Source organism: Pocillopora verrucosa, chromosome 14 (assembly GCF_036669915.1).
Source record: "Pocillopora verrucosa isolate sample1 chromosome 14, ASM3666991v2, whole genome shotgun sequence".
In the NCBI taxonomy this organism is placed as follows: Eukaryota; Metazoa; Cnidaria; class Anthozoa; order Scleractinia; family Pocilloporidae; genus Pocillopora; species Pocillopora verrucosa.
In genome coordinates, this window is record NC_089325.1 from 6,758,877 (window position 1) to 6,897,881 (window position 139,005).

The window sequence follows — 139,005 nt, forward strand, 5'->3', positions numbered from 1 at the left end:
GTCAGCTCCGAACAACAGTGTTGGTAACGACGTCCCGTCTCCGTTTACTCTTGGGCAAGGCCAGAATGCCGCGCTTCTGCAGACAAGCCAAATCGACAATGCAGTACAGCGCCAGAGAATACATTCAGAGACAAGTCCTCCTTTTCCTCAAGAACCTGGAACTTCCGGTAATACACCGCAAGAGAGAAATTTTAACGTAGATGATGGAGCTGACAATGATACTGGTAATACCAGAACTCAGATGAAAGCACGCCTAATGTATGCGCTATACAGTATTCAACGCCTGCTGATGCAAACAAAGTCCACGGAGGAACAGCAGATGTGCATTCGGTTACTAACAGCCGTTTTACACGAAACCAAAGTATTTCTGGGGACGCAAGTATAAAGGCAAGATGGAGCGGAACCGTTTGTTATTTATCGCCTGGGAGGGGAGGGTTGGAGTTGGAGAATTTTAATTGTAACACGATATAATTCACCTGATCCCTCCACAAGGCTCTGTAATGTTCTTAACATACCCCTCTCCCTCTCCCTCCCCCTCCCCCTCCCCCTCCCCCCATTGGAAGTCAATTTTCTATAGTCCTCCCCTAATATTCTGATGGTGACTGATACCCTCCTCCACACCCCCTGAAAACCATGTGATCCCCAATCCCCCTCCCCCTCCCGGACGTCAGATAACGACCGGTCCCTATTTTTGATGAGCTCAACTGAATGATTCAATGAACAAAGAGGGTCTCGATGAGGTTAAACGTTAGCCATAAAATGGCCAAAAAAAGCTTAGCCGTCAGGCGTAAAAATTGGCAAATTTTAACTTTTAGTCGTAAAAAAAGGTAACCTTAAAAAAATTTCTGTTTACAACAAATGGAAAGAAATCAATAAAATTAGGAAAATTTCAACCGTAAACCGTAAGGGCCGTCACCCCATTGGGAACCTCAATAAAACAAAGCCTTGCGTTTTCGTACATTTCAATGCCGTTCTCAAAATAATAATGATAATTATAACTTTATCATGTTTATCCGAGTGAGTGAAAACCAGCGGAAAAATTAGGTATGTTATAATATTAAATTATCTCGAATTATGCTCTACAGGTAGAATCTGTCGTGTAAGGTAAGATGTAACAGACGACTAAGGATACAACCTACTTTGCGCTCTGAAAATCAAGCTTCAGTCTACAAGGTTCAATGAACTTCTTTCTACCGAGCTATGAAGTATGTTATCGAGATTGATTGGGAATCATTATAAAAAAGACATGGTATAACTAACTAGAAACTTAAATGCTCCGGAGACATCGAGACATCAGTGTGCCACTGAAGAACTCACCGATAAGGAATCTTATGGAGATACCCAAGGAGTAAAACAATGGAAAGATTTAAGATAAATTGAGAAAATTTCGGTTTGTAGTCAACCCGTGTAATCGGAGGGACAAGAAAAAAATTGGAATTATGCAGTCTACCTTTCATCTGTGAAATTACTGTGAAAATATTACAATGGTGGTTTTAAACATACATACTTTTCTTGTTTTTTGTTTGATTCATTCAAGAATTGAAGGAAAAGTAATCGAAATCAGAGAGTTAATCGTTCACGGATGCAGCAAGGGCGTAGCCTTTGGATAGTTGAAGTGACCTGGGATGATGGGAAGATGAGATTTGTTGTATTAGTTCTTCACCGATTGAGAATCATCAGAGTAAAACGACACGCTATGACTAATTAAAGACTTAGATGGTCCAGAAACATAAAGAGTGCCAGAGTTGGAAATCTTAACCCGCTTACGAGTTATTATTACGAGGAATTATGCAGTCTACCTTTGGTCTGTGAAGATACCGCGAAAATATTGTAATAGTGGTATCAAAATATATACTTTCCTTGTTTTCTGTTGGATCCATCTAAGAATTGAAGGAAAAGTTGGCGAAATCAGAGAGAGTTTGTCGTTCACGGATTCAGCAGACGTGACTCCTATTCCAATTATTATTAATGATGTCATGGCTCCAAGCCCAAGGGCGTAGCCCTAGAGTAGTTCAAGTGACCGGGGATGACGAGAAGCTGAGATTTTAAGGCGTCCTCAGTTGGGAACTCCTTTCTAATGCATTTTTTCCTTTTTTACTCACGACACGTACCTCAAAATATAGCGAAGATCAAGGGATAATTCAAACTGAATAATATTAATGACCTTCTTGTCGCTACTTTTGGTAGTAATTTTGATCCCGTGCCCTGCCTACTATGAAAGTATTCTCCGACATCCGAAATGTCCGTCTGTGTCTTTTGGGTTTAATAATTTCGAATTGGACCGCTACTAAGAAAAAATCCCTTGATTTTCTCTTGCCGCCAGTTATCGTTAAAAAGTAAAGAAAGCCAACAAAAAGAGGATAAATCGGAAAAATCGTTGACCTAATTGTTGTAAATCTTCAGTCAGGTTAAAAGAATCTCAAACGAATGTCGCTTGCGCTGTTAAGTATATCAAAGCTCACTCCCATGACAACACCCACCAGACCATAAATAATTTGCATTTCAGTCACGTATTTTACTAAATTAGATTTAGAGGAAGATTTCACTGAGTTATTATGGTAATTCAATTGGGGCGTATTTTCGAACGAAGGTTATTCTCTAGAAGTAAAGAATGGATAAAGCAGACAAGGTTCAGGGTTTTGTTTTAAGAAGGTAGATCAAATCCAGCTCTTTCCTTCTTTGACCCAGTGAAGTTGTAAGACTGAATAGTTCTTTTACGTGATCTTACCGTAGAAAAGCGAACAACGGTTACAATTAACTGCATCACTGAGTAAAAATTTGAAGCAGATTTCAGTTTCAGTAGACTAGTATTTAGCTGCTAATTTACGGCTGCGCTATTTATTCATTTAATAATTGACAAGGCATCAGCAAATACGTTCAATATCGCCCGACCGTTTCAATCGCAGACTGAAGAAGATTTTTTTCCCTTTGTTTGTTTCAAGGGCAAAACTTCGGTTCTAATAAGAGGGGCGCAGCTCTAGCACTAGGTGAAGAAGGAGAACGCCAAGGTGAAAGATATTGGGTGGGTAAGAAAACGAACTAGCAAGCCACACTCTTTTCTGGACTTTAGGAGCTACACATTTGCGTCACAAAATTTCGACTAGCTTTATATTTGCAAACATTACCAGTTTGGAGGAAAATGCACAATATTGGTTCAGTGATTCGGCAAAAACTGCAAAGGGGCGACAGTAAGCCCAGAAAAAAAAAAGGAGGCCAAGCATACGAAATATTTGAGTAGATCGATCGCAGACGGTAGATTGGAAACCGTTGTACTCCATTTGTTCGGTTACAAAGTTTTCACTATTATCCCAATACGTAACAAGGGATGAACAGTGACTCGACCGTTCCATGCCAAAAGTCAATATTGCATAATTGCCCAGCAGTTGGCTAAATATTAGAGTCGCACGGCCTTTCAGCCGTGCCATGATGACTTCGCTTTCAGTAGCGTTCTAAAGGAAAAAATATTGGAGGTGAATTGATGGAATCAATTTCGTTGGTTAGCTGTTTTACGCTAGTTAGGGTGTGAACTTCTGTTTAAAGAAAACTTAATTTCACGTCTTACGTTAATTGGCTCTCGAGAACCACAAAAACACTTCACTTTATTTTTCTAGGCGCATCCGACCTCAACCTAATTTGTATCGATAAGTGACGCGTCACCAGCATCTGCATTTATCCCATTTGAAAAAATTCACGCAAAAAAAAAACAAACAAACAAACAAAACAAACATAAGCTTTTGAACGAAAAAATTTCTTGGCGTAAATATTGAAATTACCCTTGCAAAAAGCAAGTTATAGGTTGCGAGCAGGTTTTATCATCTAAAGATGAAACTAAATTCACTTCCTGTGGGCGAATTTTGGTTATATTTAGTCATCCCTGTCACGTTAGCTTCGGCTCAAACCACGCACCATTCGGAAGGGTTAGTATTTCAGTTGAAGTGGTAACTTGAGTTTAGTGAATCAGACCAGAAAAAGAATTGATTTAAAAAAGATAAAAAGAGTAGGCCTACTCGGCTTTCGTTGGTCTTTACCTAGCATAAATTCTTAGATTGTATTTTCCTTTTCTTAAGGGAAAACTGTAACGAATTACGTTACATTTTCGTTGCAGCTTTCAGCCTGACTGCTTCACGTGATAGGACTGGCAAAGGATGTGAGGCAAGCGTAAACGCCCCGCAGTAATCATTACAATAACAGTCGAGATCCAATTTATCCAATCTCCCGGGGACAAAGGAAATTGGTGTAAGTTACGGAGAAACCAGATCAGTTCCGAAACTATATGAAGTTCGGAAAGACTGTGGGTTCATGGAAGAGTAGATAATAACAAACTTATTACCCGGCGAAGCCCTTCCTCAGAGCATAATAAGGGTAAGATTCATAACAACAAAAGCTTAGATATCTGAAACATCTATGACTATAAGAAAAGTATGCACCCACGCAATTAATTTTGTGGGCTTGTTATAGAATCGTCATGCAACGAAATCTACCTGCATTCTGAATCAATTTCGGATAGTGGCACTGTGGAAATAAGAGGTTGATGTGAGTGGACCAAGAAACCAGGATTTTAACCATATTCTTTCATATATTTAGACAATGGAAGTTCGACATTTTAAAATTTAAGGTCAGTCTCTGTAAAACGGAACCGGTTGGTGCGTGTGAGTCATACCCCGGAAGTAAATTGCTCGGAATTGCTCATTCGAAAATTCCGCATTTTTAACAACCAGATATCGCTATATGCCTCAACAATAAGAGAGGGTGCCTATAAAAAAAAAAGCTTACAAACGCTGAACGAGTGGTCTTTCTTCAGTTTCTCGAGCAGGTAACATTCATCCTAAAGGTGTGTATTCCCGTTTGCCAAATTTGGAGTTTGATATCAGCAATCAGAAGGTAAGCCTGTCTTCACATCTCTCAGTGCCTTATAATACCTTATTATCTATCTTCGTTTCGCTTTAACTGTGATTGCAACTGGGCTCTTATTCAGTGAAAAATTATTTAACCCTACTGCTTGCAACTTTTTGCGGGTATCATGTGCTGGCTTGTTTAGCTCGCGCTAAAAAACAACGGTTGTTTACATCTTAGCCCGGGCTGGCAAACGTCCGAATTTGATCGCCGTGGGGTAAATCTACCTCAGATCTGTAAAATAATCTCACTTGACAAATATTGCATGATCGTGACGATCTCATGCGTCGATTACGTCTGGTTAAGAGAAAATTTTCTCTCCGGCAGTGCAGATACCCTCTTAGACTTCTTGAGCTCGTTAACTCGCTCTCGTGATCAAAAGATAGTTCATATAGATCTAGCTTCGATGGTGAAGAATGCTTTGAAATTCGACGCTTAAAGCAAGAGGATCGATAGTTCGGTGATATTCAAGTCTTTTTTCGATTGAACGATTTTAAATTTCAAGTATCCGATCGACCTCCTACGTGTAATTGTTACGTGCTGCTCCAAGCTCAAAGGGGCGGGGTGGATAGTACTTGAGACGGACGATGTTCTCGGGCGTGCTGCATAGGTGTATGTTCGAAAATGGTAGCTGAATCTGTTTTAATTTTTAAAATTGGCAAACAAGAATTGCGTGTCTTGAGCGAGCGAGCGAGCGAGCCATTGTTTTAAACCAGGCATGAATAACAATACACTACAAATCCCACGCAGTTGTCAACTTATTCACAGACGCCACGAATATTATAACTTTTAGTTTTTTTTCCTGGCTTTAGACCGTAGCCTTACAAATCAAAAATGTTAGTGACGGGAGGTACCTCAAACACGATCTTGTGTCTTTTGCAGAGTCGTAAAGAAATTCTGTTTTAACTTTAAAAGCATTTTATGGTCTAGGTTCCTTCTAGGAAGCGATAATTGTTTCCGGTAATTTGAAAGTTTATACTTTCCTAGCTCATTTTCGTTTGTGAAAAAGTACAAACCCTTGTAGGGAGTCTCAAAGTTAAACTCTAGCTAGCCAAACTGTGGAAGTATAGTTCATAAGACAGCGGTTTAGCTTTGTCAGAAATATTTGTAAATATAGTCATCTTCTAGGCAGGAAATAACTACGTTTCTACTACGTAAAGATATTTTCGCTTTGAAAAGAAAGTCTTTCAAGAAATTCTTCTTTCCGGTAAGCGTCAATCTATTTCTAGCATGGAAAACATGTCCGTAAGGTTTGTGTTGTGTCGAATAAGATGGTGATGTTTCTGAGAAATGTTTTGAGATTCGACCGGAAACTGACTTGTAAGTTGTTGACGAAGGCAAAAACCTTTATAGATAGGTTGCAAGCGGCTTTTTTTTGTCAACGAGTGATCAGACGCTAACACGCTTAATGCTATGTATTGATCCACTTATTTACTTATTTATTTCATTATTTGAAAATGGATAAGCTGATTCATTGGTAGATTTAGGGGCAACAATCACGAACATCAAGGGAAATCAGACGTATCCGAAAAAATATGAAACTTAGGGGACCTCAATAACTCACAATGGATTTGGCTTTTCTAGATCATCGCGAGTTACGTCATAATGGCAGGACAGGAAACCACAAACACAAAAGATGCAGCTGCCGTACAAGGACGGTTTAAAAGTTCCCTAGAACTTCTAGAACACACTTTAAATTGTTGGAACCCCGAGTGTCCACTTCCACATTGTGTGAACATGAAGTTGACGATGAAACACACACAGGGCTGCAAAAAGACCCAGTGCCAGGTGTGCCAACGCATGAAAAACCTCGCTATAAAACACGCTGAATCGTGCGATGATGTTTACTGCTGCATACCCTTTTGCATGGAAGAAAAACTTAAAGAGTTCGTGGCGTCTCAGATGGCGGACAGCAACACCTTGGACAAGAGCCAGCATTGGAAAAGAAGAGTTGTTACCGATGACGAAAGGAATGACCTTGTCACACCAAACTCCTCTCCCTCCAAGAATGTAAGGAAAATGAGCGCACCTCATCACATCGACAGCTGTTCTTCGGTGAATAGTAGCGACTTAAAAGGTGAATTAAAGCATCATTTTGTAAAGTCTTATTCTATGAAAGTTATTCGAATTGAAATATGAAAGAATTGAATTTGCAAGACTACGATGTAGTTTAAGTATATATGCATGTTAAACAGGAATGCCTATCAAAGGTCCTGATTAAAGTGATGATAATCTATTTCAAACTGAGTAGCCACATTGGTAATGAATTCGCAACTGTTGTTAGCTGCCTTGGTGGGCCCTGCGTAAAGGCAACGATTTGATACACGGAAACCTCAGGAAATTTAAAATTGAAGAATTCATAGCTAAGAAAGAAAAGAACACAGCACATAAAAGTGGTTTCATCAATTTTTAAACAACGTCATGCAAAAAGGGAAAATCGAATGACCATGAAGTTATTTCCTGTCGGAATAAAGAAATGTATGTTTCTTGGTTTCGAAATTTGAATTTTTTATCAGCGTGTTAAAATAGTTCGACATGTAAGCAGGGTTGCTTTCTGTAATGCCCTCAAATCTGTGTTAAAAACTTGAAATTTCCGCCCATTTCTGACCGATTAGGGACTGTGCAATAATTATCAGGAGAAGGGGGATGGGGGGGGTGGTATAAAGAGGGGGGGGCACCATGTTAACTTATGGCCATCTGATTGAGGACCTTAAAAACTGCTTCAAAACAATTATTAATTACTGTTAGCTCTTTGTTAAATTTTTTATGCGAATACACTATGTTTATTCATATCAAATCAGTCCCAAAAAGTAATGAATATCATTTTAGTAAGATAGTTGGGGTATTTTAATCCTTCAGTCAGCTTTTCAGCAGCTGTCCCCCCTCCCTCCCCCTCCCCCCCCTCCACTTTCACAGAAAATCACATGCTGTTGTTTTACCGCCCTCCGCCGTACTGATAATTATTGTAGAACCCCTTAAAAGCAGAATATAATATTATTACTTTAGCTCTAACAAACTAAGTTACGTTTATAAAAGTTGAAAATAGAAAAACTTTTGTGGATTTGTAGGTGGAAAGACAGCTGTCAATCGCACAGCATCAGCAAATGAATTCTCGTCTCCATTGAGGCTCAGGACTTACACCTATCCAACTGATCAACAGAAGAGGGGACATCCTCTTGTTTCACCAACCAGCTCTGCGCCGTTTGTGAAATCTTCACGTCTGGAGCAAAGTAGGAACCACCTTGGTGCAAACGAAACGGTTACTTTGACAACCACCCAGCTCGATGCTTCCACAGGACCTCTTTCTGCTTCCGAAGAGGGTCCGATAACGACGAAGATTCAGAAAACGTTCACTCCTTTACTTGCGGAAAAAGTAGATGTGCAAGAATATACAGGGACGCAACAGCAAGGTATGTCCTCTCTTCTTCCAGACAGGAGTTTTCAGAGCTGTCAAGCCACGCAAGCTGCCAATGCAGAAATTCGTGGGGGAACAGATCAGCTCAATACCTACCCCTTCTCTACTCATGTGGACGTTTCCAACTGTAGTGCACCGATGGCACAGAGCGTCGGCGACAACCCTTATGGCGCGATGAGAGGAAATCAAGGGAGCAACGGTAATGCTGTTTTGAAAGCACGCCTTATGGACGCATTGAATAAGCTTTTAGGTCTGGGCCTGCAACGATTGGAAACGAAAGAGGAGCTTGTGATATGCATTAAGTCGTTGAGGAAAGCTGTCGAGGAGATCAAAGCTCTGGAGTAGCCCTTGACATTTTATACCATTTTGAACGCCATTACTTGTTTACAACTGTTATCTTAAAGCCGAATTTTTTCCAATTTGCACAACAGAAATCAACCAATCTGGTGGCTCAGAGAAAATGATGTGCTCAGACTAGGAAAATTAGCCATGATTAATCAGTTGTAGGTTTTTTTAAACTCCCATATGATCCTCAGTTGCTTCGCGAGTTACAACAATCTTCTCCCACTAACTCCAGTCATGTGCAACTGGCTTAGGAAATGGCGGGATTTTCAGTGCCTTGTAAGTCGTGTAAGGCACGGTGGCTCAGAGTTTGGCGCGCTGAACCTCTGACATAGTAGGCGTTACGTCCTTTGATCCAGTTTCTTGATCATGTGCTCCGCGCGCTCGGCTGAGAGTAGCACTGGGGAGGACTGCCATCGGTTGTAATGGCTGACGTTTTCACAAAGTTAGCAGAAGTCATTATCAGAGTCAAGATTTCTCCTTGTGGCCACCTACAAAATGTTTAACTCCGTGACGATGACTTCTGGTAAGATTTACCAAACGTCAGTAACTACTACAGTCTTTCCCGGGACTCCCCTCACCTGGACGGTCATACTGCATGATCAAATGTTAGTTCTAGCTAACTTCAAACCGCCTATTGTTTAAAATAGTTTTCTGATGCCTTTTAACTTCAAACAAATTGAGTGACCAAAAAAAGTATTTTATTACAGAAATATGCATTTTTTTACAACATAGTGCCATTCACAGTGATGAGGATTGGCGAAAAAAACTTAGTTCATGAAAAAACTCTAGATCGATATAAAGTTAAAAAAATATTTCATTCATTTAAATAATCGGCGATATATGTGTTTGATCAAGACATAATAAATATCTCTCAATGATATACTTTAAATTTAAAATATCTTTATCAATAAATTAGATATGGATAAATTATTATACAATAAAAACTTTGAAAACTGAGACAGAAAGAAGGGAAAATTCCTACGTTATGATGCTGTCACATTGTGACTACGTATACAAACTTTGTGACATATAAAAGATCGGTCAATGTTAATCACCGGGAGGGGAGGGGCGGGGAACTCTAGTTGTGTCTCGATAATATGTACTTGATCCCTTGATAAGTCTCTGTAATATTCTCATGAATCTCCCCCCCCCCTTGACAGTTACCTGATCCCCTACCAAGGCTATGTAATGTTCTTCTAACTCCTACCCCTACCCCTACCCCTACCCCTCTACTCCCCCTACCCCTACCCCTCTGCTCCCCTTACCCTTACCCCTCTACTCCCCCTACCCCTACCCCTACCCCTACCCCTCTGCTCCCCCCCATCCTTCACGGGTGATAAATATGACTGGTCACTAATAAATACTTGTTATTTGTTTCATCTTCACACTATACAAACTGGGTATATCTCGCACTCTTGTTGATAATTTGAAACGAAATTTATATAATTTATTTATAAGTGATAACTATGCTGAACTCAGTAAACCCGGCCTGAAAATCAATTGAAATCGATGAAAGAAATAAATAAAATAAAATACTGATATTGATCCAAAATAATTTTACATTTAACTGACTGATCATTGAAAATATATTAGTCAAAGTCAAAAAGACCTCGCTGAGATATTAAACTATTATCACACCTCGCCATAATCACCTTCTTGTAGACAGAGCATTCTTAGATTTAAAAGAACATATATCCTGACGGCGGCTAAACGTTGAAAGACTGATCAATTGAAGAAAAAAACTAATGGAAATCGGCGATCGTTTGATTATCAGAGATAACAAATCGATCATGTGCTTGAAAAACATTTTCCCTAAACCATTTTTGATATAGGTGATTGCTCAATATATATTTCAATTGACTGATCAAGCCGGGTAATACCCACTGTAGCCAAAAATACGAGTTTCTTATATTCGTTAAGTAAACTTTCTATTCATGAATATCACTTGAAAAATCTCTGTCCTCATCAAAATAGTGATTTTGGACTACTTCCCTTGATTCTATTCGCCTGAATGCTCACGTGTGCATTTCCACCGTCAGGAGACTTGAGCAGTTGATCACATAAGTAGACAAATTTACGTTTTATCTGCTTCCCTTGTAAAAGTACCCAACTGTTATTTCACGTTCCTTCCATCGCCAGATTGGTAAGCCGCTTTTTGGGTCGCACTTATCTTGGACCAAAACTTTAACTGTGTACTTTATGGCGGTACAGTAATGGTCGCAGTTTGGACAATGTGCCTCTCTTAAAAACCTTGGAATTTCACTTGGTCGGTCTGTAGACCGCCATTGCCATTGACAGGGGGATGCCCCCTGCATTATGGGCGAGGCAGAGCGTGTTTTTCTTAGTAGCGGTATCTTAAGGCCTGATTCGTCTGCCTCAGCCATGGCGTTTTCCATGATCATAAAGCGTTTCTCCTTCAGTATACGTCGCAGCACCTTTTTAGGGTACATTTTTTTACCACATGGTTGTGGCAATGGCCCTGCCAGTAATGTAATAACAAAAGAGGCCAGCAAGCCAGGAATCTGTAAGGAACAAGTTATGTCTTATTAACCTTATCATCAGTCTAACATTTACAGTACATCTTCTACGCAGGGGAGTAAAAGTTAATCATGCGGTGCGTGAAGTGGAATTGAAAAGTTGTTAGTTGTATAGACTGCGCATGCGTTTTTGACAACCTAGGCAAACAAATTGTCAACATTCCAACAATTTACATCAAACAAAACTAAAAAAAAAACTAAACAACAACAACAACAACAACAACAACAACAACAAAAGCCTATATGGTGAAAATGATGAGGCACTTTAGATTCCCATTTCCTCTCATCCATCTTAATAAATTAAGAGATTCTTTAACAAATGAGATGGAGATTATTAAAACCACAAATAGCCTATACAAGATTGTTTTATAAAGGTGTAGACGATCCTTTTCAGGCAAATGGGAAGATGTAATCGCCTAATCAAAAACCTGGAAATACGGTCCACTTCGGGAACGACACAATGTGTTTGGACAAACAGATTAGAAACAGACGATTATCATATGCAAAGGAACTATTCGAGCGGAGCTAATATCATGGAAATTAAGTCTACTGAAAGATATACCTTTTATCGTGAAATTTAGTCATTAGAGGCTTCCAGACGTTTAGCGCTGAACAGTTAAACCATGGAAAGGGCTGGAAGCATAAAGCGGTATAATTTGCTAACTGTGAATGTCGACTCAACCAAAATTATTATTCTAGCAGAATTAAAATGAATTCTAGTAAAAATAAGTGCCGTAATTGAGTGAATACAACTCATATCGTAAACCAATTGAATATTTGAATGATATTTCGGACTATCCTGATGTTTCTAACGATTTCAGTGATTTTAAGGACAACTTCCTGAGCTTTGGCCTTCGATTAGCGTAGTAGCTGATCAAAATCAAGTTGATTTTATCGTCCACTGATCTCTTAGGCTAGTACGCTTCAGCGAAGCACAGTAAGCGCGGAGTTAAATCAATTATTACAATTTAACTTAGATCTTATTCATGAACGGTTTTTCAGAGAAGTGCATAAAAACTCATGAAAGAAAAAAACATAAACCTCACTTGCAACCTGCAAAAACGGAAAAAGGATATGTCATATTTGGACTAAACGTTTCGGGCCTTCTTTCGAACGACAGGCTCAAGGAAAATCAAAATAAGCCTCTTTGCCGTTCAGCCGGAAAACTTTGACTAAATACGGCCGGCGAATGAAGGTTTAAAAATTCTGTTTACAAGAGTTTATCAACAGGCTCTAATCTAGATAACGAATGAATCATCGACCATCCTGTAAAGTTCTCTCAGTTCAATTACAGTTACTCACCAAGAGAAGCTTCCTTAAATTCATTTCGCCGAATATGCTGCTGTGAGGAGCTAAAAGTGTTGGCCAGTCGTTTTAGTCAACGAAATCCAAGGAGATTCTAAAGTATTGCAAACGAAGTTTCTGCCATCCTATTTAAGACACCCTAGAATGGGTGTGCCATTATTGCAGCTAAGGGAAACCCCTTACATTGGTAAATTATCTAAAAAAAGATTTATTTTTAACTCAGTTGATAGATTGTGTACCAAAACAAATGAAGCGCCGAACGAATTTTCCTCTTCCGTGTATATTTCTGCTCCGTGTATTGTAATCTTATATCTTCCCCCCACACAGAAGCCTTTTAAGGAAATATCGTTAGTTTAGAAATAATAATTACGTATAAGTTAAAGAAAAGGTTTTCTTTTTTATGTTTTCAGCAAATTTTAAATTTGCTCCATTACTCACGTCCTGAAAACCCCTTTGTTTGAGCTTAAACGGTGGTGAAACTCTTCTGCCTATCATGATTCATAACCTCCGTCACGCCAAAATGCTACAATGTCACGCTGATGAGTCCTTCGAAGGGGAAACTACTTTCCAGTTGCGCAATAGTTCTTTAGATGTTATTTTGATTGCAATCTCTATCAATATTACTGGCAAATTAATTTTATTGAGTGACTAAACTATTCTTTCGAGCTAAACCGGGTTGCGTCCGCAAAAATAGCACTTGTACTTACTGGCAGCGTCAGAAGATACGATTGAAACCGCGCGACGTTATTATTTTGCTGACTTTTCCCGTTAGATCTTCGCTAAAAAAATGTTACTCGGTGATTTAACTCTGCCTTAATGAAACCGCCAGGTTATTTCCCCCTCTAGTAAAATTTAAATGAAGTGCTTTCGCTGCGGCTTTCAGATTGTCATGTCCCTTCAAGCAAAGCCATAGAAGAGGCCATTGACGTAAACACTGCCCTTATGTCATGAATTGTTTACTCCAAGTTTCCATTTTATTAAAAAATTACTGATTCAAAGACAGCGACCGAAAGTTCCGGAGAATTTTAGTTTCACAGCAATCTACTCACAGGTTAATGACGCGACACAATGACTCACCATAATAACCGATCCAAATGTTAAATTACACTACTCAAGAGTCAAAATTGACGTTTACAGTAACAAACCCCGTTTTTTTTTTGTTTGTATAGACGATGTAAGTTGGTTTGGCCGATATCTATGGAAACACATAACAGGAAGTCGATTGGAAGCACGCTAGTGTATTGCGTTACATGCCTAGAGTCAAATGTTTTGCTTTGATAAAAATACCTTTGCATAAATAATATCTTGCCCAGTCACGCATCCGCTTTAGCACATTCTGAAGGATGTAAAGAATCTCTACTGAAACTGAGGGGACATCTGATAAAATAGCGTAATTCTTTATGACACTTTTTTTAGAAACATTGATGCAATTGTAAGTAACAACGGTAGAGTTTCTGGAAATCAGATTACATGTCACGTCACGTATCAGGGATATTATACATCCAAAAGCGGCTATGGGCAAAAATTGTAGTCGCTTTACCTCTGCTGACCCTCGTGTCGAGGATCGAGCTCGACCGCTGACACAAGATATCTCAACCTCTAAATCCTTGGCTTTGAACGACGGATTAAATTCAGATTGAATTGGCGTTGCTTCCAAGATAACTGAGAGCAGCCAAAGCTTATATTGACCCGTTCAAACGAGCCAAACACACCGCTTCCGTTTTATATTATTTCAAACCTAAATTGCGAAAGTTAAGCTCCTTTTAAACGGATTAAATTTACTGAAGAAGAAATATCTGGATGAGCTGTCAGGCGTGAAGGTACATTACACGTCACAATGTTTTGTGCTGAATGAAAAATCGCTCAGCCTAAAAGATTTTAGATTTCTATGATAGAAAATACGTGACAGCTGGTGACAGAATTGTTTACAAACAAAATAAGATATTTGCACAAGCCACAATGTTGGTGTTTATTGGCCTACGATAGACTAAAGGAACTCACCACAAATTTCAATTTAGATTATATATTCCCGAAATCGGCATGAATGATTACCATAATTAGTTTTCATTTTCATTCACTTTATTCCAGTTAATCACTCTGACTTAAACTATCTGAAATATTATAACATTTGTTTAATAAATAAAGATACTACAAGGCTGTTTATTTTCTGGTTACGTATTGAATATAATTAAATAAATGAGCGCATCTTTGGGACGTTCTGTTAGAAAAAAATGATATAAAATGATTATTTAGAAAAATCGTGTTCTTTGAAATAAATGGATACAATAAAAAAAAAATGGTAATATGGACGATGATCATAGTAATTGAAGTGATAATAAATAAGATAAAAAGTAAAATAAATATACCATTATTGAGTGTTCTCAACTTAGAGAAAACATATTTTTAACTCTTTGAGTCAACTTTTTTTTTTCCATGCTTGGCACAGAATCTGTAGAATTCTATTCCTTTAACTCCCATGAGTGACCAAGACAGAATTTCTCCTTACAATATCAATACAATGTCAACCAGACAAGTGATGAGAATAAAGAAAAATATCAATTTGGGGATAACTAGTTGATCCAACACTAAGCTCTCGGAACTAACATGATAAAAATTGTATGATTAACAGTAAGGAGAATTACAAATTTGATCTGGGAGTTAAAGGGTTAAAAGCTATTTTCACGTTGTACGAGGAATAATAAATAATCACAAAATGATGATAAAAATTTTCTAAAAGCATCACGAATAGTTAAATTTAGAATTAAATTCATTCAGTCTGTTTCTCCTTCTAAAATTCTTTATCTGCCTACTTTATGATAGAAGGAAATATTTATAACTTTTACATCATATTGAATTTAAGTGCGTGTCTACACAGAGGCTCTCCTTCTGAACTACTTTCGGAGTTCACATCCGCCTTCTTTTTTATATTAGTTCGTTTATGTCCTTCTTTTTCTCCTTCCTTTCGTCACTCATTTAAGTGGTTTTCATATTTATAGATTATATAGCTTATCTCTTTGAGGTACTTTGCAGATTCATCCAAATCTTGTGTCGTATATTCCCAATGTCACGATGACACATTGAAAGTAGCTACATCGATTTGGTGTTTTTTAAGGATTGTACACAAACGCCACTGGTAGTGTCACTGTCTCCCATTTCCAGACGTCCATTCTCTCTCTGTGAGTTCTTAGACTGGCGTTACAATCTTTAACAAGTACCTTATGATCAAACTCCACGGGCTTGCAAAACGAAGAGCAACTTTTGCACACTAGTACTGCTTTGTGTAAAAATCTTGGCTTTCTATTTACGTTCTCGTCAAGCTCGTCAGTCCAATTACAGTGACGGGATTTTCTTTGATCAATGCTTCTCCTCTGGCGAGGCCGAATATTCAAACTTTTCCTAAAATCCTCCCATGAATTTCCTCGCACCAGTAACCAACCAGACCTGGAAACTCTTTCCACGACTTTTCTTGGTGTAACTAACGTCACTCCGCAAGGAGCTGAGTTGATAATTTGGGCCAAATAGAGGAGCGTAAAAACTGCCCAAAACGCCTGAAACATAATGAAGAAAAGTATAAATAGATTGTTGCGATTGTAAGTTCTTATGCTAATATAAATATTGCTGAGTCAAGAGAAATTGGCAACATACTTAATCAATAATTCTGATTTCACCTTACAGTAGATTAAATAACTGACTAATCAAAAATATTTTCGCCTCGCTCACTCTGGTCTTCAAATCTTAACAATTACCAAAAACACTTTTGAACTTTCACTATCTGACCTCTCACATTTGAACGACAGTTTTTGCATTTGCTCTGCGTAGAAATGAGATATTTTCGGTTATAGTATCTATTAAGGGATAAGAATTAATTTTAATGCTGAAGTTTTCAGCCAACGCTTTTTAAATATATCAGTTATTATTTCATTAAATCAAACTCAGTGTAAAATGTGCGTGATAGTGAACCTGTTTCAGGTGAGTGAGCAAATCGAAATGTTAATTTTTAGTACAATATAAAATTCGCGAACCGTGAACAAAGCCTAAAAAAAATTATCCAATGCCATTACAACAAATGTATCAAACTCACACGTAAAATTTAACAAGTGATTTTCAACATCAAATTGTAATTTAAGTTGGTCTGTGTATTCCATATCTTTTCCAAATTACAAGACTGATGTAATATTTACGTTTAAATTCAAGTTTCGGGATGCCTTACCAAAGCCCCGTGTTAACTAAGAGAATGAATGAAAACTACAGTGGTTTTTCATTACCGCTGAAAAATAATTTCCATCTTACCTTAATAACTGAGAACAGCATAATTCTTGGTGTTTTACTCGACTTTCACAGCGTAAAACAATTGCACCGCTCGGTCTGTCTTTGGAACGGTTGAATACCAGCGCAAAGCCAACAACAGATGGATTTGAAATTTTCTTAAAGCGGAGCTACTTTATATACTTCACACCAATGATATATTTTCCTTCCACTTCATTGCGTCACCAACGCGCTACGCGCGATGCGGAAAATTACGCGCTAAAATAATCAACTAGAGAAACATAAGCGCATCGAGGGGAATCCCTTTTCAGACGAGTCCGTTTCCGCTAAAAAATCTGCATTTTCATTTAATCAAAACTAGTTGATGATGGCATGTTTTATTTTCGGCGATGTCGTAAACTTTCCGGGTTCGACGATTTCACTTCGTTGGTACTTGGCAACTGACGATGCATCCCGATGATTTACCAGGACCCAAGCCGCGTCGGAGAAGTCACGATTGACGTTTACCAAAAAGAGTGGGAATGTTTAGCTTAACAATAAGATGAACTTCAAGTAATCACCGTTTATTGTTGTCAAAAGTAGCTTAATGGCTGCTCTCATTCAGCTATAGTGATCAATAACTTCATCTGCTTTCAGTCTTAACCACCCACGAATCAAAACGGAGATTCGGATTTTTACATTCAATTAAACCCTCTTGAAAACTTTTTTCCTTGTTTATGCAACGCCTAAGTCATTATAAGACCTAGAAATATTTAACAATGAAAAGTCTCTTGTCTTTGCAAATTTCTATTTTAGAGAGCCGTTTGCAGTAGAAATTGAGCATTTTGCAATTGGCAATTGAAAGGACAAATTTCAAATTGGCATCACTGAAGTAAAAAAACATTTTCATAGTTCCCCTTTTAATTTTTCTCTTCGATATCTTGCATCATTTCCTAAACGACAGTTAAATACCGCTTTAGCTTGCCGCTCCCAGCGATTGTAGAGAGATTCCTTTCAATTGTCATTTGTGTACTAGCCAAATTTAGGGATGACATTAAACCACAAATAAAAGCGTTTTTATATCAAATAGGCACCGATTGAAAATGAAAGAACTCAAAATTTTACATTTATTACGTAGTAATGTATCATAATTTTACTGGTACAAAGTGTTCATGATATACTACAAACGTTGCGATAAACTTCCTCCCTGTTCGCGGCACCCTCCGAAAGTCATCAAGGCAATATCAATTGTATTCAAATAAAATAAATTAATTACTTGATTTATTTTAAAATGTATTTGCGGTTGGTGAACTTTCGTTATAAGCTGAACCAAACTATAGCCGGCTAACTTACAATTTCAAATGAATCAGTCAAACTAAACTCCATCATTGCTAGCCATGAGTCAGTGTTACAAGCTATTTAGAACTATACGCTTCGTTGCATGTTCATTTATTATTATTTCATGAAGGCAAACGTGATAAGTGTATAACGATAGTATTGTGACAACTCTTAAACTTTACCCGTCGCTCAATATTTCACAGAATTTTACTTTAATACTGTAGTTTGGATAACAAGTGGGCGGCATATAAATTTGTTGAAAACACTTCCTAACCACAATGGTGACGTAGTCTTCAACATTTGAAAAAATACTCGCCCTCCCAATTTACGTAAATTACTTCATCAAGGATAAACAATTTGCCTTTTTCTAATTATTCCATAACGTTAGGTTGAGAGCAGCGTCTGGAAACGCTTTACAGTGTTTCCTGTATAGTTATGCTTCTTTATTCCTTCACGTTCTCTTTTGGAAGACAGTTTCTTCCTTCTCAGTTTGCGGTATTCTATGCATATCAGTCCGCGCTCAACTGTAAGTTTCTTAGAAAAAGTAAACATTTGCAATGATCTTCGCTATAGAAACGTTTGGCTACCATAAACTATAGATAGAGTCAAAATTGAACAATAATGGTGATATTACAAAATATTGCAAAGGTCATTTCACAATAACACTTTTTTTTTGTCCCTGTGTTTAAGTTGTTGTTGTTCCTTATATTTTCATTCGCATCTTCCTCTGAAGTTCGAGGAAAGCTACATAAGTCGTATTGCTTTACTTCGATCGACTTCCAAACCCTGAAAAAAAACCTCACGAGAGGCAAATTTAAAATATGATAAAACCTGGCGGCGATATCAATTGTCTGCAGCATTTATGTTTATATTCAGGTAGGGAATAAAAGTCTGCTAGAAGTCTTGTTGACAGAATCAAAGGATAGTATATTACACTTTTAGATTAAAATCCCGGCTCACTTGGTTACTATTTTTGTAATTGTTTTGTAATACGGTATTTCTTAACGACTCAGCCGGGTCGGAAGACGAGCACGGCAAAAGGGATGTGACAATAAGTCTTAGGCCTGGTTTAATACCTTGAAAAAGTGATCGAGAGAGGAAATGCGACGTTTCCAGCATTGACTTGGTCTACTTTGACATGATCGAATGTTCGATGGTTCGTTAGACTTACTTATTTTTGGAATCAAGCAAAGAGCAAATATATAAAGACTCAGGCTTGTGACAAGTTCAAGGAAGTGATTTTCAAAGTCAAACATTACATTCATTAAATACACCAAGATATTTTTACATGTTTCTAACATTAGCTACAGCCACGTATGCGACAAGCTGCCCGATTATGTTCCTAAAAAACTGAGAAACTGAAACACTGAAACCTCTTCGCACATTTTCTGAAACACTCCCTTTCCGAAATAATTATGTTATTCATTGACACCGCGACAGAACGTAAATTGCGTCTAAAAGCACTAACTTAAGTTCAAGCATTCTTCGTTAAAAAAATAAGAAGTCACTTGGTGCTTACAGCTAAATAAAAGATCTTTCCCCGCGTTAATTTAAGCGAGGAGAAAGATCTCCTAACATTCACCAGAACTAGGCTACTGAACTGAAAACAAGAGTGATAATTTAAAAATGGAAATTTCCTTTTTTTGCTAAAAATAAATGACTTAATCAAACAGGAATTCCGGCTATGTCACTGATATGGAACACAAGTTCATAAAATTAGTTTTCCCAGGATCATACCACCATTCTGCAACCACTACTCAGAATGGCTTATCGGTCCGTGAATTCAAACCAGACTAACATGGTTTATCACTAAAATTGATGAAACAACGAAACTGTTCACTTCTAACATTGCTGTCGAGAAAGCAATCGCTTACTTCCCTGTAAGTTTTTTGTCAACTGATTTAATTCACTTTAGTTGTCAACATGGAGGAGAAAACAATGCATGAATTAAAGGCTTCCTTTATGTCAGTGAAAACTAAACAAGAAACATCAAACCCGCATTCATCAAGTCACCAGATATTGTTTGAGTTCACTCATCACCCGAAATTACCAACTTCCGCAACCCCTGAATTCAGCTTTACCATGGAATGATTTTATTTTTGACTTTGAAAACTTTCTTAACCCTTTACACCCTAACATCAGTATGCATATTCTCCATACTGTTCACACACCTTTCTAAAGAGGCTGGCAAGGAGAATTTGTTTAACTGTCAAGAGCTGCTTTAGTTCGTGATCATCTCCTCTATTTTCATGACTTCCATGTTTGATTCAGGGGGGATACAGTAAGGAGAAACTAGATGTAAGTCACTCTTAGGGGGCTAAAGTGTTAATCCTATATTTCTTTGTTTACATTATTCTGAAGGCCGGATATCATAAGTCTCTGCTTTTGTGATGCGAAAAATTCTTGTTTATAAACGGAAAGTAGTCAACCTTGTGCATCTAATACCGCACCGGAAGAAGAAGAATCTAGTCAAGCTTAATTCTCTTGCCTTGTTACCGTATAGAGTAAAGGCGAACCAGCCATAACTCGGTATTAAAGTTGTGCTAAGTTGTGGTGTTCAATAAATCTAACAATCATCTTTTACTCGCCTACAAAAGCATTACTCCTCGTATCTTTTCGTGTTGTTCCGTTTCGCGTCGTTGGTTGAGATTAGTCGCACTCGGGGGTAAACTCGATAAAATGCGATAAGACTTAACACAAGTCCGGACAAGCTGAAGCAAAGCAAACAAGGGAAGAAGGAAAATAAACAAGGCAAGTCAAGGCAAGACATAAAGAAAGAGGAAAAGACAAAAAAAAAAAAAAGGCCCAGGCCAGTACAAGAAGGGCAAGACCAGGCTAGGAAAGCAAAGCTGGTTACACAAGAATAGTATGATCAATGTAGTCGAGACAGTCTTCTTTGGAGCCGTTCTTGGGGGATATCACGCGACACTCCCCTCAAAATGCGTGACATCTGTAGAGGAGCTGAGAAGGAAGACTAAAGTCCAACTGGCTTGATCTAGATACAGCTCTTTTGCGAGTCGTCGTGACACACGATTAATCAGCCTACTAAGATTGAGAAATCGTATCAAGCATTGTTTTTCTTCGTTTCACCGACTGTCGGATTCATGAGTCGCTACTCGTTCGCGATCAAAAAGAGAGCGCCTAATATCGCAGATAAGCATTTCTCAGTCGCAATCACGACTTAATAGCAAGCATAATATAAAAATATAATTAAACAGTGATGTTTATATCTGATTCATTCTTACTCAAATAATTACTCAACAGATTTACTGAAGTCTGGTACAATGGATAGCACTGGCCACACTAAACATCATTCAAGAACAGCAAATATAATACTCTTAAATAATTTCTATTTTTACTGCCCATACCTTAATGACACAGAAATGACAGATTTTTCAAACTCGAGTTCGTGCCGCCAGTTTCATTAACATATTTGGCAGACATTGTCTGCCCTTTTTTACTACATTTTACAAAATCATGGATCTAATAATTATAAGAAGCAACATGAAGAGAAATTAAAAAAAATAAACGTGGTTCTCTTTGTGTATGTGTGTGGGGAGACGAACTAAGTGTAATTATTGGTTCGCGAATTTACAGGCGATGTGTCCCCCCCCCTTTTTTTTTCCCCAGCGTAATTCACCGCGTGATGAAGTTAGCGAAAACACATCCCGACGCTGAGCGCTATATGAGAGAACGTGAAGTGAATTCAAGGAGTCTTAAACTTGCTTGGTTCTGTAAAAGAGTGTGTTAACAAAAAGAATGACACTGGAGCCAACACTAATGCGAACATCGGTCCATGCACTGCAGGGTCACGGAGTTGCGTGACAGCCAATATTCCATACGCATGCGCCAACCAATGAGCCACGATGATTATCGCGTGACGTTTGCTCTTGACCAACTGACTGATATGCTAAAAGGAAACATGATTTTAGAAAAAAAATGTTCAGCAATTTTTAGTTATAATTGACACATTGTCACAAATGTTGGGAGACGAGGTGGTCTGGGGGTTACATATCAAACTGCTGATATAATTATTTTTTGCACTTTCCTCCCTTCGCCTGAAATACACAAAAAAATTATGCCTGTTCTCCAGGCTACTTCATTATTACAGTGCCTCTCTACACCCACTGACAATATGTCAGAGAAACCTTAAAAAATGCTGCAATTACTTTAAGCTGATGAAAGCTACAGCAGTACAGGTCCTGTTAGGCTTGTATGATGTTACACTGTTGCATTAGAATCCTTTAACTCTCAGAAGTGACTAACATAAAACTTCTCCCTACAATATTCATACATTATTCAGCAGACAAGTGATGAGAGTATTCAAACTTATCAGCTGGAAGCTGCTATCTTGATCTAGCACCAAGTTCTCATAACTAATTTACAAGGAGATGTGTGGCAGCTAGAGGGGAGAATTAACAATCAGATCTTGGGAGTTAAAGGATTAAAACCATACCATCTGGGATATGCAAAAGTACACTAACCATTATTTTATTCTTGGCAAGGACTGCAGCAGTGCTCAGGACAGAGACAGTTAAAGTGATGTATGGGTAAGAATAATCTATTGAAAATAAAAAAATGGAAAGTATAATGAATATGTTATATAGAGTGTCAAGGTTTTCTCATCAAGACTAAATAACTTGATGCCTCATCATAAACAAAACAGAACAAAAACACTTACAAATGATTCCACCAAATAAGGCATGCAACATTGCAAGGGATGGTAAGAAGTACATGGCAGCATACGTAGAATCTCGCCCCTGGCCATCACAGAACTGGTGTGAAATAATGGGCCGGAACAAAAACAGGAGCCCAACAGAGAGTGCATAATACATGAGCACTATGGTGTACCTGACACAGGAGACCCAAACATTAAAAAAGCTGAAAAACGTACAGAAATTCACCAGAATGTCTACTTCTGGTCTCACAGAATATACCTGATCTACATTCAATGATAACCTGGACCGAGGCACCCTTTATCAATATGTCCCATGTGCTTTAAGAGATTGCAATGCAAACATTTTGTTATCTGCCTGTTGAGGACATTCATTGCAGACAATTCATCATTCAATGCCTTCATAGAAAACAAATGACTAATGATAATCATCAGGCCATAAAATAAACTTCCTCAACAATGTCCTCAACATCACACATTTTGTACTTCCCTATTTCCTTGCCAAACCAGATACTTCCCTATAAGGTTTATTGTAAATTTCAGTACATTTTAATGGACAAAATTATACTAAAAAATCTTTTTCAGTAGGAGCTTTTCATAATGATAATAATCAATTCTTAACCAAACCACCTTTTTGTTGCTACTTACAAAGGATAAACAGCTTCCTGTGTGCAATGAATGGTGTTGACATAATCAGGTTTGGGATTAAAGAATATTGTATACCAGTCTGCAATTTGTTTTGTCTTGCATGAGGTCAAACTTAGGCTGCCTATATGTTTAAAGACAAAACAAGTTTAATTTATCCACATAAACACTAATCTTTGGAAAAGAGACCAGTAAATGTAGAACAATGTATACTGCTTAAAGTTAAAGTCAGACAAAAGACATCTCTTTCCTGTGTTGTTCATTTTGTTTTTCCCTCAAAGGATAACAAGTCCTTCTCAAGTGGGAGATGTTCTGGCCTAATTCAGTTCACATGCTGGACTCCAGGGGCCAGTTGAATAAAGGGTGGACAACACTATCCCATGATAAATCACTATCCCGCAGATAAGTGATAGAAAAACATATAGTGTAATCCACTGTGCAGAGATTTAGCCAATGGATAGCAATATCCAACCCTCAAACAACTGGGGCCAGGTCAAGAGGTTTGATTAAAGTTCAGGGAACCTCACTGTGTTGTGCTCATGAGCAAGATAATTAACTCTCACCATGCCCCTCTCTGCCCATGACATAGTCCCCAGAAAACAGAAGTTGCCATAGAACTATAAATGTTGCAGGTTAACCCTTTAACTTCTATGAGTGACTGAGACAGAATTTCTCCTTACTGCACAATATCAATACATTATCAAGCAGACAAGCAAGGAGAATCGAGAGAAATATCAATTAGGGGATTATTAGTCGATCCAAACCCCAAATTCTCCCAACTATCATCACAAGAATTGAATGGGAAACAGTAAGGAGAATAACTAGTGAGATCTTAGGAGTGAAAGGGTTAAAATGGGATTGGGGTTGAAATGATTTCAAACCACATGGAAGGTCAATTTGTAATTTTTGCTGCTTAAGAAAACTGATGATATATCTTGCTTAAACAAAGATAAAAGTAAATACATAGAGCATCATTACAACGTAACACAACTGAGATAAAATACAATGCAGTAACAACATATTAAACATACTGCAAAAGTAGTGATTGATTAAAGCATTTAACCTCAATGTAATCTACAGGTAAGCAGTCATAGCCAATTGTGGCATTGTCTATGTGTTGCATGGGAACAAAAAATTAAAACAAGGCCCTTTAAATGTTTCATACATGTTTGCAGACAGAATTTTCCTCACAATATCAATATAACATCAACCAGAAAAGTGATGAGAATAAAGAAAAATATCAATTTGGGGATAATTAATTGATCCAATACTAAATTTTCAGAACTAACATTATAAGAATTGTATGGTTGACAGTAAGGAGAATTACAAATTTGATCTGGGAGTTAAAGGGTTAAGGTTCTACACTAACCTTGAGGTTTACTGATGAGAAGAGAAAAAATGGCAGCTAAAGTACTTTCAACAAAAGCACTCGCACAGAGAAACAAGATGCTGCAAAATAGTCATAAAAATAAAATTGAGAAATCAATTGCATTCAAAGTACTGGTGAAAAAAAATTTAGATTAAAAATCTCCCAACAACATCAGTCACACAAAACTCTGAACTTGAAGCACCTAAATAGAAGCATGACTGAATATTAATAAAGTTTCATTTGAAGTTACCTTTTTCTATCTCTTTTGGCAAACAAGTCAATGAAGAACCAATGAATTATCAAAGACAAGAATGCCATAAAACCCAAGTACAACCAGTCATATAAATCAGGAGATGATGAGCATTCCAAGCATACTGTGCCATTGGTATTATAACCTCTTGGGCAAGCCTAAAATGGAAAGATTTTTATATTATTAATAACCTTTATTTTAAGAGGGTGACACCAATTACTTTGAAAAGTATTCTCCCTTGTGGCCCTCTAAAAACAAAATTGATAACAATAAATTACAACAATAATGATAAAAAGCCTATTTACAAATAGTAATTAAAATAAAAGATCTTAAAAAAAAATTCTTATTTTCTCCCTTCCTAGTGATCCTCTAAAAACAAAGTTGATGATAATAAAATTACTAACAACAATCAAGATAAAAACCTATTTACTACTGATTACTTATACAATCAACCCTGATATTTTAATAGGAAAAAACGAAAATTTGAAAATCCCAAGCCAGAGGTGAATAATCTTATGTTCTCCCAACTTTTCTTGACAGTGAGTTGTTGCACTCCTGATCTATGAGGATGAGAGCAATCACTGCAGTTATGTACACTACTTAAGCAGTAGTGAAAAGAAAGCCTGAAAAATTCAGGCTTGTATGCGAGTTGAACCCATGACCTCTGCAATACTGGTGCAATGCTTTAACAACTGAACCTATAAGCCAAGTTGGAGCTGGTCATTTTGATGGTTCGTAATAAACTTGAAAGTGATAAATAAATGATTGTGAATTTATGGATATCATACATCTGAACTGCCGTTCAATACACAGAGAAATCTGTTAGAAAGTGAAGCCTTTTACTTTATTAGAACTTGCAATAGACTGGAATCCTTTACAGTGAAAGAAGCAGTGCAAAATGATATGCATTCCAATAAAAAAAAACTACATGATGTAGGAATGACATTGTTTTGACGTTGATATACTCAAAAAAGATTTTTCATATTTGCCACATTTAGAGAAGCATACATTTGAACGGTATTTTAGATTTAATTCAAGCTTAGCAACTAGCTTACTATTGGACTGTAATAAAGACATGTAGCGTCTGCATTCTCGAGAAATTTTTAAAAATTTGTTTATTAAAGAATCGCATTACTTACTCCGCAGTCTCCAGGTTTTCCATCCTCTTTAATTACCCTTCCACAGTATTTCCCAGGGCATGGTTCAAATGCACCTACAATAATATCATAAAACAGCTGTATGTTTTCACCGCCGATATTATAAGTTAAATGTAATAAACATAACATTTAATTTTGATCGATTCTCCGAGAGAAGGGAAAGAAATCTAGTGTAAACTTTTGAGAAAACCATTACTTAGTTTGGATGTGATGATATCATGATTTGTTCGCCATGTTTAAACTATCTAAGAATTCCTTACCGTTTATGCCCCCTTGTAGTGGCAAAAACCAAGTGAATGACAATAGAAGAGAAAGGAAACGTCTTTCACTCATGCTAAAATACATTGAGTCCACTTCAAACTACATCTTTTTCAGCCCTTTGATTCCCACCTTTGACAATAGAACTATAGAGTTTATTTCTGAAGTCTTAAAGGTCGAAACTATCCTAAACAAGTCTGCGGTGGAATCGGCCAAAATCAACCTCGGACATCTCCAAAGAACATAGTCGCCATTACAAGGGCTTTGTAACCCAGCCTCTTTTCGCGAGAGCGCGCGATCCGCGCGAAAAGTTTCATTACGGTTAATCTGCGTGAAGTCGATTTTCAACCAACTGCTATTCAAGTGGGGTTTGTCATCTGATATAAAATATGATAAGCAAAGAATTGAAACCACTGTATCAAATGACAAGCCCAGAATACCTGCATGATACGTGTTGAGAAAGACAAAGCCAAGGTCGACTTAGGTAAGATTCCCGATCCTCTGTGCTTCTACCCCGTATTTTTGAAAGTTGATTGTAGCACTTCAAAGGAAGAGGAATCAAATGCAAAGGTAAGATTTCAATTTTAGTTACAATGTGATGTTTTGATCATTCTTTCGCTAAATTTCTCTTTGATCTGGATCACTGGTTCACGTAACAAACCTCCCACTTACAACAACCCCACAACAAGTCCCGGAAATTGCATTTGTCACCATACACGTTGATGACTTTTAGCCTTCAGATATGAAAAATATAATTCGCTTTGGGTCAAGCCAGAGAGGGATCACGGAAACGCCTTTACCGTGCGCTCTTGCGGATCGCAAGTAGTTAGAGATAGCCTGTTGCGTAGATAACATAAATCTTGGGTTATGTCTACTCTTATACGAAATTTTATTCCTTTTTTATCATTTTATTAATCTTAACACTGCTTAATGCAGCAGCGCTTGCTACGTGCAAGAAAAATGAAAAGTCTAAGCGACCGTTTATAGTCTGTGATGAAATAGTTATTGTTTACCTGCCGTGTAATTTTTCCTGGGCGCTGTTCGTACGTAATTAGCGTTTCCCTTTCTTTACACAACCTTCGTGGAAGAACGAACGGCAAATATGTAGAATTAAACATAAATTGGGTATTATGGATCAAGATTTGAACGCAAAGAGGAGGCTGTATCTCCGACATCATACAGGATTTAAAATATCACAGATCTATTTCTACTGCATGACAACATTTTATAGATTTGTGTTGTGCTCATGCTATGTACGCACTCTTTCCTTCGAAAAGGTAATGAACAAAAAAAAAAAAGAGGAAACCAACGTGGCTTTGTCGTCAGTGGAAACTTACGCGCGAGCTGGCATGTTAAGCCCGAATTTATGAACACGTCACGCTCAAAGTGGGTTATAGCGTGACACATGGTCCGGCTAAAACACGCTAAATGAAACTGAAAGAAATCTCGAAAATTAAAGCAGTTGGGGAAAGAATTGATGACGGTAACTTCAAAACACGTCAACAACTTTTGTGGGGGACTTATCAGAAATCGTGTGAGTTTGATGTCGATCAGCAAAGCTACTATTGACACTTTGAAATTTCAGAGGGGTACAGAGGTTATAGGCGCCTCACATAACATATGCTCAACTTTTCCGGGCTTTCTGAGAAGGGAAGTGTTTTGAGTCAATCCCGTGATTTATTGCCCGTGATATATTGTTTGTAAAATAAACAGAGTAGCAGATAAAAAAATAAGGTATTTCTTTTTTTCCTCAAATTTTATCTCTTAGATTGGAAATGAGGATCTTTACACTATCCATGTGACATCACGAGTGCGTCGTGCGTCACCGGCCAACTACTGGACAACAGAACAGGAAGTCGAACCGATGGGAGGGGAAAAAACCGCAAAGGTATTTTGAGGAGACTGGATATAAAGAGCTTTCCTTGAAAGCTGTGTATAATTTGAATAAGTGAGAGTCCTCAGAGGTAAGCGCAGTTTATCATTGTTTTTTTTTTTATAATTTTCTCTAAGTATCCTTTTCAGGAATGTGCTACGCACCGATGGAAGTGTTTCTCTCCTGAATCGAAATTGAAAGTTGAATATCTGAGAAAGATAACTTTATAAATATTTTGTAAGAATTTGATCTTTTAACTCTTGCGTCAATTCTCTTTATCATCCCGGAGAGGTTTGAAGCAATTCAAATGGAAACATTCAATTTACGATCTTGTTTACTTGATTCACTTGAATGATTATTGATTGTACCTAAGGTCAAGATGGCTCAATGTTTGCTGAGATCTATTCAACGTTTCGTATGGTGTAGGGCTAAACAAGTCGTTGCGTTTATCAAACAAACTTTGTCAATATTGGATTCATCATAGTGTACGAAGATTACACGAAAGAATTGCGCTTTTTTTCGAAATGAAATGACGAAACTCATTTTGGTTTCTCTGCTTTGAATGTCTTAAGACGAACTATTGCAGTTTAACATCAGTCACAGTCAAAATTCCTTAACAAGCATTGAATTTTTTTCTCTCGCTCAGAGATCCAATTAACAAAAACCAGACCGCACTATTATAGAATGGGAGCTGAGCATTTTGAACTTGATCGGCTTTTATTCACCTGTAAAGTTTTCCAATTTGTGACTTTACGACACAGTAGTAATCTTGGATGGCTGATGCAATTGGTAGAATCACGGAAACATTGAAAATTCCGCTTTCATGATGAAAGATTGGATTTCCGTCCATTTGACAAGCGGGACGCGTGACATGTAACGCAACGTTGTTATTCAGGTCTAAACCGAGGAGCTATCCTATGCTCGAATTAGCATTTATAAATTTGATTTTTATTCTTTTAATTTTTTATTTGTTTCTGTTTAATCAATTCTGCTGATGAGTAAATAACCAGATCGAGAAATGAGCATAACTTATCTCGTAAATAAGAACGGAAATATGCAATATATATTAAGCTGAGATATATCTAATTGGAATTGTCCCATCTATTTTCAAGATTTTCTAGGGAATTACCACATCATGCCAGAGGAAAAGACCGGCCTTGCTTTCTCCGGTGGTGGAATTCGCTCTGCTGCATTGAGCTCCGGTGTGTTACGAAGGCTTCTACATCGTAAAGTTAAAATTGATTACGTTAGCTGCGTTTCCGGAGGAAATTACACAGCCGCCGCCTACGTGGATTGGAAATACAGAAACAACAAAGAGGATGATCCGAAATGGCATAATAAATTTTTTGAACACATGCGAAGCAGAGTTGGTTACATTTGCAGTTGGAAAAATCCATTGCAAGGCATTTTAGAGAGCATCATACTGGTTTTCCTGCTGATCACAGTCAATCTTCTTATCCCCTGCATCATCTACAGCGCCGGTGCTGTTCCATCTGCCTACGTCATCGATTACCTGCTTGGCACGGTCATGCGCAAAGGCTTTAACTGCACCGATGTCCCACAAATTTCAAAAGGACTGAACAATTCAAGGAAACGTTGCACTCAACAATTCGAAATCGACGAGCCAGAGATGCGCAAGCCAGTTTACCTGTTCTTTTTTCTTTTCCTTGCATTCTTTGTGTCCCACGTCATCAAGACTATCGCTCCATTAAGACTTCGCTCGATTTCCCGTTACTTCAAGATTTTGTCCGGGTCGCTGCTTGCTTTAACGTACATTCCCTGGTTGATGGAGCAGTTTACTGAGGTTCTTCCTGATTGGCTTTATACGCTAGTAATCGTGCTGAGCATCTTTTTCTGGCTTGGATTTCCACCCTTACGAGGCAAGGCATCCTTAGCACTAGTGGCGTACGTTTATGCATCCGTTGTGAGATGGCGAGTGTATGAGACCAGTGTTATAGGTATCGAGTATGAGGAGAAACTTTTTTACAATCTTCTCCTCGTTTCTGGATTTTGCTTATGGTTGAATCCTTTCGTTGGAATGTTCAGCTCCACGGCAATTTTTACATACTACAAGTAAGTAGTGCTAACTTCTCAATCAATTCAAGAGGTAGCTGTTGTGTTGTCATCTACGAACGGAGATCAAGTAGGTTTATGCCAAGGATCGAACAATCCTCATTTTAACGTTATCACGCTTCTAACCATTTATTTACAGACAAGAAGAGGAGCATAGTTCAATGGAGGCAGAGTTACTGCGCACACTCGAATGATTTCAAAAAGCCTCTTTCAATCTTATACCTCATTCACACTAAACCTTAAATGTGTTTTAAACTTTTTTTGTTAAACACAGTTCTATAAATTTGTTACTTCACAGAAGCTGCTTAAACCGATGTTTGTCGACTTTAAATGTAGCTCACTGAAAACAAAAGTTAGCGATTACTTGAATCCTATGGAAACTCAGTTTTTAGTTCTCTGTTTCTAATTTGGGCAACTGCCCACCTACCCCTCCCCTAACCCAACAACAGTCTATTGATAACAAGTTAGGGTTAATGTTGGGTTAGGGGAGGGGTAGGTGGGCAGTTGCCCAGATACTGATATTGGTCCTTTTCATTTAGTTAAACCCGGTTCAACTAAAAATATTTTGCGTGAATGGGGTAATAGAGCGAAGTTCTTTTCAATTTCAGGTGGAGACTGCAGCGAGCGTTTTTTACGAAGAAAAGCGTTGGTTTACTTGGCTGTAACGGAATCAGTTGCCGAGACTTCTTCCCGATACTGTCCTGCTATAGCCCCGAGGAGCACGACCCAGCCAAAGAACCTCTAGTCATGGATGACCTAAAGCAAGTCAAACCGCAATACATCAGTAACGTGGCAGTGGATTATTGGCGCAAGAAACCGATCCTAAAAGAGCCTTCCTACGCCATCATGGCACTGTCACCGACTGAGAATGAACGAATCGACCATCAGCCGGGGGAACCTAGTGTGGAGGACAAATTGTATCCAAAATACGTCAATCAGACGGATGCCATGGTAACCTCTGCTGCTGTGATGGCACTGAGTCCGGAGCAGGAGGAGCCGTTCAGAGATCTACAGATGCTTTTGGGATTAACCCTCCGAAAAGGAATCAGGAGTAATCCGAATGAGTCTTTCGGATTAGCTTCAAAGGTGGGTTGCAATGTGAAACCTAACTTTAGGAAAACGATAAAACGATATGAGAGGCGAATGCATTCGCGGCAGGCGGACAGGCGACAGGCGTCAGGCTGCAGGCTGCAGGCGGCAGGCGGTAGGCGACGGGCGGTGGGCAGTAGGCGGCAGGTAGTAGACGGCAGGCAGCGGGCAACAGGCGGTAAGCAGCAAGCAGCAGGCGGTAGGCGGCAGGCGGCAGGCGGCGGTTGGCAGGTGGTGGGTGGCCGGCGGCGGGTGGTTAAACGGACGACTCGTGGCGATAACAAAATAAGCTCTCCACTGACCATCGACAAGTTTCTATTTCCGATCGTTTTTATTCCGTTGTCTCATTGTGTCGTCTGGCGTTTTTGTTTCAGATTTTAGCGGTTTTAATCCAGAGCATCGCAGCCCTCCCGATAATATTGCTTGCAGCCATCTGGCATTCTCCTTGGGACATGAAGAATGCTGAGAGAGCCGCTATTGCTTCGTTCGTGGTCTATTTTATAATTTTTTTCGGAATTGCCTTGTTGCAAACTGGCCGTGAAACACCATGCTTCCTCGACAACTTTGCAAGGTGAGAAATTTGAGAGTTCTACCTTATCAGTGTGTGTCCGTACAGAATGGAAAATCTATGCTTCAGTTGAGCGCTTGGCAATTGCCGGAATGTCATATAAAAAGTCTAAGATAATTACGACTGACAATCAGAGCTGAACAAAGGAAACGTAACGGTCTGATTTACGTTTTACATCTGATTGTGCGGGAAAGAGCTTTGAGTTTATTATAACAATCATAGCACACAATGAAAAAAAATTGTTCTTAATCCTGGATTACTTACAACATTTGATTTTAAATTGCTCTAACGATGGTTAATTTTTCGAAAAGCCTGTCATTAGGTTATTTTTTGTCATTAATTGCGCTCCGAAAATGCCGCGATAGTTTTTGTCTTCTTAAACAAACGTATTTTCTGAAAGCTTTATCTTCGATCAAACCTTTTGGCGCACTTCACAGCTTTTATTACTTTTAGTGACCTTGATCTTTTGTTTCCTACAGATGGTGTCACGTACATTTATATCATGTTCGAATGTTGCGTGAGTTATTTCAAGTGAACAACGTCGGCCCCAGGCCCCCAGCACTGCTATCTCTCAGTGATGGTGGTCGCCTGGAGAAATTTGGTTTGCTACCACTACTGAAGAAAAGACTTAAGCGGATTTTAATCGTGGATGGAAGTTTCATAGTGAACGATGAAGACTACGCCAAACAGATCCTGAAATCGATGGATCAAGCCAGAAAGGTCCTGAATTGTGAGTTTGTGGGATTTGGTGGCCGTGATGTGAAGGAGGAGATGCGCAAAACGTACGTTGATGTACCTCGAGGTCGCCAGCCAAGATATCATAGATTTAAGGTTCAGTATTACGACAAAAAACCCGATGAAAGCTACGAGAAAGTGAGTGAAGGCGACATAATGATCATCGCACCTCGTTACCCCAAGTATGGAAAACCATCTCTAGATTTGGAAAATAATTGGGATCAGTACCACCAAGATACCGGAGAGCGACTTGACGAAAAAGAGTGGGGTAAAGGGCCTGTTCTCAGCGAAGATGAAGTTGACCGCTTGACGTTCTGCTGCTGTGAATGTTGTCACTCAAACTCCAAAGTCCTTCAGTGGATATCTAAAAAGCTTTGTTTGGGATTCCCAAGTACGTCAACTGTCAATCAATTCTTTACGTCTTCACTCTATACAGCTTATCACCGCGAGGGGTATCGCGCATGCGTAGAATCTGGTGCCGAGGAATTTCTTAAGGAGTGTGATGCCACTGAACTCGCAGATATTGTGTAATGAAGAAGAACGCACCGTCCCACTACAGAGAATGAAAATAGTAAGGGACTGCGCATGTTCTTTTATTGTACCCTCTGAATAGAAATTGGCAGAAATTGATTTAAAGAGAAAATTTCTATAAACGAGGGTTTATTGGTGGGAAAACAAAAGAAATGTTTTATTATTGCAACATTGCTTAGAAAAAAATTACCGTTTAATGACCATGAAAGATTGGGTCGGGAGGGTGAATGAGACAATCTTTGAGAATAAAGGATTCCATTGAATCTTCATTGAGGTAACAGAATTCCCTATAATTTACAAAGTTTCAAAACCTCAAAATTTTTATAAAATATATGTAATGCTAGTTTATTTTAGCGAGAAAAAAAATGACTGTAAGAGGCATCATTCAGCCGTTTATTATGGTTTATAATAAAGTTCGGATATAACGTGCTCTGTCATCGGTTGAAAGAGCGTGTTCTGTCCTAGTGTAAAATGCGAAGCTGAGTAAAAAGCTGTCACGCCATATGCCAAATAGTACTATGTCCGACCAATTCCCGGATTTCTATCTAGTCTTTTTTTGTTAATTGAAAGTGACATTTTCACCAAAAAAAATTGAATAAAGAAATTGAAAGGGAGTTTATTAGAATGCTACAGCGCCTTAGAAGGGATCAGGTAAATTTTATTGTGACAGAACCAAAATCCTTCGCTTCCCGCCCCGCCCCCCCTCCCTTGCAAGACGATCACTAATGACCGCTTCCCAGCTTGATTGTAGATGAACCTACATCTTTTACAGTCCTTTGAATCCTACCCGACTTTCAAATCAGACCTTTAAAAGGACGTTCTCTGGAGTACATATAGATTTAAACATTCCGTAAAAGTCTACAGTCTCCGCGCTGGAGATCTTAGAAGCTAGAATTGCTTTTCTGACTTGGCGGAAAATAGTCATGTGATCGTAGGGATTAACTGCGAGTCAAAGAAAAGACATCTTAAGATAATGTCACATGTTACCAAAATATTCGGTCATCAATAAGTGCAGACCCCTTGCAGCACCTAATTGTCAAGAAATTGCGAGTTGAAGATACTGAAGCCTACCAGGAGATGATTAGAATGAACTTCAAGACATTCTGAGGAATTTTTACGGCTACTTAATTCATTTTATCCTTTGCCATCTCGGTTTGAGCCCAGTTTTGGCAAAACTGCTGCCCGAAAAACTATCATTCACTATCATCTGCTCGTGCAAACGGCAAAAACTATCGTCAACCGGACTATCATGTCGAATTTGAAAATGTCCAAACTGCATGATAGTTGAAAGTAGTCGATGATAGAGCATGATAGTTCGTGTTCAAATACGCGTGATAGTTGAAACTATCATTAACCACTATGACAGTTTGAACGGGGCATAACTTATGGTTTAACAACACGAGGACGAGCTCGTACTTATACCTTGACAATCTTCTTTGGTAACAGAAAGAAGCTCTTCTTCGCCACTTGATCCAAGAACGCTTGCAATTTTGTGGTGTGTATTTCCTCTAAAATTTTCTTAGAAGGAATCTTAAGCTTATGATAATGAGGACAAAACCGCATGCTTGTGTTTCTTCATGCATGATGTCCGTCACGACAATACACTACATGGCATTGATTGTTCCTATAGTATGCGTTCCTTGGCATATCATCAAACAACGTTTGTACCAAAGATTCCCGATCGTCGATTCAACTCGATCAACTCTTTCGCCAGATTGAGAGCAAAACTACGAGATGAAATGTCAGTAGAACTGAGAAACCTCACAAAAATCCGCGATTTTAAATGAAAAATCAGACGGTGACTCTTCGCCATTTTAAACTATGTATAACCTGATTGTTCCATACATTTCGAGAAGAGTGTAGTGTGTCAATAATCTTATTATATCCTATGTTATCTATTTGTCCAATATTTTGACTCGCATTGATTCGGTTATTAATCTGTGTTTATCAACTATTGTTACTCAAATAAGTGTAAAATAAATACCTATTAATTTCATGTGTAAAAGTAAGTGGTTAAACATGGTTACCTGTCATTGTTATGATATAAATAATCATCATTTAATTGAATGACACGTCATACCTCGAAAGTGAAAGTAGTCAGGGAAAGATCCAGAACTGATGATATTGAGTAATTTCTCGATACATAAATGAAAGAGTTGTGGCTAGAAAAGCAGTGATAGCATTGGTTAAACATGGCTACCTGCCACTGTTATGATTTTGAATAATCTTCAATTAATTAATTAATAAAAAGAGCGCTAAACACACAGGCTTATTACTCGATTAGCACAGTTTGACGGATCATCTTCTCGGAAAACATATGTGCAGATTACGTAAAGAGGGGCGGAAGTGTTTTGGGGGGGAACCCCCCGCCCACTGTGAGCTCATTTATGAGTGAGCTCATTTATGAGTGAGCTCATTTAAGAGAATTGTTCATTTGCTGCGTTAAGAGGTAAGTGAAGTTTGCATCTGCTGTTTGAGGATACATGCATTTTTCGAAAATATTTTGTTATGGACGCACAATCTTCATAAAGACATGGTCATCTTATCAGGCTAAGCTATCGTTTGAAAGTAACTGTACATAAAAACTTGGTTAATATTTTGAAAGTATCTTAACGACAACATTATTGTTGTTATGTATAACCATGATTTCCATACATTTCGAAAAGAGTGAAATATATCAATAATCTTATTATATTTTATGTCATCTATTTGTCTGACACTTTAATTAACATTGATTCATTTATTAATCTGTGTTTATCAACTTGTTTTACACAAATAAGTGTAAATAAGCTTACTGTGTACAGGTGTCTTGAGATATCAGTTTGTAATTCGTCATCGAATACCTATCAATTTGCGTTTTATGTTTGAAAGTAAGTGATTTAAACACGGTTCGCCTCAATTCATTTCTTAAGAATACCTGCCATTGACGTGATTTTGAATAATCAGTACCTCGAAAGTGAAAGCGGTCAGGGAAAGAGTTGATAATAATAAGTAATTTCTCGAAACATGAATGAAAAAGTTGTGGCTAGAGAAGTAGTGGTAGGCGATTTTGTGTGTGATTTTTGGGCGGTGAAGCCACAAGAAGTTTGAAAAGGAAAAAATGGAAGAAATGGTAAATACTTCTGCACTCGAATCTCTACAGCTATTTTCTTTTAGCGACCAAAAGACCGCTAAACATACAAACCTATTACGCGATTAGCACAGCTTCACTGATAATTCTTCCGGAAGACATATGCAAAAATTAAAGAGGGACTTCCTTTCTGAAAATGAAAGTGTTGGGTGGGGGTAAACCCCCGCCCACTGTCAGCTCATTTAAGACTGAGATATTTGAAAAAGGTATAGTTCAGTGGAGTTAGGAATTGTTTGTTTGCTACTTTAAGCGGAGAGGTAAGTAAAGTTTGCGTCTGCTGTTTGAGGATATATACATTTTTCGAAAATATTTTGTTATGGACGTACAATCTTCATAAAGACATGGTTTTCATATCAGGCTAAGCTATCGTTTGAAAGTGACCGCACTTAAAAGGTCGGTTAATACTTTGTAAGTATCTTGGAACTGTCTTGATTTTTCGTGATCGCTTAAAAGAGGTTTAATGAACTTTATATGACAAAAAAAATCGATTTGGGATGTCATTTACTCGATGAACCTGCCTTTTTGACGATGCGTAAAGTCAGGATTGCCCAACTTGAATGTTTGATAAGTTCTCGAGCGGATGTACTATATTTGAAGTGAGGTAACACGAATATCCATCTTCACTGTACAACCTTGTTTCGTAAAGGATTTATTGCATGGCATGAAAACCACGCTCGAATTTCGCAAAATGTTTTGACAAAATTCGTTTTAGTTTACATTGTGTTGACTGCCTCGTACGAAGTGCTGCTATGTTGAACCTAAATTACTGTAAAAGTCATAAAACTTCTGGAAAACTTTCTGGTCTCTTTTTCTTCGCTCGGGTGTCCAATCAGAAAATTTCCTTTCTTTCATCGTAATTTGCTATCTCCACTTTCATGCGAAGGGAAAAGCACAACCAGCTTTATCATTGATTTGAGTTTAGTCAGCGTTTATTCCGAATAAACGCTGACTAAAGGCGGTTTCCAAAAAATTATGGCAATTTCCTGTTTGCAAATGAGACCTCATTAAGCTGATCATTAGGGGGATACGTGACATGTAACACAACTGTCAATAAGTAGCAAGACGCGTGACATGTAACACGACTGTTGATAAGTACTGGGAAACTCGGGTATAGACGCTGGAACTCTCTTATAATTAAACCAGCAAGCCTTCAGCTTCCATACTATTATTGATCTCTTTACATATCTATCAATGAGCATTTTTAAATTTGTTTTACCTGCTCCAGTTATGAGAAAACAGAAATTATAGGAATGGTTATCTATTTACCTGCAATTCAGTCGGAAATGTGCAATTTCTACTACAGTGAGGAGTACTACGGGATTATAATTGGAATTGTTCTTTTCATTTTCAAGAATTTCCAGGGAATTATTACAGCATCAGAAATAGCCAGAGATAGAGATGGCACAGATAGACATTCCAGAGGAAGAGATTGGCGTTGCTTTCTCTGGTGGTGGAATTCGCTCTGCTGCATTGAGCTCAGGTGTGTTGCGAAGGCTTCTACATCGTGAAGTTAAATTTGGTTACGTGAGCTGCGTCTCCGGAGGAAATTACACAGCCGCTGCCTACTTGGACTGGAAATACAGACACAAAAACACGGATGATCCGGATTGGCATAAAAAATTTTTTGAGCACATGCGAAGCAGAGCTGGTTACTTATGCAACTGGAAAAATCCATTACAAGGCATTTTAGAGAGCATCATTCTGGTTTTTCTGGTGATCACAGTCAATCTCCTCATACCCTGCATCATCTATAGCGCTGGCGCTATTCCATCTGCCTACGTCATTGATTACGTGCTTGGCGCGGTCATGCGCAAAGGTTTCAATTGCAGTGATGTCCCTCAAACTTCAAAAGGACTGAACACTTCAGAGAGACATTGCACTCAACAATTCGAGATCGGTCATCCAGAGGTGCGCGAGCAGTTTTACTTGTTCTTTTGCCTATTCCTCGTATTCTTCGTGTCCTACTTCGTCAAGACCATCATTCCCACGAGACGTCGCTCGATTGCCCGTTACTTCAAGATTTTATCCGGGTTACTGCTTGCTTTGACTTTCTTCCCCTGGTTAATACAGCAGTCTACTGGGGTGTTACCCAGCTGGTTGAACGCCCTGATAATCTTCCTTAGCATCTTCTTTTGGCTGGGATTTCCACCATTAAGAGGCGAAGTATCCCTAGTACTTATGGTGTACTTTTATGCATTCGTTGTGAAGTGGCGAGTGTATGAGACAAGTGTTCTGGGTATTGTGTATGAGGAGCAACTTTTTTACACTCTCCTCTTTTTTTCTGGATTTTTCCTATGGTTAACTCCTTTCGTTGGAATGTTCAGCACTACGGCAGTTTTTGTATACTACAGGTAAATGGCCTAGAAGGCTTGTTATTATCGATCGCCTAAAGATGGTGGGGGGGGGGGTCGAATAATTTTGTTTGTGTCGCGATAAAATTCATATGATCTACCTGTAATATTCATTCGGTCCCCCCCCCCCCCCCATTGACAGTTAGTTTCATGTAGTCCCCCTTTACACTCTATTGGTAACAGCAGCTGCAACTTTCCTAATGACTCAATTTCATCTACGAACAGAGATCATTTGGGTCAAGACTAGAATCAAACGTTCGTTAGCCAAACTTAGTCTTCCTAACATTTGTATGTCAGTGGTACAGACATGCAGAAAAACACAAAACAAAGGAGGCAGGATTTCTGTTCGCATTCAAATCATTCCAAAAATCTTTTTGAATCTAAGGTTGTTTTAATTTTCAGGTGGAGGCTACAGCGAGCATTTTTTACGGAGACAAGTGTTGGTCCACTTGGTTGTAAAGGAATCGGTTGCCGAGACTTCTTCCCAATACTGTCGTGTACTCGTCCGGAACGCAACCCAGAAAGAGTACCTCTGATGATGGATGACCTGACAGAGGTCAAACCGGAGTACATCAGTTGTGTGGCAGTAGACTACTGGCGAAAAGAAGGGAAAGAATTGCCCTACGCCGTAATGGCTCTGTCGCCGAATAAAATTGAGCGAATCGACGATCAGCCCGGCAAGTCCAGGGTGTCGGAGGTATTAAAACCAGAAAACGTCAGCGTGGCGGATGCCATGGTTACTTCTGCCGCGGTTATGACACTAAGTCCGGAGCAGGAGGAGCCGTACAGAGATTTACAAGTGCAACTGGGCCTAACCCTCCGGAAGGGTTTCAGCGCGGAGGAAGGAGGAATAGCTTCAAAGGTGGGTGGCACGGAGAGCGAATTTACTTTCTTGAGGAAGCTAACGTATTATAACAAATAGATTCAGTTTTTGCGCGCGTCTGTTCAGTAGCAGAGAAGACGTCGAAATGTAGTAAGGGACTACTCATTGTTTATCTACTGGGGTAGTAGGAGTGGAGTATTTTTTGGGGGATCACATGATTTCAGGGAGAACAGAAGGGGAATCAGTCGTTGCCAATAGAGTATGAAGAAGAGGGAGAGTATTATGGAAAACTGAAATCTTCGCTTCAAAGCGGAGAATGTGACCTTTAAATAACTATTTGATATATTCGCATCGATAACAATAATAAATATACCAGACCAAACGGGTAAATAGTGCTTTCCGCGCGTGTTGATTGGCAAGTACGGAAGTGATTAGCAAGCACTTTTCGATCAATTCAAAGCTTCAACAACTCCCTGAGAAACCCATGGGCATTTGACTGTCATCCGTGCCCAAGGAGGGGGAGGGGGTTGAAGAATTCGAGCCTTGCCTGGGTGGGGTGGGGAATTCGAACCGAAAGTGTCAAAACTTTCTTATGGATTATACGTTTTTATCTTTTGATATGGAGGCAATGACTTAACTTTCGCAAATGAATGGCTCAGAAGAAAAAGTCTACAAGTTTAGGTTTAAAAATAATTTATAATAAAATCAGTCGGTAGAAAGTTGCGGTGGTCTTTTATAAAAAAAAATTGACTATCAAATCGTGCTCTTGAGTAGGGCATTTGAACACAATTGAGTCCCTGGGGCTGCAGTTTTAACGAATCAATCTTTAAAAGGTCAAATGCTCCGGGAGTTGTTCTATTGGGGAATGTTGAAGCTTCGAATTGATCGACGCATAATGAAATGAACTTTTGATCAACCTTCGACAACTTTTTTCATTTTTGCTCCTTTCCTATTCCCGTACTTCATTATATTGTGAACGTTTTTTTTTTTTTTTTTCAGATTTCAACGATTTTAATCCAGAGCATCGTAGCCCTCCCGGTGATATTGCTTGCCGTTATCTGGTTTGCTAACTGGGAAATTAATGCCGAGGGTGTGGTCATCGTTTTGTACGTGGTCATCGCTTTGTTCGTGGCCTATCCTGTGATATTTTTTGGCATTGCCATGTTTCCAACCTGCGTAAATACACCAAACGTCCTTAAAAAATTCGCAAGGTAAGAAATTAGATAATTTGGTTCAAATGAGTTTTCGTGTATCGTGTGCGTAGCGGAAAATGTTAGCTTCATCGTTGAGTCCCGTAAATCTAATGTAATTGAGACTGCCAATCAGAACTGGACAAAGGTAAATGCATGCAACACAGAGGGGGAAGGTGGGGGAAGGGAATAAGTCGTGAGAAAATAAGAAGTATCGAGAAGAAACTAGTACAATATGAATCTAGGAATCCTTTCACCACTTTGTTAACCCTTTAACGCCCATTATCTCGTTAGTAATTCTCCTTACTGTCTGCCATACAATTCTTATGATGCTAGTTCAGAGAATTTGGTAGGGGATCAACTAGAAAATCCTCAAATTTATATTTTTTTTACTCTCGTCACCTGACTGATTGATATTGTAAGGAGAAATTCTGTCTTGGTCACTCATGGGAGTTAAAAGATGCCCTATCACGATCTTCCTTAAGTGAATGTCACCATTATTGATGCCTATTTATCAAGAAAGAGAGACAAAAATCTTGTTTCAGGTAGAGCTCATCAAAAGCTATTCTTAAATTTTGCAAAAAGATTCCAACTTTTTGAACATTTACCGCCGTTGTTGTTTTATAAAGGTGTTTAATTTTTGTCAATGATTGCCCCTGAACAAACGCAATTTGATAAATGTTGGTTTTGATCACGCCTTCGACCTTATGTATTTTGCAGATGGTGTCACGTGCATCTATATCACGTTCGAATGTTGCGCGAGTTCTTTCAAGTCGACAACGTCGGCCCCAGGCCCCCAGCGCTTCTATCTCTTAGTGATGGAGGTCGCTTGGAGAAATTTGGTTTGCTACCACTACTGAAGAAACAACTTAAGAAAATTTTAATCGTGGATGGAAGTTTCATAAGGAGCGACGAAGATTACGCCAAACAGATCCTGAGATCGCTGGATCAAGCCAGAAAGGAATTACATTGTGAATTTGTGGGATGTACTGGCCGTGATGTGAAGGAGGAGATGCAGAAAGAGTACGTGGACGTACCTCGAGATCCCCCGCCGAGATATTATAAATTCAAGGTTCAGTATTACGACAAACAACCCGATAAAAGCTATGAGAGAGTGAAAGAAGGAGAAATAATGATCATTGCACCTCGTTACCCCATTGGAGAGGAGCGTTCTCCAGATTTGGAGAATAATTGCACAAATGAAGCTGACCGCTCGACCTTCTACTGTTGTCATTCAATCTCCAAAGTCCTTCAGTGGATATCTAAAAAGCTTTGTTTGGGATGCCCATGCACGTCAACTGTCGATCAATCTACTCCAGATTTGGAGAATAATTGGAATCAGTACCACAATGATACCAGAGGGACACTTGATGAAATAGAGTGGGGTAGAGGGCCTGTTCTCAGCGTAAATGAAGTTGACCGCTTGACCTTCTGCTGTTGTGAATGTTGTCATTCAAACTCCAAAGTCCTTCAGTGGATATCTAAAAAGCTTTGTTTGGGATTCCCTAGTACGTCAACTGTCAATCAATTCTTTACGTCTTCACTCTATACAGCTTATCACCGCGAGGGATATCGCGCATGCGTAGAATCTGATGCCGAGATATTTCTCACGAAGGGTGAAGCCGAAGGCCCGTGCACTAGTTGCCCTTCGGGAACTGAGTCCGCACTCCCGCACCAAACAGAAGGCCGGACACTTGAGAGCAACCGTGTCGTCACGGGAAGATCAGAGACCGCAACCGAGATAACAGCTGAAAGCGAGAATTTGCCTAATCAAGTTATGTCCTCTGCAGATGGTGTATAATGAGGAAGAACGTATCATCCAGCAATTTAAATTGTAAAATGTACTGAACTGCGGTCTTACCGTGTGTCCTCTTTATTTCTGACTAATTAATTATAGGCTCCTGCGGTTACTTAAGAGTGCCTCATACCCAGAGCTCTTTCTGCCTGAAAACCAGTAGCCCACTTGGTCACTTGCGCTTCGCGCTCGTCACCAGTCACTTTTGCTTTGAGCTTATTGCTCGCCATACTCGCGAAAGCCTGAGTAATGGGTACATTGGTCTCAGCAGGCTTTTATAGGGAAATTACCGTCATAGGAAAGATGATACAAAATAATTTGTTATTATTAATTGTATTTTTTAGACAAGAGTACCTTTTAAAGATCATGAAATTTTGGTTTGGAAGAGAAGTTTGCTAGCTGATTGTTGTATCATATACAAGCGTTTCTAAGCTCATGTATCTAGTTATCTCAAAAGTCTACTAAAGTTTACCAGCCAGACTCACTCATGGCAGACTTGGGACGCTAACGTCAATGTAGAGTGTTCACACGTAAAACGTAAACGGAACAAGGCGGAAGAACTTTCACTCTGACCGTTTGTCAGGCGTGGAATAAATTACCTTTCCCATACGAAAAACAGGTGCACTTAATGCTTGAAAAACTCTCTTTAAAAAAAGGATTTCCAAGATCAGCAGCTTTCTCAAAATCATTCCTCTTTATTATTTTCAGTCTTTTTTAAAGTACTAAGCGATGCAAAAATTGATGTAATGCAACCATGATAGTTATTTTGTATTTTCTAAAATGCCTTATATATAAACGTTACGTGAAGATGAATAAGCCAACAAGCAGAGTTAGTTGTTGTCGGCAAAGACCGGCCGTTTAGAGAAGCTTTATAGAGATATTGGGGTAATTTTATTTTTCTGTCGTTTCAGAATTGATACCGTCAGGAGCCCATGGGCTCCTGTACCGTAATATAAGTACAATTTTTAGTGAAAGTTACCATGCAGCTGTATTAATACAAGGTATTAAGAACATTTAATTCAATAAAATGGGCGTTTAAAATAGTATGAGCCTTAATCGAATGTAATATGGCAGCTACAGTTTCAGTTTGATAATGACAAAAAAGCCAATTAAGTAAGTGCGGATCATATTTGACGCTTCCCAATAAGTTTACTCCTTGATTACTCCGATTCCTCATCAAATGTACCTCTGAAATGGTCACCAAACTAAGGGTGACAAGTGTTTAACTCGTACATATATTCATTCATCCACCCTTCATTTCGTCCAATTTCAGTACGCAAGTTCGCTTACAGTCATTCCGATTCCAATCAACTAAGCACATGATATAAAGATTAAGAAGACTCCGTGGAGTACAAATATTAAGTAATGATATGTAACGTGACAATTTTATTGGATGGTGAATAACCAATTATGCGTGATGATAACTTCCCAAATATTACTGATTTGCCTAAGAATTGAGAAAGGCTGATGATACATTCTTCTGATTGTTTTCGTTTCGATTTGAGATTGAGGAAACAGTGCTTTTGCCTAGTATCCTTTCTGCGTGACGTGTTTGTGATTTTGCGTGACATGTCACGAGGGAAATTTCCCTGCAAAGAATCATGGAAAACTTTGACGTGTCAACGCATGCGCAGAATATTAACCGAAAACAAACTTGTTGTGCAGTCTTACTGCTAAGGTACAAGATAATTTGGCGTATAAATCAAAAATCTCTTTTAATGACAGACTGTTTGGTTATTACAAATAGAATATAGATATTTTATTGCAATGCTACCGGAGCCTGCAAATTCGTCTTATCATTCGCCCTCAAAGAAGCGTTCGCGATGTATGTCGACCTCGATGCAGTACAAGTTTCTTCGTCGGATCTTAAAATATCGGCATATGGATTTTGAATTTGCCCTGTGGCAGATGCTCTACCTTTGCGTATCACCAAGAAAAGTGTAAGTATGTTGTTATTTCTTCCATGATTTCAACATACGGGGCGAAATTCTGGACTTGCCAGCTTATTTTAAGGTTGCCACGCTTGTATAATTGGCTGTGTCAGCTTGACGTGTCTGCCAGAAAGCGAGACCTTATAAACATAGTATCGTACATTTTACCTGCGAAAGCTTATGCTTAATTGTGAACACATAATTTTTTTTCTAAAACATGCTAGTTTGTATTCATGAATGACTTTGATGAGCTGTTCACCTGATGTGACGGTTGAAACCAGTTCATTTTAATTGGTGTGAAAGTTAAGATATACGTTCTCGAAATTAAACATTTTCCTCTTGATGATTCTTCCTTTTTTTGTCAAATTATTCTTGAATTTGTAACATAAAATTTCACTTTATTTTTTGTCACAGTTATCACACTGTCCTAATATTTCTAGCAGTTTTTTGAGAGCAACTACAGAATACAGAGCCACTGAGGTCCACCTCGTCGGCATGTTTTGAAGAACTAGGCTGAACACTTTGATTGAATGACAAGTTGATAAGTGGCCCTGTATTCTGTTGTTCTACTGTTTTTGAAACATCAAAAGGTGTGCTCATGGGTAAGCCAATGCCTTGAATACAGAAGTACATGTACAGCACTAGCAGTAGACTTGGTGGTCTGATTCATCTGCTCAAGAGAAGTTCCAAAAATGGCTGTAGTTGTAGACAGTGACAGACATTTTGAAAACCAGAGACAAAGACGTCATCAGTTATTTAAGTTACTCTGATAATGACGTGAATCTGATGTTGAATCCATTCAAGTTGTGGTTATGTTTACCATCGTCCAAAACTCTCTTTTGATGACCAACTGTTTGGTTGTTATGAGTAGAGTTTAGATTTTTATTGCAATGCTATTGGAGCCTGCAAATCTGTCATATTATTCGCCCTCAAAGAAGCATCCTTGACGTATATTGACCGAGACACAGTTCAAGTTTCTTTGCCTCCATTGAATGCAATTAAAGTATGTGATCTGAGGTTGTCATCAGAAGCTAGTAGATGGCAAAAACTGCAGACATCAGTGGCTGGATAAAAAAAAAAGTTACTCACATACATCCCTGAATGCCAGATATCACATTTCAGAGAACTTCAAATTTCAAATTATGCAGGAGCATGCCCTTAGACCCCCCTCCTAGAAGGGTGTATTGTAAAGCAACACCCCATACTTGCTTTGCTCAAATAATTATATTCATAATCAATGTTGTTCTTGGTCTTTTACTGTTTTCAGATACAGAAATTTTCATTACCACAAACGTAAGTACCTTGTAGATGTAAACCATGGTTATTTTACTCAAGTGACAAAAGCTCTCTCCTGGCATGGCTTTTCATACTCGTTTCCTTGTCAGATTTCAATCATCACTGCACTACTGCATTACTCACTCAATATTTAGACTAAACATGTTTTGTTCTTTTGGTAGTAGTGTATGGCAATTTATCCTGCATTCTTTATTTTATCAAATGACAATTCAGAAGACACTTACTTGTCAAAATGGCTCACCTCAAGGTGTACTGCTGTTACTGAAAATCTGTATATTTTTAGTGTATTTTTTTCAGTAAAGAACATTTTCTAGAGGTATGTTAGAATTAGATTTTTTTGGGATATATAAGCACTGCCTTGTTTTTTCATCAGAAGCTCATTTTGTGATTATTACTGGAACATATAGTTGACTTTCCTGTCTCATACAGAAACAAAAGACCAGTGGGCAAGGGATGATCCTGCTTTTCTTGTGTTGCTTAGTATTTGGTTGTGTGGTAAGTAACCAGCACTGCAGACACTTATTTCATGTATTAGTTACCCTTTTGTACCAGTATTTGTCACAGGAAAGGAGATGTTGAACATCTGTTTAATAGGGAATTAGATTTAAAATGGGGTTGGTGACAAGTCCCTGAACAGGATCATGTGCTCTTAGAAGTTCTATTTCTATATGACTGGAAGTAAATGGTTAGCGTTAGAAAAATCTAACAAGCAGGGAACAAAATAAAATCAGAGTTACCCTGAGTTTGAGGTTCTAGTGGAATGGTTTTGAGAGAACTGAACGTGACTGGTTAAGACCAAAGAATAATTTGATAACTTGACATTAGTCAAATTGTCTTCAGTTTAGATTACTTTAAAGCGTTCTTCAGAAAATGGTATGAAAGCTTATAAAGATTGACAAGTTAATTCTATCAATCTGATATAGCTTTTGTTCATAAGTAACTTTGCACTCAAAATAATTGACTGGTGAATTTGGTTGCAGTGTTTTGTTTTCCTTCAGCACTCAACTAGTCCTTGTTTCCTTTTACATCCTCAGCATCTTCTATTGGCTTTGCTGTTATGTTGAAGCTGCCCTTTTTAGGATTTTTAAAGTTTTTATTATGGGTTGTATTTGTGGATTGCATTGCTGTGGGTCTCATTATTGCATCATTATTATGGTAAGTTAGTACTACAAGGCTATTGAGTTTGCTTATTATTTCGACCACATCCTCTCCTTTGGTAGCCATTTGGCAAACATTCTGCTTGAGTTCTCGTCTCATATTTAAATGCGAGTGAAAGTCACTCACTAAAAATGAATCTGCTTGTCCTTGATTGCTTGTTGTATCTTCTTCTGAGCTTGTTTGATGGAAAAAAATTATTTGATGCTTTGTTAAGTAAGCTACTGTATCTGATAATGGTTCTTTTACCCCTATAGGTTCTTTTGCAACAGATACCTGAGGATATCCACTACACATGATCCAGGACAAAGAGTAGAATGGGCCTATGCATTTGATGTTCACCTAAATGCTTTCTTCCCTTTGCTGTTAATATTACATGTCATCCAACTCTTTTGTATGAAGAGTAAATATGCTTTTTGTGTTAACCAGTTGTTAGTAGCTGAAATGGATGATCACTTTAATTGTGTATAGTAACTTGAAGTGTATATTGCATTTCTTATTCCTTGTTTGAGGAGTAGTTTTAATACTAACATTCATTGATGAGTTTTGAACAAAGGTTATAAATACTTGAACCAGAGTTGATATCAAAGCACAACATAATTATATTTATAAATATTTCGTGTGGTGATGGTTTTCTGATGTTTTGCATTTGTTTTCAAAAGCATGTGATGTTTAGATATGTTAGATGAATTTTCTAGGAAGCTGTTTGGCAATTCATGTAAATTTAGTTTAATGCTAGTTTTAGGGAATCACTCTGCCCCTTTCATCAAAGGCTATGCAAATTATCTTCAGTTAGTCTTGTAGTATTGGAGTAGTACATTGATGTGGCAATATCCCAGGAGTGTCACTTTGAGAAGTACTAGAATATGAATGACTTGTATTATGCGTTTCCCTTTTGCAAAGCTAGGCAAAAGGTCTGTATATTTTCCCCCCCCCCCCCAAAAAAAAAAAAACAAAAACAAAAAAAACAACAAAAAAACTGCACTCTTTAACAAGCTTGGAAAGTTCATGGGTACATGTTGCTCCTATTTGGTATTAAAAGGACAAATAAGGGTGAGGACAGCACCATGGTAGCTTTTCAAAGTTGGTCTAATGAATAACCTTAACTCTCCTTGTCTCTTTCAGTTATCATAGACAATCCCTGGTTCATATCAAGGTTTATCGGAAACTCTCTTTGGCTCATAGCTTTGGTGTATTATATTTATATTTCTTTCCTAGGATACAGCGGTGAGTTTTTACTTCTTCAGATATGTATAATTATTATGATTTCTCCTTATAATTCTGACTATCAGTGATGTAGCTTGCAGTTGCAATGCTGCTCTGTTGCTCACTGATATTCTGTCCTTTTTGGGGATATCACTTTGATTACATGTAATGTATCTTGGTCAGATTACTTTGTTTTGGAGTGATGATGTCTTTTAAACCTGTTGATGTTTTCATTGCTGTGACATAACAACCTCCTGCCTCTGTTAGCAATGTCTTTCCCATTTAACACTAAACTTAAATATACTTTCACAAAGTTTTTTGTTCAGAGGAGCATTTACTTGAGCCTCATAAATGTAAAATTGATGAGCTTCAAAAGTTATTAACTGTGAAAATGACTGCCAACCCTTTCAATCGATGAGCCATGAAAATTTCATGAACATTCAAAATAATTTAATTGCTTGCATGAGTATTTGATTATTAACTTCTCTTTGATTTTTTTTTTCGTAAATATCCACAGCATTACCATTTCTTCGAAGTACTGTAGTGCTACTGTATCCTGTCTTGTTGGTAGTGATGGGATACATTGTATCTCTTGCTGTGGGCTGGAACATAGGGCAGACATTTTTGCACTTTTATGAGTATAGAGTGGTGACTCAGACTGCCAGCTTGCCTCAAACTATTAGCTGAATGTCAGGCAGGAAATTTCTGGAGATCAGAGGATGTTGACCCATGGATCATAAAAAAAGATGTTAGCCAGCATAGTGTAAGTCCTCTTCATTAGGCTGAAATAGAGTGGGTGCTCTACTATGGAAAAAAAAGAATTAATTGCAGTAGCATTGTTCTTATCTCATGATGCATCAGAACTTGGGACACATTTTTGGATGTACATAGTGTATCTATAATTTTTGATAAATCTATGACACTTGACCGTGCATTTCAGTAATTAAAATGGTGTCAGGACTACAGCAACAAAGAGATATGTGCATGTAACTAGCCTGTTCAAGTGAATATGCAAAGGTCTTTGGAAAAGATATTAATTGATAGATATAGAGATCGTACCAATGAGCTTCCTTTTACCTTAAATATAATTGTAAGATGTCATTTAAACTAGTTGAGAAAATGTTTGTCAGTCTTTCATTGGGATGCAATTTTCTATGATGGAAAATATTATATACAGGTTGGAAATTATGCAGAAATGTATAATAAAGTAAATTATTACATGGTGCAAAACAGTTGCTTTACTTTTTACTGCATGATAAGTAGCAAGGATTAGTCTGAGGAGCTGAACTGACCATTTCCCACAGACAAGCGTGAGCCCAGATCTGTATATAAACATTGTAAAGTTTTATTGGATTTGTCTTAAATATCATCCAACATTCATTGCAAGATTTCTCTTTGCACAAGTACACATCTGTTTCCACTTGTAGTAATAAAAATATAATATTTGGTGACTAAACAGTGATTTGATTACCAGCATTTTTTGCTGACCTGGTGGTACAATGTCCCAAGATCTGATCTTTAATTGATCCCTCCTTCTGCCACACATTTCCTTGTATATAGTTACAAGAATGTGGCGTTAGATAAAGATGGAAACTTCTACCTGATAAGTTTAAGTCATTACCAATTCCATGGATAATCTATGGACATTGCCTACAGCCCTGTATTTATATTTTTTTCACAAGTAACAATGAAAGCACTTTGGAAAATAAAGCTGGGCTAGGATTTTCTCTCAACTCCTTCCAATCAGTCTTGCACTCCATGAAACTTCCTCATAATTGAAGGGAAATTGTCTAAGGCTTGAGTAGCTTTGGAGCTAATCAGGCTGATAGCAGTCTTACAGATCTACAATTAAAAGTGAGAAAATATCGAAATTGAAGTTAATTTTACTAACAACTGGTAGTCAATCAGTGTGTACTTGATACAAACAAGTTTTGTATTTTTGGAAAAAAAAATATGGAAATCATTCATCATCAAACTGTGAAACTCTGAAGGATGGAGAATGGATTAGCTTTATATGTACATGTTGGATTACCATCTGCTAAAATTTTTTACTAGTGTAGTCAGATAATATCAACTTTGTGGCACTCTCACAACAACTGCTATCATTGCTCAACAAGCCATGTGATTTAACTCAAAACCTTCATTCCAGAAAACAGTCATGTTGGTTTGAAAAAAGTTGAGAAAGAATGATGGGATCAGTACTCAGAAAAATGTGTGAGCTCTTGTGTTAAAATACAGTACTTGTCAGTGTTTTAACTGGCACATAATTGGGTTGAAAAAATTAAATTAAAAATTTATAAAAAATTACTTCACAGTTATGAATAAATTTAAATGTTATTACCGGTGGCTTTTACCTGAGCAGAGAGTTGGTCTTTAAGGCTTGATGCCAAGCCATCAGCAAACAAATTATACAACCAGCTTGTGAAGAAATAAACAAAATTACATAAAAATTACAACCAGCTTGTGAAGAAATAAACAAAATTACATAAAAATTACAACCAGTTTGTGGAAGGAAAATGTTGAATTAAGTATTTCACACTCAAGATCTAGCACTACTTGATAATTTACTCTTTCCACTTTCTCCCATACATTGCTTATGGTTTTAGTTCTGCAAATCTAGTATTAAATCAATATTAATCATGGTTTGTTCCTAGTTGTCACCTGAACTTGAAAGTATATTGTTATTATGTAGAGAAATTACCTCTTTGGTCTCTTCTGGAAGTGAAACCAACCTCTTCACCAAGATATAATATGAAAACCCTATATTATTCTACTCAAATTGAGTCAAAAACTGGATTTTGCATATTTTGGCCCTATTCCTGGAAATATCCTTCCAAAAAAGTGTTATCTACACAAGTAGGATTTGAATCTGGAAGAAATCAGCAAAATTAGTTGCTTCCTGCTATGGAAGGTGGAGTGGCAAAGCTTTAGACCATCATTATAACTGTTGTTTCTTCGACTATGATGTATGCAGTTGCAATATAAATCATTACCTTGCACCTCCTTTGAACTTGATATGCACAGAGCCAATTTTCATGGTACAGTCTTTTGCACTGACTTTTCCCTTCTTCTCTCCCAAGTTACCTTCAATGCCAGACATAATAAAATATTTAGAATATTAAGTTGGTCACAGGTTGTTACAGAGTTTGGTGAATCTGTACAAAGGTGATCCATAACAGGATACTTGGAGAAATGTTCAGAAAATCTTGTAAATTTTAAAAATCACAAAGCCTCCACTTAGGATTAAAAAGTATGCATTTCATGAAATAGTATCTCACTTGTAGGCTTGCACTAACCATCAACATAGAAAGCCATTCCAAGTGACAGGTCTTTGATTGATAGGTCACATGATCCTGAATCAGAGATGTGAGGCCTTATCAACAAAAACAATTCAAAAAATTAATATACTCACAATCTCTTAAATCTTAGATTTTGGAACTGATGGTAAAATTGTATCTAGCACAATACACAATAACTAATGTACAATAATTGGCCAACTGATCAGGGTTTTCCCGGAGGAGAGCTGAGTTCAGCAGTATAGACTCCTTCAGTCTTACTCAGAAATACCCATGCACACACAGACAGTACTTTTTACCAATCCTCAACACAGCAGAAGGCAATTCTAGTCTAGAGGACTGTCTGGCCACACAATAAGGTTCAGTAGGAGCCCAGCAGTAGTATGAATATCAGAGCTTAGGTAGGGGGGGGGGAAGAGGGGGCTTTCTTCTTCAGTGATCCCTTCCTTCTGTATACTAAATCACCAGATTGACATTATAACCAGAGCAGAGCTGATTTAGTCCAATATACTGCAAGACTCATGCAAAATACCCATTTTCCAGAAGAAAATCATCAACTGAAGGTTACAACTAGTAATGATAAAACAATGCTCTCAACCACCTTGCCCCTAAAATGTAGACAATGCAATTTTGATTTAAATCATATTTTTTTTTTTAATTTTAATTTTTTTCTATCATTTTTTCTCCCTTAAAACAACTTAAGAAACATATCTACTGACAACAAACCAAGAGTTCTCTTTGTAGTGCCAATTAGCTGCCATATTTCCTGAGGCTTCATTAGCAGAAATCCGTAACCCGTGATCAGCTAATAGTGAAACATTGGTCTTCTTAATCACTACATTGGACAACTTGATCCTAAAAATATACATCAAATTATATAGTATAAGACTGGACTAATTTGAAATTATGATTCAAACAATTCACTCATCTGGTTAAAATATTGATAAAAGTTGGTACAGTTATGCATACAGTCTAGGAAAAATTAAACAAATCTCCATATCCAGGTTGATCTTGAGACGTTTTAAAAAAGAACTTACTGGTTGAGATCGTACTGCACATTTCCTAATGGAGTTTTGATGGTTCCAGAAAGATTGGGAACTGATAAATCATTGAGTTCTTTAGAAATGAATGGAAGAATGATGTGGTCCACTGTAAAGTTGAGAAAAAACCATTAGAAATCAGCCTAAAAAGTTATGCAAATACAAATTTTGAAGAGATCTGTAACATCAAAAGCAAAAAAGTTAAAATTATAAATTGAATTAACTGGACTCGTATGTGACACAGGGTCCACTAATAAACATCTGGATACAGCAGCAGGAGATCTGCACTATCTCTGCTCCCCTAATTTGAGTTACAGTTACAGAAATGTGAAGATGAATGGTGAAAAATTACAAAGCAAACAAAATCCAACTTTAACCACATACCATTTTTTCACAAATCTACCAGCTTAAAATTAGATTAAATGATAGGATAGAGAGGGGATATGATTTTTAATCACATTCACCAGCTGACAAAGTTTGGTATCATCACATCCAAATGACATAACCAAAACATTCTAGCCTAATTAAAAGCGTGCATAGCTTCTATAAGTTGATGGAAAATCATTTGATTCGTTTTACACGTAAATTGATCTGCTTTTTTAAGCTTTCAACCTATCCAAAAAATTATGGAACCTGCAAACCACAAGTCCTCAGAAGTGAAACGCTAATCAAGGTGACCTCTATTAACCACCAGCCGAAGTGCAAATTGGCACCCTATGGTGTACTTAACAAATAAAAAAATATCACTGACATTTTCCTTAAGATAACGGTGAGTATATGAGGCCCTATTGATGGCCTATTTCCAACGGAGCGGTTAGCTGTCGAGGCTTATTAAGATCTGGAACCTTTCCCGTCGTTTATGCAGAGCGATGATTCATTCATTCGAGAGAGAACGATCAGTGATGTAGACTGTATAAAATTAAATATAAATTGGTAAACAAATTTCACAGCACATTGCTTTAAGCTTTTAAAAAGAGCACCAATGCCTCGTTAGCGTCAGTTCAAGTTGTTCTCTGCCAAGATACAAAGAGCAGGGAAAGATTGTGATATCGATTGATATTAAATTTAACATAGGTAACAGAACTTGATCTTCTCAACGAATAAATTTTTACCGTAATCCGACGCTCTCTGAGTAATTTCTCGTTTCCATTCTGGTGCCAAATTCAAGTCGATGTCGATATTTTTGGCTGAACAATGTTCAACGACAAAAATTACCGACGAAAACAAAACGAATACTCTTTTAAACAGTGTTCCTTTGATGAACGGTTCTTCCATACCTGTCGTTTCGAACGAAATGTAATTTACACCTACGAAGTCACGTCATTTTGCAGTTCGTTTATGGGAAAGATCTTCTCAGTTGAAGGTCTCATCAAAAATGCATTTTGTAGACAGTTTTATGGTAAAATCTACCTGTAAGGATTAAACAGGTGAGCTGAACGCGAATTTCCCGCCATCTCTCCCGACCTGAGTAGATCGGCGACGAATATAGTCCGAGAAATTCACGAACTAATCTGAGTTCTTCCGACAGAAACCGATGAAACCCGTGACTCAAAGATGGCAGAGGAGGTAATCTTGCAATTCATGCATTTTGCATTTTGTTTTGATTTCGAGATTAATAAATACCACCGGTTTCTTTCTTTTTGACAGAATGAGTTAGAGGCCAAACGAATCGATGAGCTCAGGCAGCGGTTTTTTCATGAAAACGGTAAATCTTTCCCAGGTTGCATGTTTTGAGTTATTTCTCAGCTGTGTTTTTGTATGCAAGTTCGACGAATTTTATGGAAAATTAACGTGGAAACTGTGCTCACTAGGTTAGCTTCAGCGTACGTTAAATTTTACGTAGTAGAAGCCTTTTGCTTTCGTAAGGAATGTCGGTAAAAAAACTGGAGGAATCATCTCGAACCAGTTCATGCCACCAAATAACGCGGAAACTTTATTCAGATCGAATACTAATTCAAACATAATTACTTGATGATGAGAATTTCCATAATTTAAAATGTTTTCAACAATACCATTTAACAGATTTTAAACAATTTGTCTTAAATTTTATGAACGAGAGTTTCATTGTGGTACTAATCAGTTTGGTGTTAGTAAAATACAATGACGTCATTTTCTTCCTACAAGTTACTTTTCTCTCTTGGTTCAAATTTAATTTTTCCGCATTATCAGGGCTGAATGCTAAGGCAGGCTACTTTCATTCGCACTAAGGATTTTTTCTCCTCTTATAATTTTTAATTTCTTTTTATGTCTGAAATGTAATGTTTCATCATTCAACAACACATTGTCGAGTGACACTAGTTTTCAAGCGTACACATTTATCTTATCTCCCTATACCCAATTCCTTATCCTATAATAAATTAACAAGCCTTTAAGTATTGAGTCACAGAAAGTGGATGTGCACGAAAAGATGAGTAGGAGACAGGAATTGGGCAGAGATTGCGTGGTATTAATCTTTAGGGTTCATAATGTCACAAGCTACCAATCCTTGATTTTAGGTGCAATTTTGCAAGAATTTGATGAACAAGACGTGAAACGAGTCCGTGATGAGGACTTCTGGTTGAGTTGCTTTCTGAAATCTCGCAAGCAGGATGTAGACATTGCATTATCTGTCTTGGTAAGTTATGTGCATTTAAGTCATTTTTTTCCTTTCAGTGGACCTCTCTTAGAGAAGAAATAATTCTTAGATTCTCTTATTGATGGACATAAATCAAACTTTCCTGAGAGTATCTGCATCCTTATTATGATGAAATCTTGAAGATAAGTGTTTGGAATTTTAATTTGACAGTTTTGTATTCACTGACATTGTTATAAACCTTACGGTTGTTGACTACTCGACACTGTCCATCCACCAAGAATGTATTATCCAAATGGTCTTGTAATTTTACCTATAACACGGATTGGATCAACTTTATTTTACACCTACATGTAAAGCTTGGTGCACCATGCTTTGAACTTCTGTTACAAAAAACTGTTAAAATAAAGAAACATTGCTTCTCTGTGCTCATGAAATGATTTAAATTTCTACTTTCTTCTGCTAGGTGGAATGTTTAAGATGGAGAAAATCATTTGGAGTTAATGGTATGTTTAATGGTCTACTCTTGTTCACAAAATCAAGTTGATTTACCTTTTAATCTCTAAGAGTGATAAGCTTCTAATTTCTCCCAAATCTAACACCCCTGAATCAAACCTTGAGGTCATGAGAAAAAGGAAATGGTCGCAAACTCAAGAAGCTCTAGATTGTTAGACAAAGTTTGATTGTAAGTAGGATAAACAATACAAAAAAATATATCAGAGAACAGTGTGGTGAAGTTGCATACTGATATTAGGGTTTAAAGGATTGATAATACAATTTTGCACATAATTGCATTTGTGATGCATAGATTATTCAATACATTTTTTAACATGTCTTGATTTACTTTTTGATGATATATTTACATGTGCAGAACTTACAGAACGTTCTGTAGACCGGAGACTGTTTGAGGCTGGTTTCCTCTTTCCATATAACCGGGACAGAGATGGAAATACGTTAAGTAAGTGTTTAACCCCCTCTAACCAATGGAGAACCAATAAGTTATTTTTGCTTACAATATCATTATGCTATGAGGCCAAAAGGTGATGAGGAGGAAGAGAAAATGCTGACTGATTTCATGGTAAATTATTTTAGCTATTTGCTATGAGAAATGTACAGCAAAAAGTGGGGAGAATTTATTTTGAGATCTTTTAAATGAAGGTTGATAATGATCTAGATGATTTCTTTGACAGGTGTATCTTATTCAGATGGGGATTCTAACCAATTTGAATGGTCAATCCTTGACCTCCCAAGATTTGATTGGAATCTCTTCCTCCAACTTTAACTGCTTTAGATAGATTTCTCTTTGAGTCAGTGTTATCATCATGATTGTAACAACAACTTTGCTGACAAAGTTTGTCTTTTTCTGGTCATCTGTTTGGTTTAAGATTTCTGATGTAGTTGGGAGAAGCTACATTTTGATCATTTATAAGAGTTAAAAGGTTAACCTCATCAGCAGTCAATCAGGAAAGTGATTGATTGTTTTACTGTGCTCATGGGATAAAGGAAAATCTGAATCTAATACTTTCGCAAAAAATAACAACTTTTTTTCCTCTGTGGCCAAGCTTGAAATTTACAACCTCTCTTCTCAATTTTATAGAAGGCTAGCTATGTTTGGGAACTTGACTTTTTTATGTGACTTTGTTTATTATTGGGACAGTTACTTACTGAATATAATTATTTTCATCATATCTTGCCAGTCATCTACATTGGAAAACTTTACAAAAAAGATCCACAGCAACATCCAGAATTGAAGAGGTACCTTGTGTTCCTCCTAGAAAAACATGTAAGTCACATTGACTTATTGTCTAAATTAAAACTTTAAGAAGTCTTCACCTGAATTTTTTTCCTTTTTGAAGCTTTTTTGCACTCATTATTTGCACATCAGCAGGAGATATATACATTTAATAAATTGTTCTCCCAACATCCCAAGTGGACTTTGTTTTACGTATGCCATTAAACTGGTAGAAAGTGCGGTGGACTGCTTTTATAATATAAAGTTCAATTTTCTATGGGTTTACCAGTGCAATAAAATGATAGGTTTTTGAAGTATCAGGGTGCTCATGGTATCTCAGGTGTATTTCATGATTTTATATCTACATTAGTAATTAATAGTTCTTTTGTTGTAGGTCAAAATGTTCCCTGGCAGAAAAGTAACATTTTTATTTGACATGCAGGATACTGGGTTATCAAATATGGTGAGCTTTGATATATTTAAAATATGTTACGTGTCTATGTGAAGGTGGAGTTATGGAATACAATTCTTAGGAAAATGTTGCTTATCTTTATTTAGTTTTCTTTAAATTTGCAACATTCTGACATCAATATTTGAAATTAGGTCACAAGCGATAATTATTATTATAATAACTGTTACAAAATGTAATTCTTTTATTGTTGCTGTTTTAGGACCTGGATTTTGTAAAATTTATCATAAGTTGTTTCAGAGATTACTTTCCATCGACATTGGGTAGGAGATGAAATTAAGCTGGATAACATGAATTTCTTTATTCTGATGCAAGTCCACCTTTGGTTACTAAATGTAAAATATATTCCCTTTCCTATCATTAGCATGGCTAGTAGTCGTGGAAATGCCCTGGATTTTATCAGGTATTTTTGTTTAATTCGTACTGATCTGCATATAAAACATAAACATTTAACTGAAGTAGATCAATGGAATTACTCTTTGCTGTGAAGGATTACTCATAATTCAGTGGATATTTTTGTTCTAGAGGTGAGTTTTGGTCAGAGTAGGCCTTTAAGAGCAGGACATCATCCTCTGAGACTCAGGGGCTATGAGTAAATTTTTAGTCAGGGTGGAAGAGCCCAGTCTCAGGGGCTCTTCCACTCTGACTGAAAATCAACTGACAGCCCATGGGTCTCCAAGGATGGTAGGACATCAAACTTCCCTCAGTCTAATAATTATTTCTCAACCAACTTTGCTAAATCACTTCTTTTATAAGTAGGGAGTACCCTTTCTTGCATCTTCTTGGATTCACGTTTTATCTGTTTTGTTTCTTTACCACAGCAACATGGAAAATTGTCAAGTCATGGCTGAGCCCTGAAGCTGTCAAAAAAATCAGGTTCAGTTTAAGATTTATACTTTATTCAAGAGCTGTTTGATATTTTTTGCTGCTTAAGGAGATATTTTGGCTTAGAGATGGTGTGCTTGACTCCAATTCAAGAAATCCATGCTGGCATGCAAGCCTTGTCATTAAAATTCATGGTTTTTTACTTCTTTCAGATTTTTAAACAAACCTGAACTTTTGGATTTAGTTGATGAAGACAAGCTACTTGTTAGATTAGGTGGAACTGTAAGTGCTGGATAGTTCAAAAGTTTTCCTCTGCATGGTTATCCTGAACTCTGAGTGAAAATAAATTGAGAGTAAGAGGAATAAACTGTGTACACAAAATTAGTGCCTTTTAGGATAGATTTACTATCCTAGATCAAAGCGTAGGCAGAAGAGGACAAAAGCATCTCTTTATGGAATCAGACTGGTTCAAGTCATATTTAAAATAATGACTTATTTCTCATTTTTTGATTTAGGCATGTTGTGAATTGAGAGCATACAGCATAGAGCCAATAGCTGATGATAATTTATTTGTGAAAATTGGTGAAATTGTTAATTGTCAGGTTGAATAGAATAATTTTTTATGTTTTCTGAATAGGATCCCTATGAATATTCTTATCCACCCACAAAAGAAGCTCTTGCCAGTCTTGGTATCACTGAATCCACAAAGTAAGCACAAGTTTTTCCTACCACAAGCCGTTCTGGAAAATAACATTAACTTTATCTTAGGTTACAGCTACTTCTTAAGTATTTTGAATGTTTTTATTGATCTTTTATACCTGTATGTAGTAAAGTAACTAGTGCTTTTATTCTTATATCAAATACCATTTTTTGTAATCAGGAAGTGAAAAAATTCTCCCCTCAAATCGTCTAACTTTGACATGTCTCCTTATCCCCAGCCTGTCAGAGGCCCATTTAACAGCCCTCCCTCTGCAAAGTTTTATCAAATTATAAAGGGCTTATATCAGAGATCTTATGAAAGATTTTCCGAAAAATTTTGCATGTTTGGCAAGATTTAAGGCTTAAATCGTGCCGAACTTGCTTAGCCAATGAGAACACAAGGATAATATTACAACAGTTTAAGTATATTAAGCTCGGCTCTCTGTTTCTCTGTGGTTCTGAATGTGTTTCTAGCACAAAATCTGTAAAACCCAATCAAAGAAATAAGGGTGTGTTCATGCGGAATGTTGCGGCAGAGTTTGATTGTTCGCTCAGCCTGCACAAATACGTACTGCAGACCAATATTTTATATCGTATGCGATATTTTTTTCTCTATCTGACAACAGTACAGAAGATAACCTCATTGAAAATGGTACCGCAAACCAAGGCAATGATTTTGACGATGACAGTTGTGAAGATGCGCGTGAAGAGGCTCCTCCGTCCAATACAAAGAAGGTACTTCGGGAGATGAACTTCTCAAGGATTTCATAACACTTTCCATCATTTGTACAGATGATTTAGAATTTAACAAAGCCATAAAGAGAGATTTATTCCTTTCACAGAGACCTACAAAATGCATTTCTTTTATTTTTTCGCAAACTTAGACCAAAGTTTAATTTGCAGAACGGCCTGTCAGAACAAAGATAATGATCACAGGGAATTAACGAGAACTCGAATTTTCCAGAATAGGCAAACCATGACTTAACATCTTTGTGATTCGATAATTTGTCCCTTCTTGACACCTTTTCTATCCACTCCTTTCATCTCCCTTCACTTTTTCCCTCCTTCTCTGAGTAGTCTGGTTCGCATTCGTCACGTAGAAGGTCACGTAATGCTTCCTCGCTTGGCTGAGCATTGCGTGACTTCTCACCGAACCGGCTGTTAGATAGGCAATTTCCTTCCTTCCCCACGCAATTCCTTTCCTCGGAAAAAAAAACGAATAATGATAAGAAAAAATAGTTGTCCTTGGGCATCACCATGTTTTTTCTCTTCGCCCCAGTTAAATCATTTTCATGTTTTCTAAGCTTCTTACAACTCAATTGTTACGAATGTTTGACATGATCTGCCCTAGCGGTGCTGAGCGCTCGGCATTCATTTCCGCTACTTAGGATTAACTTTGTCAGACATATGATTAATCTTACATCGGCTAAACTTCCAGTTATGGAGAACATCTCTTATAAGGTCAAACCAGCTTCTTTTTCGTCTTGCTGTAAAGAACAACCATCCAAGAAATTCTTTGTTGCCGCTTGACTCATAATTTGTTCGTTTTGTAGAGTTCTTGGGATATGAGATTCACAGGAATTTTTATTCAAATCGAACGCATGTTTTACCAGAGCTTTGCCTGTAAGCTTTCGATTTTCTCAATTTTTTTCTTGCTGTTATTTTAATTACTTGTAGGTGACGTTTGAGGATGCGCCTTCTACTGCAGCCGACCAGAGTCTTGAAAATGCATCTTCTCAGTCGAATTCAAAGCAGGTTTGATATTTTCGACTTTAACCCGATAATTCTCGCTCCTAATCTTGTGACTTCTAGTAGTAGTTTATTTGTAGTTCCTTTTGGGAATGTTACAGATATGGCAAGCCGGCGAGTGATGCGAAAAAGTCACTGTACTAAATTTACTTAACCTGAACAACGTAAACCTTATATTATTTGGCTGACCAGGCTTCGAAAGTGGGCATGACTTTGCGGTGTCCTGTTTGGCCACCCATGCTGCAAGATACCGGCTTATGTACCTCTTGACTTCCGTGCAGCTCATTTTGTTGTAGTTTTTGTTTGATTTTTTTTTTTCTCGTGTGGAGTTGAAAAAGACAAAGCAACCGTACATTCAACTTCATGGAAACCACGAATTTCATGAATTTATTTTACCATTCTCATTTTACGATTTTAATGAAATAACAATTTTTTTCTTTGACCTTTACTGTTTCACACACGACCATAAAACACCCCCGAAATAATTTTGGGGAATATCCAGTCATGTTGAGGAAGGTTAGATTAAAGACTGACTCATTTATTTCTTGTGTAGAGGAATAATTCAACAAAGCTCACTCTTCGAGCTGTAAGTTCAAGATCATCACAAAGACGAGCACCTCCAGACGGCTTTACTAGAACAGGAAGTCTGCTTAGTATTACGTTAGTATTGTTTAATAAACTTTCAGATTCCATATTGTTGTAAGGCAGCCCGTTCTAGTCTCTCTCAATCTTTGCATATGTGTTGTTTTTTTAGAAGTTCACCTTCTTCGTTTTGACGTATCTACTAAGTTTTTAGCCAAACCTCAAACTGAAGCCGATGACACACTTGGCGATTTTATCCTCCAATCGCGGCAAATTGATCGCTGGCGAAAATCGCCGACATCTAACATATCAAATATTGGCGATTTATATCGCAGATCATGGCGATCGGCGTATAAAATCGCGAAGTGTGTCGCCATGATTATTGTAGCACGTAATTCTGATCGATTCTGGTAATTGCAGGCCAGCGGAGGAATTAGTTTTCACCGGAACAACTTCAACTGGAGAAATTCTTCAATCGTTGTCGCTCACCAACAACACCTTGTCAACAGTAGCTTTCAAGGTCAGTAGTTTTATATTTGTATATAGAACTACTTTATATAATTTTGTCGTGACTGCCAACAGGTCGTAAGTAGCTGCTGTTCGGTAAATGAGCCCGCACTTCTTTTCCCCGCTTCCCCTCCGAAAATGGAGGACCGGATCGGAGAAAAGGGCAAAACTCAAGCCTAACGCGAATAGTAAAAGATTGTAGACATTGTTCGCTAATACTGTGCTAATTTTTCATTTTACAGGTAAAGACAACCTCTCCAGAGAGTTATCGAGTCCGACCAAGCTCGGGTATAATTCCTGCAAACTCCTCTGTAGATGTCAGCGTATTTTTACAGCCAGGTAAAGTTTGAAAATGTTTTTCTAGAGGTTGCTCAGTATAAGAGGACCATGAAGTGTTATTTATTATTATTATTTTTTTATGAAATATCAGAAAGTAGCTGAAGGAAAAAATCCCAGCTAATCGTTGATGGTAATTTATTGGAGAAAGATTACAGGGTTTGCAGTAATTTAGTGCTTGCCTCTCTTTTCTATTTAGTCCTTGAGGGAGGGTAACTAAAAATAATCATTAGTTCCTTGGTATAGCGCGAGTAGTATAAAGGAATGTCGTGGTGTTACATTAGGTCATGCTGCCAGCGTAGTAAAAGACAAGTTCTTGGTGATGTCGACTGAGTTACAGGATGATAAGTCGCCAAGTGAACTTGCTACATTATGGAAAACGATACCAAAAGCAAATATTGTGGAACACAGGTTAGAATATTTCCCCAGTAAATTTTGTGTTTTAACTCTTTTGAGTTACAGTCGCGAGTACATCCCGAAGACTTTCATTTTCATTGTTTCTCTTTTACTTCTGGCACAGCTATCCAAGACCCCAACTTGTTTTACTATTTTTTCTCGTGCAAACCGTGTCAGGCCTCTCCGTCTTGTTTCTTTCCTCTCTCCTCATCTCTCCTCTTCTTGTTTTGTTTTGTTTTTTTGGTTTATTTGTAGTTCTTAGGTGTTTCTTTTTTAATAAAGATATTCCGATGACGTAGCTCTTTTAGTCAGAGCGTCGAATATTGAGTTCAACTGAGCGCGCTTCCAAACTCCCCTCTCCCACCCCCTGCTCGTTTGAGCCTATCTCTGAATTTTCTTTCAGACTTCGCTGCCGATTTCTGGCGTCTAGTTCTCAGCTTTCCGGTCAGTATTCTGATATTGCGGAAGGTAAACCAGTAACTCTTAGTATGGCCATCGACAGCATTCAGGCTCTTCAACGACAGCTGAGTGACGTGGAGAAAAAGGCAAGTACATCAGGAAGGATGGGAGGGGAGGGAAGGGGAGGGAAGGGGAGGGGGTATTTAATATCAACAAGGGTGGAATACCCCCCTCACCCCTTTCACACACGTCGTTGTTCACTTTCCACCGACAAGCTGCCAAAGCCTTGCTCATGCTAATTTTGCACATTTCTTATTTTTCAGCTTGATACCAGCAACAGAAAAATCTCGCACATAGAGACAGGTCTTAATGTGTTCATTAAAGTTCAATTGGGACTCTTTTCCGCCATGATAGTTTTGTTCGCCATTGTGATGTACTACGCTACGTTCCTCATTTAATATGTCATCAAGTGTCCACGGGCCTTCAAAATGAATAAGAGGGTTTAATTGATCTTAAAGTGCAACGTTCTAATGCTCTCTGGAATACATAACCTACTCGACGGTTGCTCATAGATCAGAGTGATTTAGAATCGCGGTTATTTGAATAACCATTGGCAAGAATTGAACTTGGGCCTTATAAGCGAAATCAAAGATGGAATTTGCCGTTTACGTTTGAACACGGTTTTATAGATTTTTTTTAATGTCAGGAACAAGTTGTAGAGGTGCGTTTAGGTGTGACCTTGCATGACTCGTCGCGAATTCGCCGCTTTACATTACTCATGTGCGCTATTCCGGGGAAAAAAATGCATCACTTCCAAAGGCGGAAAACTTTTTTAGTCCGTTTTATTCAGGGAACTCCGCCCCAAAAAATGTTTTCGTTACTTGTCAAAATTTCAATTGAACGCTTTTTGAGAAGAAATGAGGCGGAAACATTGACTAACTTTGAAATTGAAGCCTTAGTTTCCTTTTTTTGGGGAACAAGAAATAAAAATTGGACTGATTCCCTTTGCGCAAATGCTGAGTGTTACAGGTTCAAATTCTGTTAACTTGTCTTTTGCGTGGATTAGGTTGATTTCAGCGGCTGTGATCAACAAAATTTTTATGACCAATTATTACCCGTCAAGTAGGTGCGAATCTAGTTCTTTTTTCTGACCAGAGTGTCCTTTAATTTTTCTAAACTCCATTCTTGAAAGATTTTGGACGATTTAGCTAAACAACATAGGACAACGAGTAAGTGATCTCTGAACACTCGAAAGAAAAGTATATTTTTCCCATAAATAAAGAAATTATTTCTTTACATGGCTGTCAATAGATGGCATTAATTTATTAATATGAGCCCTGTAGAGTTTCCATCCAACAGTTGTCTTCACTTACAATATTATTAAGCTAAGCGATCAGTTCTTGCAATATTTTTCCCCAATATCTGTAGTTATTCCTACCGTTCGTATTGGCATAAACATTGTAAAAGATTTAAATTAATTTACGGGAAAATATACAAATATTTTGAGAACTCGAAATCCATGATGTCTTGCCTTCAATCTCCGTAAGAAATCCTTAATGTGATTCAACGCAGTTTATGGTTATAGTAGTACGTTATTATAGTAATAATAGTTGGAGTTAGAGAGAGAGAATGCTATAGAAGTTGTGACTGCAAAGCAGTGGTAAAACTCTTGGTACCACTTCGGAGACTACGCTCAGCAAAATCGCTCAAGCTACAACCAATTGCAGAAATGTTGAGACACCTTGCGCAGAAAGTTCATTTCCCTACTTCATCAGAAGTTCGAGAAGTAATCTACAGTGCTAGGAAAACAAATACAGTCTCCCTTCCTCGATTCATTGTTGTTCGTCGAGGTTTTGTACATGATACTGCTTTGCTACCACCATTGCAAGAGGGGGGTGAGGGGGGGGATACGTGTTGGATCGCGTTGTGACCTCTTGTAGTGGTAACATGACTCAACTCATTTTGCAACTGGTGTTAGTTCCCCCCGCCCCCCCCCCCAACCTTCCAATGCAGTTACTCCCTCCTTTCTATTATTCATTTGATCAATCAATAATTCATATACTCCTCCACTCATTTATTCAGAGTTTGTTTGTTGCGTTCCCTTTTGTTTTGTCTTTTTTGTTTTTTTGTTTAGCTTATCGTTTATTTCCGGCTTCGCCTCTTTTGATCATCAAGTCGGTAATAACTTAAAATAACGTTAACGATCAAAAGGTGGTGTGAAATAATTTTTTGTTCTCACCTATTGAATGCAAACGAGTTCCTATTGTTCTCATCCGACATGAAGGGAAATATTTCTTCCACCACTTTGGCGGCATCACCTTACTCAAGATAACCTTAGCGCAAATCATTCAAATCTAAATTCGCTTTTTTCGATGTGCGTTTCCCTCTTGTAAGCGAACAAACAGGTCTATCCACATTACGTGAAACTATTTCGATAGTGAAAAGCGAGCATCATTACGAAGAAAGTGGAAGATTGTTATTCCGGTATTTCACTTCAATAACTATTTATAATCACTCATGCATACCCAGGTCGTAAGAAAATCATAAATTTAGCTGACGCAGACGTAATTTTGTGGCGCAATCGTTTTGCATGACGGGTGTGATAGACAGGGCTTGGAAAGAGGGTTCATGAGTAATCTTTTCTCTCCAGATGCACTGCTAATGTTTGCATGGAGTCTATTTTGGGTGGTATTGTTTCTTGACACACGTGGCCCTTGTTGGTGAGTGGGTGGAACTGTTTACTTCCAGAGTTTAAACGGTTAAAAAAATAAAATTCCGAAGGTGAAATAAGTATTTTTGCGTGACAACTACGATTAACTTTTTCTTCCTTTTTTTGTTTTACTGCTACCAAGTTTTTCGACAGATCTTAAAACGAGTCAGCAACAACTGACTCAAAGCATGACATTAATTGCTTCCGATCAGATCAAATAGTCAATAAATTGACGGCGGAAATCACTTTTAGAAAAGTGTAGAAGGGCAAAAGAACAAAATGATTATAATGTCTTAAGGTGCCTTCACTTCATTGATCGTTGCCGAGAGAATATTAAAGCTGTAACTACTGCATTGGCGGCAAATAAGAGGAACTGCTTACTAATCGTCAAGACAAAAGCGCACCAATCATATCATATCGCTTTTTAAGTCCTATAAATTTCCCACGATCCCCAGGGTCTGGGTGTGAGTGACGTCTCCCGCCAAAAAAGCGCACATGTGAGGTCGCACACAGTGAAGTTGTCATTTGAGGACCTCGCTAATGAGAACTAGGTTTCAGTCGAAGCAATACGTTAGCCAGCCAAAAATCCTCAGCTAAAATGAATAGAAACTTGATGTACGGCTACTATCACACTGATTGTAAGTATCTTATTTATGGAAGACAGTCTCCCCTCGTTTATGTCAATGATTTTTGTTTGGTAGTTTGAAAGGCTAATGGTGTGATAAAATTTGCTAGTGTTAGCGTTGCTCGCAGATTGAAGACAGCTGACTCACAGATAATTTTCGGTTATTCTTATTGCAGCTAAAGCAATAAACGTAACTGAGTCTTCGGAAAAAAATAATAACGAACCTCGGATGGTGAGTACCTCTATCTTTCTGGTATTTCTTAGTGTTTGTGCTCAAGTCAGTGTGCGAATTGGCGTGTAGGTGTTGTTTTTATCGAATAAACATATATTCTTTTACTTTAGTTCTTTCTCAAATCTATCCTTTTTCGTGATGCATAGCAAGAAATAACTGAAGGTGTTTTTCCTTACAAGAGCTTTCCTTGCATTGTGGCTCAGTGCTGAAGTATTTGTTTTATTAAGAAACAGTTAAAACGTTATCTCGCACCTTGAATAGAAGTTTCCTAAGCAGTTGAAGAAGTTTCATAAGCAGTTGGTACAGTAAAAAAAAAAGTAGTTTCATGCTTTTCTTTACGTCTTCTACTGATAAGTCATTATTCACGACGGGTTTTTCCGTAGGACTGTCCAGTCTCAAATGTTAATGTGAATGCACTAGACCTCTCAGTGACTAGCATCTAACTTCTCAGCACATCGCCCTGAATCACACATACAAAGCAATGAACACCAGTCAGAGAGGCTCATGATTGTTGAACAAATTCTCCTTGTTAGAGCCTATGAAATGTAAAGAGAACAGTATAGAGGAAACGCATACTGATTTTAATGGTAAAGAGTGCACCAGCAACATTTAAAGTATGCCTACTTACTGGTACATGCTTTTTTATTCAACTGTTAAAGTTTTACTGAGGAAAAGCCTGCTCTTCATTTACTTTAAACACACTTTACAAATTTTGCAATCTATATAACTAGTTTTGTTGACAATGACCTCATCAGTTTTCTTGTCTTTCTTATTTTGATTTTTAAAATTTTTTCTTTCAAAATTATCTTTGCATTCTGCCTTTTTGCTTCAGTAATCTAACAATTTATTTTCCCATGTATGAGCTGTTACTTATTAGTGTAAAGCTATTAAAAATCTTTAGGGAGTTCCTAATAATGGAGTGCAGAAACATCAAACATTGCGTTTTTTATTTTTAGGAGGTTGCCTGTAACTGTAACAGATCTCCGGAAACAATACAGTGCAGGGGATGTGGAAAGTCATTTGTGGGAAGAAAAAGAATTTTATGCCAACAGCACCGCAACACAATTCATCTTATGGACTTCAGCTTTTGCGTCTTCTGCAAACAGAGACTGGAATGAGATTGCTGTAAATACATAGTGGTCAGATTGGATATGAGGAGAAAAGGATTTAAATTTCCTGAAGGTTTTGTGATTCTCTCTTACCAAAGACTACAATAAGAGAGTTGTAAGCACAAGCAAGTGTTGCACAATGGCAATTCCTTTACTCTGACCCCACACTGTAACATGAGTAGGTTTTAATATGTACCATATTTCCTGGAACAAACACCCTTCTCATATGGTCCCCACCTCATAGGCAACAATACCAAACAAGCACCCCTTCCTTCCTCACTTTTTTAAATAGTTGGAATACAATAAAAACCTGTTGCCACTTCATTTACAACTTTTTCAGCTCCAACTACAGGGTAATCAGGATAGGAGAGTACTTCCATTTCAGCTTCAACTGCAGGGGAATTGGGGCAGGAGAATACCATCTTTTCCATATAAGTCAGTTCCAGTTATTTCTACCTGCATGTGCTTACAGAGTTCCTTTATGTGCATTATCTGTTATTTTAATTTGTATTACTCCCTACCCCCTCAATAATTAAGTGCCTTTTCTTTTAGCTGAATTTTTAAATAATAACTTGGGTGTTTATTCTAGGAAATATGGTGTGTACATAGTTTATGCACCAGAGTTGTCAAAATAAGTTTGCATCTGGCACATTTCACCCCCTACCCTGAAAAAATGTGTTGACTTTTCTGAATGATTGCAGCTCAATGTTTAGCATGGAAGCACATTGTTTATGTATCACTACTTTGTTGACAAGTCCAGTTAATCATTAACATTTTTGACAACCCTGATGCACAGATGCAGCATGCCTCAACAGTGGGTACTCAAGGATGAACACACTCAAGTGGGAAGATATTTGTTTAACTTGAAACCCCAGCACCAGTATGCATGTCCTCCATACTGTTCTGTTTACAATTCCTAAAATGCTGATGACAAATTGTTTAAAAATCAAGGGACTCTTAGGTTGCTGATTGCTTCCTTTATTTTCATGGTTTCATTGATTCAGGGATGACATTGTAAGGAGAATAAAAATGTTGAGCCATCTTAGGGATCAAAGGGTTAAAGATTTTGAGGAATTTCAAAAGTTGAAGTGTTTGGTTTTGTTGTAAATTTAGGATTTTGGGAATACTTGAGACTGAAATCATTAATTTGTTCACTTTTCTTGCAAATTGCTACTGAGGTCATGCACACTGAATCTACGTTGGAGATAAGAGGGACAACTGATGAAACATGACATACTTCCAAAAGTGCAATTACTGATAATATGAAAATAAACAGACCATGTCTAGGCAATTGCTTAATCAAGGGAAGGAAAGAAATGAATTGGTAATACAAATAGAGCTTCCTCTTTTTTATTGTGTCTGCACAGGCAAGGAATCAATTATGCAAGTAGTGTGCAGGATACTTAAAAATGTATGATGCTCAGTCTGACAGTCTAAGCTAGGGACCTAGATTCATTCACATACAGAAATGAATCTTGGGAGCTTGAAAAGAGTAAGTGTACAGTTGTATTAATTTGGTATTAGAAAGAGAAAAAACTGTTAATCATGGGTTTAAAGAATTAATTTCCCAGTGAAATACCCAGAAAGAGACTGCTTTGAGTTAGGTATGACATGTAATGTTGTCATTGTAATCTTCTATGAATTTGTAAAGGATGCTTTCTGTTAGTTTTGGATTTATATGATCAACAGAAATATTCATTGCATGTGATACTTAAGCTATAGTTCGTTTTTGTTCTGTTGTCATTGTTGTAAAATGTTGCTTTGTCAAGTACAATCTTACATTAACATTCTACCTTGCTTTACAGTCTTGTCAGTTTATAGTGTATGGGTTGAACTTCAGAATAAGTGATTGTAAATAAAGATTTTTTAGTGCAAAATGGTGTTAATGAATAGTTAATGGTAGTAATGAAGACACAACCTTCAAGAACAAGATCCAGTAACTTCATGCTTGGCTTTCAATGTGGGTGATGTGCTCATGCCAATAAATTTGCCAGAGGAACTGAATAACCATAATTGGGAACACTTGATGCTGTCTAAATTTACTTAGCACTGAAAAAATGGTGTTGGCAGCCAGAATGCCATGCCCTTTTTACCTACTCTCCAACTAAAACTCCTTTCTTTTATTTATTTTTCATCATTGTTCCTTTTGTACAGTGAAAATCCATTAAGAGCTTAAAACTTCAATTTCAATACTAAGAAAAATTTCCAATCCCCACTCACTTTCCAATGCTACTTGAAGTAAGGTTTCACTTTAAGTATTGCTTTCTCAAATTCAAGCACAACATCAGTGCCACCAGATTCCAGAAACAATCATCAGAGTGATGGTGAGCTAAGGCAAGGCTACAATGATCTACCACTGAGACAAAGAGACCTTTCCAAAGTAAGTTAGTCCTAAAGGAAATGTCTTCCCTCTAAAATCTACAGGCCTGCAGTGATTGTATAAATGGTAGATGAAAAAAAACCTGATATGGAGTGGAGATTTACCCTTAGAATAGTGAGATGTTTGAAAAGGAGACCTTTCTAAAGTGAGTTAGGCCTAGAGGAAACACCTTTCATATAAAGTTTACAGGCCTGTGGTGATTGTAATGAAAAAAAAGTTGATATGAGGTGGAGATTTACCCTTACAATAATGAAATGTGTAACAATTGGCTCAAACTCCTTAGGATTCAATGATTTCCCACAAAAGTTAGGTGATTCAATAATATAAATAAAGTTAATAATCAAAACAACCAAACAGAGCCTGGATTTCCTTGCATCATTACCATAACATTTAACTTTAATAATTTTCTTTAGTTGCAAAATTTCTTATAGTACTACTTACAAGACTCGATATATATATTTATAAATGCATGCTTTAGCAATAAACAAACCTTTTTACACTAGTGTAAAAACTGTTAGATTCCAACCAAGCACTTCCAAGGTAAAGACTTAAACTTGCTTGATTTGTAGGAGGGTTGTTTCAAGTTACTATTTAATCATCTCACCATGTTCCATGTTTTCCATGAAGGTGAAAAAAGGTGGACGTATCATGACCTAAAAAAGATTACTCTGTTTCCTTTTGTTGTTGTTGTTGTTTTCTTTAGAAGATGTTGCTTTAAATTGCTGGATAATCACTAGGTTTTTGTGAAGAACCAAATCCTGCATTCACTGTAAAATTATTTGAAATTGTTTCAAATCCATACACATTGGCTTCATTGTGCTTGCCCATCAAATCTAAACAGCAAGTACGATAAACACAAAAAGGGAAAAGGCAAAAGGGAATCTAACACAATTGGTCCAATCCTAAAATGAATGTACACTTAAGCATGCATAAAGAGCAATATATATCTATCTTTTACAACGATCATGTTAAATCTAAAAAAACTTTAAAAAGATTTTAATCAGTTCTTCATCATAACTATACTTGCCACTGTCCTTACTCCTGTCAAATTTTTCTACATGAAAATCTTGCTATAAAAATACTAAATATCTACAGTGTCATTGTATTAAAAACTGCACAAAAAAATGTCTTGAGAGTTCAACAAGTGATAAGCTCAATTCAGTTTTGCTACTTTTTTGAGTAGATAAGTTGTCACATTGAAGCAAAAGAAGGAAGTTTCAAACAAACCTGTTTCTTGGGCCTTAGACTTTCTATTTCTCAAACTTTGAAATACCATGACCTATCAGTTTTTAGGAGTTCCAAATAAATGCACTTATCTGATTGCTGGTTCATAGAGGTTGTTTAACAGAACTGTGCAGTTTTTGTCTTTAGTAAACTGATCTTCTTAAAAAATCTTCAACTGATGAAAAGGATATGGACCCTAGCAAAGCATCTTGTAACTTAGGAACAGTTAAAAATCTCATTAAGATTCCCCAAAGGAAAAGAACATTTGGGTGCCTAGTTAAAATGCAGATTTACAACCTGTTGAATTGAAAGCTGCATGAAGCAGTGTACAGTAGCCAGCATCAGGATGAATTGGAATTATTGTTGGAAGTTGGCCCACTGTATGCTTGCCCTCCATTCACATATGATGTTCCCAACCCATAAAGGTGTCCACAGTACTTTGCATCATCTATATTATCTTCAAAAAACATCTGTAGGATACAAAATGCAGAGAAAAATTATTAAAATGGTTAAATTGAAATTCTTTACCTGTTCTGATCAGATACTGTCCTCAGTAAAACAAGGGCTGCATCTCCAAGATAAACATATAATGATATACCTCTCTCATTCTAAAAAATGCATTTCCTGTTAATAGGCTGTCACTTCCTGCTTGGTGCTGGGGTCCCACTCTTTCAAGCTATAAGAAATGAAAAAAAAGCTAAAATGTAGACTTGGTTTTTATATCTATCAAGTATTTGCATGGGCACTTTATTGTTCTATTTTTCTCAAGACTTGTCCTTTTGTTGAAAATTAAATCGCAGAAACTGATACACACAACTTCAAAATTTTCGCACACCACTCTCCAATGTTCTACCACTGGGTGGTACAGCATCACAATTGGATGTTTAGGGTTGATTCTTCATAGGTACTCTGATCTTTTTCCTTATATCACACTCAAAGCAAAATGAATAATACCAATTTGTCAAATGTTATCAGCTACCTTTTGCAATATCATTAAAAACCTTAGAGTTTTACCTCTGATTAAGTTTCAGACAAACACCATCTCTATTATCTCCCATCCCTCAAGAGACCGTTGGATATATATATATATATATAAATAAATATTATGAGAGGAAAAAACGACGCAACTACATATCCCGACAAGCCTGTTTCGTGAATCGCTTCACTCTTCAGGGGTTTAATGAAAGAATATTCATGTGACTATCGTTTATATACTAAGAAAATTTACATAATGCGCGGTAAACTTAAAACTTTAAAGTTCAGCTGTTGCGTAGCAACGCTTTGTTTCTGTGTCGGCATGAAGATACGAGTTCGTTACGCTTATTTAGTGATGAGAGGTCGGGTCGGTAAATTATCAGGAATTTCTCTTTTAGGCATAGGTTGCATCTTTTACTGGAGCTGCTGTAGGGAGAGTTAGATGATAAGACGCGCCATGAAATAGAGTAGTCAATGTTGTCGTTCTTGAGTGTCCAGATGTGTTTGCTAAGTTCGGTAGAGTTTTTGTGCTTGGCGTGGCGGAATGATGCGGTGTGATTTCTGTGTCTTGTTTTGAAGTCGGTTTCTGTGAGTCCAATGTATGTTTCAGAGGTGTTGTTGTCGTTCCGTGTGATGGTGGCTTGATAAACGACTGAGGATTGAAGGCAGTTACCATTGAGCGGGCAATTGTTCTTTTGTCGGCAGTTGCATGTTTTGTTGGTTCCCGTGCCGTCTTTGTTGTCTTTTGTGTAAGGTGGGTGGGACGAGTGTAAGATGCGCTTGTTGTGGTTGTCGATGACCTGTTTGGTGTTGTTCATACAGCTGTAACTGATTTTGATGGTGTTGCGGTTAAATATCTTGCGGAGGCTGTGATCTTTAGGGAAATGTTTGTCGATTAGGCTGAGGAATTTGTGTCCGATATTGGTGCTGACGTTCTTGCTAAATGGAGGGTTGTACCAGAGGATGTTGCTTCGCTGCCTGTTTTTTCGTTTGGCAGTCGTGGTGGAGACACGGCATTTGACGTCACGATGGGCAGCTACGACGGCGCCGAAACGTGCGACCTAATAGGAAGCTTCCTCCTTTCACAGCTACAAGACCTCAACATCAACGTAGGACTCTACAGAGACGACGGACTAGCCACCACCAACACCGCGCCGAGAGACACCGAAAACATAAAGAAGGAAATTTGCCGTATCTTCAACCGCAACGGACTACGTATCACCATCGAAGCAAACAAAAAGATCATCAACTTCCTAGACGTCACTTTCAACCTAAACAACAGCACCTACCAGCCCTATACAAAGCCTAACACCACACTACAGTACGTACACCGCGAGAGCAATCATCCACCGATCACCACAAAGAACATACCTGCCGGCATCAACAAACGACTTTCATCCCTTTCATCAGACAAAGCTTCATTCGACAAAGCCGCCCCCCCGTACCAGAAAGCACTTGACGAAGGCGGATATCAATACACCCTACACTATGAACCCACCACGACTGCCAAACGAAAAAACAGGCAGCGAAGCAACATCCTCTGGTACAACCCTCCATTTAGCAAGAACGTCAGCACCAATATCGGACACAAATTCCTCAGCCTAATCGACAAACATTTCCCTAAAGATCACAGCCTCCGCAAGATATTTAACCGCAACACCATCAAAATCAGTTACAGCTGTATGAACAACACCAAACAGGTCATCGACAACCACAACAAGCGCATCTTACACTCGTCCCACCCACCTTACACAAAAGACAACAAAGACGGCACGGGAACCAACAAAACATGCAACTGCCGACAAAAGAACAATTGCCCGCTCAATGGTAACTGCCTTCAATCCTCAGTCGTTTATCAAGCCACCGTCACACGGAACGACAACAACACCTCTGAAACATACATTGGACTCACAGAAACCGACTTCAAAACAAGACACAGAAATCACACCGCATCATTCCGCCACGCCAAGCACAAAAACTCTACCGAACTTAGCAAACACATCTGGACACTCAAGAACGACAACATTGACTACTCTATTTCATGGCGCGTCTTATCATCTAACTCTCCCTACAGCAGCTCCAGTAAAAGATGCAACCTATGCCTAAAAGAGAAATTCCTGATAATTTACCGACCCGACCTCTCATCACTAAATAAGCGTAACGAACTCGTATCTTCATGCCGACACAGAAACAAAGCGTTGCTACGCAACAGCTGAACTTTAAAGTTTTAAGTTTACCGCGCATTATGTAAATTTTCTTAGTATATAAACGATAGTCACATGAATATTCTTTCATTAAACCCCTGAAGAGTGAAGCGAGTCACGAAACAGGCTTGTCGGGATATGTAGTTGCGTCGTTTTTTCCTCTCATTATATATATATATATTCTGCTCTGCTTCAACGTATTGAGCACTGTTCCACGCGAAAATCGACTTACAGACTTCCTATATATATATATATATATAAAGATCCCAAAAAGGCTTATTAATGAGATTATAATAATTGCTACAATTTGATTGAGCTATGATGAATTGTAAGTTATAACTTTACCTCTAACAGTTCAGCCACTTCCTGCAAGCCACCCTTAAGACTCTTGCAACTCTTCATTAAGTATTTAACATCATAAATATTTGGAAAGTAGATCTTCAATAGGTCAAAGAATTCTGATTCTTCGCTTGGCAAATTTTGTGCTGTCACCACTTTCAACAGGTATGCAAAATCATAACCACTGGTGAAAAAATTTAGCCACAAAATCAGAATGGAAGAGAAGGAAATGTTGAATAACATAAAGGAAAATATCTTTCTCTATGGAAGACTCAATGATTATCAAAATATGAGTTTTAAAACATAATGTTCCATAAAAGAAAACCTTGTACACCTTTAAATATGAGAAAAGTATGCAATACTGAGCAAAGAAACTTATCTCCCACCCAGCATGTCTTTAGTAATATTTACCTGTGAAATGATAGCCATTTGACATCTTCATTCAGTACAAGTCCTGATGTTATCAGAAGCTCTGCAAAGTCATTCACATCAATTCCTTCTTCTTCATGCCTTTTAAACTGAATACCTGCTCGGTTGAGTAAATCTATTGAGTCCTGGGCATACATGTCCTCTCTGTGGTAAATATTTGTAAAATCAATAGAATAAATACTGTTAAACTGGTGCGTTTGCAAAGTTTAGACCTATTATGTTTGGTTTCTGACAGCCACAAACTACATCAGAATATTTTCAACCTCTTTAAATTTTGAAACAAGAATTCTGATAATTGAAAAAAAAACCTAGTTCATGTGCTAAGTGGATCACACTTCTATAGTTTGCCAGAGTTTCTGAAGCCCAGGTGCTTATTGTTCCTCTGCCACCAGAGGTACCCATCTGTGTTTATCTCAACCCACTTCTTCTCATGGGTTGAGATAAGCAGGCCTTACTCAAGAAATATTCAAGCTTGTGTTGAACATTTTCTGTGCTGTTTGCATCCGTGATTTGTTTCACAGTTGCGCAGAATAAAACTTACGTTAGGTTAAACTTGAAGTTAAACTGGCAAGTGGCTCCAACAGGTGCTTGTTGTCCTTTCTCATTGTAAAAGGATAAGCCAAGTTGTATGATTTTCAATAAGTCCACATTACACCTTAGAAGTTGATACTGATACTCTGAAGTGCTGCGAAACTCTCCTATAGGCCTTGCCACAACACCTGGAAATTCTGTGTCCTACCATCAAAAAAACAAGTAAAATTAAGCTTGTCTAGTTAATTTGCATTGTCAGGTAAAAACAATTCTATTAACTATGCAAGCTTTCCTCTATCAGTCAAGAAATAAGCAATAAGAGCTCACCAATACTTAACTCAAAGGCCTTTGTACTATTTGATGATGTTAACCACCGGAATGATTCACTTTTAAAGCAATTTACTCCAACAAAGGTTAAAACGAAATATTTTACTCTTACCATGGCTACATAAGGATAGTTTTCTACTACATCTCTTATTTTAGCGAACTCTTCTTCCATGTTGTTTTTCCATACGTCTCTGATGTTGAAATTATTCACAGTGGATGGCATTTTTTTCCAGTCACAGTGAACCAACCTAATCTTTCAGCCTCGGTCAACTGGAGGTGCTTCTATACATAAGTAAATCCACTTTAACCCTTGCAGGAGAGTCCCTGCAATCCGTGAAAAACGATCTAAAGAAGTAAAACACTCGAAATTATTCGAATATATCGTGGCACCTATCGATCATGTGGGGCGACTCCTACAGCTGTCATCAAATGATGATTAAGTATGTTTAGGATAATAATTCAAACAGAAAAACACTCACCTCTGTCTCCTCAGACAATTCGCTCCTGTTCTGAATTCTAAACTCGAGAAACAGTCCAACTTGACCCAAGAAACAAGGACCCAAACAGGTACAAATTCGTATACCGGTCTTCCGCAAGATGGCGCTCTGCGCATAATTCGATTTCTTCAAGCGCATTCATTTTCGAAAGAAACCGCAGCCAATGAGAACTAAAGAGATCTGGGAACGAGAAATCTGTCACACAGGTGAGCAACGCAGATGCCAGATGCCTGATGCCTGATATAACTCCATTATTTTTCCTCAGGCTGAGTGAATATTATTGAACAATCCCCTCGACTTCATATCAAGTAGAGGAGCCCACCATGTGCTCCTGTCAAAGATTATTCAGAAATATTCATTCCAACATGAGGGAACAATTGCTAGTTGTAAGGCTCACGCTCGAACCTTTAGCTCCAGAAACTATACACGAAAGCCAATTTACATTATCAAGAATAACGAAACTATGGCGCTGCATCGGGGGGTGGGGTGGGTGGGAGGTATTACGAGATTAAACCAAATTATCTTGTGAAACGATTATCATCAACCCCCTTATGACTGGCTGAGATGGAGTGAGGGGGGGACTGGAACCGTGTGTGTTCAGTACTAGTTGTAACTACAAAACAACTGACCGCTTTCAGATATTTCCGTTAACGTGCGTGATGTTATGAAAGCATGGCATCCTTCGCTGGGCATATGTTCAAAAAGCTCTCAAGCGTAATACCTGATTTCGTACTTATAGGATAAGTTAAACAGACTTATGATTTGTTGTCGAAAAAGTGTAAATCCCCTAGTATACTATACTTTCTACTTGTGGTAGAACTCGTCGCATAAGGTGGAAGAACTCGCTACAAAGACCAGGGCGGAAAATGTATTTTTAGTTCACAAATGATCTTAAAATAACGTGATAGATACAACCTTAGGAACAAGGCCAATATTGAAAGCTATTCAACTTTTTCCTGTCTTGTGTCTGGCTCGCATAACCTCAGAAGAATATCGGTCTTTTGCGCTGAGTGTACATTCAGTTTGAGGCGACAGTTCATGATACTAACGGGAGTAAACTGAAAGAAGTTAATTCTAGGCCAGAGTTGAAATAATTTCAAGAGAGAGTTTGCTGTGTTTTTATTCCTTTTTTCATGTCCTAGGTAGAAAATAATTCAGTAAACAAGCCTCTGATTATATCTTAAATCAGTTCTGTGATAATGCTTATTTTTTATTCTGTTTGTTTAACTCTGCTATGCCGACAAATGACTAAATGAAGAAAAGCTACACCTCCTTGATTTAATAAACGAAAGTATAATGTATATAATTACGTTTTATTTTACTTTTCTGATCTTCTTTTTGCAAGAATCACTGGGAAGAGGAAGTTCCTTATTTCCAAAATAAGTTTGAGAAATATCTTGTCGCCTCGGTCTTGTATTTTTAGGTATTGGTTTATAAAAAAAGGGCGAAAGGGGAAGGAGGAGACCTTCTCCAAAACCTTCTTTATATCTACCACTGGATTACTTCTTCTGTCTAAAAACAAAATTCTTCAAGGTTTTAAAAATTCTGAAGTACTCCGCTCGAATTGAACGATTCATGATACCGTATATGATGGGGTTTAACGAAGAGCTGGAAAATCCAAAACAAGTGTAACTCACATACACTTGCCGTTTTAGTTTCCAATCCGCGTTTATAAAATCGATTATATCAATCACCAATACGGGAGTCCAGCAGCCTAGAAAACCTATTACAACCACAAGGAGAATGTTTGTAATGTTCACTTCTTCGACAGATAGCCCACTGTCGGATCGCAGGTCCATTTGCCTCCTTCGTTGCCTGCGTTGAAGGTTATGTTTGCGCACCGCTATAAATACTTTTGTGTAACAAATAACGATGATCATTAGTGGAATAGCCACGTAAACAAGAACCAAATAAGCCCCATATCCTTGATTCAAACTTTCTAAATCGTGCGCGCAGAAAACTTTACCAGTGTGAAAGAAAAACTCGTGACCAGAAACGATGTATGGAAGGGGCGCAAACAATGCCAGGATCCACAAAATCGCGATTGTTATCTTCGTTTTCTTTAGGCTGAAGAGTTTTTGATATAGCGCGCGGGATCGGGTGACACGAACATATCTGTTGACGGCAGTGACAGCTAAAGTTTCTAACGAAACGGCACACATAAGAAGAATCCAGAAGCCTTGAAGTTGACAGAAAAAGTTGCTGAGCGGCCATTTTCCAACGATTAGAGAAGCGACTGAAAACGGAATTCCCAGCAGAGACATCAGGAAGTCTGAGACAGCCAGAGTTATGATGTACATGTTGGGAGCAGTGCTGCGAAGATTTGGGTTTCTGATGACAGCGATTCCGAGCAGAAGATTTCCAGCAAAGGAAACAAAGTTGATCAACAACATGAACAACGACTCTGTGGCTTGACTTGTAGTAGAACGGTCTTGTAACTGGCGGGCGAATATTTCAATTGCGTTCAGTGTTGCATTCATTTTAGACTGAGTAGGTATAAAGGTTGTCCACTTTCGTGATCAGCAGATGTTTGTAATCTTCGATTCCAAATAAATGTTACAATTCCAATGAATTATCGAGAGACTTAACACCTTGTTAACAACTCGTCTGCTGTGAATCGTCCTCGTGGTTTCACGGTGATTACAAATTTACGCCTGCCCACTCTCCTTCCTGAAAGCTACGGAATAATGAACCCAAACATTATATGCAGATTTTTTTATCGACAATATTAAAAAATGCGTTACTGTGGTTTATATTAGCCGCATTCCACACAACCGCAGAAACCGAAACTTTCGAAAACGAAAATGAAGTATTTCTGGCATCAAGAACTTTTAAAGTTCTGGTGGTGCGCATGTGTGATGGCTGGTGTACTTCAATTTTGTCGAAAAAATTTAAGACTGAAATTGAAGTTTCCATGTTGAATAACTCTGACATAGTTGCTTTCGAGTACAGTAGTGTCTTAAAAATTACTGTCATAAGTTCTAACTGGACTCATGAATTCTCAAGATGAATTTAATGGGCCAATAGAAGAGGCTGAGGACCTACATACAAGGTAACGGGGGAAGGAAAGGCTTCCGGGCAAATTAAAAATAATGTTCAAAACAAGGTGACTGTAAGACAGGGCATCACGAAACAATAATAGTTTTCGATCTCTGTTATTATTTAAAGGTTCGGTCAAGCCTTTTTAAGGTATTTGACATCAACTGAAAATTCAGGATTAATTTTATGCGTTGTTGTCGCTGTGCTGTGAATTTACAGAAGTTGAAAATTCATACAGTAGAACCTCGATTTAACGAACCTCTTTAGAACGAAGTCCTCGGTATAACGAACCAATTTCCCCAGTCCTTCGGCACTTCGTTAAATAGAGGTTCCACTGTAGGAGGTTATGGGCAAGGCTCAGGCTTATGAAGACCGAGGACTTACAAGACTTACGAGGACGCTTACAAGATGCAGGGAGAGGGAAATGTTTACTCAAATCAACTTTGATAGCAATAGGAACTGGAAGTGGAACCTAGGTAAGAGTAGAATGATTGTTTACGACTAGGACGGCCTACTTCTACTATCAGTATCCTTCAGAATTGTTGTCGAGATGGTGTACGAAGCTAAAACTGACCAGATTTAGAAACTGAATCTTGTTCCCATTTCATAAACGTTATCATAAAAACTCATCACTTGCCTTAGGTAAGGGGAGTTCTTCTGTAAGCGGACTCCTTGATACGGATCGATCTGTGACACGCAATCCGCCTTTATATGGAGTGTACCCCTGAATAACTAATATGCTGTTTTCACTCGCGTAAGAACCGACAGCGGAAATCATTTTTACCGAGTACCCAAGTAAAATAAAACCATGCAGAGTAATAGCTGCTAATCAGCGAAAATAGGGACTATTACAAGAAGCTGGAGAGAATTTATACTCAAAAGCATCAAACTGTCTCAAGCGCGAAAGAACCGTGTGATCAGGTTGCGATTGGTTTCACAGCGTTTTGGGGAGGATATGTTTGGAAAATGAAGAGGGTGGTGCGAGTTTGGTGATTCAAAATTCAGGTCAACTGCAGCGTCCAAACATTGGTTTTCAATTGCTAATTAAATGGCCCTTCCTTATTCGTAAACGGAATCATCACTAAATATCTTCATAATTTGATCATGACCGGGAGTTAAGTCTATTTACTTTGAAAAGCGAAATTTGCCGAGTAAAATACATCTAAATTTATGATGCTTCAAAACGTAATGTTCCAGCCACGTTTTTCGCTCGAAAGAGAGCTTTTAGACATGGCAAATCGAAAGCAACCTTGCCAGGAATCTGTCCTAAATGCTGAAATTGTTGACAACGATTAGGCTTCCACGACACAACGACCAGACACTAATAAAGAAAACAGAAGAAGATTAGGCAAATAAATTGATACAATGACATAAATGTTGAAAATGTCATCGCCTTTCGCAAGCAGGATATATAACTGTTTTGCTTAACCACAAAAACTAAACAGGAACTTGGCATACAGACGTAAATATAATCGTCACATTGAAAATTACGCTTTTTCACGGCACGTCTACGATTTGGATATTTCCGGCGAGATCTAGTGATGACTTTGCGCAATTAATATTTTAGACTCCAGGTTTTAAGAATGTGACAGTGTTATTCGGCACCATGCTAGTTTGTAATATTGCCAAGATCTACCGTCCTCTGGAATAATCCCAATTAGCTCCGAAAATGTGTCGTTCACATTGAATCGGAATTTCCCTTAGTCACCGAATTAAAATTTTTTTTCAGAGAAAGAAATTAACTTGTTTACTTAAAAGAATCAATCCAAATAGTGTGGCGGTGAATTTTGGCTTTTCTGAGCATCGAAACGAAACAAGGAAGAAAAGTAAAAGCGGTACGCGACTATACTAATATATACTAATATATACTATAATTTCCCATTTGGTTTCTGGAGTTACAGCACGTGAGGTAAGGGAGATTTCTCAATCGAAAGTGATCACGGAAAATAATTCGATTCTCTTAAGAAAAATCTTATTGAGAACACGTTGCTAATCATCCTGCGCAGCTTCCAAAACAAAAATAAGGAAGTTGTCAGAGCGGAATGCATTCAAAGCTGGCACCCCTCAGGCAAGGGGATGGGATGACCAAAAGATAAATAATATAACTCATCATGATCTAACCGGCTCCGCAGAAGCCTGTCGTTTTGGCCCCTCATAAGACCAAATGACTTCTTTAGATGAAACCAAGAGAGCCATGCCCTAAACACGAAACACGAGCGGATACAAGATGCGTGTTGCGGTTCTCTTTCGAGTTCTTTTTAAAGCGATACACTTGAATTAGGAATGGACTAGCGATGGGCTCACCGTGCTGATCATTCATTCACATTTTTAACCATTACCAAAAAACAAACCTGTTTGAAGAACGCGAAGAAACGAAATACGCTGGCATAAATACAAGCAATTTTACAATTATTAAAAGTGACTTTTGTAAAACATAAAAAAAGTGGAGCGGTAAACCACACACAATTCAAAGCCAAAATGGCGCCATTTCAATTTCCCTACGTACGCTGCAATTTCCCGCTGTGAGCAGGAAGGCAAAAACATTTCCGACCGGCGTGTGAGTAGTTTGCAGGTTGGATTGCGGATTGTTGGTCGAATCAATTGCGGAATAATCCAGGAGAGAAATTAGTCGGTCACAGGGCTTAGAAAAACGAATAACCTTTTCATTATTTACCGCAACGTGCTTCTGGGTAAATGAAAGACCGGCGTGTTGTAGTTAATTAGCAACCTGTCTAATACTGATAAATGAAAGCGTTATATATTCAGGTTTCTTTTATTAAAAAAACGACAATTACCGTCTGTAGGAAAGGATGCAAGATAATTAGAACTTGTGGAATCACACAAAGCCGTTCAAGTTAAATGCACGTTCATTGAAATTTGTGGGTGACTCAACCCCGCCGAATACGGAATGTTTGTTTTGGCCGAGTGTTCTAGAAAGAATTTCAACATTTGACTCATCTGACAATGCAAAAACTGAGTCCCGTTTGGCTCAGTGAACACAATTCTTGCGGTTATCATTTGAAATGTTTTATTCATCAAGATTTGTCCTCCCTATTCTTCAAAGTGATCAACGTAAGTCTCCGACAACTTTGACATCTTGCATGATAAACTAAGTGCTTTCAAAATTAACCAGCATGAATTTTAAGGGAACATTTCGAGTGTTTCCTGCAATCTTAGCACAGTTGACGGAAAGGTATTGTTCAGAAAGTACCTTTGAAAAGCATGACTGTTTGTCGTGTTATTTTTCCACCTTCATCTTCGCTTTGAAAGAAAATTTGATGACAACTTTACAAAAAAAAAACCAACTGATAATTAGGGAGGCGTTTATGAGAAATCATAAAGTTCTACGTTTCGGTTTTGCTAATGAATTGCTCAATCGGAATTAGTGTTGGAACAGACGTGAAAAAATAAATGTCGAATTACTTTCATTTTTATAAGTGAGGAAATGTTTTTGCAAAAAGTAAATAACATTTCCCGAATAAAACAAACAGAGACAAAACTTACTAACATAGGTCACGAATTATCAAGCAGAATATTTCTAAGATGACCTATCAAATTGGTAGATATGATGTTTTGCAAAATGTATTTGAGCCTTTTCTAGACATATATTGCATTAGTCGCGGAAGGAATCTGATACCGCTCGCTCACATTTAAGAGCCACGATTCGTTTGAGTTACAAGCAAACATTGTCGGCTGTGTTGACAAAAGCTGAAACATAGCTTTTTAAAAACGGTGAGTTTACTTTCACACTTCCATTGACGACACCTGCAGCCCGCCTCTGCTTAATTCGGAAAATTTTCCTCTTTTGTAACTGAAAAACGGTAAAAAGACTGGAAAACCTGTACAACTAAACGATGTTTAAGCTATTATGAAAATCATTCCAAACAGTTAAAGTTTGAGTGTAAATCCGAAAGAAGTGAACGCCCAAGAAAGGATATTTGATGACAAGTACGTATCCGAAAGCAAAACTATCACGAATTTTCAATTTTCGCTCGTTCTCTCTATCCATATTAATTCGGTGATATATTCGTGAAACTTCCGCGACGAAACTATCATTTTTTATTTAATTATTTATCAGGGCCCATCTAAACATCACGAAAGCGTTAAAAATCCAGCGACACCTAACCATATCATAAACTTTGGTAGCAAAACGATCGTTTGGCAGGGACTCTGAGTCTTGCAGTCTTTCAATTACACCACGGAGATCAACCAGACCACAACCATGGGCGATAACGCATCACTGACTACAATTGAAGTCTTTTCTTGGCAGTTAAAAAGCCGATCGACTGTCATTCAGGCCACAGAGTCGTTCTTCATGTTGTTTATCAACTCCCTCTCTTTCTTTGGGAATCTTCTTCTTGGAATCGCTGTCATCAAAAACCCGAATCTTCGCAGGACTGTTCCCAATATGTACATTATAACTCTGGCTGTCTCAGACTTCTTGATGTCTTTGCTGGGAATTCCTTTCTCAGTCGCCTCTCTGATCGTTGGAAAATGGCCTTTCAACAACTTTGTCTGCCAGCTTCAAGGCTTCTGGATTCTTCTCATGTGTGCAGTGTCATTACAAACTTTAGCTGTCACTGCTGTGAATAGATACTTCCGTGTTGTTCGATCTCGCACGCAGTATCAAAAGTACTTTAACATCAAGACAACAAAGGTAACAATCGCGATTTTGTGGATCTTGGCTCTGTTTGCGCCGCTTCCATACGTTGTTTCCGGACACGAGTTTTTCTTTCACACTGGTAAAGTTTTCTGTGCGCACAATGCTGAAAGCTTATACCAGGGATATGGAGCTTACTTGGTTCTCGTTTATGTGCTTATTCCTTTGATTATCATCATAACTTGTTACACCAAAGTGTTCTTCGCCGTTCGAAAACATAACCTCAACTTTCGACTCAGTCAAAAACGAAGACAGCTCAACCATCGCAGTGATAGTCTTCTATCCGTTGACGAAGTAAAGGTTACCTATATTCTCCTTGTGGTTGTAATTGGTTTTCTAACTTGCTGGACCCCTGTGATGGTTATCGACATGATTGACTTCATAAACGCGGACTGGAAACTCAAACGCCAAGTTTACGTGAGTTACACTTGTTTTGGATTTGCTAGCACCTCCCTGAACCCCATCATCTATGGCATCATGAATCGTTCCATCCGCGCGGAGTACCTGCGAATCTTAGCGCCTTTGAGGGTGTGGGTATCTTACGGTACCGCGAGCGATGTCAAAGCAGACACTGCAACGGACGAACCCGCGAACAGCACCCGACGAACTTTGGCCGGAAACAAAGTCGGCGTGTCATTTGAACGCAGTGAAGAAAGATTGCCACCTCAAGACAATGGCTCTCATAATCAGAAGCCATCTTTGTATCGAGCAGATAGCTCGACACAGCCAGCAAGCAGCCGAGGTGTACATGGGATATCGAGCATTAAATTTGGGCCGACATATTCCTTGTGACGTAGAAATAGTCGCCACGGTGATAATATGAAAAGAGAGCTTAAAGATCACAGACCAACCAGCCAAAAGCATCAAAGCAAGAGGTATGACACCTGATGCAAACGACTGTGTTGTCGATCACTACTTTTCATGTAAAGGACTTCGAAACGTCACGGAGGAGAGACAAACTTTACTCTTAGATTTTTAAGCTCTTAACTTTTTCCGCGAATTCTTTTTCTCGGAGAATCGCTTCATTTTCTCTCGAAAAAAATTAAAAGAGACCAATATGAGACAAAAGTCTTCTGAGGTGAAATACTAAATATAGCACTTTTTGTATCATACTTATGCCGCTTATTTAAACTTAGTGCTTAGTGATATTTCATAATAGAAACAAGTGAGATTAAAACATTTCGGCGAAGACATGTCATCATTATCGAATGTAAAATTATTATAAGTTCAGTGACGTTTTATAGAGAATGGAAAGTGTGAAACGAAATTAGAATAAAATGAGATGGAGTGAATCAGTCGTGTACTACAACCAGTTTTCACAAGTAGGAAAATCTCGAAAGGTTTAAAAATCACGGAAACAAAGCTGTCACTGGTAAACCAACAAAGCGTTGTATATGAATCTAAATGTAATTCGTGTGATGCGAATTTTATAGGCTACAAGAACCGTCACCTCCACCTTCGTATTGAGGAGCACAAATATTCCGTCATCGGAAAACATCTTAAAGACGAACACAATCAAAGACCGAACAATCTTCACGAGCAATTTGCCATCCTAAAGAAATGCCGCGGAAAGTTTGAATGCCTTATCTGATGAGATGTTTTTAATAAGGAAAAAGAGACCGACTCTGAACAATCAAAGACTCCATTCCAGTGAAACTGTTTATTTAATTGTGTACATTCTTTTGTTTCACTCCATCTCATTTTCATTCTGATTAAGTTTCACACTTTCCTTCCTCTATAAAACGTCACTGAACTTACAATAGTGTACATTTGATAATGATGACATGTCGTCGCCGAAACATCATCTTTTAATCTCGCTACTTTTTAATATGAAATGTTTTTTCTAAATCTTTCGTCATCAGAAATGCTTAATAACAGTGGATCTTTTGAACAAGTATTGCTATAACGCAGAAAATTATTGTATGCATATATGATTTCCTATACCTGGCTTAATTGTTTAAATAATCTTTATTATTTTTTTAGCCAATCAAACGCAGTCGTATTCAGCAGAAGAGATACCCTTAGTCGTATGGACCTTTCTTTAAAATCGTCAGATGTATTTTGAGTGCCTAGTGCTTGAATGTAAATATGATTTTCCTTCTCATTTCCACCTGTGTGCGATTTCGGTTTCAAGGGTCACTCACTGAAAACTGACCAATCCTATCTCAGGAAACGAGCGATGAATTCCACCTACGTTTTAGCCCAATCTTCTCTAGTTTGATTAATATTTTCATTTGCGTTTGGACCCGGTGACAGAAGCGGCAAAATATTCAACTGCATGTAAGCATTGTACGTTTCCAGCATTGCTTTAAGGGAAAGTTAAGTTTTAATGATATTTATCAATTTGTAGACACTTCTTTCCTTCTAAAACAAAGAATGTATTCAGAATTTGTTGGCCGTTAATTTTCATATGTTGTGCGATGGTCGGCAGCAGAAGAAGAGTTACCCGTAGTAGTATGGATGTGCCTTCAATGCTGATGGGGGCCTTCCCATGACCTACCATATGAGGTACAACACCCAAAGAGGCCAACAACGTAGCTTTTCCATCCTCCATCCTATTGGCCTTCGAAAACAGACACTTTCTATATAACCCTTAGAGTGACTGGCATCTAATTTCTCCTTACAATACCATCCTTAAATTAAACATTAAGATCACGAGAATAAAGAATATGATAACCACCTAAAGAACCTCTTGATCGTTAAACAAATTCTCTCTGTCGGCACCTTTGAAAGTGTACAGAGAACAGTGTGGAGAAAATTCATACTGATGTCAGGGTGTAAAGGGTTAACATCACATTGTTTGAAAAGAAATGGATGTCAAAACTCTACCCCACACCTTTGTAATCCCATCTTTAATCCATGTAAGTAAGAAAGCAAAATTAATCTTTTGATACAGTAAGTACAAAAATTCTAAAAGAAACACCACATACATTCCATTGATTTCATCAAGCAAAATAAACATAAGAACATATACTCTATCAGTTCATTAATTACAAAATTTGCTTTGACCTTACATTGGGATTTAAACAAAAAAAAAAAAAAAAGCAAGATCATGATTGCAAAATTCTCTTTGGTTATCTCCTCTCCCAGGAGTGACCAAAATATAAATTCTCCTTGAAAATCTATACCATGCTGAACAACAGGTAATAATAATTTATAAAACGATCAACCAAGGGAAGTATCCTGATATATGACCCAACTGTTGTGAAGAATCTACAAAACTACTAAAGCTGATTCAGTTTGAGTATTTAAGCTCAAAACATACACAATACAAAAACATATACAATTACAGTCACTTGCAGCTGTCTTGAGCTTGAAAGAATTTACATTGCATTGGACAATTAGAGTCTTAGCTAGATATCATCAAACTGATTGCTAGTTTAATAACATATCTGCTGATGTCTATACTATTTACAATCTGCGACTATTTTTACCTGCAGCAAATTTTCACTTTTTTCATTGGCGTCCAAAACTCAAGACTCCTTATAACATTACCCACCTTTTGGGTTGTTGCTCAAACCTAACACCAAAATTAGGTTTTTAAATAAATTTACTCAGATATAAAATTACATTTAAGAAATAATGACCTAGTCTAGGGAACTTCAACAAATTGTTTATCTTGCAAATCCATAATCCATGATCTATCAGCCATGTGATAAATAAATCAAATGTTGCTTTAACACATTTTAGTCTCTAGATTTCTCTCAAATCTATACAGCATTCCATAAATGTTTGGCGCAAAACTAAAATCAATGTACACTTGCAGTCATATGTAAATATCATAGACTAAGCACCAAGTACTTTTCCAAAATGGTCACAACATGTTATTCAACCGCTGGTTCCCAAGTCAGTAAGAGTCCATTCTTTGCTTGAGTTGCAGTGAATTTTTCCTCTGTTCCAGAAAATGGAAAAGTTTACCAGCCAGCATTATTTTTTTTAATGACATTTATGTTGATGAAATACTGCCTCAGCAAGAGTCCATGGCAAACACCAACAGTTCCAGCCAGGGAAACTAGCGCTTCAGAGTGAATATTACAATGCCGTCCCATCTTGAATGTCATCTTCCTGAACTGCCAGCACATCTGGTTTGGCCCTGTGAGCATATGGCACCTGAGTTTCCACTTCGTTCTCATGCAGCAGCTCTTCTGATGTAATATCAATGGCCACAGTTGTAGAATCACCTTTGTCGTCACTGGAGTGGGTGTCCTGTGGATCCAACTCCCCTTCCTCCATCCATCTTTGCTGATCATTTAATAACGAGTCTTGCTCAGGTTGGTTTACCAGTGGGAAGTGAACTCCGTCACCAATACTGTCCAAGAAATGAAACATTGGAAAATGTCACTTCTTAACTCAAAATTGAGCTAGTAATTTTCAAGATTCTAAACTAGGCTGCTATCAAACAATACTACTATGCTATTTGTACTAGGAGTGCAGAGTAATAACAGTTTTGAGTTTTGTATATAAACCCTCAACTTGTGGATATACAGAGGAACCTCTGGGAGTTTGAGTCAGCAGGGTTCTTCTTTATATTCTTTTAATAAACCAGTATTTACCATTATTAATTTATTTTTTATTATTTCTTTATTTTTAATTTTTATGAAACTTGATAAATCAGATTGTGGGGTTCAGAGTAGCTAATGGTTATTATGTAAGGAAAACTCCAACATGGCTTTTTAGCTGGGTACACTGGGAGGGGAAAGTGTGTGTTTGTCTGGGAGGGGGAGGGGCAGGGGGAGGGGGAGGGGCAGGGAGAAGGTAGTGGAATGCATTTACAAAACTCTTACCTGGTGAAAATAGGTAAAAACCAATACCACTTGTTGAGTCCCAAAACTTGTTCTGCATTCTTAATTACAGTTCCCAAACTGAAGCCATCCTTATTTGGGCCATAAGAGAAATGAGGAACTCTGAATGACTCTGTCAGGAAAGAAACAGAGGAACTACATGTACATCATCGCAGATAAACAAATTTTAAAAACTTTTCTGAACTTAACACTACTTTACAAAATATTTGAGAACTATACATGAATAGCATTGCAACTCATGCAGAGAAAAATGTATAATAAGCTTAATATTTTCATTGAAAAAATCAAGCTCACATGATATAAAATCATTGAAGGGTATGTGGAGAAGGTAGAGTTAAAACAAATTAGGCTTCCAAGGATAGATTACTTAACATGTTTAACGAGTAGAGAGATGATCTTCACAGGTGAGCTGCAATGAAAGAAATTGCAGAATGGATGGGATTCAAACCAGGGCCTCCTGGTTAAGCACCTAACTAATAAGTGGGAGGCTCAGTTTTGAATTCTGTTGAGGCCTGAATTTTTCAGGCCTCTTTTCTGTAATTGATTTAATTGCAGCTTACCAGTGAAGGTCATTTCTCTACATTGTATATCATCAGCTGTTGGTAAAATGTTCATTTCATTGCTTATGTTTAGCTATTTAAAAGATATCTACTTCATAATCATGCACATATTTGGCAGAAGAAAAAGATATGAACTAAAACTTCAAACTCACCAAGTGTTGTCTTGTTGTTACCAGTAAGATATAAATGGTAACCAAAAAGTGACCAAAGACTTATACAAAACATGAGGGCAACAAAAAACAGAAATAAAATGTGCAATTTTCCATCACCTTCCAAAGAGTTCTGTAAGAGACAAGAAAATGACAACATGAAAAATCTTCAACACACTGTTACACTGGGTTATGTCCTTGAAACAAGCACCCTCCTAGTGAAGGACAACCTTTTCTTGTCAACAATGATATTTTACAAACATTTATAAAATTTGGCAAGGATGGATCTATCTAACATCATCCAAGGAACACACTGCTATCAAATATTTGACATCCCTTTAAATAACAAAAGTAAAAATGGAAAGATATTGAAAATTTCTTAGACTTACATTCCAAAATGCAATGAAATACTTTGTAACTGTTGCTGTGACATAGAGTGTGTAAAGGATTGCATAAAACAGGAATAGCAGAAAGAACTTGTAATTTGTAAACCCAACACAGTTATTCACCCATGGACAGTGGTGATCCATTTTCAAAATACATCTGTAATAAATACAAAATAAACTATTAAAAAAACATTATTTTCCCTCATCCCCATTTATAATTAATTATTAACCCTTTAACTCCCATGAGTGACCAAGACAGAATTTCTCCTTATAATATCAATAAAACATCAAGCAGAAAAGTGACGAGAGTAAAGAAAAATATAAATTAGGAGATTATAAGTTGATCCAATCCCAAATTCTTCACACTAAAATCACAAGAACTGTATGGCAATAGTAAGGAGAATTACTAATGAGATCCTGGGTGTTAAAGGGTTAAGGTGAATCTTTCCCTGGCAATATGAGGGCCACATTACCCTGCAATCAAGTAAAAAGAAAACCGAGTACTTGTCAGTTTAATCCTTAACCTCCCATGAGTGACCAAGATGGAATTATCCCTTGATCCCATACCAAATTCTCCAAACTGACCTCATAAGAATTGTATGGTAGACAGTAAGGAAAATTGCAGGTAATTTAGTGTTAACAACTGAGTTGAAAATGTAAATTGGCCACTGTTATGGGTAAAAAAAAAGCTGATGTTTCGAGCATTAGCCCTTCATCAGAGCAATTGAAGTAATCATGGGTTGTGCGTGAGTTTATATGCAGAAAGTGGAGCTAGGCTATTGGTGGGAATATGGTGACGAGAACACAGGAATAAATTAGTAGAATGAAAAGCGCTCGTTGATTCCATGGGGATTAAGGGTGCTGATTTGGAAGATAAATTTTTGTTCTAGTGTTTTGTGGCTTTCCAAACTGCAAAAGTAAGGAGAATTGCTATTAAGATCTTGAGAATGAAAGGGTTAATGGTGTTATCATAAGGTTACACCACATCCTCTTGGTTTAATTCACATGGAAATGTTAAGATACTAAAAGGGAAAGGTAATGATCAATCTGGCCTTGCAAATTAAGAGATTAACAATTGCGTATGGCTTTGTGAAACTCCTCCTCACCCCTTCTAAAAATTTTGTAACTAAATAGTTTTAATCAGTGTTTCAAAATGCCTAATTTCCCTCACTATAATGTTCTACCATATTAAATAACAAAATCAGATTTTGTTCAACTGAAAATGAAATTTGTCTCCTCTTGTTCAACTTACTTTCTACACATGGAGCAGTGATGACATCTGTCAGGTTTGATGGCTTGACAAACATCACAAAACCTAGCAGCTGCAAAAGAATTCCAATTAATTATTTTAAAAAAACTCCATAATATTGAAGTGACAAGACACAAGAAAATCCAATAAAATCAAGATCTTACCTCCTGATATGGTCTGTGTAAAAACTGGAAGTTTTCTTGATATTTTTTCTAAGACTTCTTTAGGATCCTAGAGACAGATTTCAAAGGAAAACAGTTTTCATAAAATGTACATTGTACACTAAAATGAAAGACAACACATCACAAAAAAATAAACTTTTTCCTTTAAAACATCTGTTTTAAACTCACTGTCACTCCTGAGCAGCCTCCCTAATCAGAATTCAGTGTTAATTAATTTTCCTTAATGATGCTTATTGCAAAAAAAATTCACTAGAATTATTAAATAAGGTAAGTTTGTTACTAGGCCAGTTATTACTAAGCATTTCTACTGATCTATCTGCTACCATCAAGCACAGTTTACTTGTGTGCTTGATGGTAATTTATTGATGGAGATATATTTCCAATCATTTATATTTTGAAGGTTAAAAGATAACAAAAAACATCAGCAAATACATTGTGAACCTCCAAGAATATTGATGCAGAATTCCTGACCTGAGCAGTTTTATTCATTAAGGGTGAAATTTTCTTGTGCCCCAAAATTCATGACACATTGTCATCTAATTACAAAACCTGTGTTGCAACAAAGTTTCCCTGTGTATAAATATACCATTTTGTGGCAAACTTTTATCAGTGGCTGTGTACTACACAGGTTCTTTTATTTAAAGAAGCTATTTTATAAAACTTGCATTGGTAATTCTTAGATCTGTTGAGTGATGTGCCTTTTGAAACGGGGCAAAACATGACTCTTATCCTCATAGATCTAAATAATTTGGTTTCTTTTTACTTCTTTCAAAAAAGCATCATCCAGGGAGCATCTTTAGTCTAAGATAGCTTTAAAATTAATAAGAACAATTAGTAAATTACATACTCCATTATCTAATGCCTCCCTGTCTGCTCTTGACAGGAAAAACTGCAAATTGAAAACAAGATTAACATTTAATTACATATGATATGCAGTGTAGTCTTAAAACTCCTTTTAAAAAGGATAACCATTTCATGAAAAAGTGTATTAATTCCAAATTTTATAATTTGCAATGTTGTACAGAATTTTTCAAGAAACAGCTTTTTGCAACCAAGTTTGTATTTTAACTGGGAATTCTTAGTAACATGTAACTAAAGTAACATTTAGAACAGTTTTGGCTCTAAGTTAGGAGCAACCTGGGTTTTGAAGTCCGTGATTGATACAGCTGTGAGTTGTCTTCTACAAATGTTTCCTATATATATAATAGTTTAAGATCCCCAAGTTCAAGATCAGGTCATCTGATCACACTTACGGCGGTAGAAGTAATCCTAAACTATTTTCGTTTTCACAGCACTCTTTACAAATTAAAAGTGCGAACATTCTCTGATTTGCAAAGTATTACAGCTTTATTTGCTACATCGATGACATCTAAGCCAATATTTGAAACTAAACAAACCTGCGAGGGAACAAGACCAGAAGAGGTACATATCGTTCTCCAGTATGAGATCAACAACATGAGGAAGAAAGGATGATAGAAGATCAAATACGCAGCTGAAATTTAAAAGAAGGAGAAATCATAATTTGGCAACATTTCGAAGCGATCAAATTACGAAATTCACAAAAACATTAGTACGCAAGTTGTATTGATTTTATCAGATTGTAATTCGTGTATTCCTCACACGAAACTTTTATTAACGTCTCTAGCAGAGTTTCGTTTACCTCTTTCGAATGGAGACTGCACACTCTCTGAAATCGAAACAAAGAGAACAAGATCATAAGAAAGTTATTTAACCGGAAGGCAGAATTTCAGATTCCTAACTCGGCACAAGAGCACTAACTGTATAATCAACAATTCAACGCCTTTAGGCCCTAAAATTTTGAGCTCTCACCAAAGCAAAGAACCAAGACGTAAGCATAGTAAGACCAGACAATCACTGCGTTGATAAAGAGTACAGGAATCCATTGAAAGGATTTAAAAAGACAAGTCAAAATGGCAGCCATGTTTGAAATGGTAACGAAGCAAGCGATCATGCGCAAAATATTGCAGTGACGTAGCCAGGAGTGAATTTATTGAGATTTAAATATATTAAATTCCACCTAATAAAATTAAGAAGGGGGACTAGCTCAGATGGTAGAGCGCTCGCTTAGCATGCGAGAGGTACCGGGATCGATGCCCGGGTCCTCCACTAAACTTTTTATTTTCCTTTCTTTTTGTTTTTTTTTACTGACTCAACTTGGAATTTTGATTTATAAACGGTTGCATTAATATAACAAGTATTTTTCACAACTCGGGTCCAGGATGGCTGACATCACAGTGGTTCACTTACCGGTAACAACTTGTTTCTTGGTCAATTACTGCTCTAAATATTCTGCCTTGCGCGAATACCGCTCAAACCTCTTAGTTTGCGATCATTTTCAATGCCACACATCTGGAAAATAGTTTTGTTTTGAGTTCACGATAAGCGATATTATACGAGATTTTACGAAGTCTTCGTGTTACTTACATGTCACTAGTAAAAGACTTGTTTCCACAAGAGCAGAGAAGATGGAGCCGGCATACCTTTCATGTCTCAGAGTGTCTCATCTGAGAGAATAATTGTTATTTTTTCTTTCGATGACATGATTCATCAAGAAATATTTCAGAATGCGAAGGTTCCCGCAGCAAAAGCCAAGAACGAACATATGTGGAAATAATTGTAATATGCGTGTTGATTTAGAAGACAAATTTCGTGGAAGAGACAACCAACCTTTGGCATTTCTTGAGGTGCCTAGAGACTAAAGAAAGCGGAAGCTTCAATTTGTGCATATCTGAATTTTAATGTAAATATGGCCAAATTCAATCATTTCAAAAAAATCCAGTTAGGGAGTAGCTTATAATTATTAAGAGCTGTGGAAGACGGGTGAACGGGAGATTGCTTCACCCCCTCCCCCCCTCCCCTCTTCACCTACCCACTCTCCATTAGAACGCCAGTCCTAGGAAAGGACACTAGACTGAGGAAAGATATTCCTTCAGGGGTGGGGGAAGCTTTTGATGACATCACAGCTTAAAAAACAAATGGGGGGGGGGGGGGGGGGAGTGGAGGGCCACCCAATCTCTTTGGTTACCCGAACTAGCGATGACTCGACACTTCCGCTAACCGAAGGCAATTTTGTTTTCGCTTACCTTTATATCTGAAAAGCGAAACTGGGCTAAGGACATGTTAGGAATTCTAAATGACCTGAAGTTAGATGCATAGGTCAGGGCTTTTATGTGAGGTCTGTTTTTGACCAAACTGACAAGCGCATTGCTACAATAAGCATACCTCCGAACTTCCAGTCGCATATCATGTGATGCATATGAAAATTTTTCCCTATGTAACCATAACCTTAAGAACCATGATTGCCTAAAAGAGACAATTCATATACTGTGGTACATTAAAATCTTCTCGTTCAGGCGGAGCCATGCAAACCAGTCTCACATCGCTTTGGGAAATGTAATTCAATAGCGACTCTGCGCATGACATCTATGGCGGGGAAATAAACTTAGCTTCTGTTCATTTTCATTAAAATACCATTCCTCACATCGTTTCAGTCAATAGGAAAATGGCGAAAATCTTTCATTCACATTACAATTATATCACTTTGAACAAAAATACTAAAAGCAGACAGCAAATGATTGCACCTTCACTGTATCTGTTAAGCCTCAGCTCTCACAATAATCATCCATACAAATGCTTCCCGATTAAACTTTCGGTTGCTAAGTTCCCAGAACATTCATATTGATCAATATTGTTCATACTTTAAAATATGTATCAGAATTTCTGAACTATTTTCAGATATCTTATCTACCTGCAATAGCAACATCATTGCTCTTACTTCAATCAAAAATACAGTTAACCAATACCTTAACGACTTTCACGCATTTTATGCGTCGGAAATTCCTCAAGTGCTCAATAAACTATCATCACAAATTATCACTCACGCGCAAGGAAAACAAATTGCCATGTGATTCAAAGACTTTTTAATCATAACATCCACGAAGTTAATTCAAAAAGCATTTCTTGATATTTTGCTTCGGTCACCTTTAAAAACTAGCCCACCGTGGTTCTGTAAGTGTCTGAAGTTATGATTTCGGCCGATAAAAAGGATTATCTTAAATCTTAAATGGTTATCTACCAGACGATCGGGAAGGTTATGTAGAAAGACAGCATAGGCTATCACTGACCCGCAGGACCATCGGGAAAATACTCGTCTCGATAGAACTCTTTACTTCTATCCGATCATCATGATCGTTCGGGTCGTACAGTAACTAGTTGTGTTGTGTTTTCAAATACTTCAGATCGTCTTGATTTTTTTGTTTGAGATGATTGGGAAGATCCTATGAAACCACACTTGAGAACTCACGCAATCATGAAATAGCTTGATTTTCAAGTGGCCGCCTAATGGCTGTGATCACTTTGTGAACGTCGTAGGCCGTCGGATGATTTAGCGACAATTTTGAAAACAGTCTCAGCATTCCCTACTTCTCTTGAGCGCTGGTTCTTCTATTTTTTCTTCTCCATCTGCTGGGAGGTAAATTTCATCTGTGGCAGAAAATTCTTTGCCTTTAACTTTATTCTCTAACCCCTAAATACAAAGAAAACATAAAAAAAGATAAGCAGTATGAAAAACTCTTACTTTGGTAACGGAACACAGGCCTACAATTTCCAAGAAAAAAAAAAACAAGGACACTAGATTATCTCCATACAGTCAAACGGTCATATACATAATCGGTTGTATCATGGAGCGGTCACCCTAGGAGAACGACGGCTTAATACAGGTTGACCGTTAAATACAGGTTCCACAGAAGAGGGGTAATGTAAAAAACGTTAAAAAAAATGCCATTTGACTCCATAATTGACCACTAATGTACAAAAAATTGCTAAAAAATACTACCAACATTGATTTCGGGAGAGAAACATGGATTTAATTTTACTTGAAAGATTATTCGTGGTTTTATTTGAGTAGTTCCTCTTAAATGACCGTTTAATACAAGTGGAGGAGAGTACAAACAGGCCTTTAGGACTCATTCAAAGCTGACCACGACTGCTCAATAGAGGTGTAAATTACAGTGATAAAGGGAAACAAATTCGAGACTTTGACAACCGACTGCTTAATATAGGGTGACCGCTTAATACGGTGCTGCTTAATACAGGTTCGACTGTAGTATCTAAACAATAAGTGACACGACGCATTCCTATCCGCTTGTGACGTAGAATTTTAAATATGGTCAAGTTTACTTCGTTTTATGCAAGCAGACAATACGCGCCATTTTTCTTTTCTTTTTTTTTTTTGACAGCCAGATGTGTGGGAGTTGGAAACCTACACATTTTTAGAATCTTTTCAGAGGGTCTTCAAAACTTTGAAATTCCAGTTAGACAGCTTCGATTCCTTTCAAAAAAAGGAGAAAAGGAGAAAAAATTAAGGGCTCAACACTTTTAGTGGCACAGTGATACATGGACAGAATTTCCACCTTCAGTCTCTCGTGTATACGGTAACAGGTACCCAGTAACATTAACCCTTAACACCCTAACATCAGTAGGTATATTCTCCATACTGTTCTCCATACATTTCCCAAGGCACTGATAAGGAGAATTTGTTTCATAATCAAGAGTATCTTTAAGCTGATGATCATTTTCTTGGTTCTCATGACCTTAATGTGTGATTCAGAGGTGATATTGTAAGGAGAAATTAGATGCTAGTCACTCTTAGGGGTCAAAGGGTCAACTCAAATAGCTGAATAAACTCACCTCTCCAGCATAGGAAAGAAGAGGAGAAATTTCACAGACTATAGATGTGGCCCTAGAACCAGAAAGAAAAGGAAAACTTATTCAATCTGAATTTTAAATGGAAATTACTGCACTTTTGTGTTCTCAAAAAATTCCTTCTGTTTATTTGTTTGGTAAGCATATCTGATATTAATTTGGAATTTAACAATCCACTCTGGGCACTCAGTCTTTGCTGCCATCCTTCAATACTCCTAAGTGGAGAGAGCATTATGAGAGTTGTGTATCATGTCCAAAAACACAACACAATGAGCCGGTCAGGGCTCCAATCTGAAATTCACAACTTCTAGTCAAGCAAGCTTACCATTAGGCCACAATCTAATTAAGAGCCTGGTACAGGCTGAACATTTTACAACTGTTTACAAAAGAGCTCTCAAGGACTTACCCATTGGCATCTTTGAACTTGGCACCAGCTTTGGTTAGATATCAATGATGCAAATTTGACAAGTCCCTGAGTGCTGTTTCTGGACTCTCCATTGGTAATTTTACAGTTGCCAAAAAGGTATAGACACAAGTTGCATATTGCATAAGCTAGTCGAGGCAAGTTGCAAGGAGAGAAAAAAAAGATTGATCATTTTTACCAGCAGTAAGCTTCTGGTACTAATTACATTCTCTTGAATACCAGCTAGACTCAGTAAATGTCACACCTATCCATTCTATCAATAGTACCAACTATACTATAGTACCATCTCTGTGCTTTCATGGTCTGAGAGGTTACGCCTCATCAATTGTGAACGCTTTACGTTACCCTGACTTTTTCACATTTTCTCTATTTCTGGCTGCTTTCGATGTCAGAGTACTATTCTCATGAGTTAACTTAATTAATGTTCCGTTTAATTAAATTCTCATTATAATCAAAGGCTCCCCGTATGTAACTCAGGCATGTTTAGTTAAGTTTTCGAAGAAGGAGAAAAATAGGACAAGGGTAAAAATACAGCAAACAGACGAATTGTTAACCTCTGATCGTACAAAACTTTATTTAGCAATAATTCTTATAAAATCCTCTACAGTACAAAATGATGACAGCGTAAAAACGACCCAAATAACTCACTTTGCACTCACATTTACTCTTTTTTAATATCAAAATGTCTGGAAAACAATAAATAACGGGGTCTTCTTATAAATAACAGTACAGCGGTCTTATTAAGACTGTGGCAGGCATATTCGCGCGCCGTCACAAACCTGAGTCACCAGGCTTCCTCTTCGCCAACCCAAACAGGCAGAGAAGAGGAAGGCCTGGTACTCGGGTTACGCTGGTTCGGAATAAGCATAGAAATGCAACTGACTTGAGATGTAATAAACGTTTTTTGAACTGCTCACTTTTCGGTGGACGAAATGATGAACAAATGAAGCCAGCATCATTTTCCTGTACCCAACAGTTACAAGCTAATGAACCCGCATACAACTTACGCCAGCCGGAAAACTCTGTCGGTGGCACACCCCGTTTTGAAACACACAGGGACACTTTGGAGCAACCTGGAAACCCGTTGGAAAGCGCCAGGACACCAACTATTTTATGTGATAAAATCAAACGTGTACACCCTATCCACCTATCACTTTGTCAACAGCCATGCAGATCATCCAGGAAAAAAAAGAAAGGATTCCCAATCTTTACCACAACACCCCTCTAAGGAACTTAAGTGGACGAAACATGTACCAAGTGTAAGGGCTCCTCGCCAGTGATAATCACCTCAGAATCAAAAAACGCCAACCAATAGAAAAACGAGATCTTATCCTTTGCCTTATTCCTCCTTTTTCTGTCTGTTCGTGAAATTCAATTTCTCAATATGAGTCAAAGTAAGTTACTTTAAAGATAAACCCTAACAGTTTGAAGAAAAGAAGAAATTACTCTAAAGTGTTTAGAAACGCCTTCGAAAATCCCTAATTTCAGACAAACGGAACGGGAAGATATTTAAAAATAACAGAAAAGAAATGACGTCTGTTTAAATAGAGGAAAATGTCGAAGTAGATCTCAAACAGCCGCGTCAAGATTTTTGAATCATTTTTCGAAACATATGGAACTACCTTCAACTTGAAGGAAGCTACAAAAATATTAATTCGGTGAGATAAAACACAACAGAGGAAATAAGAAAGCACGAAGGTACTTGGCTTAAACCGATTCCAAAAGACGAACTGGAAAAATTTAGGATAAAGTTTACAAGATACAAAAACTGTGACGCAGCTGCTTTTAACAGGAAAGAAACAAATCCTGAAAATTCAACCTCTGAAAACTTTTGACAAAAAAGATTCCTTAGGAAACAAAAGGAGTTTAACGTGACAAAGTCAAATCAACATATTCTTTAAATCGTTGCAAAGGAGACTCTTACGAATGGCGTTCAATCATTCTGATGTGGAGGACCAAGTTGAAGCTTTGCTACTGGGGTCCCAGATGCCGCCTCCAAGAGAACCCAAAGGATCAAAAGTTGGTGTTGAATCTTGGTTGGACTGTAGCTGCACTGAGTAGGAGGCGAAAGAAACCGCAGTTGAAGTAGGCAAGGACTCTGCAGTAGAAGCTGATCCAAGGTATCCACCGCTCCAGATGGAAGAGACGTCAGGCGGTGGAGTCCAAGTAACTTCCTGGGTGCTGAACGGTGACTCTGGTCCCACGACAGCTCCTTCGCCAGACCAGTTTGGCATATGACTAAATAACGCATCCACAGCGTCTGCTTCAGAGCTTAGAGGCTGCCCGGGAGACGAGGTTGGTGGCCTGTATACGGACCATCCATCACTGTCTTGAGGGGAGTTGCCTACATCCCATATCTCAGCCATGGTCTTATTACTGGACACTACGCCGCTGTTGGTATTGCTAGCATCTAGGAAGTTTACCCAGTTGTTGGACAGTCGGGAGCTCTTTCCAGGAAACTGGTCCTCTGAAGAACGAGAGCTAGAGCTGAAGAGACTGTCGCGGTTGTGGTAGCATTGCTCACTACTGTTCCAATAGGGACGATGTTCGGCAGGGAGGCCTCGATTGCGTGTGGCACTGTTATCGGACAGTCCAAAATCACCTAGGTCCAACGGACGAGCCTTCTCTTCTCCAACAGATGCTTGTTTCTTTAAACCTCTTCGGTTATATGACTGACTATCCAAAAGAGATGGCCTGTGTTGAGGCATGAAGTGCGAGGATGGTGCCATCCTGTCAGGTCTCTCTCCGACCGGGCCACGCGGAGTCAAATGTGAATCAACAGACGTGGACCAAGGGTTTCGCCTCAGACCGGACAAGCCAAGGTCTTCGCCAGATTTGCTAGACTTTCTGGAGCCTGCAAATTAGTTATAAGAGAAAGAAACAGTATGACCAGTTAAATAAGGTGAGGATGTTAACACTGGTAAATCAAAGTGAAGCTATTTACTTCAAATTTGGTCCCTGGAGGTTTTACTTCCTGTCATAGTAACCATCTAACCAAATTTTGCTGGGAACCCACGGAGTTGATAATATCAAAGATACTGAAATCTCACAATCGATCAAATCACCTTGTGGTAACACAATGAAGCTGATTCGCAGAATTCAAATAACTTTTTTGGTGAAGAAAAACTCTTCAAACTCGAGCTAGACAGTTAATCATACCTGTCGAAGACCACGGTGGACCGACACCAGCCTCCAAAGAAGCTGATTTGGTACTTTTGACACGTGACTTGTTTCCTTTCAACACTGAGGACTTCACTTGCTCCATACCGTTTGAACTATCACTGCTGACAATGCTGCTGTAGCTGCTGCTCCGGCTGCTTCCGCTCAACAGGGTTGGAGAGGTTGGAGGTGGAGAATCCGACAAACTTGATGATAGGGTAGACGTTTTGGTGTACGCCTTCCTCTTGTTTGGCTCCTGCTCGTCATAGTTATTCTCTTTAGAGGATGCCTGCATGTTCTTATTGAGTGCTGAAACGACTGCAGCGGCGATGGCGTGGGGAGATGTTGGACTGACAGGACTGCATGTATTACTCTGGATCTTACTGCTGTGTGCGTTGCACTGACTCTTCCCTTGAACCTCCAGGACCTTAGGTCGAGCAGTTCCAGTCGCTAGTTGTGTTTCTTTCTTGCACTTACTATTTGCATTTTCCGGAGTAACTTGGTTTTTACGTCCCTTCGCTCTGTCCCTTGAGGTGTCTTGGAATGATTCACCTGTATGGTTCGGCTGCTTGGAATTGTTTTGCTGTTGTTCTTTCAGTTGTGTGTCCGGCGGCAGATTACCATTCCGTGTTCTGTTGATGTCGTTTGAAGGCTGTTGTATTTTAACCTCAGGTACAGACTTGTCTGAAGAGCCATCACTGCAGCTATCATCTGACAACACACCTTCATCTTCCTTCCCTTTGGCTGCAGTATTTTCCTTCGCCTTTACCCTCTTTTCTTTTCCCTCTTTCTTGCTGACAGGTTTGGTTTTTCGTTTCTGCTTTCCTTTCGACTCCTTAGAGTCTCTTTTGGGCGCTGATTCGCATTTGTTAGGGATTACCACACTGATAATTTCATCATTGAAACCTTCAGGAATTGATTTACTCCTTGGTTCTGTTTTCCGATTTTCCTCGCATACTCTCTGTTCGGATTTCTTCGGTTCAACGACCTTCCGCGTTATATTTGCCACCGTTTCTGCCAAACCCTTTCCTCGATTATCCACAGTACCTTTAGGTTTATTGTCTTTTCCCACAGAACACGTTTTGATTTCTAGAGGAAGACTAGATGCCTTGATGGCACGAGTATCCGCGTTTTCTGTCGCATTCGGCTGGATTTTCACCGCTGCAACTTCAGTCCTCGTATTTCTATTTCTCATTCCGTTATTCTCTTGCCGTGACGTACTGGCTGTAACAGTTTTGATATTGTTATTAGTTGGTAAAGTATTCGCCAAGCTGGTTGTCACGCTGTCACAGCTAGATGGCCTCTCACTTGACACAGGTGTTGTTTCTCTGCTTTCTCGCTGCTGATCGCGTCTGGTCCTCTTTTGACTCACTGATTGTTCCTCTCTGGCTGGAATTCTGCGGACACAAGGCGAGTTATAAGATTTTATCGTAATAAGGTATTTGATATTTTTTAGGGATTTGTCATTTTTTCGATCGTATTTTAACGAAATCTTAACTTTGTAGAACATACCTGTCCGCGAGTACCGAAAAGATAAAGACAACTCACAAAAATCGTCACGTTTTCCGATCGCCTTTTGATAATCGACAAAATAGATGGTCAAACATCGCATATCTTGGAAATCTCCAATTCTTGTTCATTTTAGGTAGTGCAAAACAACCTCTTTCCACATGTATGTCAGAATCAAATTTGTAATCTCATTACCCGTATATTTTCATGTCTATTTAAATTGTAATGAGAGTCCAATTCTGTGAGTAAAGATCAGAGAAGGCTCTCATTAACATTACAAAGATGACCTTAACTCACTTGTTCTTCTTAACTCCAGCTATGGCATTCAAATCAAATATCGGCCCTCGCTCTTCTTGTTTCATCTGCAGTAGTTGCATTTCAGGATGCGAGAGGAACACGAGCCTGCGCGCCTCAGCGTAAGCGGCAATCATGACAGCTAAGAAGACCACACCCATGAGGACAACGGCCACGATTTGGACCACAGGTTCCCAGGAATTGCGGCCCAAAGCCGAAGAACACAGAGGAAGGAGGTGGGTTGGAATTGTCGCAACCAGAGTGAATTCCATTACTGGACCGACGGTGGTTTTCACTTCTAATTTCCGAGTTACTCTTGACATTGAAAAATCTGGCGTAAACCTGAAAAACAAAATTGCTCTTTCTTGAATAGAGATCTCCTTTTTATAACTATTTCAAATGGATGTAGCTGAAACACGAAACAGATAGGGGGAAATGGCTCCGCTGGATCAGCAATCTAAGTTGCTTTTTTCTCGTCTACAATATTTTTTACTAACTTCATAACATGACTGCCTTCTTGTGTTCACTACCGAAATATGCAGTACAAAGAGACTTAATCAGTCTTATGTAAGGCAGTATAACCAGGTTTCTATTATCTTTGGTAAACAAGTTTTATCGTGTACCTGACAGTTTGCTTTCTGTCAAAAACTTGCGAAATTTCGCGTCCAAAAAAAATGATCATTGCTTACGTGATTTCAATCTTGCGTGATGTGTTTGGTTTGAGGATGAATGACTTGCAGTTCATGATTTTAAAACCGTATCCTTCACACTCGTAGCCATTGATACTGAGTGAACTGATGAACATGGAGAGCTGACCAGGATTTGTTGCTGTAACTGTCTTCATTACTGATAAGGGCTGCAGGGATCGGGTTCGAGGAGCAGCTTCTGATATAAAAAACAGATTTATTTCATACACTTTCAATCAGATTCCTTGGCAGCGAACAAAGAACCAAAGTTTCCTCGCGAAATCTTAACAATATTTGTGCGGCTCTTTGCTCAAAAACCTGCTTGTTCTGTTTCGTTCCTCGTTTTTTTGTGTCGGTTTCAAAGTTTCTATATCAAAATTCTCAAATTTTAATACGGAAAGCTACCGAAGGTCTTAGACCCCGACTCACGCTTATCGCGCTTTCTTAAAGGAAATACAAGAGACTGCCTTGCAGGCAAAACTGCCTGTAGACGTGTTAACAGTACAAAGTGACTTACTGTGACAATCTGTCAACTGACTCGGCTTAATTTCAAACAACAGAGTACTTTGGGACCCAGGCCTCTTGCCATTCAAAGTGAACTCTCCTCGGGCTCCTTGACCTTGAACCACTATTCCATCCAAAACTGTCAGATTGTTCCTAGAAACATCCGTAAATAAATAAGTAACAAACATAGATAAACAATAAATCATAAATTCAAAAAATGGATAAAATGACCTCTAGTATACGACAATAATTTTGTTCAGCGTAAGTAGAGGATCAAAGTGGTCCCCTCGACTACCTCTGGTTTATGCAAGTAATAAAAGAAGCAAGTCATTATTCAATGAAGATGGTTGTCAAGTGCGACCTGTCTTACAACGGGCGAAATATATAAGAGTGATATATTAATAAGGTGGCTTCTCGTTCACTATTTCAAGATCGAATTAGAATTTGAAAAGCTGTTTCTCGTGGACGGAAAAAAAGGCCGCAAACCCACAGAAAAAAAAAACCGTCGAGGAATAGGCGAAAATCAATCAATTACAAACTCGACCCCAATGCGACACCAAATTTACAAACAGAAACCAGGAAACAGCGATGGAGGTGAGTTATCACACCACAATGCCATCTCTACTTCCCGAAGAAGAATCTTTTTGCATCTTTCGCTACAATAATTTGAAATATGTTTCAATTTAAATAAATCGCTAATGAAGCTGGGTCTTACGTCTCAGCAATTAAAGAAAAAGGGTGGTGTCTACCTGATGAGGACCACAGATGTTTTGAGTCGTTCATCTTTGGGTTGAAACAGCACTGGAATCCTGACGACCGCGCGGGGCTTGAGAATAGTCAACAACGTACCGGACGCGTGAGCTATTTCACTTCCCAGAGTTGACAAGTAGTCCTAAAAAAAAGGCCGTAAATTTTAACTCGTCTTCTAGTAAAGGTGATAGTCTAGTTTCAGCCATGACAGAGTTAAAGTTTCGAAAAAGCTGATTCATTCCTTACAAATGGCCTCTACGTGTTAAATGACAGAGACAGAAAGCGGTATACCTCATGTGAGGGCACAGAGAAGGTCGTTTCATCTGGATCAAATCCATATGTTTCTGTATCAAACCTATGAATAAACAAGGAAAAAAAAAACGATGTGATTGCAGTTGCGTAAATCACAGTCTACCGCTTATTGCTAGCACTGAATGAATTTCAGTAACACCACAGCTATACCAACAAATCAGTTTTCGCCTAACGGCCAATAATACGTACGATGACGTACGTTGGTAGAAATGTCGCCACTGTCACCGAGAAGACTCCTTTTCGATAATATCCTCACCCGGACTATCAGACTTACTTATAAATTGTTGAAACGATTCCAGAGATGCCCGCGCTCTGATTGGTGGGAGATTACAACATATCTTGGTGCAACCACCCTGGAGGTTCCCCAGCGCATGGTGCTAACTAAACTGAAGCGCTAATTTTCAACTTAACGCCTTCCGTTTTCGTGTCATCGCTCAAGAGAAATATAGGGAAAAATCCGTTGGCAATAACCCCTGTAATCTCTTTAAAATAATTTTTCTCCACAACCTCAGCGAATATCGAGACATAATAATTGGTCTCAACGACCAATCGAAACAAAGATCAATTTGTTACGTTATGGAGAAACTAAAAGTACTCACAAAGAAAACCGGCGCGGGGACATGTGTGTGACCAACACGACCTTTTACCTTCCCATGTAATTGGTTTGGAGGGATGTTGCAAATTATCGTTTCAACCAATCAGAGAGCATCGTGACGAGAAACCAATGCAAACATAAATAACTTTCGACACTTCTTCATTTAAAAAAAAATGGCAAAAAAGATCTATAATATTGTATCATTTTGTCATTTACCTATCAGTTAAAATATCCCATACACCTTGCGGATAAAGCGAAAAAGGCACAATCTGTGCCAAGACAGGAACATCTGCTGGATTCTCCAGCGTGAAGAATTTGACTGAGACGTTACCAAGATGTGTTAGAGGAAACTTGACTGGTTTGTCTGATGAAAACGACGGCCATGAAAGACTGGCTTGTGCTGGGATTTGGAATCCCTTAACAACATCTGTATCTATTATGAATGATAAATTTAATCTGCAAAAACAAAGGCAAGAGAGCAAGATATAATATTAGAAATTGTGCTCTAGTCTGTTACCGCGAGCAAAGGGTCTCTAAGAAGAAAAAATCTAAAAAAAAATTCAAACCCAAAACACGGAAACACAAAGATATACATAAACAAAAAAGAATGTAACACCGTAAGCCAAAAGTAGAGAGACTTGCCTAGTCTTTCCTGACCGTTCTAACGAAGAGAACAACTTTTGGTTCCTCTCTATGAGCTGACTGTCAATTTCCCCAACGTTGGAGGGTAACGAAAAACTCGATAACCACTGTTCACCTGCATAACAAACAACACCTTTCAGACTCTACTAAAAGCAATATAAGGATTCATTTTACTGATCCTAACTTACGACTGATAGCGCTAGTTGGGAGATTCTAAAAGTTTCATTTTTACCACATCTTGAGACAAAGCGCCATGCTCTTTACTTCTTTGTCGCATTTCCCAGAGAAAAAAATGCTTTTTTAATCAAGGAAATTAAACCTTGGAGGCAAAGAAAAGTCATTTTATGTCTTACTTGAGTGTATTCCAGTGTGGCAGAGGTTTTTACAGCCTTTTGAAGGATCATAATATAACTGTCCAACCTGAGAAAAAGTGGGAAATTTTCACTAAGGCAACTAACGACAAAACCAACACAAATCTACCAAATGCACATCCTCAACTTTTTAAATAGCTGCTGTCTTCATTGAAAATTTGTGCCTCTATAGATTTCTGTGCCTTTGATATAATTAGTTATATTATCTTATACAGAAAATATACTAACCTCAACTCTCTCATTGGGAAGTAATTGAACCTCAGAAGTCACAGGCTTGAATGAAAATTGATCACTAAAAAGATGAGGCTTCACAGATTCTAGCTTCAAGGTATTGGAAAATGAACTAAGCAGAGTGAGAGTGTAATTTACAATTTGACCCTGAAAAACAAGAATATGCCATAGGTTTAGAACTCAGAAAAACAGAAACCCGAAACCTTGAAAGTAAACAGGATTGAAATGTTTTGGCTCATCTATGCTCCATGATTGACCTATCAACTTGTGCCATGGCTCAAAGACCCAGAGAAAAAACAAACAAACAAAAAATCAGCAACCATGGTTTGTCCATTTGCAGTTCCTTTAGCATGTTTTTATTTTGATTTCTGCAATTCCTTGTGGCATTTTTCTTCTGATTTACAGTAGTAATTTAATTGGTTTTGGTGTCACCATGCTCAATCAAAATTAACTGTATTTTGCACTTAGAATCTTGTTGCTGACAAGTGGCAAGCTAGCTAATTACCAATCACTGATAAAAATCGCCACTATCTAAAACTGCTTTAATTTCTGTTTTGATGCACAACAAAAAGCTTGTTACTCACTGGAAAACCAGGCTGAAAAATTACAGATGCTGGAGCAGAAACTATTTTTCCATCCATTGACTTTAAGTGAAGAGGAATATGTAATGTCTGTAAAGTTGAAAACAGGGTGTCATTTCTTACTCAACATTCTAAGAAAGGCAGTGTAATCTCAATTTAAAAAATTACATTCAAGGGGGTTGACAAGTGATCCTCTCACCTCATAATCTGTTTCCATTTCTATTTCTCCAATATACTGTCCCTCTCTCTTGGGTACAGCAGCCTCTACACTAAAATATGCCACAAAGCCAGGTTTAATGTGCACCTGAAATCAAGAAAAAGTGAAAGTAATAAAACCATGAATATCACTTTTGAAATCCTTATGCAGTTAGCCATGGTGACAAAAAAAGACATTCTTCTCTTTTTACCTTGCCATCCTCTGCCTCTCCATTGGCAGGCTGATCCATTGCATTTGATAAGCTTTGATTCCCTTTAAATAACTTGCTGTCATTACTAGATTTGATCGCTAATAGTTTTAATCTTGCAAACTGGATATTACATTCTATTCTGTAAATAGTGACCTGAGGAAAATACAAACAAATCTGAATTACCCTTACAATGTAGATATTTCCCAGTGGTTTTAACCCTTTAACTCTCACAAGTGACTAACATCAAATTTCTCCTAACAAAATCACCCTTGAATCAAACATTAAGGTCATGAGAATAACAGAGATGATCACCAACTAAAGAAGCTCTTGATTGTTGAACAAATTTTCCTTGTCAGAACCCTAGGAAATGTCTTGGGAGTAGTATGGAGAATATTCATACTGACATTAAGGAGTAGAGGGTTAACCACAGATTTCTTATGCTGAATGACACAATAATAGCCTGGGTTGGAGAGAGGCCATATGAGGGACACAGTGTTGAACCTTGGAACAGTCACATTTAAGATGTTATTGGTAGAAGATCAGTTCTAAGTCCTGTTATACCTCTATTGGATTATTGTTGATGATTTTGAGGAGTTTTGTTCTATTCTCCCCAGTTCCTACAGTGCCATAATCAACTACATCTTCCTCCAAGCCATCTACACCATACTGCAACAGAAAGACCAAGCAAATGTCAAAACTTCAGGAAAACTAGAATGCTTATGTTCTTGGTGATCTGTAATCTCTTTTGTAATGACAGGGACAAATCACATGATTGCCTCTAATGAACCGGCTATCCAGCTTTCAGTGAACCAGACTATCTGCTTATCTCTCCGTTCTGGATTGTCTGTTGGCCTGCCTGCTTGCCTGTCTAAATGACTATCCATCTTTATATTGGTCTTTCTCTCCTCTACATCCATTTGTCTATCAGTCTTTCTGTCTGTCAGTCAGTTGGTCAGTCAGTCAGTCAGTTGGTCAGTCAGTCAGTTGGTCAGTCAGTCAGTCAGTATGCCAGTTAGTCTGTTGCTCAGTATGTCAATCTTTCAGTCAGTTAGTCAGTCTGACAGTTAGTCTGTCTGTCAGTCCATCAGTCATTCAGTCAGTCACTGATTTTACACCTGTCTAATTATCTATCTGTCCATATATATAAGCAAGGATTAGATTAACACAAATTCCTTTCAAATCAATAAATTCAGTTTTTAATCTAAATGTACATATTACTGGTATTGCAGCTAGTGGTGATTTCTATATGAAACCCAAGGAAAAGTATTTATTTGTAAGAAACTAACCACAAACTCTACTGACCTTGAGCTTGCCATCATAACAGTGAATGGGTACAGTAAAAATAGAAGCATTTGTGTACACTCTAAGAATAGTAGAAAAAGCCATATCTGAGCCATTGGCAAGGAACCGGACATAGAATGGTGTCACTGTGCTTTGTGGTGGTATCATGGCTGGCTTGGTAAAATTTACAATCTGTATGAAAAAATATATGTTTATACGTTAAACAAATTATTTCTGTCGATTTTGTATATTTCTTTGTAAAGGCAAAAGGATACTTAAACTTACAGAAAATATATTTTCCATCTCAGCAGGAAAGGCTGCATCATAAATAACCATTGTAAAACTAAATGTGTTTGTGATTGGGAGTTCCCTTGAAACTGGATCAAAAGGAGGTTTCCCTACAAAGAATCTTGTCTTGCTAACAGAATATGCTATGGTCCTGAAATTTAACATAGAGAGCAATAAAAGCACATTAAAATATGTTTTAGTATGAAAGGCAAAGTTTCTGGGAGGCCACCATTGCATGAAGGCAAGGTAGACAACTAAAACATATATGAAATATTTCTATTTTTAAAGGCATCAATTATGAAAGGTTTAGGACTCAAATCAGTTGGAACACCTCAAAATTTCATTGTTCAGCCCTCCATTAGTCAATTTTTCTAAACTACATTTTTCTGTAAACCTAAAGCAACAAAACATGCTTCACTGATTTAACAATTGAAGATATAACAAATAATTTTCAATTCAACCTGGAAACATTTAGTTGCAGATAACACCTAGCTAGCACCTAACACTTTAGCTGATAGGGTTCTATAAATTTCATCACCTCTTAAGTCTTAAAATCCCATATAGGCAGGTAAGAGTTCACTGCTATATTTCAACATAACTTTTTCAACTTACCCTTGAAGTATATTAACTTGATAAGGGATCTCTAATCTAGGAGAGATTTTGCTGTTTGTTTTTATAATAACCTTTCCGGTTGTTTGTCTACTCCTTTTAACATGGAAAGCTGTTATAAGAAAATAAAATAATGTTAAAAATGAATTTGCATTGCCTGCTGCATTAAGACCTTTATTTGTAAGTATTTAGGATAGCTCGCAGCTTATTTTAAATTCAGCTAGTTGTATAAACTTTCCAAAATAACTTATCCTTTACAAGCAATAACAATATACTCATGATAATCAATGAAGCATGCACTCAATGACTAATTTTAAATTGTTGCTATCTTACCAGAATAAGTTGCAGTTGCGACTTTGATGTATTTTGATCCTGGCTTCAAGAGTATGGGCTAAGTATCAAAAAAACGACTCTATAAACCAACAATCTCCTTACTACATTAGAGTTACAGCATAGTCTACATAAACTGATCATGAGGAAAATAATTCAGGATAAAAGTGTTGGTGCTTGACTCAATTTACTGCTCATTAATATCTAAGGCTCAGAAGATATCTTTTGCTTTACTGAGGCCAGTTTACATCATTAACCCAGTTAATAAACCAAATTATTAACAAATATTGTTAACTTTTTGCTTAGGACTTTTTGACAAAAGGTCATGACCGGTTAGTACTTACAGTGAAATTTATGGACAGTGCACTGTTTGTTGGTTCTACAGATATTGCCTGAAAAAAGGATAAAAATTATTAAGACAAAGAATATGGCAAGGACTAAAGTATTTGAATTTGCTTGGTTAAACAAATGATAGTAAAAGCTGCTTTAATACCGATATATGAACTTGCTTGTGACCAGCATTTAAAAGATACAATCCAATACTTTTAGGCTCATCTGTGAAAAAAAATAGAAAAATCACTTCATGTCACCACTTATGAAGAAATACTATCTCACTGATCTTACTGAACAACCTTTCAGTCCCCCCAACACTTAATTGTTCTAAAAAAAAATCAGTTTTTGAGAGATTTTGTTTGAGCTACATGCGAGTAAATTTTTTCCAGTCTATTTTCTTTCTTTTAACAGTTACAAATATAATAGTAAAAAATGCATTCACCAAGTATCAAACACTGACTTACCCATTGTTCTAAGAGTTCCAAAGTCTAACATGTCAGTGGAGGAGAACAAGCCAGGAGCTGTAGGGGAAAACATTGTCTGTAAGTACTAACTTCTGTCCAAGGCAGGGGTTGTAAATTCTCCTTACTATACAAACACAGTTTAAAGCAGATGGGCGATGAGAAGAGAATGAATATCAGCTGGGGATGCTTGATAAAACACCAAATTTTCAGAGTTGAAATAATGAGTAATGTTTATCAGACAACACAAAATGTCAATTAGATCCAGAGAGTGAAAGAGTTAAAAGTGAAAGCTACCATTTGGTAACTATATATATACATAAGTTAAAGAATTAAAGAGGAAGCATTGATTCTCTGCGACTCTGAGTTTTGTGCCTAAGCACTCGTCAGACAGAACTTTCTGTCTGACAAGCGCTTAGGCATGAAACTTAGAGTCACAGAGAATCAATGCGTCCTCTTTAATTCTTTAACTAATGTATACTTAGCTCTGCTACCACAGCATTGAGCACTTTATGCCAAGGTAGACTCTACCCCCACATTCATCTATATATATATATATATATGTATATAAAAGAACCCAAGATTCTCATCAAAAAGAGCTCAGAGCTAAGTATACATAAGTTAAAGAATTAAAGAGGAAGTATTGATTCTCTGCGACTCTGAGTTTTGTGCCTAAGCACTCATCAGACAGAACTTTCTGTCTGACAAGCGCTTAGGCATGAAACTTAGAGTCACAGAGAATCAATGCGTCCTCTTAATTCTTTAACTTATGCATACTTAGCTCTGCTACCACAGCATTGAGCACTTTATGCCAAGGTAGACTTTACCCCCACATTCATCTATATATATATAAAAGAACCCAAGATTCTCATCAATATTTTAAGAAGACATAGATAATGTTGTACCTGATGTAACTTCTACTTCTACAGGTAAAATTAGAAGCTCCTGAATAGGTGCTGGTTGACTTGCTTTAATACGAATAAATGCTGTGTGATTTGAAGCTACTCTTCCAACAAAGCTAACTCGCATAAGTGCTTTAGTTTCGTAGGGTGGAATTTCCTATAGGAAGACACATGATCACAATGTTCTTTAGGAAAATGTACTCAATACTGTCAGATGGACTCATCTTAATTATATGAAAAGAAAACCAACATTTTATAAAATCCCAGCAGAAGTGAAGCAGGTTATCACACATACCCAGTGTTTTTGTGGTGCTTCCTCCAAACCAGAAGGAAGTTCTAAATGCAAATCACCACCACTAGAGTACATCTCTATTACCTATGACAAACAAGACAATAGAAGAGGATAAAGTAATAAAAAAATGAATAAATAAAGACTAATTTTTGAATATAACTAACAAGAAGTTTTGTCCATTGGTCACATATCAGGCTCCTGACTTAAAAACCCAAAACCCAAACCCATTTACAAGCAAACAAGGATATACCTAGGGCAGATTTTTAATAAATTTCTCATTTTCCACACAGTGACCAAAAAAAATCTAGTCACCTCCAAAATAAGGAAGTTCCCCATAAAAAAAGGAGACCTTATAAAATAATTTTCCTAATTTTTGTACATTTCATTCCTGATGTACTCAAATTTTAAGGAAGTATACACCTGTTTATAAAATAACTGAGAAACTGCTAGCACCCTAACCCTTTTACTCCCATGAGTGACCAAGACAGAATTTCTCTTTACAATATCAATACAATATCAAGTAGACAAGTGACGAGAATAAAGAAAAATATGAATAAGGGAATTATTAGTTGATCCAATACCAAATTCTCCAAACTAACTTCAGAAGAACCATATAACAGACAGTAAGGAGAACTACTCATGAGATCTTGGGAGTTAAAAGGTTAATTGATCAAAAACTTATCATTTATTCCACTGGTAAACCCATAGAAAATTGAAGTTGTTTGTTAAAGCAATAGCTGTACTAACCCACATGGGATGTTGGGAGAACACAGGAAAAGTTGTAAATCATAGGCTGTAGGCAAGTGATTTACAAACTTTTCCAGTGTGTTCATTGTTGCTCAAACTAACTTCATTAAACATAAAACTGCCAGACTCTACATGTAGTTACCTGTAAAGGTGAGTCATATGGATTATGCATATTAATAATTGTAGAAAAACTATAATTTAATGGAACTCTTGCTCCTAGGAAAGGACGCAATCTGTATGGATTTGGAAGTCCCACACCAAATACCTGAAATAATAGTAAATGAGCACATTACAAAAAATATATGCATATACTTATTTATTAAACCAAACTTCCATTGTAATCAATGTTTTCAAAGGATTTCAATGTAATGAGGATTACAGCAAGACTTGAGAGACCCACTTAATGCTCATCCCAGACAGATGTTTGTTGTTATGGAAATAAATCATGATTATTGCTCAGAACACCACCCAACTTGGCTCTTAGATATGAAGGATTTTCTTCCCCAAGCAGTAACATTGAACCTAAGTTCTTTGATGAATAGAGGCCAGGCTTTTCAAGGATCTTAGTAAAAATCCCTTGAAAAGCTACCAGTAGGGACCTTCCATAACTTTTGAGACTGTCATAACTATGGTTACTTATAAAGGATTACTGATGTGAATAACCAATATATAGGGTATAATACCTGATAAGGATAAACTCCTTTGGAGGTGTGAATAAATAAAGTGTTTTCTACATTTCCAACTAGTCTTGCTAGAAACACTATTTCAAATGTGGTATTTCCTAAAGGGTAAACTACCTGAAGGGAAAATAAAAAACAACAGCATTGTTTAAAACAAACTTTGAGAAATTTATGAGCAAGTTTTTGCAATAATGCAATAACTATGGTGTCTAGATTTAGTAATAACTTACTTTTGATTGAAAAAAGGAAGCATGAAAATGTGAAGTGCTACCAGATATAGATTGCAGTTGAAGATTCTGCTCTGTGTGCGGGTTTATAACAGATACTGTTCGTATACTTGGCATACCCACTGATCTGAAATGACAGATTACATAAACGAGTTAAGGCCTCTCCAGAAACCAAACAAGCCTTAATTACACTATATTGGGTGTAAATAGGAGATTGCAAGCTATCATCATGATGACTAGTTTCTTCTCTCACACCTGTGAGACAAACATACCAAAGTAGGATTTCATCTTTTAGACTGCAGACTCTAAAATCTCCAAATTTCAGTTAAAAAAACAGCAACCATAAATTTAAATGCTGTGCTCATAGAAGATACAACGGGGTGCCTAAGGGCTCTTGACCCAGATATCTCACCAAGCTTTCATAAAAGTACCAATACATATATATGTATGTATGTGTATAATTTAATTCACCACTAAAACCAAAAATCAGTTGTCTTCAGTACTAAGATTCTGCTTAGGCACAACCCCATTGTTTTGTATGATTCTGACTCATCATGCCAAACAAGTCTTTCAGACAGTTTTGTGAACAACTTCATTGATACATTGTAGAAGCCTTAAGTAACTTTAGAAAGTAAAATATTAAAGCACAAATTTCATCATGGCATAGTTTTCTTCAATACTGGTTGTCAACTCTACAATAATTATTGGTACACTCAACAGAAAAGAGCAATATACAGATAACACTCTTGACTCAGGAAAAAAAAAAAAAAGAGGTGTAATTCCTTTAACATAGTTCTTGCCACATGTTTGTTAGCCCGTTACTTGGTGAAGTTACAATTGAAAAAAAAAATATATATCTTAGATATTGCTGATGCAACTAAATTAAATTCATTAAATATTCAAAGAGAACCAACTTTTCTTCAATACAAATAATAATAAACACATTCAGACCAGATCATACTATTTAAATGCCCAAAGACCAGGAGCAAATGACATAGATAAGACATTGACATTCATAGAATTGATTTTTCATACACTTTCAGACCAAGAAAATTTGAGATTGCACTAAGATTCAAAGTTCAAAGTTTCAGTAACGAGATGGGCATTCTCGCTGCATATTATTTACGTACAGTGGAATTTAAATAGGTGTGAGCTGTCAAATCTATCACATGCCAAGTGTGTGACATATAGTTATACAGTTTCATTTTCACAACGTTTATTCAAAAAATACTATTGGAAATTTAAAATAATTGTTAACAGAAGAACTTACTGTTCATAAAAATCTAAGTATGATGGCTCGAAGCGAATATGCCTAATATTGGGCTGTTCTCTGAAATAAAGAATCAAGCAACACAACAGATTAATATATGAAATATTCAGTCATAACAATAAGTGAACATATTTACCATTTTATTGCCAACGGAGGGATTCCTACAGCTCAAATTAACACTGAGAGGTTGTGGGAATACATATCTTAAAGTTAATGGTTCTACCAGCTTTTAGACAATTACAGAGATTTTTCACAAACTTCCGTGCATTGTTGGCGAACTTGCGATATATCAAGATTTGACCTCAAAGTACTACAAGGGTTTCTGCCCTATTTATGTTCATGCTGTTCGATTTAAAGTCATCCCGAATCGCCTAGATGTATTCCTGAGTATTTTACATCGGTAGAAATAATCGAGCAAATTCACAGTGAGAAATAACTCTAAGAACAACGGTACAAGATAGCGGAACAGTATGACAGATACAATACCAAATACTGAACCATCACCCAGTTCATACGGAAACAAAGGCGTTTTAAAACTCATTTTTTGGGGAGATCATGCTCGAATAATGTCTAAATAACCCCGATGCAAACTCTAAGAAAATGGATCACTGTTTAAACAAATTATCGAGAATGAGTACAGAATTATACCCCAGTGTATGAACGGTAATGGCAGTGATAATATACTGTCACGTCGATTAAATAACCTGCCAAACCAACAACACGAATCAAGAGCCTTACTTGCACAAGCACATTATAGCGATGGAATGAACGAACGCAGTCCTAATAAACCCAGTAAACATCTTCGCTGCTTAGTTAAACACCAAAACAATAGGCAAACTGATCCTAAAATAACTGGAGGAGGCCTCGTGTTACGTGGGCGACTGAGATACTTTTAACAGTACCTGGGGGTGTTGGTTCTACGATCTTTCCACCCTTATCGCGACAAAAAAAATCGAGATGAACACGTGTTCTAAACTGCAGATCATGTCTTAGTGAATATTCCTACCTTCTGTGGTGGTGTGAGCCATCACCCTGCGAAGAGCACAAAAAAAAAATTACTGGTTATACACCAAGTGCAAACCACGACTGAAATTTGACAGACCTCAAACATGAGTGCACCATCATCACCATAATCAAGTTCAAGCTAAGTTCATCCTCAGTAAAGCAGTGAAAACTCGATGCAAACGGTTCGCTGTAAATTATCTCGGTTTCTGTTTTAGTGAGCAACTTTTTGGTGGGACTTACGTTAGAATGATAAGACCATCTTTCGGAGTTTCTAGTAGTTCTTAGCATTAAACATCGTCAGCTTATCACACCTTTCACTTTTTGACAGCGAACGCTTACCTGTACGTGGCTCCCAGAGAACCGCATATCGCCCATATCTCCTTGGTATATACCTAAAAATATTCCAGGTAGACGTATTTGACTTACAAACCACGAACTCCAATCATAATTTGGCCATAAACTTGTAAAACTCTACCGTTGTCACGATAGAGCGACGAGAACAAACGAATCCTACCAAACGTCAACACAGCCTCTATTCCTTTACTTTACGCCACTTACCAGGTCTAGACATTGGATTGCACTGCATCATACATATCCTATGTGTAACGAGAAAGACTAGGCATATGTAAGCAAATAAAATGACTCCGAGTGCGGCCGCCATGGCTGCGGTTCGAAGTCCTAACTTTACCGTGGAATTCTCATACACAAACCAAACTTGCGCAAATTGGCCTCATGGGATCTGAGTACAGGTGCTTGTTGAGTCACGTGACAAGTGAGAAATACATTAGCATAAAAAATTAATGACATTTCACAAGTACGTGGAAAGTTCTCATTGAAGATTTTGGATCCCCTATGGTTTTATCACTTCTTAGCTTAGTTCTCCATGTCAGAGAGAAGTAATACGCAAGGAATACTAAGCGTTAAGTAACCCGTACGCAGGATGTGCTGTCGATGAAAGGAATTAGGAAACACGCAATTCACAGCCATCACGGAAGCTTTGCACGTAATGTTTACAAAGTCAAAAGAGCTGGGGCCCTGACAAGTTTGTTTTTTCTATCAAAGAGATGCTTATTCTAGCTTTGGTTCTCCAGCTGTCATTGGTTGCAAAGTAAATTAAAAGATCTTGAAGGCAAATAAAATAAATATAAACAAAGTTAATGACATGCCAGCTGCCTTCCTGTGTCGATGAAACAAGATGATCTGTTGAAAATAACAAAAGACAATAATTTATCTTTCATAAGTCACGAGCAAAAATAAAAGACATGTCACTGTCACATGGTGACGTTTCCACGACAGTCCATTAAGACAAGAGTTTTTGAAAATAAATATGTTGCGAAACGGAAATGAATGGTGAACAATAAAAGCATTGATGTCATCGCATTGTTCGTGACGAAAGTTAACCTTATAATTTCTAATAAACTTTCAAAAATTGATTGAAATTTTAAATTTTCAAGTGGTTCGATTAAATGATGGTTTATATAAGAAAAAAGAAAGGACTGAGACTATTGAATTTCCAAAGTAAAAGAAATTTCATGAACTGATATATTTGGTATGATGTTTAAATCTGGTATTCAGCGAACATTAACGAAACAGACATTTCGAGGAGCCCTAATAGAAGTTTATTTGAGTAAATATTCCAATTTGTCAACAGAATTTAGTACAAATAACACAACTAATAAATATTTAAATAACCTAAAACTGATCTTTTTTAAATTATAACATTTCATTTTCATCGCTCGAAATGGGTTCACGAGAAGTTAGAGTGAAACCCATTCTTAGTTTCAGTGAACCAATAAAACAAAGAGTTTATTTTGTTGAATGGACAGTAGGCTTTTTTCCATATAAATTTTATAACGGTCTGAAATTGTCTCAATTTGATGGGGACAATTACGATCACTAACGAAACCGAATATCGGGGTGATCAAAATTCGATCCTATCCGATCACTCCGAACCACTTCACTTTTTTTTTCGTCCTTCTCTACATGTTTTTAGGAGTGCGACCATATATCAAAACGATTCAGATGATCAGTTGAAAATAAAAAATTTAGTTTAGCGGTTTGGTGATCTGTAAGTGCTTTTCCCGTTGAAAAAATATTGTTATTTTCATTATCTGTTAAGAAAGAATCATTGATCCAAGTTAATGGAAACATACACCAATGCAACAGGAAGTAAAACTATAGCGGAAATGACAGTGGCTGGAGAATTAGAGAAAAGAACGATCCGATATCGATGGCTGAGCACGTTTACAAGAAACCACCGAGTACAAAAAAGAGGTCATGCTATAACGTATCTGATAAAAGCCCATATTTTTTCTCACTTCTTTTCGGTCTCTCCCTTTCTTTGCTTCTTTCTTTTTCCTTTTCTTCTTAGTCTCTGAATTTTGCCTGCATGCTCAGGATTTGACCACATCCTGAATTTTCACTTTCACCTTTAGAGGTCCTGCCAAATGTGGCCCTTAATGGATAGACCTCAGTCAGGGAGAAGGCATCACGATTTTGGGATTTCCGTTCTCCTTCTTTATTAAAAAGCTCAGATAAGTTTCATTTTCCATTCATGGAAAGCAATGCAGTTTACCCTATCTGACCTTCTGAATTAACCTCTTTCTTGGCACATAAGGAAGAAGGGAATGATTTCGACTCTTAATAATATGCGTGCGATCCGCTTGACCGACGAGCCTAGTCTATATCATAGCTGTTTCAAGCGATCTGCTTTGATGATTTAAATCAATCAATTAATCATTGTTTATTTGCTCCGTTCACGATTTGATGTACTCATGTGGGCTTTAGTAATATTTGCATTGGGCAAATTGCTAGAGCGCTGATTATCATTCATTTACAAAGGATATAAAGATTTGAATAAAGAAAAACAACGAGCACGGAATGTGAAATAAGATCAAACATGGCGTCTCTTTACTAAAACGCCGCGAGGATGGTTTATTTTTTATCCCACTTCAAGCGATCAACCATTCTACGTTTCAATTAACGCCTTTTTAAACAAATTATTATTGTCTTAGCTAGCTATTTAGTTTGGCATTTAAACAGGTTGGCATAAAAAGGATCCGATCAGCAGTTTTGTGACCGTTTATGTATCTGGGTCTCACTTTCTTCTGTCGACGGCCTCCGACCACATGTAGTTTCGTAAAAAGACGCTTCAAACGGCCCATGAAGGCTAAAAAATATCACAAATGCGTCGATTAACTTTACATTTAACTTTATTGAGGTATTCAGACCGAGGTGTAATTTAGATATGCAATTTTCAGAGCTTTATTCATAACCCTCATAGATTTTGTTCGTCTCATGTCAACAATTACTAAAAAAAACGCACCTTTTGGGTTTCAAATAATGCCTTTTAAACAACTGAGTGAGGTCTGTAGTTAGCCAAAGAATCATGCATTTGTTGTGTACTTATACGAATTGGAATAAATGTATTTCGTAATCTAGTCGTTTTGTGAAAGTTAATGGCGCTAGCTGGAGCACTTGGCTGTGTCACAAAAATTGTCATATTTTTATCTGGGCGTCAGTCATCAGCGATGAACATACGCACTTATTCGGTGTTACGACGAAATTCTATTTCCATTGTGTCGATGGAGATTTATTTTTCTCTGACCAACAGCACATGCACTATGCAAGGAAAATTGGATCAAATGGCAGAGTAAATTTAGGTACAATTCTACCACACCGTAACGTAATTGGGTGTGAATGTCTAAGATATTTAATCTCTTCATTTGTTTCTCTCGAGTCTCGATCGGTGTTCTTTAATTTTGAATAACCATATGACAGGGAACTGGTGGACAAAACACTGAAAATGTTGAAAAGAAGGGAGCAAGGTTAAAACTGCTTCCCGTAATACTGGTTTTGCAAACACATTTTTCTGTATTGGTTCCAGCTTTTTCCTTTTTTAATTCAGTTTCAGTGGTCTGTTATTGATCATAGGGCAAGCTCGTGTTTATGTCTTGTGGTTTCAGAAGGAAGGGAAGTTGTCATTTGCTGGAGCACGTGATCATGGCCGGATTATAGCACGTGAGTAACAAGTGTGGAACAGACTCAGACAGTGGGGCATTAGAGCCTCTTGATCAAATACCTAGAAAAAGGCCATAATTTGCATCAAAACCGAAAAAAAGTCTTGAAAATGATGATCTAGAGCAGCATAAAATGATGAAATCTAAGAGTTGGACGAGCCAGAATTAATGATAATAATAATAATTAACGAGCGAAACAAACTGGCCTAGCTGTCGCCAGGGCGGCCGGTTTACAGTGAGGCTCTCAATGTGAGTTGTAAATTTGTCATTTGTTATTTTGCGTTCATGACAAGCCCCTCCTTTCAAGAGACAACGCCAACAGTTTTATGTCCTCATACTCATTTCAATTAAATTCTCAAAATGCTGATACAAAATTCCCTTTCAAGACACTAAACTCTACCCCTACTCTCTGCTTCATAAGGAGTAGCAAAGCGTGACAGCTTGCTTGTCAGTCAGTAGAATCAAAGGAAGATGACGAGTGTATGCTTTTTTTACATTAGGATAGGCATTTCCAGCAAAACGAATGCCCCCTCTAGGGTTCAGCTTATTGGTTGCACGAACCACCGAGCCAGCTCTTGACCGCGTTTGTAATGTCGAACTCACAAAGCCTGCACTCCTGTAGAAACACAATGGAACGATTGTTAACATTGCTGATTGTATATACACAAAAATTAAGACATTCAGTTTCTGACGCAAGAAAGATGCTACGATATTTGGTACAAGTATTTAAATCTTGTTTCCAGCTTATTTCGGTAGAAATACCACTGGAAGCCCTGATAACAGTTTGATTGATCTGCGCCGGGATATATTTCTTTCAAGAGAATATCTATAGTTGAGATCTCCTCGTTTCTTTGCATTTATTGCACTCGATACGAGTTCATGATCGGTCAAAATGGAAAACAATTAAGTTACGATCGCCCGGGTCCTTACTCGCTCGTGATAGTCAGTACAGTGTCTCTATAAAATGTAACCGACCGTCTCGAGATTTTTTTAGACGACTTGAACAATTAGGGAATTTTCTGAGATGAGGGGAGCCATTTTGAAGGGTTTAGAAAGCTTCTCTTGGCCATTTGATGAGCCTTTAAACTAAAACATCAGGTCAGGAAAGTTGTAAATTTTATTTCAAAAAGATGCTGTTCCTGATGTAGGGATTCTTAGCCTGAAGTTTATGCCTCATTTTCAAAGTAGAAGTCTCTGTTACATGCAAAAAGAAAAATAAACTTCAGAGAGTGTCTGAAATTGTTGGCTTCTCTTGTTGCATCTGATTTTAAAGTGAAAGCTGGCACTGAATAATTTGAGTGTACGAGGTAATAGTATTCTATCTTGGAGACCGGAATCGATGCTGGAAACAACGCTTACACAGAATTTTGAGTAGGCTATCTGGACGCACGATGGGCAAACCGGAATAAAACATCTAGAGGAAAGGAAAATGATACAACTGTAAAAAAAAGAGGAGGATCCAGGAACAATCCTGTGATCGACCACTTTTGACAATCACCGGATGGCCTCGGACAGGGCTCGAACCCGGTTCCTTTAAAGCCGAAGTCCAGCTCACTATCGTTGAGCCATAATCGCACCCGGAATTAATAAGGGGAGCAATAGGATATTAATAGAAAGAGCGTACCTATGGTCATGCTTAATCATACAGAACTCCAGTGAAGCTCCTTCAGTCTTCCGCCGGATATAAAACGGCTTAGAGATGGCCTTAGATCGCAACCCCCTTTTAGTGATCGATCACGCTTCTTCTCTTGGTATTTCTAACATACCCTTCTTAACAAATTATTTTAATTCATAGACACTGACGTTTGAACAGAGCCAGTAACATCCACGGCATAAGAGGTAACGTAACTCTTCAACAAAATCAAGATCCCCTGAATTATTCCTCCATTGTAGGCATATAGGTGTATATCATGATGATGAAACGTTTGCTCTTCTGCTTACATGACTAACATGAACAATTCCCGACACCAAAGAAAAAAGCAGAATGAGACAAGGGGAAACACGGAAAGAACGAATATTTAGCAGGGTAACTGGCTACGTTAAAGGGGGTAAGCGAATGGTTAAAGCTCGAAAAATCAGCTTTTAGAGACTCTTTATAGTAGCCAATTTACATTATCAACCCAGCTGGTACGCTCTAACACTCTATAACGCTCTTTATTACACCCATTTTGAAATCACTTATGGTCCCTGTAATCTGATTGGCTCTAATTGGTGCGATTTATTCACAAATTGCACCATTTTTTGCTTTAAATCGCATCTTTTCCCCAGCCAGTGAGGAGGCTACACTAAAAACAAAACAACCAATCAGACTTCAAGGCTTGTTTAAAGTAACCGATCATATTGCAGGAAGATGAAAGACATGGAGTATCATATGGCAAATTTTGCAACTTTTGTTTCCAAAACTCTTATTTTTTCCTCCCAAAAAATGGATGAATTTAATTTCAAACCAGCTCAGTATTGTATTAATAAAATATTTGAACTGACCAAGTCCTGTATTTGGGCGATTTCAAAACGGATGTAATAAAGTGGTAATTGAACCTCGTGTTGTGCAATTTTGGTCTGAAATCATACTTGTGATTTCAAATCGAACTCGCGCTGCGCGCTCGTTCAATTTTGGAATCACGCGTATGATTTCAGCCCAAATTGCACTCCACTCAGTTCAATTACCATTATAAAGCTGACGATTTGCGCGTTGGCCCTTTGTCAGCTTTGGAAACTCTTGCCCCTGCCAACTGACATTATCACCTCAGTTGATAAAACCAAATTATCTCGTTATACCCCTCTACCGACGCAGCAACAGCTTCTTTGCCAACTCTTCCCCTACTGAATCATTTGTCTAAGAAAATTTTGAGTCCGGCCTATATCATCCTTCATTGTAGGTATCATTTAATATTCAAAGTGTGTTGATGGGCATCCACATGCCTCTTTTACATGCAAGATTCTCTGCTTCTATAAATCAAACACAAACAGACATGGTCATAAGAAAAGATACAAAATACTTCTTCATTAATGTTTTTTTCTCCTCTCCAAAAGGGATGACCAAATCTGGGCTCCATAGCCAGTAGCTGATAGGGAAATGAACCCTGGCTGTTCTTCCTCAGAAGAGAAGGAATGAATACCAGACTTACAAGTTCATATATTTAATATACTAGTGGATGGTTACATTGGGAATTCCAGGAGATTTTGAAAAAATGATCATTGTAATTTGCTACTCACTCAGTTGTTGTGATAAGTCTACAGACAGTGCTTTACAAACAAATTAAACACTAAATTACACTGTCATGAATTTTCTGTATGCCTTACAATCATCACATTAAAGGTTCTGGTATAAAAATATTATTTAAATTGGAAACATTTTGAAATTCTTAGATTTTTGACCACTAATTTGTAATAGATGCTGGGGAGCACATCATGCAGTTCCTATAAAAAAAATTCCAGACAGAGTGCATTTGATTTTTTTTCCCTGTACTCAAAACAGTCAGAACTTTTGGCATATAGGTAAAGAAATGTGGTTTGAGCTTAATTGCATAATCAACTGGCATATAACTCATTACGCCTGAATAGAAATGTATTCATAGCCATGATTCATCACCCTCTCTTATTCATACTCTTACACTGAAACAAGAAAATGTCTATTTTCATGTGATCAAACCTCATTCCTGGACTCTATCCTAGTTGGTTCATGTACCACATTTTTGCACTTAGTAATGAGTTTCTGTACCAATTAATTTAAAAAATTAATTTCCCATGTAGTATTATTATGAAATCCATTCTAATTAAATGAAATCAATGTTTGAATTTATGAACATTGTAAATGCTTCCTTGACATTATGTAGTGATACAAATGTCTCTAAATATCCTTAGCCAGGGTACAATCATGACAGTTAATTATATTTCATGCCAATTAAATGAGGTATCTAACCCTTCATATTCAATGAACTTCTTGCGTTTGATGGTTTCAATCATCCAATGACCATATTTGTGCACAGGGGTACCCTCAGGGGGAGGTTTAAGAACTGGAGACCTGTTTATGTCAGTGTGGTAACTGGGTTCCATAAAAAAAGGCACAGAGTATCGGTCAACTCCAATATCCACAACACGATGACGTGTAGCCTTTAGATGACCTCCACAAAACTGGACCAGAAGATCTCCAATATTAACAACCAGAGTTCCAGGTCTGGGCTCAACTGCCTTCCACTCACCATCTTCCCCAATGACTTCTAAGCCTCCATTGTTGAATGTTTCCAAAAGAGTTATCAAACCTGTGTCATGGTGATCATCGCATGTCAAAATCTTACCATCACTTGATATGCAGGTGTTGGGAATGGCATCTAGAGAAAGTAAATTATTGCTATTAATATTTGGAATTAACACACTAAATGAGTGGTGGGATGGAGTCAAAAATGTATGGTACCAAAGGAGTACCTAGTGCTCTGTGCACCCTAACTAATGGCATGTCCTTGAACATCAATTAAACATCATAAGTTACCAAATACTTATTTCTCCATAATTCAAGTCTGTAGTGTGACCACAGCTATTGTACCGATTTGTGTTATATAAGATAAAAACGATCCCTCATCTGCCAAAAATGGTACCTTCCCCTTCCCATAGGCATCCATTAAAAAATCATGTGTTTTGAAGCCTCAAAATCTCCCCCTCCTGGCAACCTTTCCAGGGCAGTTGACCTTCTGAAGATTAGTTTGTTCAGATTCCTGCCCCCTGGGACCAAAGTTGTGTTCAAATATACAGCCCAATGTTTTAATAAAAGGCAAAATCAGAAACCCAGCCTTCCTAATAAGTAACCAAGCTTTAAAACCTAGACCTGGACAACCTTTTCTTCTGAGCTATTTGCTTGAAAAAATGAACTCCTTGTCTTTAGACACTTCCATCTTTAAAGATATGAAAAGATATGATACTTGTGTTCTACTGGAAAGACTTGACACTTCTGGTTAAAAATTCCCCACCCCCGCCAGGGAAAGTTCAAATTTCCCACCCCCTGGACACGGATGACAGTCAAATGCTCGTGGGTTGCACGGGGGGGGTGGGAGGAGGCTAGTCTGCTTGATATTGTATTGATATTCTAGGGTAAAAAAACCTGTCGTGCTCTCTCACGGAAGTTAAAGGGTTAAAACCTTCTAGCCAACATTTTGGTCTCTACCTAGGCATACCTCCGCGAGGGGGATAGTGCAGAAGTCTGAGAGTTGACAACGGCTTCTTTACGATCATATCATCAAAACAGTGCTCATCAAAACCCAAACCAAGAGCCAGGAGACGGATCAAGTCTACAGCTGCTCGGTGCATCGCTTTGAAATAAGTTGTTACAATTTCCTTGAACGGAATGCCTTCTTCGATCGGCCACTGGGGGTTTTCATACAGCCTGTTACCATTCAATACGTCGGGGTCGTCTAGCGGAAGCGTAACGCCGCATTCGAAAGCTTCTTTATGACTCGAATTGTTAGGGTCTTCTCCGGTCGGAAAATATCCCCTGTACACGTTCTTGCAGCTTTTATTCCACCTCTTCCTTGTTACCTCAAATTTCTTTTCCAGCGGTTGGGTAAAGAACCACTTGCACGCCCCCATCAGACCATCGGGATCGACTCCCTCGACATTCTCGAGAAGAAGGAAGCCAATCGTACTCATGACTTTAACAAGATCTTTGGCAAACGCTTCACGATCAGTCTTTGCCCTTGTCATATCCATAAGTGGTAAATTAGCTACTTTTGTCTCCATTTCGTCCAGCGAGAAGGTGCTGAGAGGGTTTGTTCCAGTGTTGTTGATCGTTTATTACTGGGATACCTGTGGTAGCCCAGTCATAAAATGCCTTTGTTTTTTTGTCGTCTCGAGACACGAGATTTGTCGTCTCGAAACACGAGATTTTTGCCCATAAAACTCTTTTGTCAGTCGTTTTGTATTTCAACGAGTTTGGATTACGATCATCTGGAGCATTATGGCGCAAACGCTCAAAATACTTATAGACGTATACACAAGTCGTATTGTTCGCGGCCAATCCACACAAAAAGATGTTATCTATTGAGCGGTAATTTTGGAACGGACCGAATCGCGAACGCTTGAAAGCCATGAAAGCATTGAATGCATTGTAAGTCTTGTATACCAAGTATGCCAATGTCTTAGTTGAAAACGTAAACTCGTTGTGAAAAGCAAAATCTGAAATCTGAAACCAAACTGCATATACTCTATGCAATCTATTGAACAACACTACTACCGTGAGACTGAAGAACAAAATTCAAATGGATGCAAACTGCTTGTGAAGAAAGACGCCATGCTGGATTCACTTGATGCCAGGGAACGTAGCTACGATAACAGTGCGAATGGTATTAATTTCACGATCAGAAAGTTGAATCTTATGTTTGTTTTCATTGTAGTTGTATGGATATTCTTTTTAATAAATACATGATCTAAAATCCCGTGTTTTTTGTGTATAATGTTATTATGTTAAGTATTGTTTACGCAATTGTCTTGTCACAGGCGACCCAAGGTCACGTCTCGAGAAAGAGCCAACGATTAATTCACGAACGCGTCACGCGTTGTGTGACTCAGAGTAAGTTATGCTAGGAACCGTTGAAAATTTGAACACGTTATAAGGAATAGTATAGGGAACGAAATATGGTCGATTTACAACGATAAATATTTCGAAATATGAAGATTTTTCTCGTAAAATCAATAAAACTTACTCATACCCTGTGTATCCGTTGTAGTTTCTGGCGATTGTTGCCGTTTTAAGCTTACTTTACCATCACTGTTATTCACGTCATCTACTTTTATTATTACATTGGTAAAATCTGTACAGACATCACACCAACCAACTCGCGCGCAAAGTAAGAAGACTATATTGAAGGCTTGAAATAATATTGCGATCGATTTTCATTAAGAAATGGGACAGGAATATTCCACAATAGTGCAAATAATCGTGAAGGCGGATCGCAGAAAAGCGATTGCGTGACGCTCGGTAAGCTGTAAGATGACATGTTATTATATACCAGACGTAAAATCTCTTCAGAGTCTTAGTCTGCATTTTGTACCTAGTCTGCAGTCTATATTTTGTATCTGGTCTGCAGTCTGCTTTCTGCATTTTGTACTAACAGGTATCCGTGGCTCCAATACAGTTTATTTTTGGTTACATTTATTTGCAAAACACACATTATCTACCACAAAATACCTTTGAGTGAGGTAATTCGACATTTTCGTTCTTTCCCACATTAATATTCTCTCCTTTTGTAAGAATGTAGACATCACTCACAATGTTTCAAGTAATCCACCCACCCTACAAAAAAGTAACTCTTGCATGCATAGCATGTCTATGTTTTGAAATAGGTGTATGCCCTTGGCCAGACTTGAGCGCACTATTTCAGTATGCTAGTCCGACATCCGTAGTATCACTACACTTAATTCCAAGGATCCAGTACCATCCAGGTATCCCAGTTACCCTGCTCGCAGGGTCTAGTTTAGATATCAATTGAATATAAATATTAAATATTGTGTAAACATTAAATACTATAAGTAATAAGATAAATTGCAGTTAAGTATATTACACATGATTCTGATATTTAATAGTACAAAAATTTCCAAATCTAATAGATCTTGAGGAGGTAGGTACAGACACAGTTCTTCCTGCCCTAAGGGCATATGGTCTTGAAAATTGACATCACGGTACTAAATTTCGTAGTAGGCCTGCAGGAGAGTAGTAACTCCGCTTAAGGAAAGTGACGCATGCGTCCTCCCTCCTCTGGCATAGATTAATTAAGCCTGACTTCTTAAGCGCGTCCTCATAACTCATAAATGGGAAAATGATGTTTAGAGCCCTCTTTTGAACCGACTCAATTTGATCACTCAAGTACTGCGTGAGGCCAGCCCATACAGGACTTGCATACTCCAAGACAGATCTGATGATGTTACAGTAGACCAAGATAAGCTGCCCATCAGTTAAACCACACTTCTTAAGAGCACGTATTGCATATAACCTCTTGTTTCCTTTCTTTACAATATGAAATACATGCTCGTTCCACGTTAAGTTATCTGATAAGTGTACCCCCAACAACTTGTAACAGGAAACCTTTTCTATTATAGAATTACCAACAGCTAAAGGGGGTGGCGAAAACGGGCAATACTGTAAAAACGTTATGCACATTTCTTTGCACTTCTTGCTGTTGAGAACCATTCCCCTAGAGAAAGCAAACGAGTAAATTTCGGACACAGTAAAATTCAAGTATGAAGGAGAAAGCCTAGGGACAAACTCCATAACTGTAGTGTCATCTACATATTTAACTCTATATTTACAATTAAAGGCCATACTGTTCACAAGAATACAAAACAAGATAGGGGCCAATTTAGTTCCTTGGGGAATTCCGCCATTCAGCTGTATTGTTGGGGACAGCACCGTCCCCACCCTCACCCACTGTTTAAAGTGTTTACAGTGTAGAGGTTTGTTATTGTGCAATCCTCGAGTCGTTGCTTTCATGGTCATTATTTGCATCCTCAAGAAACGGGCTTCGTGCACGCTTTCATGTATCTTTTTTTCTTTCCGACTAATTTTATTTAACTCTTTTAACTTTTCAAACCCCTACCATTACAAATATGTGGGAAATTCGGATTGCTTTGCGGAATCAATCTGGGAGGTTGCGGGGTGCGAGCCGCTTTTTTTATACGTCATAGTTTCTGGTCAGCAGTTCAGTGATGTCTCGTGGGAAAGAGGAAGTGAAGAAGCTGGAGAAGGTGAAGAGCGAGCAAAATTTTTACTTTCATGGTTGGTTTACGTCAATAGGAAGTCATCTACGTCATAAAGAGCAATTTTGGTTAAAAAATTCTAAATTTGGTTTGTCTTGAATGTGTAAATCCGTTTCAAACTTTGGGATTACGCCAACCTTTTCCGGTCGATTGCGACCTGTAATTTGTGGGCTGGTGCGGGCGCCATATTTCCCGTTCCACTAGCCAATTGAGGTGAGTAAAGATGACTAAATGCACACTATCTGGTGAATAGACTTTGTATGAAGGATTGATTTTAAATTCATGTGAACCAGGTTAGTGAATTAATGCGGTGAGCGTGAAAGCCTCGCCGGAACAATTTTGATATCTGATCATGATTACGATCGATGTACTGGGAAGTCTTTGTTGTGTTCCGGTTTTGTTTATGTGTCATTACGATCAGATCCGATTCCCGGGCATTCCAGTGAGACGTTGTAGATTTAGTGGTATAGGCGTGGATGGAAATGCATTTCATCGTTTGAAGACATGTCACAAAAGCTCCTATTTATCACACCTTTCCTCAAAACAATTATTCTTAATCGACACATACCGGTTGAAGAAGTATCTGTCTACAGGCTGACACGGTTCATCACCGAACTTTTACATTCACTCATTGATTCAGTTTTGCTGTTTATTTATTCGATCTAAATCTTGGAAACACTTTTTTGCCAACATGTCCAACAGTGGTATGGTATGATAAAGCGTTATTATTATAGTTTATTTTGTATATGTTTAGTCGGTGTCAAGGAGACTTACCTGATAGCTTTCAATTTCATTATTTCGTGCTGGGCAAAGGATAAACAAAAATTTACATGCGAGAATTCCACTTTTGATTTTAACATAGAAGCTTAATTATTCTAAGGTGGACAACTTTAATTTGTAAAAACTATAAAACACAGAATTGTAGACAATGACCTAAGATGGACTTTGAGCATACACATCCTCAGATGTATGTTTGGACAAGTTAGGTAATTTTCTTGAATATATTTCTCAGTTTTATAGATATTTTCGTAGACCCTTGAAAGAAAGAGAGCTGCCTTGAGTGGTCTTATAAGCTGGGGTCTTTGAAGTTTACTCAGTACGACAGTAAACCTCTTAAAAAAGATAGAAGTTCCAACAAGTCATGTAATTTGTATATTGAAGATTTTAATTATATACTAAGTCTCAAGAATGGTTTACATTTGTTTGAATTAGGATTGACAAAAAACTGTAGGGGTCTTATATTTTTGGTAAATCTTGCTTTTGCAGGAAGTGTCACTCTGTTAAGCTTCAGACTCTAGGCTGGGGCTAAAATGTACACAACAGAAAACTTAACTTGAGAGAGTTTTATTTTTCTCTCGCATTCATTAACATTTCTGGAAAGTTAATTAATTTTGAAATAGAAGCAGTATTCCTACAATAGTCAAACAGAAATACTGACTTTCTTTTTCTTATCTGCTTTTTAGAAATCAACAGAAGAGATAATAAAAATGGCTGATTTCTGGAGATACCTTTCATTTTATTTTTGGTACCGTCGAGTGATGAAGATTATTCTTCATTTTTCTACTGGCCAGTGTGAGTTACAGCGAATTTGTTACAAGATAAGACATGGAGCATTGAGGACTGGCCAAGTTGGTAAATAAAAATATAAAAATTGAGAAAAATAATTTAAATTGGAGTCTCTTTTCATCTTTAATTTTCTAGAATATTCAACTGGAGATGAATAAGGGATGCTCTTTCACATGACTTATGAGAGGTTTTGTTTTAATAATACACTTAAAGATCTTTATTTTTCAGATGGGAGATCCTGAACTTATTTGTCTTTAGGTTTTTTCATTTTGATCAAGCTTAAGTAGAATTAGAGAAATAAATACTTTAAACCTTTTTGAATTATTTATCTAACTTTTTTACTTTTAAATGTCATTTAAATTCAACAGAAAAATCATTGAGGCAGTCAAAATCCAAGGTTAGTTATTGATTGATAAACAATAGGTTATAATGGTAATGTTGTGGTTCAATTTTATCCTTGGTTCAAATTTTATTTTCTTTTGTTTTTGGGTATTGTAATGTACAATAATGAGTTTGAAACAAAGGAAAATAAAATTTGAACCAAGGATAAAATTGAACCACAACATTAATATCTATTTAAACCCTTTGACAACTTATTTTTTATCACTGCATCATCCCACTGAAGCTTTAAGGTGACAAGTAGATAGAAAAATGTTGACCAAGAGATATGGTTTGATCAAGCTCCAATTTCTCATAGCTCAGATCACAAGAAAGTTAAAGGAAAGAAAATTGATAAAGAGATCTAGGAAGTAAAGGGGTTAAGTAATTCACCCATCCCTGACTTCATTCTCTTCTTACTGTGTACACAAGTGTAGAGATTGTAGCTTTTTTTGAAGACAGAGGACAAACGGTGTAATTTTTAATCAACTAATTCAATCTTTGTTCTCGAATTGTTAGGAACTCTCAGATTTAGTGGATGCAGCAAATGTGGATATCCAGGAAGCACTGGAATTGATTATAGGAGTCAAAAAGATAAGAAGGGCACAGGAAAGTGTGTAAGTGGCTTTAGATTGTAAGGAGATCTTACTCATACTAAGTGATGCAGTTAAACTTTTGTATGGACAAAAGAAATTACACAGATTGTACTCAGAAAACCATGAACATCTGAAATATTTTAGGAGGTTTATTGGAGCTCAGGAAGCTCAAGCAAACCATGAAACCACAAACCAATTACCACTAATGCCTACAGATTAGTGCACTTTCTCTTTCAACGCAGCACCATTCCAGAAATATTTTTGGTTTTCCCTTTTTTGATAGGTTCTTGTTAATAAGTCTAATATTTCAACCAAATTTCTGCACAAATCTTGACTAGAGGCCAATTTTTATTGAGCTTTTTTTTTCTCTATTAATATTTTTTATGTAAAGCTTTCTGAAGTAGGTATTCTCAATAAAGATTTACCTGTTATCTCCTATTTTTAACCATATAGTTGATATTATGTTGTAGTTCCAGAATCTATCCTTTGGGTTGGTTGTGTTCTTTCCAGACAGTTACTGTTATTTATGTCTTTTGAATATTAGGCAGATGTACACTCATTTTTTTGTGATCTTTTCAAGGTGATACGTTTTAGTGTGTCTCATATTGAATTTTTTCACCAATCTCTTTCAGTTTTGTGGACTCCATGTCTATCTGCCTGAGTCAGATATGTGGTTATACAGACCTTTGCTATGATGCTGAACAGTTGAGAAAGCAGCCATACTCATCTGATGATGCCAGCCATGAAGAGAAGTTAATGCAGGTGCTGTGGTGTATGAAGTTTGCTCTTAATGATTTAAAATATTGTGTTGTTTCTTTTAAGCATTTTTTGCTGTAAACTGACCAAGTTTTTTTTTTTCAAATACAATAGCTCTGGAAGCTTATGATGCCAGATACTCCACTGAAAGAGAGAATCAGTAAGCAGTGGGGAGACATTGGTTTCCAAGGAAAAGACCCCAAGACCGATTTTAGAGGAATGGGTATGTTGTTCTTAACCCTTTGACTCTCAAGATCTTATTAGTAATTCTCTTTACTGTCTGCCATATAGTTCTTGTGATGTAAGTTTGGAGAATTTGGTTTTGGATCAACTAATAATCCCTTAATTAAATTTTTTCATTCTCATCACTTGTCTGCTTGATATTTTATTGATATTGTAAGGAGAAATTCTGTCTTGGTCACTCATGGGAGTTAAAGGGAAAACCTTTCAAGCCCTATCATCTGATTGATTCTCCTCTCCACCTATTACAAATTTCCTTGTAAATAATTAGTTTCAAGAATTTGGTGTTAGATCAAGATAACAATAATTTCTACCTAATAAATTCTAGTGTTCTCTTGACCTTTTTTCAATTTTCAAGCATTTGAATTGATAGACTACTTTTTTTATTTTAGGTGTCCTTGCACTGGATAATCTATTGTAAGTATATTTAATGATGTTTAAGTTTAAGTATGTTTTGTTTGTTTTGTATTTAATGTCAGCATTAATCTGAGATTAATTTCTTGTTATCTCTTCTGTTTTTAAATTTAGATATTTTGCATTAAAACACACACCTGCAGCAAGGAAAGTTTTGTCTCAATCTCATCATCCACACTTCTGGTGAGCTACATCTGAAAAGTTGCCAATTACTGCATGTTATTTACTGGGAACAAGTACCTTACCCAAGAAGGGCTCATCTAAGCAATAACCATGATGGTGTTTGACTGAAGTTCAAGGATTCTTGTAGCCCTTTCTTGATTGGCATCAAATGACTAGGGAAATTTTCTGTTACTATTCCTGCTTATAGATTTTCACTTTGATTTTTGCAAGGTACCCTTTCTGCATAAATGAGTGTTCAATTAATGGTTTGTCTCATGATGTCAGAGTCAGGTTAATCAATTGTGTATGGATTGCAACGTTTCAATGCAGTGTTCAGGGCACTTACTGTCATCATGTCTCCACCTGTGTTTTTGTTTAACATAATCATGATTATTCTTTGCCCCTAGGTTCTCTTATGCCATTGCTGGTATTAACGTCACTTCACTAGCTCTTCAGTTTTTGAACAAAGGATCTCTTAGAAGTCATTTCTACAACTGCAAACAAGGCAAACCAACAGTAGAGGACTTTCATGAAGTTTATAGTAAGTATTCTTTGGATATCTTGGTCTAGGAAAGGCAGCAACAGCAACTACCATTATTATCCTGCCTATTTGAATAACTCACACGGAGGAAAGGTGTACTTACATGATAGAATGGTTATTAAAGGTGTGGGTTCTTATTTGAGTTGAAGCACAAATTCAAGGAAGTTCATCTACTGTACAATATTTTATTTCAAGTTGGACTGTGTAAGATATCTGTAATGACAAATTTTTTCTGAGTTGAACTGTAGTTCAAGGTAAACTCTACAACTAAGGAATAATTGAAGGGTGACAACATAAATAAGAAATAGAGTGCTGTGCGTGACCACAGATAGTGGGGAAGCCATCAATTGCCCCAGTATGAAAATTTATTTTATGGCAAGTTGTTGGTATTATTGTAAAGTACTAGAATGTACTCTCCTTAATTAATGTAGCAAATATATTAATTTTTTTTCTCTTTCCAGGTTATTTGTTCTTTGAGTTCAGTGCATTTTGGATCAAGGAGGAACCGGAGAGTGTCATGATTTTCAACGAAGTCAGGGATAAATTTGCTGACAATATTGACACACTTCTCTCAGACCCAAATACTGTTTTGGAATTAAAATATACATCCATACAGGATTCTGCTTCTTTATCATCTGTATCTACAGTGGGGTGATCTGTTCCCTGAACATTGCATACTATAATTAATGTTTAAATAATATTTGTACTAACTCGAGAGTTTGCTCTCTTCAGTAAGAGTGGGTTGTGAAGCCACACTCCTGCTAGGCAGCTAGTCACTCAGCTTTGCTGTTACTTGAAAAATTGATGCCAGCAGGCTTGCATCCAGTGCAGTATTATTTTTTGTAAATAGAATCCCAACAACTAAATTATTTCAAATTTCATATTGATGTTAAATAGTAGCACCATCGTAGAATGTGTAGAAATGTTAGGAGTGTTTTTTCAGTGTTAAGTGATGAAACTTTCAGAGTTGAGATAATTAAGGATTTTAAGCAACAGATGTCTTACATTGTATTTTAAACAATGATAACAATTAATGAAAATTAGCAAATTGACTAGATGGTGTAGATGTCCCAACAGCCATTAAAAGACTACTTTCTTCATATAACTCTCAAATATTTGTGTCTGCATGTTTTTTTTTTTTACTTTAATTTTTTTTCCATGATGCCATGAATATCTTTAGTGATCATATCTACAGTAAATGCTTCCATAGGTAAACACCTCTCTGTGGTGGTGCAAACACTGGAAACAAGTTGGTATCCACTGGATTGACTAGTCTCTTGTGAACAAGGATGTGTTGGTATTCTGTTATCACCCAGATAGTGATTGATCACTGTACAAGCTGTTAGTATCACTTGTGAAAATTTACCTAGTGAGTTTGGAGTGAACTTAAAAATAGGTTAGTGGGGATGAGTGAAATAATGGGTTGGAAAGAATCTGCCAGGAACAGGCTACTTTCACAACATTGTATGTGCTCTGGAAATCTTTTGTGACAAAGCAACCAAGCTGAAATTTCTCATTTGGGCTAATGGGAAAAATCTTACTAAAAGGGTTGGCCACTAGGCCCATTTGAAGAGTTTCCCAGCATATCTTGCTGAGAACTTAAGAGACTCTTTTATCATTCTTGGGTCGCATGTGCAAATTTTTAAAAAAGTCAGCCACAAAGTGGATTTGTCCAACATCACAAACCTTAGACCAAAAATGGCCAGTGAAACTTTGGAATAAAGAGTACTGCGCTAATTGATGATCCGTAAGTTTTAAACAGACAAACCCAGTGCAGCAGATGAGCGCAAGGATCATTGACATTAGCGATGTTTCAGTCCCTAAACCGGGTTTTAACTGTGTCCTCAGAGAATAAACCAGGGCAACAAGGATATGAAGACTGAGAACTGCTTCAAAGCCTTGATTGTGAAATAACACAGCAAAGTAACTTAAGACAGAAATTCGCATAATAAATAGATAACGACCAGTATTCCATTGTCCTCGATACACAAACTCGTTCCAGCAAACAAGCCATGCAAAGAAAGGAAGCGTAAACCATTGATCAATCACAGCGAACAAACGCGTTTGTGTCACAATCCGTCCAAATTGAACTAAGGCATAAAACACTGACATCCACGAGAACAAGTAGTAGAAGAATGCTTGATCTTTCAACTTCTTTTCTAATTTACGTATCTTCCACAGCCAGTATAATCCAACCAGTAAATAGCCCAAGTTCACTGAGGCATTAGCCGGCATTTTAAGGAACGTAGAAGGATCTCCCTTCTCTGCATAATATTCCAGTCCGAGTTCAACATCAACACGCTCGAAGATCGTAAAAGCCCACACAATACCAAAGGCCGATGCTAGAGGAAAGAAAACATAAAGAGAGGACGACAACAACATTATCAGTTTACTAATGATACGAAAATCCAATCAACCCCTGCCATCTTGAATTTCTAAGGCCGAAAAGCCTGGGAACGAGCTCATGTCAGCGGCTACTCGATAAAGTACAAGCGTACCATGCTCTGAGGCCGCGATAAACTAGCGGCTATTTGCAGAAGTATTGCATGTATCAGGACCTAATGAAAATAACGTGACCTCTGGCGATAATTTTAGCAACACTTTCACCAATTTTCATTAAAAAACATGTTGTCTTTCATCCGACGTACATATGGGTTATCTTCAAGAGCTCCAGAGGTAGGTTAATCACATTCTGAGGTGTGATAGTTATGCCATCTGACTTCTCAACACTATTGTAATCATTACCTCCCAGGTATTTAGAGTGTCTGGACGGGCTGGAAGATGTCAGCCTACAGCAGTCACTAGATGTTACGCAACAGATGGTAAATAGTTGTAATAGTTATTTACTAGAATGGAGCTTTTATTACCATCTTCATTATATTATCAAACTTTGTTATTAGTTGTCTAGTAAAGATCTTGAACATTTAATAGTTAACTTTTAAATTTTACAGTACTGATGGGAAATTTTTATTAAGTTCGTCATGGTTATAATTTTGACGATATTGCAATGCACTGCAGTATTAATGTAAAATCGAGAATGAATTGACTAGCCCCCTAGCCCATAAGAATGAAGTTAATTTGTCAGTCAGTCAAACCAACAAGGTTGTAGTTATGTGAAATAACTATGATTTAAGTTTCCTCTTCTAAACTCAAATTTCAAAAAAGAAAATCAGAGAACTATCAACTGTCTGGAATGTGAGTTGTCCTGTGGAAAATTATAAAGAAAATACTATTTCACTATTTCAAGTTTGAAGGATACCGAAGTTACATATAACTCAAGTTGTTGGAAGGAAGCATATTTTCGTGTGCATTATATGATCTCTTTTATTCACATTTCTTTTATGGGCATCTTGAGTTGCATATCAGGTTTTCAAGAGGGAGAGGGTACTTTTTTTGGTAACATAATGTATGTTAGGTTTAAAGAGAGAAGTAACAACACTCTTATCTGTTTTGTTATGGTCTTTTGACATGTTTGGTGGACTGGTGCTTTCATTTAAATATCAACCTTGTTACAGATAAATGGACCTTATAATCTTTGATTATGCCCAGTTTCATGAGGTTGAATATGTGATACACAGGTATATCAGTCTTAATGAATGGTAAATTTTGAATGATATTTTATTACCTTGTTTAGGGGAAGTTGATCTTGTAGTGATTGGATCAGGTCCTGGGGGATATGTAGCATCCATCAAAGCAGCCCAGCTTGGGATGAAGGTTTGTACAAAAACATGAACTGTTTTAAAAATGACAAGGAAAATGTTGCATATTAATTGGTGAATTTTGGGAAGTTTGAATGCAAAATGCTTTGCATGGTTTTAATTCTTTTGTTTTACAGACAGTTTGTGTTGAAAAAGAAAAGTCATTAGGAGGCACTTGTTTAAATGTTGGATGTATTCCATCAAAGGTGAGTCAATCTGAAAAAATAATATTTATGTTAGAACTCATCACAGCATATTCCAAAAAATTGAGACAAAAAAATTGATCAGGTAGCAGGAGCAGCCTCTCAGGTGAATCTACCCCCCCCCCCCCTTTATTTGTCAAGAACAAGTTTTTTTTTTGTATTGAAACAACTTGATATGCCCCCAGATGTCAGCACAATGTCAGTGTAGTGTAGAAGAAGCCCCATCCTTGGTAATTTAGCTTTAATTTCTTGCTTTTTTCATGTTTGTCTGTTGTAACAAGTAAAACACGGCTTCATTTTGTTGTTCATAACAAAAAAATAGAATAAAAAAAGATTAAGTTTCTTTCAAACAGAAAAAAAAAATTGAACCAATTTTTTTCAGACTGCTATTTGTTATTGTGCATTAAGTGGTCTAAGTTATGATTTCAATTTGATTGCTAATCAATTTTGATTGCTGATAATAGTTTGTTACAATTATCATTTACAGGCATTACTGAACAACTCACATTTGTATCATCAAGCTGTTACTGCTGATTTCAAAAACAGAGGAATAGAAGGTTGATAACATTTGCTCTATGAATATTACCATAAACTTTTAATGATGATTTAATGATATTTAAACTGGTTAATGAATGAAAATGTTATTTCTTATCTCCTTTTAATTTTACAGTGGGTGAAGTAAAACTCAATCTTGAAAAAATGATGGAGCAGAAAACAACAGCTGTAAAGACACTGACAAATGGAATAGCTCACTTATTTAAACAGAACAAGGTAATGGCCCGAACGATATTAGTGCTCTTGTTGTATCCACCTAGTGTATCTACCTAGCTTTCAAAAAATGCAAGCATTGCGAAGATTAGCTTTTTAAGTCATGTTACCAGAATCCTCCTAGGAAATATTACTGTCAATAATATATCAATCCCACAAATTTCTCTTTGTGGGTCAGCGCCTGTTAACAGCACTTGGGAACAAGTTTTTTTGGACCATTTCTCATGACCATTGTGCTGATGATTTATGGTCTCTCTCACCCCTCTGTCAAGTCTCTCTCCTTATCCCCTTATCCTCACATCTACCCTTGTTTGTGACTATGTGTAGTTGTTACTCCACCCTACCCAGGAGAAGCTGTACAATACTGTTGTTAATAGTGGTTACTATTAAACCTTTGACCCCCAAGAGTGACTGGCATCTAATTTCTCCTTACAACTTCACCCCTGAATCACACAGTATGGTCATGAGAATAAAGGAAATGATATCAAATAATTAAGCTTTTGATCATCAAACAAATTCACATTATCATCATCTTTGGAAATGTATAGAGAACAGTAAGGAGAATATGCATACTGATGTTTGGGAGTAAAGGGTTAATATTCCTGAAATGTATCCTGTTTTACAGGTAACTCGCATAGATGGACATGGTTCTATATCTGGACCAAATGAGGTGAGACCAAAATAACACTCTTCCTCTTCTTTTACAAATGTGATAGAGCAAAATTAAGTGTTGTTTTCTAATGTTTTCATCAACACATACTGCTTGGGATAGTTAACATTCTGAACATGTTATTGCCTGGAAAATTCAAATCTTGACTGCAAAAAAGAATATTGTCTTGTGCATGTATCTGCATTTTCTTCTACACAGTAATCTCTCTTACCCAGTGTTAATGATTTTCAAGGTGACAGTTCATAAGGA

The 139,005-nt window shown here is 37.6% G+C and overlaps 16 protein-coding genes, 2 long non-coding RNA genes and 1 other non-coding gene across 26 annotated transcripts in view; 10 read left to right on the plus strand and 9 right to left on the minus strand.

The window, feature by feature from the left end:
• The first annotated feature begins 4,206 nt into the window (after positions 1 to 4,206).
• On the plus strand, positions 4,207 to 9,629 carry LOC131794897 (histone acetyltransferase p300-like). The gene is made up of 4 exons (XM_059112467.2): positions 4,207 to 4,362; positions 4,802 to 4,881; positions 6,478 to 6,970; positions 7,962 to 9,629. Exons 3-4 carry the CDS (start codon positions 6,499 to 6,501, stop codon positions 8,651 to 8,653), a joined length of 1,164 nt encoding a protein of 387 aa, XP_058968450.2. The 5' UTR covers positions 4,207 to 4,362; positions 4,802 to 4,881; positions 6,478 to 6,498; the 3' UTR covers positions 8,654 to 9,629.
• A 12,081-nt stretch (positions 9,630 to 21,710) lies between these two features.
• Positions 21,711 to 26,697, minus strand: LOC131794803 (JNK1/MAPK8-associated membrane protein-like). Its single transcript, XM_059112357.2, has 8 exons — positions 26,435 to 26,697; positions 26,157 to 26,230; positions 25,018 to 25,175; positions 24,768 to 24,847; positions 23,402 to 23,522; positions 22,760 to 22,929; positions 22,563 to 22,639; positions 21,711 to 21,988 (listed from the first exon to the last, which is right to left on the minus strand). The coding sequence occupies exons 1-8, from the start codon at positions 26,517 to 26,519 to the stop codon at positions 21,785 to 21,787; spliced, it is 969 nt and encodes a 322-aa protein (XP_058968340.2). The 5' UTR covers positions 26,520 to 26,697; the 3' UTR covers positions 21,711 to 21,784.
• A 127-nt stretch (positions 26,698 to 26,824) lies between these two features.
• LOC131794802 (uncharacterized) lies at positions 26,825 to 33,915 on the plus strand. 3 transcript variants are annotated; one of them, XM_059112355.2, is made up of 6 exons: positions 26,825 to 27,002; positions 28,201 to 28,396; positions 29,418 to 30,378; positions 30,987 to 31,464; positions 31,842 to 32,038; positions 32,515 to 33,915. In XM_059112355.2, the coding sequence occupies exons 3-6, from the start codon at positions 29,441 to 29,443 to the stop codon at positions 33,299 to 33,301; spliced, it is 2,400 nt and encodes a 799-aa protein (XP_058968338.1). In that variant the 5' UTR covers positions 26,825 to 27,002; positions 28,201 to 28,396; positions 29,418 to 29,440; the 3' UTR covers positions 33,302 to 33,915. The 3 variants fall into 3 exon arrangements, with proteins under 3 accessions (XP_058968338.1, XP_058968339.1, XP_066017220.1); XM_059112356.2 differs by having other exon boundaries at positions 28,201 to 28,320; XM_066161123.1 differs by lacking the exon at positions 26,825 to 27,002 and adding an exon at positions 27,850 to 27,966.
• A 2,573-nt stretch (positions 33,916 to 36,488) lies between these two features.
• Positions 36,489 to 43,618, plus strand: LOC131794881 (uncharacterized). 2 transcript variants are annotated; one of them, XM_066161454.1, is made up of 5 exons: positions 36,489 to 36,688; positions 37,784 to 38,782; positions 39,185 to 39,644; positions 40,605 to 40,816; positions 41,516 to 43,618. In XM_066161454.1, exons 2-5 carry the CDS (start codon positions 37,830 to 37,832, stop codon positions 42,594 to 42,596), a joined length of 2,706 nt encoding a protein of 901 aa, XP_066017551.1. In that variant the 5' UTR covers positions 36,489 to 36,688; positions 37,784 to 37,829; the 3' UTR covers positions 42,597 to 43,618. The 2 variants fall into 2 exon arrangements, with proteins under 2 accessions (XP_066017551.1, XP_066017552.1); XM_066161455.1 differs by lacking the exon at positions 36,489 to 36,688 and adding an exon at positions 36,819 to 36,839.
• A 620-nt stretch (positions 43,619 to 44,238) lies between these two features.
• LOC131794769 (protein unc-50 homolog A) lies at positions 44,239 to 49,312 on the plus strand. 2 transcript variants are annotated; one of them, XM_059112316.2, is made up of 7 exons: positions 44,239 to 44,530; positions 45,789 to 45,814; positions 46,247 to 46,312; positions 46,852 to 46,972; positions 47,230 to 47,375; positions 48,098 to 48,199; positions 48,696 to 49,312. In XM_059112316.2, the coding sequence occupies exons 1-7, from the start codon at positions 44,358 to 44,360 to the stop codon at positions 48,863 to 48,865; spliced, it is 804 nt and encodes a 267-aa protein (XP_058968299.1). In that variant the 5' UTR covers positions 44,239 to 44,357; the 3' UTR covers positions 48,866 to 49,312. The 2 variants fall into 2 exon arrangements, with proteins under 2 accessions (XP_058968299.1, XP_058968300.1); XM_059112317.2 differs by having other exon boundaries at positions 47,230 to 47,366.
• A 308-nt stretch (positions 49,313 to 49,620) lies between these two features.
• On the minus strand, positions 49,621 to 53,996 carry LOC131794768 (bactericidal permeability-increasing protein). Its single transcript, XM_066160995.1, has 7 exons — positions 53,627 to 53,996; positions 52,512 to 52,623; positions 52,201 to 52,329; positions 51,475 to 51,551; positions 51,172 to 51,262; positions 50,533 to 50,596; positions 49,621 to 50,020 (listed from the first exon to the last, which is right to left on the minus strand). The coding sequence occupies exons 1-7, from the start codon at positions 53,787 to 53,789 to the stop codon at positions 49,922 to 49,924; spliced, it is 735 nt and encodes a 244-aa protein (XP_066017092.1). The 5' UTR covers positions 53,790 to 53,996; the 3' UTR covers positions 49,621 to 49,921.
• Positions 53,997 to 54,045: 49 nt separating this feature from the next.
• Positions 54,046 to 64,289, plus strand: LOC131794767 (motile sperm domain-containing protein 2-like). The gene is made up of 20 exons (XM_059112314.2): positions 54,046 to 54,080; positions 54,162 to 54,219; positions 55,010 to 55,128; positions 55,553 to 55,592; positions 55,958 to 56,044; positions 56,784 to 56,869; positions 57,213 to 57,281; positions 57,490 to 57,550; positions 57,652 to 57,690; positions 58,109 to 58,163; positions 58,325 to 58,394; positions 58,750 to 58,820; positions 59,438 to 59,546; positions 60,489 to 60,566; positions 61,114 to 61,220; positions 61,563 to 61,662; positions 61,892 to 61,988; positions 62,270 to 62,396; positions 62,785 to 62,926; positions 63,104 to 64,289. The coding sequence occupies exons 1-20, from the start codon at positions 54,069 to 54,071 to the stop codon at positions 63,236 to 63,238; spliced, it is 1,662 nt and encodes a 553-aa protein (XP_058968297.2). The 5' UTR covers positions 54,046 to 54,068; the 3' UTR covers positions 63,239 to 64,289.
• A 687-nt stretch (positions 64,290 to 64,976) lies between these two features.
• LOC136278105 (uncharacterized) lies at positions 64,977 to 69,307 on the plus strand. Its single transcript, XR_010716195.1, has 3 exons — positions 64,977 to 66,128; positions 66,292 to 66,347; positions 67,304 to 69,307. It is a non-coding gene; the product is annotated as an uncharacterized lncRNA (long non-coding RNA).
• A 343-nt stretch (positions 69,308 to 69,650) lies between these two features.
• Positions 69,651 to 76,493, minus strand: LOC131794804 (CCR4-NOT transcription complex subunit 7-like). Its single transcript, XM_059112358.2, has 7 exons — positions 76,345 to 76,493; positions 75,978 to 76,210; positions 75,549 to 75,742; positions 74,990 to 75,151; positions 74,585 to 74,762; positions 71,659 to 71,736; positions 69,651 to 71,530 (listed from the first exon to the last, which is right to left on the minus strand). The coding sequence occupies exons 2-7, from the start codon at positions 76,086 to 76,088 to the stop codon at positions 71,402 to 71,404; spliced, it is 852 nt and encodes a 283-aa protein (XP_058968341.1). The 5' UTR covers positions 76,089 to 76,210; positions 76,345 to 76,493; the 3' UTR covers positions 69,651 to 71,401.
• Positions 76,494 to 77,227: 734 nt separating this feature from the next.
• LOC131794856 (melatonin receptor type 1B-B) lies at positions 77,228 to 79,150 on the minus strand. Its single transcript, XM_059112422.2, has one exon. The coding sequence runs from the start codon at positions 78,840 to 78,842 to the stop codon at positions 77,862 to 77,864; it is 981 nt and encodes a 326-aa protein (XP_058968405.2). The 5' UTR covers positions 78,843 to 79,150; the 3' UTR covers positions 77,228 to 77,861.
• Positions 79,151 to 82,261: 3,111 nt separating this feature from the next.
• On the plus strand, positions 82,262 to 86,940 carry LOC131794840 (melatonin receptor type 1A-like). 3 transcript variants are annotated; one of them, XM_066161624.1, is made up of 2 exons: positions 82,262 to 82,473; positions 83,480 to 86,940. In XM_066161624.1, exon 2 carries the CDS (start codon positions 83,624 to 83,626, stop codon positions 84,851 to 84,853), a length of 1,230 nt encoding a protein of 409 aa, XP_066017721.1. In that variant the 5' UTR covers positions 82,262 to 82,473; positions 83,480 to 83,623; the 3' UTR covers positions 84,854 to 86,940. The 3 variants fall into 3 exon arrangements, with proteins under 3 accessions (XP_066017721.1, XP_066017720.1, XP_058968388.2); XM_066161623.1 differs by lacking the exon at positions 82,262 to 82,473 and adding an exon at positions 83,023 to 83,133; XM_059112405.2 differs by lacking the exon at positions 82,262 to 82,473 and adding an exon at positions 83,172 to 83,349.
• Positions 86,941 to 87,415: 475 nt separating this feature from the next.
• Positions 87,416 to 93,338, minus strand: LOC131794879 (palmitoyltransferase ZDHHC15B). The gene is made up of 10 exons (XM_059112448.2): positions 93,220 to 93,338; positions 93,050 to 93,076; positions 92,787 to 92,881; positions 92,237 to 92,278; positions 91,372 to 91,438; positions 91,211 to 91,280; positions 89,962 to 90,115; positions 89,576 to 89,705; positions 88,846 to 88,975; positions 87,416 to 88,370 (listed from the first exon to the last, which is right to left on the minus strand). The coding sequence occupies exons 1-10, from the start codon at positions 93,329 to 93,331 to the stop codon at positions 88,094 to 88,096; spliced, it is 1,104 nt and encodes a 367-aa protein (XP_058968431.2). The 5' UTR covers positions 93,332 to 93,338; the 3' UTR covers positions 87,416 to 88,093.
• Positions 93,339 to 93,443: 105 nt separating this feature from the next.
• On the plus strand, positions 93,444 to 93,516 carry Trnaa-agc (transfer RNA alanine (anticodon AGC)). Its single transcript has one exon. It is a non-coding gene; the product is annotated as a tRNA-Ala (tRNA).
• Positions 93,517 to 95,313: 1,797 nt separating this feature from the next.
• On the minus strand, positions 95,314 to 97,609 carry LOC131794880 (uncharacterized). The gene is made up of 3 exons (XR_009341010.2): positions 97,520 to 97,609; positions 97,099 to 97,150; positions 95,314 to 95,935 (listed from the first exon to the last, which is right to left on the minus strand). It is a non-coding gene; the product is annotated as an uncharacterized lncRNA (long non-coding RNA).
• Positions 97,610 to 98,083: 474 nt separating this feature from the next.
• LOC131794878 (transmembrane protein 131) lies at positions 98,084 to 116,873 on the minus strand. 2 transcript variants are annotated; one of them, XM_059112447.2, is made up of 31 exons: positions 116,562 to 116,873; positions 116,343 to 116,395; positions 116,005 to 116,030; positions 114,999 to 115,058; positions 113,732 to 113,855; positions 113,505 to 113,618; positions 112,964 to 113,086; positions 112,078 to 112,158; positions 111,786 to 111,939; positions 110,884 to 110,940; positions 110,580 to 110,641; positions 110,431 to 110,478; positions 110,090 to 110,147; positions 109,760 to 109,868; positions 109,145 to 109,298; positions 108,881 to 109,051; positions 108,140 to 108,244; positions 107,579 to 107,731; positions 107,371 to 107,475; positions 107,175 to 107,261; positions 106,588 to 106,737; positions 106,342 to 106,408; positions 105,989 to 106,103; positions 105,563 to 105,802; positions 104,731 to 104,794; positions 104,439 to 104,581; positions 103,703 to 103,842; positions 103,189 to 103,384; positions 102,503 to 102,841; positions 100,697 to 102,093; positions 98,084 to 100,391 (listed from the first exon to the last, which is right to left on the minus strand). In XM_059112447.2, exons 1-31 carry the CDS (start codon positions 116,662 to 116,664, stop codon positions 99,475 to 99,477), a joined length of 5,715 nt encoding a protein of 1,904 aa, XP_058968430.2. In that variant the 5' UTR covers positions 116,665 to 116,873; the 3' UTR covers positions 98,084 to 99,474. The 2 variants fall into 2 exon arrangements, with proteins under 2 accessions (XP_058968430.2, XP_066017719.1); XM_066161622.1 differs by lacking the exons at positions 116,005 to 116,030; positions 116,343 to 116,395; positions 116,562 to 116,873 and adding an exon at positions 115,737 to 115,924.
• A 6,272-nt stretch (positions 116,874 to 123,145) lies between these two features.
• On the minus strand, positions 123,146 to 125,829 carry LOC131794832 (uncharacterized). The gene is made up of 2 exons (XM_059112398.2): positions 125,191 to 125,829; positions 123,146 to 124,353 (listed from the first exon to the last, which is right to left on the minus strand). The coding sequence occupies exons 1-2, from the start codon at positions 125,750 to 125,752 to the stop codon at positions 123,911 to 123,913; spliced, it is 1,005 nt and encodes a 334-aa protein (XP_058968381.2). The 5' UTR covers positions 125,753 to 125,829; the 3' UTR covers positions 123,146 to 123,910.
• A 2,887-nt stretch (positions 125,830 to 128,716) lies between these two features.
• Positions 128,717 to 134,490, plus strand: LOC131794825 (ELMO domain-containing protein 2). The gene is made up of 10 exons (XM_059112389.2): positions 128,717 to 128,977; positions 130,228 to 130,396; positions 130,699 to 130,727; positions 131,228 to 131,325; positions 131,937 to 132,066; positions 132,175 to 132,283; positions 132,693 to 132,717; positions 132,829 to 132,897; positions 133,284 to 133,417; positions 133,879 to 134,490. Exons 2-10 carry the CDS (start codon positions 130,252 to 130,254, stop codon positions 134,070 to 134,072), a joined length of 933 nt encoding a protein of 310 aa, XP_058968372.2. The 5' UTR covers positions 128,717 to 128,977; positions 130,228 to 130,251; the 3' UTR covers positions 134,073 to 134,490.
• On the minus strand, positions 133,765 to 135,869 carry LOC136277985 (transmembrane protein 187-like). Its single transcript, XM_066161017.1, has one exon. The coding sequence runs from the start codon at positions 135,797 to 135,799 to the stop codon at positions 135,017 to 135,019; it is 783 nt and encodes a 260-aa protein (XP_066017114.1). The 5' UTR covers positions 135,800 to 135,869; the 3' UTR covers positions 133,765 to 135,016.
• An 80-nt stretch (positions 135,870 to 135,949) lies between these two features.
• LOC131794783 (dihydrolipoyl dehydrogenase, mitochondrial) overlaps positions 135,950 to 139,005 on the plus strand; it is an 8,388-nt gene continuing 5,332 nt past the window's right edge. Inside the window, 8 exon segments of the mRNA XM_059112332.2 lie at positions 135,950 to 136,093; positions 136,170 to 136,239; positions 137,052 to 137,131; positions 137,253 to 137,321; positions 137,806 to 137,875; positions 137,989 to 138,089; positions 138,712 to 138,756; positions 138,989 to 139,005. The exon segment at positions 138,989 to 139,005 is cut by the window's right edge and continues 82 nt beyond it. Of these exon segments, the coding sequence (XP_058968315.2) occupies positions 136,043 to 136,093; positions 136,170 to 136,239; positions 137,052 to 137,131; positions 137,253 to 137,321; positions 137,806 to 137,875; positions 137,989 to 138,089; positions 138,712 to 138,756; positions 138,989 to 139,005 (503 nt within the window). The 5' untranslated portion in view covers positions 135,950 to 136,042.

Coding starts and splice junctions, on each gene's coding strand:
- LOC136277985 (XM_066161017.1), bottom strand. CDS start 135,799: ATGTTGTTGTCGTCCTCTCTTTATGTTTTCTTTCCTCTAGCATCGGCC.
- LOC131794840 (XM_066161624.1), top strand. CDS start 83,624: ATGGGCGATAACGCATCACTGACTACAATTGAAGTCTTTTCTTGGCAG.
- LOC131794803 (XM_059112357.2), bottom strand. CDS start 26,519: ATGTATTTTAGCATGAGTGAAAGACGTTTCCTTTCTCTTCTATTGTCA. Junction 26,231..26,434: donor ACTACAAGGGGGCATAAACG/GTAAGGAATTCT, acceptor ATATTATTGTAG/GTGCATTTGAACCATGCCCT. Junction 25,176..26,156: donor GAAAACCTGGAGACTGCGGA/GTAAGTAATGCG, acceptor TTTCCATTTTAG/GCTTGCCCAAGAGGTTATAA.
- LOC131794767 (XM_059112314.2), top strand. Junction 60,567..61,113: donor CTCAGTCGAATTCAAAGCAG/GTTTGATATTTT, acceptor TTTCTTGTGTAG/AGGAATAATTCAACAAAGCT. Junction 61,663..61,891: donor TGTCAACAGTAGCTTTCAAG/GTCAGTAGTTTT, acceptor TTCATTTTACAG/GTAAAGACAACCTCTCCAGA.
- LOC131794804 (XM_059112358.2), bottom strand. CDS start 76,088: ATGCCATCCACTGTGAATAATTTCAACATCAGAGACGTATGGAAAAAC. Junction 75,743..75,977: donor ACTATCCTTATGTAGCCATG/GTAAGAGTAAAA, acceptor TTTTGATGGTAG/GACACAGAATTTCCAGGTGT. Junction 74,763..74,989: donor AAATGGCTATCATTTCACAG/GTAAATATTACT, acceptor TTTTTTCACCAG/TGGTTATGATTTTGCATACC.
- LOC131794881 (XM_066161454.1), top strand. CDS start 37,830: ATGGCACAGATAGACATTCCAGAGGAAGAGATTGGCGTTGCTTTCTCT. Junction 38,783..39,184: donor GCAGTTTTTGTATACTACAG/GTAAATGGCCTA, acceptor TTTAATTTTCAG/GTGGAGGCTACAGCGAGCAT. Junction 40,817..41,515: donor GTCCTTAAAAAATTCGCAAG/GTAAGAAATTAG, acceptor TGTATTTTGCAG/ATGGTGTCACGTGCATCTAT.
- LOC131794768 (XM_066160995.1), bottom strand. CDS start 53,789: ATGGAAGAACCGTTCATCAAAGGAACACTGTTTAAAAGAGTATTCGTT. Junction 51,263..51,474: donor AATGGCTTTCTATGTTGATG/GTTAGTGCAAGC, acceptor CTGGCATTGAAG/GTAACTTGGGAGAGAAGAAG. Junction 50,597..51,171: donor AAGTTCAAAGGAGGTGCAAG/GTAATGATTTAT, acceptor TTTCTTCACAAG/CTGGTTGTATAATTTGTTTG.
- LOC131794879 (XM_059112448.2), bottom strand. CDS start 93,331: ATGGCTGCCATTTTGACTTGTCTTTTTAAATCCTTTCAATGGATTCCT. Junction 93,077..93,219: donor CGTCTTGGTTCTTTGCTTTG/GTGAGAGCTCAA, acceptor TTTCGATTTCAG/AGAGTGTGCAGTCTCCATTC. Junction 92,882..93,049: donor GCAGTCTCCATTCGAAAGAG/GTAAACGAAACT, acceptor TTTAAATTTCAG/CTGCGTATTTGATCTTCTAT.
- LOC131794769 (XM_059112316.2), top strand. CDS start 44,358: ATGCTACCGGAGCCTGCAAATTCGTCTTATCATTCGCCCTCAAAGAAG. Junction 44,531..45,788: donor TGCGTATCACCAAGAAAAGT/GTAAGTATGTTG, acceptor TACTGTTTTCAG/ATACAGAAATTTTCATTACC. Junction 47,376..48,097: donor CCAACTCTTTTGTATGAAGA/GTAAATATGCTT, acceptor TGTCTCTTTCAG/TTATCATAGACAATCCCTGG.
- LOC131794897 (XM_059112467.2), top strand. CDS start 6,499: ATGGCAGGACAGGAAACCACAAACACAAAAGATGCAGCTGCCGTACAA. Junction 6,971..7,961: donor GAATAGTAGCGACTTAAAAG/GTGAATTAAAGC, acceptor GTGGATTTGTAG/GTGGAAAGACAGCTGTCAAT.
- LOC131794856 (XM_059112422.2), bottom strand. CDS start 78,842: ATGAATGCAACACTGAACGCAATTGAAATATTCGCCCGCCAGTTACAA.
- LOC131794878 (XM_059112447.2), bottom strand. CDS start 116,664: ATGGCGGCCGCACTCGGAGTCATTTTATTTGCTTACATATGCCTAGTC. Junction 110,479..110,579: donor ACAAGCAAGTTCATATATCG/GTATTAAAGCAG, acceptor TCCTTTTTTCAG/GCAATATCTGTAGAACCAAC. Junction 108,245..108,880: donor GTTATGATGGCAAGCTCAAG/GTCAGTAGAGTT, acceptor TTTCTGTTGCAG/TATGGTGTAGATGGCTTGGA.
- LOC131794825 (XM_059112389.2), top strand. CDS start 130,252: ATGGCTGATTTCTGGAGATACCTTTCATTTTATTTTTGGTACCGTCGA. Junction 132,284..132,692: donor GACCGATTTTAGAGGAATGG/GTATGTTGTTCT, acceptor TTTTTATTTTAG/GTGTCCTTGCACTGGATAAT. Junction 132,898..133,283: donor TCTCATCATCCACACTTCTG/GTGAGCTACATC, acceptor CTTTGCCCCTAG/GTTCTCTTATGCCATTGCTG.
- LOC131794832 (XM_059112398.2), bottom strand. CDS start 125,752: ATGGAGACAAAAGTAGCTAATTTACCACTTATGGATATGACAAGGGCA. Junction 124,354..125,190: donor GCACTATCCCCCTCGCGGAG/GTATGCCTAGGT, acceptor TACTTTCTCTAG/ATGCCATTCCCAACACCTGC.
- LOC131794802 (XM_059112355.2), top strand. CDS start 29,441: ATGCCAGAGGAAAAGACCGGCCTTGCTTTCTCCGGTGGTGGAATTCGC. Junction 30,379..30,986: donor GCAATTTTTACATACTACAA/GTAAGTAGTGCT, acceptor TTTCAATTTCAG/GTGGAGACTGCAGCGAGCGT. Junction 31,465..31,841: donor CTTTCGGATTAGCTTCAAAG/GTGGGTTGCAAT, acceptor TTTTTGTTTCAG/ATTTTAGCGGTTTTAATCCA.